At 38.5% G+C, this 142952-nt stretch overlaps 3 protein-coding genes across 8 annotated transcripts; 1 reads left to right on the top strand and 2 right to left on the bottom strand.

Moving 5' to 3' along the window:
- Positions 1–49016: 49016 nt before the first annotated feature.
- mgst1.1 (microsomal glutathione S-transferase 1.1) lies at positions 49017–136169 on the bottom strand. 2 transcript variants are annotated; one of them, XR_013205311.1, is made up of 8 exons: positions 135794–135932; positions 134992–135117; positions 134777–134871; positions 134510–134679; positions 133226–133330; positions 82724–82844; positions 80992–81183; positions 49017–50279 (listed from the first exon to the last, which is right to left on the bottom strand). XR_013205311.1 is itself a non-coding variant. In XM_077234623.1 (4 exons), exons 2-4 carry the CDS (start codon positions 135115–135117, stop codon positions 134433–134435), a joined length of 468 nt encoding a protein of 155 aa, XP_077090738.1. In that variant the 5' UTR covers positions 135794–136169; the 3' UTR covers positions 133362–134432. The 2 variants fall into 2 exon arrangements, 1 of the variants encoding a protein (XP_077090738.1); XM_077234623.1 differs by lacking the exons at positions 49017–50279; positions 80992–81183; positions 82724–82844; positions 133226–133330 and having other exon boundaries at positions 133362–134679; positions 135794–136169.
- On the top strand, positions 70835–112223 carry lmo3 (LIM domain only 3). 5 transcript variants are annotated; one of them, XM_077234619.1, is made up of 5 exons: positions 78038–78141; positions 78298–78521; positions 78974–79187; positions 102310–102435; positions 110677–112223. In XM_077234619.1, the coding sequence occupies exons 2-5, from the start codon at positions 78494–78496 to the stop codon at positions 110780–110782; spliced, it is 474 nt and encodes a 157-aa protein (XP_077090734.1). In that variant the 5' UTR covers positions 78038–78141; positions 78298–78493; the 3' UTR covers positions 110783–112223. The 5 variants fall into 5 exon arrangements, with proteins under 5 accessions (XP_077090736.1, XP_077090735.1, XP_077090737.1 ...); XM_077234621.1 differs by lacking the exons at positions 78038–78141; positions 78298–78521 and adding an exon at positions 70835–71046; XM_077234620.1 differs by lacking the exons at positions 78038–78141; positions 78298–78521 and adding an exon at positions 71281–71418.
- Positions 136170–137713: 1544 nt separating the features above from the next.
- mgst1.2 (microsomal glutathione S-transferase 1.2) lies at positions 137714–139714 on the bottom strand. The gene is made up of 4 exons (XM_077234624.1): positions 139577–139714; positions 138425–138554; positions 138164–138261; positions 137714–138083 (listed from the first exon to the last, which is right to left on the bottom strand). Exons 2-4 carry the CDS (start codon positions 138539–138541, stop codon positions 137837–137839), a joined length of 462 nt encoding a protein of 153 aa, XP_077090739.1. The 5' UTR covers positions 138542–138554; positions 139577–139714; the 3' UTR covers positions 137714–137836.
- Positions 139715–142952: the final 3238 nt, after the last annotated feature.

Genomic DNA, 142952 nt, shown 5'->3' with positions numbered 1-142952 from the left:
TGTGTGTGTGTGTGTGTGTGTGTGTGTGTGTGTGTGTGTGTGTGTGTGTGTGTGTGTGTGTGTGTGTGTGTGTGTGTGTGTGTGTGTGTGTGTGTGTGTGTGTGTGTGTGTGTGTGTGTGTGTTTGTATACATATATATACACACAGTATACGTACACATGCATATACATAGGCTATATTCACTTACTAATACAGAAACAATATTTTTATATATAATCGATAATTGGTATATATATATATATATATACAGTATACGTACACATGCACAGTACATACATATATATATATATATATATATATAAATATATATATATATATATATATATATATATATATATACAGTATACGTACACATGCATATACATATATTCACTTACTAATACAGAAACAAGATTTTTTATATATAATCGATAATTGGTATATATATATATATATATATATATATATATATATATATATATATATATATATATACAGTATACGTACACATTCATATACATATATTCACTTACTAATACAGAAACAATATTTTTTATATATAATCGATAATTGGTATATATGTATAAATATATATATATTTGTTTTGTGTGTGTTAGGTTTGTCACTAAGGAAAGAATCAACCCTGTGCCAGCATCAAATTCTATTAAAAAAAAACACTTTGTAGTGTCATTTGTCATCTGTTTGCATAGAAATGTACTGTCTTTAAAAAAAAGGCACAAATTTTATAGAATGACCCTGAAAAAATCATATTATTATAGCCTGACCACAGACATGTTTTATACCCAAGATTAAAACTTTTGTGAGTGGATAGATTATTCATGACAAGTTTGTTTGCGATCATTAAAAACAAGAAGGAGCACACATGAGAAAAGTACTTATGTAATTATGATGCTAAACAGACTCTGTCAAACCTCAAACTTATGCGCCTTCAGAAGTGTCTGAGGCATGTTAGGTGAATCCAAAAGCTTCAAAGCTGAAAAAATACCAAATGTATCTTCTAAATAAGACGAACCATTTAACTTTTGCATCTTAGGACTTAAGAAAGGGAGTTTAGTCTATACTCCTGATGATTCATCTTAGGAAATGAAGGGAGGAGAAAACACATCTCAGCAAAATTTCTGCTAATTATACAAGAGTGTTGGCAAGATGAAAGTGATGCCCCGTGATCAGGCTAGGCACAGTAATAGCCCCCAACTTCTTATAGACAGTCCCTTTAATATAAAGAAATCCATTAGGACCCACAAGTTGTAAAGTGCAACATCAACTTTTCAAACTACTGTATATGCTTCTCCTTCCTCTTCCCACAAACAAAAAGCTTGCAGCTCGACATCAGCGAGAACACTGACATCTAGTGTTGCCTGTGTGGCTATCTGAAGGTTTCCAGCCTCGGACCAACATGACAGATTGTGCAGCAACCTGCGGTATAATATATGACCAACAGGCATGATATTATAGACCTCTCGCATTAAGTACTAATAAAGCATTGAGGTGATACAAAACATAATTTGGGCATTAAAATTAGATGATGTATTGCACAAAAAGGCATTTTAATCATTCAGGATGTGATGTTACATCCAAACCATATAGGCAATTACTTTTGACCATTTCCAATATTTCTATGTCTTTTTATTTGTGTGTGTGTGAATATGACAGGATTCAATGTTTGGGTCCCGGAACATTCGTTTTTGCTTATAAAAATAATACCTAGAAAAATGTTGTGATGGTTATGAATATTATGATTAGGTTTCCAAAAAATTAACCAAAGGGAAACCAAAACTCAGAATACAAGTTTTTTTAAACATCAGTAATGATTATATATTATTGTTTTGACGAAAAAAGCATTATTTTGCATACTTCAGAGGGTTAAGGGATACTTCACCCCAAAATGAATAATCTGTCCGTTCACAAGGGCGATAACTAACGATAACAAGAACTTCTAAACGTCTTTTAAATATAAAAGAATAGCAGAGTTCACACTACAACTATAAAGATAACAGCACAGAGAAATTGGAATCACTTTTAGAATATTTTTTTTCAGTTCATTCAACGAACAAAATGAACGAAATGACTCAAAACAAGATTTGTTCATTTTGATGAACGAGTTTGAACAGGAGAGTCACGAACGTGCATCACAGAACAGAGCAAGGCGAGCATTTGTGCTTATAAAACTTAAACTTTTTATTATATTTTTTAAATGACCGATCGTTTCGCAAGATAAGACCCTTATGCATCGTCTGGTGTCGTTTAAAGACATTTGAAGCTGCACTGAAACTGTCATTTGGACCTTGGACCGTTTGGTACCCAGTGAAGTCCATTATATGGAGAAAAATCCTAGAATGTTTTCATCAAAAACCTTAATTTCTTTTCGACTGAAGAAAGAACGACATGGACATCTTGGATGACATGGGGGTGAGAAAATTATCAGCAAAAGTTTTTTTTAAAAGTGAACTAATCCTTTAAGAGCACAAGCATATAAAGTGGTAGATGATGTAACAGCGGTGCACGCTTTAGTAAACAGAACGATATGGTCCGTGAACGCTGATATTGTTATCATTCTCGGTGTGAATATGCCTTTACTCACCCTCATGGTGTTCCTATAACCAGTATGATTTTCTTTCTTTCATGTTTTTGTATTCAATGAAAGTCAATGGGGTCCAAAACAACATTGGATTTGCATTGCATTGCACTTTCAAACACTGACTTTTTTTTTCTTCAAAAGCAAAATTTATGTTTTGTTTTGATTGTAAGTGGACAAAAAAACAAAAAAAAAGTTGACCCTTTACAGTTTTGAATGATTGCTTTTATCTGTATGACCATAAATGACGGCGTATTTTAAGTCAATTTAGTGAAAACAAATCCACCAAAATGCATCTAAACTATCATCTTTTGTGGCCAGAAAGTAAGTCATATGGATTTGGAACAAACATGAGTGTGACACAATTTTAATTTTTGGGTGAACGATCCCATTAAAGCCATGCAAGACACAGTGTGCATATATTACAACTCCTTAATGCAACAACACTTACAGTGTGCAATGTTCCCCAAAACATAAGAGCTGTTTCTCGAGTGCCAGATGAAACTGTACCCTTGAGTTATGTTTTCTCTGTGAACCGTATGCTCTTCGTGAACATACCTGAGACATCAATGTCAGGAGAAACTCTTCAGTTACAATTAAAAACTATTAAGTGAAACACATTAGTTCTGGCGTTCTTTTTTACATAGTTTTGTATCAGATCACCTATAAACCATGTGTATTATACACATAAGCATTTAAATCTTACAACAAGACTGAAAAAGGCGAAGCACTGTGAATCGCCAAACTGATAAAAATACATCTTTAATGAGGGCTTCATTAAAATGTAAAATGTATGACAATATTGGCGGCTCTGCTCTTTATTGTTTTCAATTTTATTGTGTTTCCAGAACATTTGGTATTATAATAATTGGCCCCAAAACAGACCTGTGCAAATTAGGCCCGTTTTGCCTCCAGGCTATTGAGGCATGAACAGTCAGGGACACCGCAGACAAAGGGTCCTTTTTCACCTGAGGAGAGAGGAGGGGGAAAAAAGCGGTAGGAGCGTCAATAATCTACACAAGTAAAGCAAGTCTCCCAAGGTTTTTCAGCCCTGTGGTGCATTATTCATACTCACCGTAGCCAGAGGACTCTTAATTGACCCTTGCTCCTCGCAAAACTTCACGAGATGAAAGAATGCAATGTTTTGTAATTCAACTTTTTTTTTGGAGTCCCCCTCACTCCAACTCAATAGTATTGGATTTCTGTTCATGAATTATTCAGAAGCAAAAGAGAGAGGTAACCCTAAGCTTAGAGATGTCATAAGAAACTATGCTGCAACTGCAAAACATATCAAATCACTTAGACAAAAACAAACACGGACCCATCACAACAAATAGTGTTCGGGGCCTCGTGATCCCGAAGCCTTTTGAGGAATTTACAGGTCAATATTCTTATTTAACAGTTGTGATAAGAGCAAGGAAAGGGACTTTTGATTTTGAACAAAATATGCCGGCTGTGCGGCCAGACGTTAAGTGGCTTCATGAACACTGTTTGCTGCTGAAGTACATGATTGTTCTCGTTAGTCTTAATTACAGGGATTTATGATACACCGAGGGCATTGGAGGGCAGAGACTGTTTCAGGCTGTTTATCTAGTGATATTACAGACCTCATGAAATCAGTTTGGGGGTTTTTGATCCAGATCTATTAACTTGGAGGTCAGCTTAATGCAATTTTAGTTTTAGTCACTGTTTTTTTTCTTTTTTAATTGGACTAAAATGGCTAATTTTATTAAACATAAATAAGAAATAAATAAAACTATTAAAAAAAATTTCCTTTAATTGAAATAAAGCTGAAATCAAATAGACAAAGAAAATCTTAACCTTAAAAAAAAAACTTCTTGCTAGAAAAATGAGAATTATGGCCTTGCAAATAAAACTGAAATAAAGATAAACATACACGTATACTGTATATATAAATGTCAAAAGGGCATAACAAAATTTAAAAAAAAATTTAACTTAAAATGTTATCAAATTAATATGAAAACTGAAAATATAAAATAAAAGTTCATTCAAAATATTACTATCATATAGTAATATTGCTTTGCTATGGCTAATATCTTTCATGTTATTTTTTCTATTCACATTTTGGTCAGTATTTTACATTTTTACTCACTTTGATGTGCACTTTTCCTCATCTTTATTATTAATGATGAATAAAAAAAAAAGCTTAATTACTTTTTTGTCATTCATTTTGTTGATGAGATTATTGCATATTCTGACAAAGTCAGAAATTCACAAAATTCACCATATATGTTTTTAAAATTGACTCTCTCAAACAGAAAAATATGGTTACACTTTATTTTAAGGTGACGTACTTTATTGCTTACTCAAATAAGTATATTAATTACTACAAGTAGCCTACTACAAAAACTACATGTACTTACAATAGAGTTACGGTTAGGTTTAGGGTTGTTACTTATACATAATTTACTATTTTTACTATAGTAAGTAAATTTAGTAACGTGCAACTATGTCACCTTAAAATAAAGTGCAAAAACTGTAAAAAACAAACCAAAATATGGATGACTCATTTTAAATTACCGTCCAATCACGTGCACTCTAGAATGAGCGACACGCCCCTAATAGCCTACATATTTTTTTGAATGAGCCCACACACACGCACACATGCGTGTGTAATGCATGACTTATTTACGTATTTCCTCTTTTGAGTGGGAATACGTAAATAAGTCATGTTACTTCAAAGTCATCTGAATCAACTAGCCTACTTTCCCCGGATTTATTTGACCTTAAAACCATACCTTTAAAGTGTGCATATACTCTGGATTAGAAGGTAAAGGATAGATTAAGTGCTGAAAATAAATCATGGACCAAGCTGAAAACACGTCAACAGAGAATCGAAAGGGGTGAACAAGGCAAACAAATTGAAAGAGTGCAGAGGATTTTCAAAAGCAATTTGTTGTAACTGCCTATTGGTTGCCTTGATTAAAGTTCTCAATCGGCCCCCGCAACCCGACTCTCCATACTTGTCGCCGTTTCGGCATGTTTGAAAATGGTGAGCTCATTAAAGTAAAATGACTGTTTGGCCCTGGGGAAAAAATAATCACATGGAAACAAATAGACACAAAAAAAGTGGAGTGACTCTCCAGTCAAGGAGGACCATTGAAAAAAAAAAAGTGTGCCACTTGCAAAACCCAGCGGTTTTCATGGATAATGATAAACTGTCATGCCTGCAATTACCGCAAGCACAGAATGCCAGGGTTTTATGCGTGTCAATGAGGTTTGCTCCTAATTGACGATGGGGGACACTAACTCTCTTGAAAGCTGTCATTCAACCATCAAGCATTACGTCGAGAGGCTCACCTATTGAATTTTCACGTTTTGCACGCGTGCGCTCCAGGTAGCGTTGTGTTTGTCATTTGTGAACGTCCATCACTGTTGCATTTGCTCTCAGGCGTCCACTTTTGGGAATGGAAATTAGAGCGTAAAAGTTTGCTCTGTGCATGGAGGGCCAGCTGTCACGCTTTCGTTGGAGACGCATCTAAAGTTAAACTCGTGTGACACTAAATGTCCACGCCACGTTTTACCTGTGGGACAGAGAGAATGTTTCGAGTTATGCTTGGGTTGTCACTGCATGTGTTTAACCAGTACCCAGACCTCTGGGATCCCATTTGAGTCAAAGCTGCTCCAGCAGTGCAAGTCATAGTGAACAAACAAGAGGCACATTCTTTTCATTGCAACCTTATTTTTAGCTGCCTCTTATCTCGTTATAATTGGTTTATTCTCTCGAGATGTTTTGTCTTTTATTTCAAAGTGATTAACTGCAACAAGGGTCTGGTGAGATATGTTGCCTGTTTCATTTGAACATATTATTAGAAATCTTCTGTTCCTAATATGTCTGTTTTAATTATTAAGATTCATCCAACTTCGAGTGTGACTTGACAATGCAAATACACTCTTGGAAATGTCAAAAACAACCTATTAGCTACTTCTCGAGACAAACTTTTGAAAAATTCATATTTAAAGGGATTTAACAAGCCAACACTTTTATTTCTTTAATGTATATGTATACGTAAAAGTTTAAGTGGTCCTGGTAATAACTTCTTTTCAATTACTATTTTCAATCCCTCTTTTGACGTTTAATTAAAGGTCCTGAACAACACACACTGCCCAGCCAAAAAGAGTCTATGACTGGATCATTATTGCTGAGATTTTTATGTTTCTAGCATGTTATATATTTGGCATCAGTTCTTTTAAACCTAATTGATGGAGTGTGTAGCTTTTCATTTCTTAAACAGCCATGTAGGAAGACACATTATGGCCATATTCCAGAATGACAATGTCAAGATTCATCAGGCACAAATTGTGAAAGAATGGTTGGAAGGGAGCTTGAAGAATCAAAAACTTCTTCAATTTTTATTTTCTATTATTTTTTAGCTGCAGTGTATATACGTACTTCAGCAAATTAAAGTAACTATATTACGTTTAAAAACAAATGTAAGTCCACAAATATTTTTTGAATATAATAATTATAATATTTAAAAATAAATAAAAGTAATATATTACATATATTGTGTATGTATTAATAATATAATAATGAAGTATATCATAATTATAATAGGATTAATAAGGAACTGGAATCTTGTTATTTGTTTGTTTTTTGATGAACATTACATTACAAAAATATATGATTTTCTAGAGCTGGAACACTACAAAACATTGGGTTACAGGATATGTACTTTTTGCATATTTAATTTATGTGTGTGTGCGCCTGCATCCCCTGAACTCCCCCAAAACCTGAATAAAGCAGCATGTGTTGGTTTTGAATAATCTGTATCACCATTAATGCTGCCCGACTCTGCCGTATTAATTCGTGGAGAGTTAGTTTGACCTGTAGCAGCTCATCTGTATACCAGAATCCAGCAGCTCAGGATGTGTTTGCTGTATTATCCACTTGCTTAACTTCTTCGAAGCATGCCCAGAAACAAGGTGCCTCCTTCATCTAATGAATCGCCTTCCAGAATCCCCCCCCCCCCCCACAACCAACTCCCCCAATGGGTGCCGTGCTTTTAAACTCAGCAGAAAGCCTATTTACCCACAAATTAAAGCTTAGCATCCGTGTGGCACCAGTTCCAGTGCATTCGGAAAAACAGGGCAATTACTTGGAAAGAGCGCACCTTGGGAATAGCGCTCATCGCAGGAGAGTGGGTGCGAGTCGCAAACTCCGGGCTCACACTGAATATGCAGAAAAAACTTTCACCGTAAAGTTAAAAAAAGGAGGCATATCCAAAAAAGAGCGAAGTAGGAAAGCGGCACAGAGTTTTTTGGGAGGGGGAAAACCTTGTTCGTTCATTACATCATGGACGTGGAGAGTATCTTCTACTACGCTATACTTCTGAGGATGGCCTGGTTCCAGTGGGGATTCCTTTGTTGTCTTTGTTTTAGGTGTGGATTGACAGGCTCTTGGGAAAGGACGGAAAAGGGAATACCACGGAAGAGGATAGGGAAATATCAGCTTCATCAGTTTCATGATTCTTCGCACCCACTTTCAACCTACCATCCGTGTTAGATGCAAAGTATCCGTGCAAGGAAGAAATGCACAAAAACTTGCCTCCTTCTTGTGGTCCCTTTGGGACAAGCCGGCCTTGGGGAACTCCAAACTCCAAAATGGAGGCGCTGGCAGGGATACCAGACACTAAGGGAATGGCAGGATATGTGCGCTGGATTGTGGAAAGTTTTTGATCACTCGCAGTGGAAGTCACCAGCAGGGTTCTCCATATGCTATTTACCACGAATCAGTCTTACGTCTATCATGGTTTGTGCTTCTCGGTCACAGGGGATGTTTTACCTCTTGTTACTAATGCTGGAGTGTAAGTGAAACTCATGAGCAATAACTTTCGCTAACCATCTTGTGCCTCCACATCATTAAAAAGCTTCTGAGGCAATCCAAGTAATTCAAAGCTTTAAAAAAAAAAATTATTTCTTAGATCAAACAAATATTTACCAGAGAGTTCTCAAATAACTTTTTAATGCTTGTACGAAGGTTCAAAGGATTGATAACTTGAGAAGTTAATTTTCCATCTGATTTGTTGAATATAAATTACCGTAATTTTCCATATTTCTGAGGTAAACGCAAATATACTCAAATATTCAACAGGAAAATAAATAAATATTCAACAAGAAAACAAAATGCGGGTCAAAACTTTTTATAATTTTAAAAACATTTTATCCATAGAAAATTGATTGTCCAGAGGGGACATTACAAACAAGAATGGAGTCAGACAGTACAATTTAATATTAACACAAATTGTTAATATGACAAAAATGTTGTATTTGGAATAACATGCATCAATGAATCTTTCACATTAAGACCAAGAAAAGGCATTTAAAAAGCAAACGAGGCAGGGTTATTATCGTTAACGAACTAAAACAAAAATAGTAATTTCATTATTGAAATAAAAAAAAATATTGATAAACTTTTTTCTTATTTAAAACGGTTTCATTTCAGCTACCAAGGCAACATTTCTCATTTTTGTTTAGTTTAAGTTCTAAAATAATTTAAAATAATTCTTAAGTTCTAAAAAAAATAAACTAAGACTTAAAGCTGCAAACACTAAAATAGACATTTAAATATCAAAAACTATGACAAAAACACAACAAAATTATTAAAAATAAAAATATTGAAAACTACAATAGTATTTCAATGATATGAAGTACTAACATTTTGTCATATTGACTCTTATAAAGACAATACATTAAAGCTGTTTTTTTTCCCATTCCCAAATCAGCAAAAACCAGTTTGATCATCAATGGATGTTAATAGTGCATAATATACAATATTTATTTTAAGGAACTGAATAAATTGCTGACCAGTAGGAGGATTTTCCCCACCATTAATCTTTCATTAACTAAACTTTGTGCAAATGAAAAGGTAAAAAAATAAAGAGCGGCTGCTTATGGGCTTGCATCATTGGCCTTCCTGTCTCTTTACACCATGTGCCATTGCCTCAAATTATATATCTGGTAACCCCACTGCCCTCTGTTCAGATAGCTTTTGACTGTAATAAATTGCCTTCTGAGTTTTCGCCTCATAAATGGCTCCTAAATTGAGAAGTGGAGTGGTCTGATGATGTTTTAATTGTAACTTGCAAAATGTATTTGCCGTGACCTACAGACTTTTTCTGGCAGCTTCTATTCAATATGTATGTGTGTTCCGACACCTTGGGGTTTAAAAAGGTTAATTAACCTCTGGTGGTAGACCTTTCCTTTGCACTTAACTGGGTCTATGTCCTGATAGTACCATTAACCCATGCCCTAGCCTTTTAACCTCCTCTATCATTACCCACATAAAATCCATTAAAACTTTCTATTGATCATTGCTGTTCAACCAAGACGCGTTTTTTAACAGCTGGTTTGCAATTTTTATATTCCCTCAAAGCAACCGGCTCACATAATGGCCATAAGTGGAGACACAAACAAAGATGTCAGAGCATTCTATGCGCGAAACTTCACCGCACTTAATCTGAAATCATAATTGGCCATGATTAACCTGATTATACATACTGTATGCTATCCTAATGCATGTACAATTCTTCAAATCTAACATCCAAACTGGGACGAGCGCACTCACGGTGAGAGTTTAAAGAGGAAGGCATAAATGCAGTTGGTGTCTCTCTATAAGCTGTGAGTGAGTCAGACCATAATTGATTAAAACATTCTCCGGTGGTGAGGTGTTGCTAGTGGTTAATGGAAACAACGCCCCGACTAAGTTTGATGGAGAGACATCAGGCTAAAATGAGAACATTGTCTTTATGAGCAGACGTCAAACTGAAGCCCCCTTTGCTCTGCCGGCTCTGTCTGAAACAATAAAGCACAATTAGCGGGGGATTCAGGACTCGCTGTTTGTTCTGTTACTATGGCAGCGGCATTGATTAACACTTCAGCAGTCTCCAAATTAATGATGTAAAAGCTCCTATAAACAGCTACTCAGTGCATCGGTGCATCAATGCCTCTGTGCAGGTGTTACAGTGCGAGTGTTTGGGCTGGAAAACAAGGCATTGTGGGATGGAGGGTTTTGCAGGTGGAGGGTGGCATCTCACTCGCTAATATTTCGAAATATGTTGACGTTAATTTGAAAGCCTTTTACGGCCACTTATCTCAAGTCGAACGGGCCAAATCTGTGGAGGCGAATTGTGATGCAGTATCGTTTTGCATCTTGTCAACTGCTCTGTTTTCAGTATTGATCAGGTCTATTTTTTCCCTTTTCTTCATTTAATCAACGTCTCACACACCAACGTTAACATTTAGTTACTCCGCACACACGTCTTTGTTGTTTAAATGCATCGATTTCCACAGAAAAATAACGTCACCTCGCTTGGTCTGAGGATAATTGCAAGAAAGCATCCGTGTTGCAGAAGCTAATTTGAAAATGTAGCTTTCAAGCTGCAAGCGTCTCATAATTTGAACTACAATCTAAATAATTATGATGTAATTAGTTAGCTACATCTATATGTTAACACATATATAGTAAATAAAAAGCTAAAAACAGCTTACAAGGCTGTTTGGTTATGTAGTTGCTAGATTTACTGCTAAGCTAACAGTAAAGCTAAGTGTGCCACTACATAACAAAACAGCCTTGTACACTGCTACTTGTTGAAAAAAAGGCATGTTATTGGAAAAGCTACAATGTTGTGAAAACATCTGAACTGTTATCAAGCTAAAAATGTAGTTAAGTTAATATCACTTTAAAGTTTTAGTTTAGCAACTGCACATCACCGTAAACAACACAGGCCATTCTGTGCATTTCAAAGCAACTCTGAGCACAAAAGATGGCACCATACTGCTAGCTACAGCCAGTTCAATGCAAAGAGCACTATTGCTCTAAAGCACACCTCCACAAACGCACTTGTAATCATCATTGATGTGGGCTTAACGCAGCACTCCGTGGGTAGCGCGGCCGAGAGAAACATTAACTCCCATTAACTGCAGCCTCTCGCCAGGAGTAAGGCAGCTGATCAAAGGTGGAACACTGGGGAATCAGAAAATGTGGGCTTTGTTCAGATATCTTAAAAGTAGCTGCGATTTAATTATGCCATGGATTAGCAATAGCGCAGAAAAGAATAGACTTGCTGCCAGCCAAAGGTCTGAGATGCGCTTGAAGACAGGGATCTCCTAGACTATAAATTCATGAGATCAGGATTCACGCAAAATGCGTATTTGTATATAATGACACAATTGGAAAGGGGTTGATGGCAGCTAATAGCAAAGTTTATATGTTGTCTGCATTGTTTTCACAATCAATTTAGCAAAGCTCTTCTTTATCATTTGGTCTTTACTTACTGCAATGACAACGGTGTGTGTTACCACTTGTAGTTTGGTTCTCTTGGTTCTTTTGGTCCGGACCGAAAAAGAAAACGATACCTACTGATTTATTTTTATGACCAAACCTAAAGATACAAAACTAAATTGTGACGTATATTTTGTGATGGATCTTAGGGTGTTTTCACACTTGGCAGATTTGGTTTGATCAAAACAAACTCTGGTGCGATTGCTCTGCTAGTGCGGTTAATTTGCATAATTGTGAACTCTGCCATCCGAACCCTGGTGCGCACCAAACAAGTGGACTGAGACCACTGAAAAGGTGGGTGCTTTGCTACGATTTGACTGACATATGAACGCAACACAGGCCAAAGACTTCTAAATGAACCAAAAACAGGATGTGATGTCAAATCCGACCCTAAAAAGGACAGAATGCTCAAGCTAACAGTTTGTTTCTCGTCATAAGAGCTATGTTGCCCATAACAGTTTGGTACAGGCGTCAGAAACTCCACCTCCTTACAGCAGATCTGCTTGTTTGGTGCACACCAGGCTCCTTAAAGTGTGGGTGATTTGTGAAAAGTGTTTTTGCGCTGAAATATAGTATGCAAAAGTGGTGCAAACTGTTAGTGGAATCGCGCCGTTTAAACAGACTATATTGTTTATTTGTACTGTACCAGCTTTTCTGCTTAGGAACAGCGCTTGGCACCCCATCTTTAGATTTAAGCCTCAGCGTGAGGCAATGGGCAGCCTCTTTTTCCCGCTCATTTAGCCCGCTAAATTCAAGGCACATGCAGGCTGTAACAAAGTGACAGGTGGGACGCACGGCAAGACAGCAAGTTCGTAAAGGTTGACTCTCATTAGGTTTCCAAAGCCCCACCGACAGGCCCTTGCAGCTGCCTCCTGATGCACGTTCATCTGCACCTGCATCTGTTAACTGCAACGAGACAGCGAGCCGGAGCAGACGAGGAGGACTCGGTAGGTGGGGGGTTGGTTAAAGGAACTGGAGAAAACCATTTTAGAATCCCTTAGTCCACAGCGGGTGAACTTCCTGCCCTCAGACATCTTGCCGGCCTAACTCCTGTCATGCATATCCTGACACGCTGCACACTCCAGACTACGTGTTTTACGATCCCTAATCCCAATTAATGTCCTGGAGAGGTAAAGGAAAGAGAATCAAAATAGAAGCTGTCCCAGAGATGGGGCATGATGGGAAAGGGGGAGTATGGTGGGAAGTGGGATGGGGAGGGGTGGGAGGTGGGGGGGTGGGGTTGGCTGAACCAATTATTTTGAAGGGTATTAAGTCATCAGATTTACTTTTATCTTGATTGCATTGTGGAAGTCGTGCATAATTAATGGAGGGAGCTTATTAGGAAAAGATGATTAGGCAAATTACACAGGTGTCGGATGCATTTTTCATGATGAATTTTGCTGGGACAATCCCTTATTTCCATCTGTTCTGCTCCTATCAGAATGTCACTGCAGGGGAAATTAACGCGACGGCATCAATACCAAATAAACGAGGAGCCGACAGAACACAAAACACAAGTAAATATGTCTTTAGAGGTTGACGCTGTTGTACGTAAACTTCAGTCCTTTTCGCTAAGTAACACAATAGTTAGCAGTAGAAAGACTTCAGAAAAAAACGTCTTTCTAATAGCCATTTCATCCTCCTATTTTATGACTACATGGTGCATGACCCAACATGAGATACAAGCTCTTCTATTGATAGGCTGAGGTCATTTATGCTTTAAGGTTAACACATGTTTGACACTTATAATGAAGACTTTCTTCCATTTAGTCCACTTAAAGGTAAGAATGGGAGATGGAGCTCAATATTATGACCCCTTTACTTTCCCTGGACATTAATTTGGGTTTATGGGTCATTCAGCAATGCTTCCTTTATAGTAGTGCTAATGTAATTCAACACAGAATCTGTGGACATGCATTATGGTAAAAGTGAAATGGCACTCACAACCATTTTACTTTAACTAAAATGCATGGTTTTGATTTAATCCACCAAAACAACAAAGCCAACTGAAAGTATTTTCTAAGGCATCAAGTTATCACGTTTCTAAAAAAAATAAAATATTACAAAGCCCTTTTTTCTTGAAATAATCTGCACTTTGTTTAATCATGCTGATCATATTGTGCACAATTAAATAAACGTAGATGCTAAATAAGGTGGAATTTATAATAAACCAATTTAATTAGAAAAGAAATTTGTTTGTGCCAAGAAGAAAAACAATTAATTAGACTGCTGCACTACTTCACCTCATTTTAACATTAAACTGGATTGGGGGGTACTTTCATGTGCAATAGGATTTTTTGTAAATACAAGTTTCCTAGTTGGATATTGGAAGTGAACGGCCCCTCAAGTCATATTTACAACTGGGAAATGGGTTATCGTTATATGGCATAGGTTATGTGTTAGGTTGGCCATAAACTCTAAACATGGTGGAGGTGCGAACAAGTACTAGTGACTGTTAAGTGACTCATTTTCCCATAACATCTATATTGCTTTCTTCTACAGTTACTTTCCTGCATTTACTTGTGTAACCATTTGATACATGTTGTTTGTATTTTACACAGCTAAAACCGCATTTATTTTGACCAAAATTCCCAAATCACCAGCAAACTTTAAATCACACAGTTCACAAAGTGCAGGTCATATTTATGGTTGCCAACAAATTGGACGCTATTTTTCGAAATCCATTGCTATTGGCTAAAAATCGTCCATGCATACTGGCTTTAATAAGGCAAGAATGAACCTCCATGATTCCTATTCTTTCTGACAAAAAACACTTGAATGTAACAAATTTGTAATTACAACTTCAGAAATGAGAAGTAAGACATTTTTGATAAAACATAATAAAAGGCAGTTTTTCGCATTGAAATAGTGTGATGAAACTAAGTGAATTAGTCCCAGAAATCCCTTTAAATAAAGTAGCAAAGGTGAATTTTGCTTTCATTTCAACTTCAGCTTTCCTTCCATGATCAACCGAAAGTTTAAAGCTGAATTTGAACAAACTCAGGCCTTTATGCCTTTACAAATTTCTACCATATGGTTCATTGGTTTAAAGGGAAACTAGCCTGAAATATATTTGCATACCGATTAAGGCGGCGCTTATGGGCGTCTTTCAAAACCTTGTCTTTCAGGTAACCCCTCCGCAAAGATCTAACCATACTTTCACTACTGTATCTCCCCCTCGTTCTTATACCACGGCTCCTTTCATTATATGAATCTTCTTCCATGTGTAGTACAATTCCTCAAGGACCACTTCAAGGATCCCTCCTGATCATTAGACGCAGTACGGTTCTTATTCTCACCTCGTGCACCTGTGCCACTAGTGACTCCTCATCAGGAATTCTTCCTCCTCCTGTTCTCCTTCTTCAGCAGGCCAGTCATTAAAGCCCTGTGTTCTCTTTCCTCTCACACTCCTCTGTTAGTCTGCTATTCCTTTGTTTTGTCTGGGTGGCATGCGATTGCTGTAAATCAGCCAAATCGCAGAAATTCTTGGTCTTGGTCTTGGTCTGCTGAGGCATTCGTTTGAGCTTCTCAGACAAACATTCTCACCTGATGTGTGAGGCTACAACCATCAGCCTCGGTGTGTTTAATGGAAGGTAATAGAGTTTGTCTACACTATTTAGAGCAGATGGTGCCTATGTGTGTCTTCTTGAGCACTGTTTGGGTAGGATAAGTTTTCAAAACAATGTTTTTAATTACAATTATTAACATAGGACGTAAGTTTCTTATGGTACTGGGTGACCTAATGCCACATAGACCATCAGGTAGTAGTGCCATCCATCCATCCTTCCATCCATTCTCCCATCCGTCCATCCATCCATCCATCCATCCATCCATCCATCCATCCATCCATCCATCCATCCATCCATCCATACATCCATACATCCATACATCCATACATCCATACATACATCCATACATCCATCCATACATACATCCATACATCCATACATAATAAAATTAAGATGAAGATCATACCTGAAGCTGCTACTACAAGTGATTATTCTGGGTAGTCTGTGATGGGACTTTCCTAGTGAACATCATTCCCTTTATATATTGGAAGTGAAGCCATCAGTACTTGAAATCACCAACTGTAATTTTACACAGAAAGTTGGCAAATAGGTCAAAATAAATAATAAACCAGGCAGTGCAAATTTAGCCTTAGTTCTTTAATTGAAATGAAAGTTCAAATAAAGTAGGAGAAAGGTTGTGAAAAATATAATACAATACCACAATCTCATATATTCCTACCCGAACAAGATTCGATTTTTCAGAGAAACCCTGAGTTAGCAGTAAATCAACAGGACATTTTCTAAAATTACAAATAAAATCACAGGTACACAAATTTACTCTCTCAGGGAAACCAGTCCCATCCGCCAAGGCCTTAGACACCCTAGAGGCGCTGTTCCATTGGACATGAGCGTGAGAAAGGAAGTGAGAAAGGTTTGATGGATGAATGGACAGACATGAGACCTTAGAGGACAAATTGGATCTGACTTCTGTCTCTTGGCCCTAACTGAAGGTTGTGCAAAGTTCTGTAAACACACGGGTGCCATTCCAACTGCTTTTTTGCTTTTGTTTTTTTGCAAAGCATAAAATTAAAGCTTTTTATAACCTGAATGATAATTACATTATACTTATTTAATCATGATTAGATTCCTGCTTTTTATGATACAATGTCACAGTTTTAATTAAAATGTCTCTCAGGCAGCTTGGCTGGCCAACTGGGCTGTTTGTTCATTTGCTCTAGTTTTTAAGGGGTCTTTGTCGACTTTGCATGCTTTCAGTGTCAGACTGACTTGACCTAAAACACACAAACTTAAATCAAAATGTTAATTTGGGTGATTTGTCTTCAATGTGTACATACCTTATTTGAAATTAATGGCTTGAGGCTGTATTGAGTAGACCTTGACCATCTGTCAAGCTTTCATTTGCCAATTCAATAGCTAATTGTACCGAAAATCACATTTAATTTGAACGAAACTGGCATAGGCCGCCTTGGATTATTCAGCCAATTGGATTTATAATGCACTTTCCAAATTATGGATGGATGGATGGATGGAACAAAAATCTTTGATTATTAAAATCTCAGACACACACACACACACACACACACACACACACACACACACACACACACACACACACACACACACACACACACACACACACACACACACACACACACACACACACACACACACACACACACACACAAATAATCAAAACAGTATTTGGCTATTTATATAGGGTTTTTTATAGTCAATTTGAACCCGAGCCCCCTTGCACTCTTAACGAAGAAAGCAGAACTAGAAGACTTTAAAAATAAGAAAATTCTCTTTGGTCATGTTTTATCTCGCACAGGACACCAAGTGACCCAGAACTGCCACTAATGCTTGATGGACTGTTTTTAATCTTGAAGGATTTATGTTAGAATTATGGAACATAAACTCCTGAGGTAGTTTAGAAAAGTTTTGAGTTAATGTTAGCAGTGATACTTGTAAAAGAAAGAAAGAAAGAAAAAAAAAAAAAGAATACGAGAATACCCTGTAGGTATTGTGCACTGAGACCTAACTTAGGGCGAAGAAAGAAGTAGGCAATACTCTGTAAATTTTTAATGGATGATATATACTCAATAATAAATAGCTGATAAATAAAATATGGTTACTTGTCTTGATTAAGGTGAGTGTATTCCCTTCCCCTGATGCCAACATGTCTTTGATTCACATATCTGTGGTTGTGCAGTCCTCCTTCCTTTCTATATTCAACATTTCCACTTTGTGTTGCACACTTGAAAAGAGAACGGCTCTTGGCTGGAGGGTTGTTGTACAGAAATGAACCGTAGAAACGTTTCGCCGAAGGCATTGGCTCGGGGTATTGTTCGAAGCTGAGGCCACCCCGGATATTCATTCATGTTTTATGGCGAAGAGGCTATCGCTTTAAACGTGTCCCACTTGAGTGAGTTTTGCCGATACGCTGCCAGTTGATGGTAATTAATAACTTGTGGAAATTTCAAATATCTGAAGAGTGATAAAATCATGCAAAACAATTAATTATTAGAAGCAACAGGATTTAGATGATTAATATTACACTGGCTGTTCTGAAATATTACATATCTGTACACATCATCTCTGGTTCCTTTTTGGACTCTTGTGACATTTATCTGTTAGTTAGGCCACACCAAGTCACAATATCCTTTGTTACAGACATTTACAAAATATATCAAACTGTCATGTTTCCAAATAGACTAATAAATATCTTTAAAGAGTCCGATTTGTGACTTCATTAGAAGCAGACCAAAATTATGGCTTGCTTGATCATTCATTAAGTTTTTGATTATCCTATCAAACTATCCTCTGACATGTAGCTTTGTAGCCCGACACAGTTCCCAGTTCAATGAGGTGATAGATATTCAAGTCAGAGAGCTGCTCTTTAAACCCTGGGAGAAAGAACTAAAGGATACAGGGGAGTAAACAGAATATATGGCCTTTAAGGTGATGTTTGGGTGCGGAGGGCAACGCTCCTCAGTCCAGGGACACTAAAGGTTGCACACCTTTCTCTCTTCAAAGACCCTAACAGTTTTGACAGTCCCTCACCAAACGCCCTTCCTGGTGGCAAAGCAAAAAGACCACTAAAGGTTTTGGCAAGAAGTAAACCTGACCTTTTCTTGGCAATGAACGTATAGGAGAGGTTCACTGGGAGAGCAGCCTGGTTTCCTCCACCTCAAGCGAACTGAACATAAAGCCCAGATGACAGTTCCTGTTGAAAGACTGTTGGATGGTTAATTACTCAAAACAACAGCCTGACCTTCTCAGTAGCTCCTGCACAGACTGTTTATGACACAATGGCTATCATTTATAGATCTAAGATTTGGCAGATTTGGGGTTCCGCACCAGTATCAACAATCAACTTTTGAAGATACATTGTTTCACAGCAAACATGGTTACTGGGTAAGTCTAGCTACTTCTGTGCATTAATATCTGTGTGAACTCTGTTTTCGCACATTTAATGTACGTCCAGGGTTAAAAATTAACACTAGCCAAAGTCAAATATTTGTTTGCATTTGACCTGTAAACAAATTAAATGATTTTTTAAAATAAAAATGACTAGATAAAAATAAATAAATAATAAATTCAGTCAAATGTCTGTCTCCTCATAAAATGGTCTGTCTGTCCGAAAAAAAAAAAGAAAAAAAACATACAGAAATAATAGATAAAGGAAACAATACACAAATAAATTCAGGACTAAATTGAACTAAATATTAATTGTATTTACGTATTTTTATGAAAGTCTTTTTCTAAAGCATAAAGCATCACCTATATATATATATATATATATATATATATATATATATATATATATATATATAAATTAGTAAAATACAATTAATAACATCTTAAGAAGTAATAAAAAGACAAATAACAAAATTATAGAAATTCATGTATTATTGGTATGGCAGATAGTACAGATACACTGTCTGCCACTGAGATTCATTATCTCCATGATCTCAATGGCCAGTAGGGAAATCAACCGTAATGTTTGATTTTAAAATAAAAGGAATTTAAAAGGAATTTAAAATATTCTCATTTTAAGTGTCTTCTCTTCACAAGTATGCTTTCATTATGATGGTGAAAATAACACATCATCAATAAACAAAGACCTTTTTATTACGTGGGCTTACTCAAGGGGCTGCATTAAAAACGCTCTAGTTAATGAACACCTTTCAGAAGTTGCATGTTGGAATGTCTCATTATGCCGCACTTAAACTGACTGACCTTTCATTTTTGGAGGATACTCACCTCATAGTGAGCCAGTCCCAGCTGGTTCACTGAAGCTTAAAGTGATCCCATATGTATCACTGTTTTCAACGAATGCATCCGGTTTTTAACACCACCTTGTGCAATTATTTATATCAATGATCGTCAACAGGGTGACCAACGATTTTTGTTTAATCTCAAAGTCCAGTAGGGCTGTTTAACTAAAGCCAAAAAAAATAAAAAATAAAAATAATAATAATAATAATTGTAAAAGATGTATTTTACAGCATTCTATGTGGATGTACTGTTATGTCAAACGTTTCAATTTACATCACACTTTGTTCAATGCGAATGCTCTTATTATAACCAACAAGGTGTAGAAATTATGTAAATTAGATAATCATTCAGCTTCACTGATTATAGTGAAAGTTTTCACTGATTTTTGTATAAAACTATTAAATGTTCCATGGTTTTGTATTTCTTGGTTTTGTTATATGGACTTTTATTGTGAAGTGTATTTTCTGTTCCTCTTGTTCCAGTGGTTCACTTCCTGTGTTTAGTTCCTATTTTCATTGTTTCCGTAGTTGCCTTGTGTATTTCTACAGGTATCTTCATTAGTTGTCATGGTGATTCATTGTTCACACCTGTTCCTCATTAGCCCCTAATTACCCTGTTTATTTATACTCCAGTAGTCTTTTGTCGCCCATTGTCTTGGCACGTTTTTGTGAAGCTGCTGCGTTCTTGTACACAAGTTATATTAATAAACATTACTAGATTATGATTATAAATGATTAATATAAATATGATTAATATGATTTCAATATGTATTAAACAAAAATACTATATTAAGTTAACTTGAAAAATGTCTTTTGTATGGACAAGTAGCACCTGTGTGACTATGTACAATGTTAAACCATTCTAATTTCACAGTATAATAGAAGCAATTAGCTACTCATCTACTGTAAAGTAGACACAAATAAAAAGTCTAGCTCCCTCATTTGGGTTACTTTGCAGGTGGCCTGTGGTGCTGTTTTCTCCGTTTCCTGCTGGTAAGTGTTTGAGGGTACGTTTGAGGATTGGGGGCTTTACATACAATCACAAGTCCCTAATAGCTCAATCTGAGGCCAACCAGCAATTCTATTTTTAAAGACAGTCGCAGAGCTTTCATTAATGAGCACACGGCCACCTCTCGCCACGGCAGCCGTCTCCATTGTGAAGTCTGCCACTCCGCTTTCATTAAGCTCCCACACTCTGACGGAGACAATAGAGCAATTCCAAACCGCGCTCAAGGTAATCTTTATGGAAGGGCGGAAAACAATGGGGCGCCGAGGGGGAGTTCACATGGTAATAAGTGGACAAACCCAGAAGCGATTAACTCTGTTGTAATCCCATTGAGTTCAATCAAAGGGAGCAAGCGGGGACTTTTTCAGAAATCAAGCAAAGAGTGTCGAGCCAAAGGAAATGTCTGACTTTGAGTGCTGCACCTGTAGAAATCCTGGAAATACGCCACTTCCGTTTCTTAAGTTTGATGGTTGGTAGAAGTTTGTCACAGCTTTGTAATACACAAGCTGGTCTAAACTTTCCCGAGTTGGATTGGACTGAAATTAATCATCATAACATGAAAACCATGCAATACTGAGCAAGCAATGAGTTTCGATTGATTCCGATGATTCGGTAACCGTAGTGGACTTGTTCAGTAAATTGATACACTTTTTTTCTCCATAGGACATGGGAAATTTAAATCCAGTAATAGATTCGGTGTTTACTGAAATCATGTGCTGCTTGTGATATTTGAATATGTGACCAGTCTCTCTGTCACATAAAACATTCCCATAAGAGGAAAGATCAATTCCTCATCATCACAATAGCAATTCATAGAGACCTAGAGCTATTGATTTGTGGGAGTGTCTGCAGACCATTGGAGACCATTGGAGACATGGACTTAATGAGAAATCATAGAGCACTGCAACATTTGTTTTGTTTTTGACACAAGGGAACGTATGACCCTCGGATCGATGAGGGACAAAGAAGATTGATTGAGGAATCCGATTTTTGTCATAAATTACACAGCACTTTTCCAGTTTACTGTAACTGATACAAGGTGAATATCACGATCATTATGTACTTAATATCCGATGGCCTTAACTTGTTATGCTCCATTTATTTTTCTGCACGAAATGAATTTAGGAAAATATACGAGCCCCTCTACTTCAATATTTTAAACTTTAATATGTTGGTTGACGGTTGCCTAAGGTGGAAAATGCAACTGACAACAAATCTGTCACAGCGTTGGAAGAGAGTCAGAACTGGTTCTCTTGTGAGCAGAACTAATATTTGAAGCAATTTCTGAAGACCTACAACTTCAGGTTTGAGGCGAATACATTTAAAAAGTGCAATTAAAGAGTTTCACTCAAAAATTTAAGTTATGGCATCATTTAATCACCCTTGTGTCACTGCAAACCTGAATGATTTCCAGTGTAGGGCTTAATGCATTACAAGTAACATAAGTTACATAATCAGATTACTTTTTCCAAGTAACTAGTAAAGTAAGGAATTACTTTTGCACCCTCTATGTAGAGGCATGATTTTTAATTTCCTTCAGTCTGAGGCTTATTCATTTCACTTTTGGTGTAAAAGGGCCTTTACTTTTGCCAAAAATAGAAAAAAAAGTGTAATTAAAAAAACAAACAATCAAGCCCAGCCCAGATGTGAAAAAGTAAGGCAAAAGTAACATAACGCATTACTTTTTACATAAAAAGTAACTAAGTAATGCAATTAGTCACTTTTTTAGGGAGTAATGAAAAATTGTAATGCATTAGTTTTTAAAAAAAAATTCTGTTCTGTTATGGTCCATATTACTGTATGAAAGTTATACAGTAACATTTCAAACTCAAAAAAACAAAAGAAAAAACAAAGGACAAAAAGCTAAATCAAATATGGCAAAGCAAACCTCAAATGTCATGATGTTTGGTGTGTGAGAACCAATAAGGTTTGTTGTTAGCTGAGGGTTATGTTGCCAAATATGATGCGACTTTATGTCCTTTTTAAAGCTTGAAAGTTTTGTGCATCCTGTTAGGCAATAATAAAATATGAATTTGGAATGACATGAGGTTGAATAAATGATCGCAGAATTTACACTTTTAGGTGAACAATCCATTTAAATCAATGTCATTAAAAAATAGCCACTTTCATTTGTCCAGAGACAATGGCACTAATTAAGGGGACGCCATGTACCACAAGGTAATGAAACCACTGGGGGAAGCAGGGACCGAGGTAAGATAGTATTGATAGGATTGGAAATACGATCACCCACTAGTCTGTCCTAGCATTTAGAGAGCTAGAGAGATACAGACAGAATAAGAGAGACAGAGACAGGTACTGATCAAGAGTCTCCTTGCCACTTTCTCTCCCTCTGCTCTGTTCTAATCAGCATACAAGCGACAGGCGTCCTGTGTTACAGCGGCTTGGCTGCCATTCCAGTGGCTATTGATGGGACTTCGGGGTGGAGGGGGGGTTGAGGGGGGGAGGGGGCGGCCCAGCCCAACACTTTCTCATCTAGTGCTGGAGTCAGGCCGTCTGTCCGCCGCCCATCCAAAATGAGACACCCTGAATTTAATCTGAAACGGAGAGGGGGTGGCAGGCAGGAGTTGGTGTATCATATCAACCCCTCTGATAGTGCCTCCCCTGCTTTCAGTGAGGGATTGGAAAGTGGCACCACTTTTTAAGCCAGACTGATCAATGGCGCTTATGTATTGGGTTGAGCGGCATAGAGCAGATGTATGGTTCCACTTGTCTGCTTGCAATTAAAGGGGGAAATAGATTGCCAAAGCATCGCACAGTAAGACGAACCCATACGGGTGTCTGGTCCCACTGGAGCCATTTGTTTTGCCAAAGTTTGAATGTGAAAAGGCAGTCTTTCCATCTGAGGTGAACATGAAGACATTCACTCATGCTATTTACGTCATTATTTACCTTTGGATTAAGAATTGCAATTTAATACCTTGTTTTTAGAGGCAATCAAAGAAATGTCACCCTAACTTTTTCAAGATTAGTGATTTTCAAAATGTGGAAACAGCAGCGGTATGTGACATGACAACGTTTTCCATAATAAAAATTGCATACAGTTTTGTTTTTCCATATGTTATTGTAGTTTAAATATTTATATAATTTTAGTATTTCTAATGGCTCTAAACGTCTCTGTTTGACTCCTGAAAGGAGTTGAGGTCCAACTGCAATCAAACACACCTGAATGAGCTAGTCAAGGCCTTCAGAATTTCTGGAAAATTACAGTTGGCATGTTTAATTGGAGTTAGAGCTAAACTCTACATGACACTGGCCTTTCTGGACCAGAGCTAAATTGCCCTGCTCTAATGCATAACGTTCTTCCACAATGCCAGATAGAAATGGGTAAGGTGTTGAGCGTTATACACTGATCACAGTCTGCATGCTGAAAGACATGAGCAAAAACTGAGGTGAATGACTGATATTCTGTTTGCTCTTAAAGCATATTAGATGCTCAATTTTAAAGACATTTTGTTAGCAATAATAACAATATGAAAAAAATAATAACATTTTAATACAGTCAAAGTCCATAAGCATGTGTTCAAGAAGATTTTCTGAAAAGAGAGAAATACATTTTGCAAATATGGTGAACAAAACTTGGTGGTGATACTGAAACTTTCAATCAAATAAATAAACAAATAAAAGTATAAAATGAAAATATATAAAAATATATATAACAATAAAATGCTATATATTCTCATATAGATTTCAGTTCACTTCAAATTTACTTACAGTAGCCTATATATAGCACTTTTTGGATCAACCACTGCTCTGGAGCAAAGTATGGATGAATTGGAGTGACAAGCAGACCAATTCAACCACTGGGGAAGACTGTTTTGACTTGGTGGCACTAGTATCATCTCATTTAGACAAAGGTGTTACTTGGCCTGAAAAGTTTGCGAACCACTAAATGGTCAACATTTCACAAAAGGACAAAGTCCACCCTATTACTAGACCTGTATAGCTGGATTACTGCTCTAGTAATGAGCCACAATTACTGGTGTTTGTTTTGAAGGCGACAGCATGCGGGTCACTCCAAGTTGATGGCCATCCCATTTACACTCCCTCAGGGCACTTCTCGGGTAATTAGAGGTCATGCGAGAGAGGGGTTAACAGACCTCACTTGGCGTCGAGAAGCGCACCGCTGCACCTCTCTTTTGATGTCTCGGCACTTGGCCCTCCCCTCTATCCACCTGAATGTCAACCAATTGGGACAGCACAAGGGCTTGACATTATGTCTGCGGGTTATCATTATGTGTATTTTTTTCGCTCCAACTGATCGATCGGCTCCCATCCACAGTGGTGCTTCTGGGGGGAACTGTCATCGCTAGTTAGGGATTGACCAGTGGGGATCATTAAGAGAGAGCCCAGGCTTGGGGGAGGCTTTGTTGGGAGGTGGAGGGAATGAGGGAGGGGAGCTTTCTGAAGAAGCCAAGCCTTTTTCTTTTAGCCTCCTGGACTTGCTTGACCTTTCACTTAGGGAGCAGCTGGAGCCAAGAGATATTTAATTGAATGGAGTCTTCAGATGTATTTTGGAGAGAGCGATGCAAGTGAGAGAGCATTGGAGATAGTGCCAGCTCAAGATGAGCAAGTCCAGCCAGGGGAGAGCGAGAGAGAGAGCAAGAAAGAAAAAGACAGAACTACAGAAGGAGGCACAGAGAGAGTTTGCTTGACCTTCAAAGCCTAATTGATAGGCTTTTCATAGACCTTGTTTGAGATGTGCGTAGTCCCTGTTGTTCGGCAGGCCCTTACAACTCCTGGAGAAGTACAAAGTCAACTGCAGGTAGGGAGCCCCTAGTGGCCCGGCACAATCAATAGCGAGCAAGCAGCACTAACGAGGCCTACAGTCACTCTAGGGCTCTCGCAGCATTAACGGGCAGAGGAAAGCTTAATTCCACAGCCGGCGCTCATTAACAGGGCCAAATACTGCGAGATTAAGGAGCCTATTTGTGGAAGAGCAGATGTGGGGATGGTATTGAACCGGACCTCAAAGATGTAGCAAACAACTTAACTCAGCCGTAATCTACCCGGAAGCCTCTAACTTTCTCTAAAACAGTCTGCACACCCATACTGGCATCGGAATGCATTACGCTCAGGCAAACGGATGTGAATGACAATTCAATTTTTGTGAAATCCCTCCAAGCAGCTTGGTAAAAGACCAGGGCTTAAGGTCTGCCTGAAGCCCCTGGAAGTGACAGGGGAGGCATAAGAGGTAGAAGCCTGGTCCTCATTGTCTTTGAGAGCAATTTAATTAGGCTTAGTTTCCCCTCTGTGGGCCACGAAAGCGAAATAGAGTGAGAGAGCGAGAGAGAGGACAAGCACAAGAGAAACGAGGAGTCCAATGAGGGTCCTATAGGCTCTTGTGAAGGCTGTAGCCTTGGACACACAGAAAGGATTTCATAGGGATCATGTACGGAGATCAACAGATAAGCAGCTAATTTTGTGTACTTAGGGGAGCAAACGATTGAGCGCAGCCCCCTGCGGAATTCCACCAGCGGAGAGGATGAAAGGCAGAAGCCGAGCCGAGATCTTATGCTGTTTCGGCCATTAATGCTGATCTCGAAAATTAAAGATTTATACCACTTGATAGAGCTCACTAACGGCACATACCGAATGGAAAGGAGGAAGAGAGGAGCTCTCATTAAAAGCTATCTCGAAAAGTTTTTCAATGAAATGAAAGACATACAGTAATAAAGATCTAGTTTGGTTTAATTGGTCAGGTTAGAGTCGGTATTCTTCATCTCATGGACAGGCTTCCACCTGTTTGACAATTTAAATTCCAATACAAGTCAACATAAGGCCAGTTCACAGTGTACTGACAGACGGAAACAGACACTTCCTCGGGTTTTGTCGGATCAGTGTGTTACTCCTGTCTGCGTCTCTCAGGCTGGTATTCACCTATTGAAAATGTTGAATCAGCACTTGTCAGGTCGTGCAATGTCTGAGAAGTGACATGCTGTAATCTGGTGGTTTTATGCGTTTGTCGCCGATTGTCGGTGCGGTGTGAATTAATCACCACATTTCACCATATGTCGACAGTTGATTTGAGAGCTGCAGCGGATGAGTTATTTGTGTTTATTACACAAAGCTATCGAATGACTTTAGAAGAATTAGAATATAGTGCACAAGTCATCTTTGTGAGTTTTCTGTCTAGTTTTGAACTTGAAAGCATGTGATCAAAATCAAGATCAAAATCAAAACGTTTAAAACTGTGACTTTTCATGAACCAATTGATTCCTGGTGGACAAAATTAAGCCTTATGTTAATTGTCCCGTTTTAATTGGAAATGCATCAAATTATGAAACTAAAATCGGTTATGTAAACCAACTACCACAAGCAAAAATCACAATCACAATAAAGATCATTCACATTTTGTCGACCCTTCACCTGTAGCATAATTAATTTTCACATTTACACGGTTTTTCGAATAAAAATGTATCACAGTCATATAATTATGCTTATTTATAGATATATAGGAATAACAGACTAAGCCAATCTAGTCCTGATTTCACTAAAAGTAGTGCTAACTCTCTCAGAGACACCACTTAGAAATATCTTACTTTGAGCATTTTATGTTTCATGTAAAACTTTTAACACATGAATGTGGGTAGGCTCTTAAAAGTGACATTGTAAAGCCTTGTTATGCAAACATGAAGAAAATATAGCTAAATTACCCACAAAGACGCGAGTCTGGCAACCAAACCTCTCATTTATTTATTCATTCTGTTCTTGTACTTCTTATCAAAATGGGACACGGTTTACGCATTGACCCTATCCCTCTAGACTTAACAGATCTATGACAAACATGAATCAGCATGTTCTTATTAATTCCAACCTTGATGTTTAGCATATGCTGCCAATCAAAATCCACTCATAACCCCAATTTTAAAGTTTCCTTTTGTGGTGTATTTTCTTTTTCAGTACAAATCTGAAGTTGGAGTACGATTAGTTGTCTATAATGTCATTTTTAAACTGTCAATGTAAAATTTTAAACTATGAATACACACACACATATTTTTTGTTATCATGTTTTAAGGGGCCTTTCCGTAGACATAATGATTTTTATACTGTAAAAACTGTATATTCTATCCACTTACTCTAACCCTACCCCTAAACCTACCCATCACAGAAAACTTTCTGCATTTTCAAAAAACATCACTTAGTATAATTTATAAGCTGTTTTCCTCATGGGGACCAAAAAATGTCCCCACAAGGTAAAGGATTTCGGATATTGCCATCTTTGAGGACATTTTGTCCCCATAATATAGGGTAATCAAAAGTGACAATAAATGCATTTATAATGTCACAAATTTTTTGTATTTCAAATAAATGCTGTACAGTGAATCGGGGAAAAAATCTCACCATGGTTCCCACAAAAATTTCAAACAACAAAACTGTTTAAATAAAAAGCCGTTTAAAAAAAATTTAAATTTAATAATATTTCACAATAATAATGTTTTTACCATCTTTTTTTAAATAAATGCAGCCTTGGTGCACAAGAAACAAGAACATAAGAGTACAAAAATCTATGACTTAAAACTTATATATATAAATATATGAGAACTGTTACAATTTTCTGTTGGACTGTTGGATGGGCACTGCCCACATAGCCACACCCCCAGCTGAGGGGAACAGTGGACTCATGGGAGTCCAGAGAAAGTCTGCTGAACAGCCTATGACCCTGTTCTCTGCAAGAGGCCAATCCTCAATGTTTAATCAAAGGCAGGATCTGGCATGTTGTTGGTGTTTTTCCATAGAGCTCCACCTTCATTCTGTACACGGTTGTGCTTCAGAAAGATCAAAACGTCCAAATAATATGATCTGTTGCCAAGATTGATAATGAGCATCTAAATGAGTTTGCCCCATTAAATGCACCTCTGGATAATGAATAAATAATTCACCTAACAACCCTGATGTGATCTCTAATTGGGTTTTGAAAAAGAAGCCCTGTACTTTTTTCAGATAATCTCCAAGCAGCCCTCAATTAGGGCGATCTATAACACGCATGTTACAGTAGATCAAGCCCATGTGTTATTGTCATAATATTGCGAATCACAGCACAAAAATGGTTGCAGGTGCATTACAAAATGAACTGACCGTATTCCTCAATAATAATGTTGTCTTTAACTCTGTTCATGGGCACAGATGTGTACCCTCGATTAATTAAGGCATTGCAATGAAACCTCTAAACTCCACTTTGCAGAAGCCTGAGCCTTTGAGCGATGAGACCGAGCAGAGAAAGTGCAAGAGTTCAGGGGGAAAAACCAAAGAGGAAAGGCTTTGCTAAACAAAATAAGCGGAGGGAGGCTTTATTGCTAGCTAATCGTGGGAGTCGTTTTAGAGTTGTGTAATTCATTTCAATTGCTTTTTGACATTTGGCGAACCACTGCCTTAATCACCCTACCTTGACTCTTTACCCAATAATTATTCAATTATAAAACCTAATTGACACCTGACATTGACTTTTATTGGTTGATTTATTAGGTAATTGCACTGCTGCTAAGAAATGCCCTTCACCAGGGACCATGAATAGTTTTGGAAGCGAAACTCTTGTCAAGCCAACGAAACACGTCAGGGAACAAAAAACTAAAAATTAAGAGGATCCTTCAACTGTCAAACAGAAGCTCTCCTGATGCCTGATGTCCTTGTTCGTAATTACGGCACATCAAAAAAGTATCTTTTGTCTGTGACATTAATTGCAACATCTGCAACGAATTAAAAAAGCAGAAAATGTGTCCTTGTGTTTAAACCCTCGCCAGTTGAAACAATGGCGTATGTCAAAGGTCTGTTTGGTGCGGCCCCCGAGTGGACCACGTAAGCGGTCCCTTGTCCTTTGCCTACCAATGAAGGTTTTCGCTCCCCACAGTGTGTGAAAGAGACACTCGCGTGCGCTCTTCCCACACATATATCTCATCTTTCATTTCCTTTGATGACTAGTGGGAGAAGTTTCCCTCTGCAAAAGTACTCTTGAAAATAATAAATCATGAGAGTTTCTTCCTGCACTAATTGACATTTGACAACATCATTTGCATAATGATTCAAAACACCCTCGAGGGAGATGCTTAAAAGGAGGAAAACATTATGGATTTGCTAATTAGCTATCGTCAATTCTTTTTTCCCTGCAGTTGTCGTCGTTAGTTGGAATGCAGTAACTTGATCAGACAACCGTAGCCTTTATGACAGTCATCATCACTATTCAATCAGGATTATTGGTGATGGTGTCAAAAGGATGCTGCATTTTCCTTGCAGTGGCATTAATCTAGATTCCAAGTTTTAAAGTTGGGAATTTCGTTTCAGGTGCTTTAAACTTAAGATCACAGTAAAATACTAAGAGGTCCAAAGGTTTGAGACCACAAGTGAAAATGCTTTTATTTTACACCATTTTAAGTATGTTATCTGTCTAAAATTGTTTCAATTAAATTAAAATATAAGACTTTGTTAACTTTGTCTCCCTGTTGCTGTAATGGCAGCAGCACTATAGTGTAAGATGTCCACATTCAACTTTTTAACAATCCAGATCCATTTGTGCCCAATTTAGCATAATTTGTTACTTTTACGGCTCATTTTAAACAGAACATGCTACAGTGAGGACCAAGAGAAGGTCAGCAGTACACAGGGCTCTTTGGTTGGAGTGCCATTGTGTTTTTGTTTACCTGTGTTTGTGGTTGAGAGGTGCTCGATAAACTATGGTGCCATCGCTGTCAAAAGAGGTTGCGCTGGTATACGCTGTAAAATTGAATGTTTGAACCGTAAAAGCATTAACTTGTTTGATGGAGCACGTTGTTTGTTTAAAATTCTGCCTGCTAAAGTGTGAGGTGCCAATAGATGTTGCCTCTTTAAGTGAAATTTGATGAAACCTAGATTCCCAGGTGTGACTTATTTATTAATTTTGAACTATGAACATATGACAGAAAGGCAATATGCCTGTGCCTTTCATAACAAGTCAGATTCTGTCACAGAATGTTCACCATTTAAATGTACAATATGAGAACCATTACAGCAGTATTCCAAGAAAAGGATACAACAACAAATAACATCAAAAGCAAATACAAGTGATGCAGTCTACATGGATGATCTGTTCCACTATGTGACATTCACAATTGTGCCGTTCGATAAACAAGTTAATGTTGAGGAACTTGCATTTTAGACACAATATTTCCAGTTGCCTAAATATTGCAGAAAGTAAAACAAAGCCAAAGTAGTAACCCATGTAAAACTCGAAACAACATTCAGTATTGGCGTTTCTGATTGAATCTAAACTTCTGAATGAATGAGCTGAGCAAATGATTCCTTGTCTTGTTAATAAAGGCAGTCACTTGTTTAGTTACTGAAATAAATATTTTGTTCCTGAACAAATCATGAAGACAGTCATGTTGACTGAATGGATCAGTGTTTTTGATCAAATCAGTTGAGTGAATAATTCATTGATTTTATATATATATATATATATATATATATATATATATATATATATATATAAATAATCTGTTTAGCATGCTTTTACAGCTCATTTTAAATAGAACATGCTACAATGAGGGCCCCCGAGAGAGGGTCAGCTGTACACAGGGTCCTAGCGTTAAAGTATATGATAATGCTATATGGGTTCAACATTCAACAGCTTTGTGAAGTGAGAGAAAGTGGCTGACTGAAGATTGTACGCATGTAAGCCTATCATATGATCAGCCAATCATTCATTCATGTTCTTTTAAACCAGTCGTGTCTAAGAAGCAAAAGATAACTCAATTCAGCGTGGTGCGCTGTCTGTGCAGAGGCAATCTATGAACACACACCCGTAACAAGCATGCCAGTAATGCATTGTGTTCTCTTTTGCGTCCTATAGCGTTTGAACAGACAAAAACACACAAAATTGTGTCAAAATACCATTTTTTGGCTAGTATCCTTGTAAGTTAAACAGTTAAACATTTTTAAATGAACATAGGCCTAAAGAGAAAATTGGATGTTAGTTGTTTGACAGCCTAAACATGCTGCAGTCTGTCATTAATTCTAATCAAGCAACAAAATTCTTGGCTCTTGACTGAATATTTTTTATAGCTATAAGGATTAAAGAATATATTTTTAACTTATGCAGTGAAGACTATCCAGAGTTATTTTACATTTGATTACTGTTTTCAATATCTGTAGTATTTCTTACTTAAATCCTAATGTTAGACCTGCCTGAAATCTTGAAGCATTGACAATGTATCTTTCTTCTATTATATTTAGTTTTGCAATTACCTGTAATTTGTTCTTATTTTATTACAGACTGTTGTCTTTTAAAATGTTTGAACTTGATATTGTAGTTTTTGTTGTGGTATACAAATTGGAATCGAGTATGGTGAAATTTCACTGGTATGAAAAATGTTGGTGTCATAACTATATTCATCAAAACAGTATATTCATCAAGACCTCAGTAGCAGTATTGGCATCTGTGACACTGGCCTTCATTCATAGTACAAAGATTCATTTAAGCAATTATTTAAAATACGTCTTTGTGTTGTTTCTATATTAATTTCTACATTAATTAATATAATACATTTTATGTTAAGTGGGATTAATCGCAGAAAATACAGAAAAATATGCGATCAATTAGTTAATTTTTTGAATCGGCAGCATATACATATATACATACAGGTATATATATATACTTACATATGTATATACACACTGTACATATGTATATATAAACTTGTGTCTATTAATGCTTTAGTGACTGTAATGATTGTCATTATTGTCACAATCTGTTTGTTCAAAGTTTGTGAAACTCTTCAAATGGTATTCAGATGAAAACGTGTTCCAAAAAATTGATTATTAGCTGCAGACTAACACAGAATGGTAGCAATGTGCCATTCTGATGTACCTTCAGATTTCATATGCTCCGTCTGTTCCCAAAGTTCTGCCACATACTCAATTAAATTGAAGTGATAAGTTGTAAATTGGTCTGGAAGCCAACAATGGGCCAACCCTGCCTACACTACACTAACATTAATAGCCATAAACAAATTCTACTCTCAGTTGTACAGTTCATATGATTTGTTTTGCTAACAACAACTGCAATATTATGTGAGCAAGGTGCATTCTTTTAATACAAATTTAAAGAGCAAAAAAAATGTCCCATTTTTGACTGTAAGTGCAATTCTACATTCGATTTACTTTCTGCCACTTGCTACATACTCAACACAAAGGGCAAATATGGAGAGTAGTCAGAATAGCAGCATGCCTCTTTTCCATCCATTCTGTCTCGGCAGTTTCTCCATAGAAGAAAGAAATTAGTTAAGGTACCCGTTGAGAGAGGCCTCAAAACACAGAATAAGTGTTTATACTCGAGGTGAATGTAGAGGCCACGTTATTTTGTAAGGTTAAGAAAACATGACCATTGGAAAGAGCAACCGCAAGAGAAGCTGTGAAATAATTTCCTGTCAAGGGCAAAAAACGTCTCTCAATTGAGGTAAACATTTCTACTTTCAAAAGCAATTTATTTCCTAACAACCGCTGAAGGAGACAACATATCTCATGTTGCTTTCCCCCTGAATTTTCATTGTGTTGTTTCTCTTCCCGCCAAACCCTCATTTTCACAAGTTGCTGTTTACCAGCAGCTTTGTCTTGGAGCCAAGATCTCAGATCTGCCAATGTGAAATCACGTGTGAAGAAACGCGGTTTGGGGTCAATGTAATATTGTGCTAGTTAAATGGGAACAGACCACCTTGGAATTCCAGTAGTTAGTTCATTTTATTCATTGATTAAAACATGGCATCAGTGGAGCCAAGCGGATAATATGAATGTTATTGCTACAGTATATTACTCCGATTTGGATATTTAAGGTGATCACCATTTAATGTACACAATAAAGTAAAACCGAGTCAGGTTCCACAGTTTATTGCACAACTGATGCAAGGATATTACTTTATGAATCATGCACCTCATGTGCATCATCAACTTAATTACTAGATGTATGTTTCACCTATTTAAAACCTTTTCCAATCATCATATTGGGACAAAAATACACTGATTGAAATCCCAGTGTCCAATAAACTAATCAGATGCTTTTTCCAATTCAAAAAGCAGTCATGATGCTCTTATGATTGACTCCCAGTGAAGCACATTGTCTGGGCGGGACCCAAAATGATGTGTTTAGGGTCTGTTGACCAATCATCATTGATCTTTGCCCTTTATTAAAGTCAACGGAACACCTATCTGGCACCGGTATTATTTTATTAATATTCTATATACATGTCCAAAACAATAATACTAATAAAACAATAATTGGACCCTCAAGCACTTGAATGACACTTGATTCATCTATGTTGATTTATTCCACTCAGGAAAAAAAACTCAATTTCTGGGTCTCTCTGTTTTCTCCAAAGTGGAATCGGTGGTCATACTATACTTCAGCCGAGTGGGACTTATCTCTTCACTTATCAATTTGGTTGAGCGTCCACCTCTCTGGCAGGTTGGTCCTGCCATATTCCTTCCACACCATGGCTTAAAAAAATCCCACTTTAACACATTAGACTTCCTATTTCACCCAGATAATTACACAATTATCCGGCTTCATTCCAAAAAAATCCATCCAGGCGTAATTGGTGCGGAAGGGAGGGGGGAAAGCTACCCAGATTCCACTGCTCTTCCTTAGAGAGGGTCTAGGGGAACGAATGCAGATAAGTCAAGCAGAAAAAGAAGGGAATGAAAAAACGGGGGAGGAAGAAAACCTAAACACCTATTTGATTTTAATCTCGCCACTTTGCGTGCATTTAAAGAGCCTTGGTCGGTTTTCCGGCACAGACTCCTGCCAATAAGCTGTTATCAATGTTGAAAATGAAAATTTTGAATGTCAGTGTTGGTTCTGCGTTGAAGAGCAGTAACAGGTGCTTAGCTCCCGGTGAACCGGAATAATGTCCCCATTATTGGTTGCTCATAGAGCTGTTACAAGTCGCTTTGTCGTGGTTCTGGGAAGACCATTCTCCTGGAAGAGCAAGCGTAGCTCAATTATTTGGCCAGAAACACAAAACGCACCGCTTTCATTGCACCCTCGCATCAGCGCTGTCTATCATGTATGAAATAACCTTGATAAAAGTAATTGAATTTCTTTCTGAAAGGATTAACGAGTGGTAATTGCACGAAACAGAGGTGCTGAGCAGAGATATTCTCACTTACAGCCGGGAACAATCGGCCCAGCTTTCTCATCTCCAGACACCCCGCATCTTTTCAGAAATCACTGGGAAAACAAGTGTGTTTGTGTATGTGTGTGTGTGTGGTGGGGGGGGGGGGGGGGGGGCCTGATTACCATGTGAGCGCGTGCACCCGCCCGGTCCTCTAAATGTGCTGAGATGGTCTTTAAACAAGATTCAACACTTTTAAACCCCAGCAGGATTAATTAAGGGTGTGACCTCACGTGCGAAGGAGGAGGGGAAGCGACAACGAGGCAGGAGGAAGGGAAGGAGTTTCACACGGGGTGTGTTTTTGTAGCAATTTCTCACCGTTTCCCAGCAATAAACGGCCTAAAGCTTCCCCTTTTAGCTCAGCGCGCTCACACCCACGTTCACAAACTCTCGCGCAAAACCTTGACTTAAAGTCCCCATTACTTCTCCAAAACTGTCTGAAATATCAAACAATGTGCTGCCGGTTGGGGGTGCGAGGTGTGGAGTTAAATCGGCCCAGACTCATTTCCATACAGCTTTACATGTTTCAAAAAGATATGCATAATTACAGGGTTTGTACATAATTGCTCCAACACATTGGAAAAAGCCAGGTTTGTTCTTTTTTTAAATGTTGGCGCTGCAGCTCAGAGACTTTCGCTTCTCTTCCGTTATGTGGCTCGAACAATTAAAACAATACGGATGTCTTGGAAAGGAGCTCAGCTCTCATTATCGCCTTCTCTTCTCCTGCGTCAGAACATTTACGGCTTAAAAAGAAGGCCCTGGCACCTTGGCATTGAAAGACACTCTTTTTTTGGGCTCCTTCTCTTCCCTTTTGCGTTTCTGGAACGGTGTGGCGTGTGTGTGTGTAGGGTGGGAAAAAAAGAAAATGTAAATAAGATGGAGTTTGCGACAGCTCTGTTCTGTTCCAAGAGACGAATGTCTGCATCTGAAGCAATCAAAAAAGGCTTTTCTTAAAGAGTTTCACCCATCTTATTCCGACTCTTTGAACAGATGCACACATTGTTTGACTTGATACCAACACGCTCGACTCTAGAGGACAAAAAAATCGGAATGTGATTCAGGCAAAGGATGAATATTTGACTTGAACTTTTAACATGAAGGCAAATTGAGACTTGCTTTTATCGTTCCTTAGCATGCTAAGAAACTGGGAATAGTACCACTACGACTCATAATGATATGTTTGGAGAACTTCTTATTACATTTACTCAAGGGAATACGCATGGGAAACCTCAAGAATAGATTTTTAATGTCCAATTTTGAAGGAATAATTCACTGAAAGATGACAGTTCTGTTTTTATTTATGTTTATGAAGCCAAACATCAACATTAAAAATAGTAATACTTTGAGAATAAAAGTCAAAATTACAAGAATAGCCATATTGAAACGGGAATTTTGAGAATGAAAAAACTTTGACGTGAATAAAGTCAAATATTAACATGAAATGATAGAAGTAACACTTTGAGAAATTATGTTAAAATAAAATAAAGTTAAGCATACTGACATTGAACTAGTAATACTTTGAAATAATATTTTTTGAGAAAAATTGTGGCAATATGACATTGAAGTAGTAATATTTTGTGAAAAGAGTCAACATTACAAGAATAAAGTTGTAGCACCATGAGTTTATTTTCAGGAAAAAAAAAACAATGAGAAAAAAATTCATGACATATTTTCAGTCCATTTACAAGAATGATGTCATATATGTATAACATTAAAGTCATAGGGTCCTATTTTAACGATCTAAGCACATGATATAAAGCGCAAGGCGCAAGCCAGCCCAGTCTCATCCCAAGGCGTCATCTAACTGACGCTTTTGACCATGTTTGACCATGCGTCATCATGCCGACGCACATGGCACCCTTTAAGCGTCAATATGAGACGCACCTCCTAGTGGTCTAACCCTAACCCTACCCCAGACCTAAACCTACCCATAACGGAAGCGTCATCTAACTGACACTAAAGGGTGCCATGTGCGTCGGATTTAGACGCATGGTCAAAAGCGTCAGTTAGATGACGCCTTGGGATGAGACTGTGTTGCAGCCGCACACTTAGGCTTGTCCGAACCCACTTTTGCTAGTTTTATGACAGGAAAAATGTTCGGCGCGCACAGTGCATGGTCTAAAAGGGTTGTCCCTATTCTCTTAATGAGTAATGGGTGTGTTTTGGGCATAATAGGCAATAAACCAATCAGAGTATCATCTATCATTCCCTTTAAAAGCCAGTTGCGCTCGCTCGCGCCATGGCGGATTCGCTATTTACATGACGGAATTTACAAGCGGAAAATTGAACGTTTCTCTATCGACGAAACAGATCTGCTCTTACGCGAGTTTAAAGCTAGTTTTGATATTTAAACAATGCGATAAAGAACGTTAAAATGATAACTGCGTCGGGCTGAAACTAGCAAAAAACACTTGTGTCGTGCCTGACGCCGCATTGCGCCGTGTGTATGATAGGGCCCATTATATAATGAGAAAAAATACCAAGACATGGAGTTCAACCTACAGTACTGACTCAGTGTGTTGACTAATGATTCAGTCACAGTGAATCTTGAGTTATCAGCTCACTGGAGAAGAAGATTAGCAGGGAATAATGACTTCAATATCAGCAGTTCATCAAACAAAGCTATCATATGTTGTATAGTAAAAAAGCTGCATGAGTCTTCAAAATATGCACTTTTTGTACCACGGAAGAAATAAAAGTTATATAGGTTGTTTCCAAACGTCATTAAGGTGAATAAATAATTACTTTTTTTCTTTGAGTGAACTGTTCCTTTAATTCCTTAAAGCTGTCAAAGAAATATAAGGCAGAGTATTGCAGAGCAGATACTCTCACTTAATTAATGTCTTGTTTGAAAAAGACACCCTTACAGCAAATGAGTCCCATCAAAGTTCTCCCATGGCCTTAAAACGAGATCTAGGTCCAATTATTTTAGAGTGAGGAAATTATGGAAAAATTGGACTAACACTGATATCAGTTATATGGCTATTTTAATGAATTCTGCCATGTTGAGGGTGCAATAATTGTATTCAGAACTATCATAGCCAACACTAAATTAGTCCATTTTGCTGATTTAAATGTTATGGTCAAAGTCTGTGGGGTCTAAATTGGTCTCAGAGGATCTCTCACAGACGATGATTGTGCTTGGCTTTTGTGATGTATCAATACAGTGATGAGATTTCTTCAGCTCGGCACAATGCACACCACTCTTGGGATGGGCCGGCTGAAAGAAAAAATATATCCTTTACCAGATAAAATTACTTTTTCCTCCTGAAAGTCAGAAAAATGATCGGAATAATGCACTATTCATGGCATCGGACAGCAGGAGGTGGGGAAAAAAACAAGGTAGAATAAGGTTCCTTTTTATATCCTTTTTCTCATCCCTACACACCCTGCTGCTGACCAGTGCAAAACCCCCCCCCCCCCCCCAAAAAACAGGTATCCTAATGTTTAAAAAAATAACTCTATTATTGGCGGCTATTGAATCCAATTGCAAGCAATGCAGGTTGTAACAGATAAGGACCTGATGGAATCTGTCTTTGCACTATCTGAGCCAAAGTGGTCTCTGTATGAGTCAAATGGAACGGCGACGCATTGACAATTCAAATCGGACAGCAGCTTTGCAGGCAATTCACCCTGCAATCTACATGCATCCCCCTGCCGGCAGGCCGGAGCGAGATTGCATTTTATACACAAAGGCCTTCACTTCGGAACACCTTTCATATTCACTCTCGCTCTAATAAAGTCCCCTGTTTTACAAGTGCACTACAGAATTCACTTCAGAGTTTCTTACAAATGACAACAGAATGGAAATTAGCGTAATTATTACAAAGGAATGGTTCACACAGAAATGAAAAATCTGTCATTATTTAATCATCTGCATGGTATTTCAGACCCGTATGATGATATTTAATCTGTGGAACACAAACGAAAATATTTTTGATTAATTTTCAGCAACAGTTCATAAGGATTTCATAAATGAAAGAAAAAAACCTATAAAAGGGTATATATTTGTGTGTGGATGTGTCTTCTGAAATCATACGCTAAGGATGTGTGAGAATTATTGTTCACTGAAAATCCTCCGCTGTAGCTTTCAAAAATCAAATACGTCGCCTTTGTACACATCCGGTTGCACGTCAATGACACGATTAAACGTCATTGGTTTTCATGTATCTTCTGACCAAATCTGTATTGCTATTGTCAGCTAAAACGATTCAAATAAATTTTCGTTAATTGAAATAAAGCTGAAATAAAATACAATATAGAAATTTGGATGGAAAACTTCAACTCTTGAATGAAAATTAGACATGTTGCTTTGACAACTAACTGAAATAAGTTAAAGTACTAAAACGACTAAAACTGAAATAAAAATAAATTAGACCTAATATAAAAACAAACTAATAAAAATGAAAAAAGCACAAATTATTAAAAAAACTAAAATTACAATGAAAACTGGAAATATAAAAATAGCTAATTCAAAATATTAATAAATACTATAATACATAATTTCAAAATAACACAGAGCAAAATGTTATACAGTTAATTATATACAGCAACTCAATATTTTTGTATAGCTACAGGTTGACTCAAGATTATTTAGGTCAACCAAATAGCTCAATACAGACATTTTGGGGGTCGTCTGTTTTGTTAGCTCTGTAAAGCCTGTATAGCCTAAAAACTAGCTTAAGGTATAAGATAGACACTGGGAAAAGAAACTGTGAATGGAACAATACACTATGTACCAGACATGCCCTTAACATATGCAATTTGTTTTTCTGCGCTTGCCGAAGGGATAACGCCGATCTCTGACCCCACTGCTAACTTAAGCAGGTCCCCCGATGCCACGGCCTTCATGAATCTTTTAGGCAGAGGGAGTCTGGAGTTCAAAGTTTCTGTGAACTCGAGAAATAATAAGCTGCCTGATTAGCGTTGCTAAAAATACCAGCATGGCCAAAAGGAACCAGGTGGTAAGACGGGCCCTCCGGCCCATTTGCATGTTCAGAGGCCAATCTGATACACAGAGACACCCCAAACAATGAAAGTGGTCTTCCACTGGTGCTTTTTAACGTGATACAAACCCCTCAACATGTTTTTATACCCAAACAGGTTACACTTTATTTCAATGGTCCAATTTAGACATTTTAATATCTATAAGTTAAGTCAACTACATGTCAAATAACTCTCATTAGAGTATCAGTAGACTGTAGTAGACTGTTAGGTTAGGGTTCGGGTGAGTAGAATAAGTTGGCATGTAGTTGCAATATTACCTATAGTTAGTAGAATGTCTTAACTCTTAAGTGAACCATAGAAATAAAGTTATACTTACAAACATATCTTAGTTTTGCCTTTCTTCTACCATCATGTTTGCTACTGTTTGGGAAAAGACAATCAAATTTTCAACACTTACATTTTTCACCTGCAGTACACTGGATTGTAAATTATGATGTCCGTCATGTATATCAGTCATCATATTGTTGTTCACACATCCACACAGCCACTTTTGCTTTCATTCTCCTATTTATTAACAGTATTTATGCTCCACTTTCCATCTCAAAATAGACTTCTCAGTCAAAATGAAATGGTAGTTACAAGTACCATCCATTTTACTTTTGTAATGTAACATATTTGAGTGGAAAGCTTGGATTTTATCCATAAGGAAAGTTGTTTCAGAGGCGGACCAAGCTATTATGTTTTGAAGAACCAATATCTTTAAATCATCAACAATACAGCGAATAAAAATGAAACTTGTCCATTTTAAGTCATGTTGACTTAAAACTGCACACGTCAAGCCATTTCATGTTTACTGTGTATACATATTTCCTGTTGGAACAGGAATTTTGGATGTGACATATTGAACGGATCAGGCCTGTTTTTTAAATAGCCATATCACTGCCATTATTTACTTTCTAGTCGCATACATGTGGTATTAGTGGGGAGGGGCATTCTCCTTCAAGAGAGCATCTGATTGGACGAAATTCTGTGTAGTGCAGGATGAGTCATCACTGCTGCATTTTCCTGAAAGAGAAAAATAAATACATAAATATATAGTGAATTTAGTCAACGTTTAGGAGTAGATTAGCATATAGATGAAAGCTATGACTAAACTATAATTTTGTTGACTTTAAATTTGTCTTTTACAGAATGGGAAGTTTTATCTCATGTTGTTTTTAGTCAGAATAACAAGAAGAGGATACATTTATTCACATCAAAGAGAATTTAGTAGGATTGCTTGGATGAAATTCATTTATTTTGGTGCTCCATATAGCTGCCACTTGCGCAGACGACATCAGCCGAGATAATGCGTTAAACTCTTGGTACACCACCATACATGTTTTCTCTTCTTCTTTTTCCTCTCTCCCTCCTACTGTTTTATATTTAACTTAAACCTGTCAATTAAAGAGTGAGAGGGCAAAGAGGAAATAAGAGAGACAGGGAGAGAGAGACAGCAAGAAGCACAGAACTAATTAGGCAACTGTGTAATTTTAATTAGCTGTTTTGATAATTAAACTAATTAGTTCCCCTGTGTTTCCACTACGTGCTACCGACTGGAGTTTTTTTTTTTCTTTTTACAACGCAGCTTCAGAGCTCCACTCCGTTGGTTAATTAGTCACTTTTGCATCAGAAAGCTTTATTGATAGCCTTAATTTGCAGTTGAAATGAGAAATCTGCTGTCAATAATTCGGATAATTGCCTGCCGTTTGATTGCGGAGAACAAAAGTGGCAGGCCTTTGAGTTTGAAGCTGCTGGAAATCCCTCGGGTCGTTTCCTGAATGCTTAGCTCTCCGTCCGATCTACATATCAGCAAATAACACTGCCGTCCGCAACATCTCGACCCCGCTAACAAGACAGGAATCCTGCCAAATAAGGAACGCTTTGACCCGCCCCACCTACGTTTCCCATCATGCTCTCCTCTTCTCGTCTGCTTTACCCCTCCTCCCCGCTCCTCACACCCAGTGTCCTACGTTCGCGGTAATTGAGGAAGCAGGGTGGGGGGAAAGAGAGACGGAAAGTTGCAGCTTTGCTTTGTAGCTAATTAGTGTCCTTGGAATTAAATGAGCAGCTCTTTGTGCACCTCCAGCTCCTGCGGCCCATGTTTGTGAATTGAATAATTGATTCCCCTCCACTAATCAGAGAGCGTCATAATGAGCCAGTTTAATTAAATGGGGATCTAACCTGGCGAACACTGGGAAAATATTTGCTCGTTTACAGCTAATCAGAAATAACAGAGTGAGATGGTTCAGGGGGTGGGGGTGGGGGCTGGAAAAGAAGAAGCCTGTGCGTGATTGTGCCCTTCAAGGAGGGGAATCTTAAAATGAGGAATTTTGCTGAAGGAATATATGAGGAAACGGTTTGAGGTTTCGTCGGTGGTGCCTGAAGAAAGGAAAACTTGATATTATAAGTTGCATTGCGGCTCTTTGACTTCTCTTCTGGTATTTTCAGCGGGCCTTGGGCCATGGGATGATGGTAGCATATTGACCTTTCCTTATCAGAGGCGCAACATGCTGACACGTCCCTCATGGGCAGCACCCCAGGACGAGGTCGAGATAGCCGAGGTACCCCTGAGCATTGACCTCTTCGCCTCCTCTCACCTCCTTGATGTGCCACTAGAGGCACCACTTACCCTCAAAGGCTCGTGGATCCTACAGACCTTTAAGTACGCTAAGATAAAATAATGGTGGCTCAAAGGTGTCTATGGCCAGCCACCAACCGGGTGATGGAGATGGATACATTTTGTAAAAAAAAATAAGTTGAGTTTAGGAGTGAGATTTCAGCCTGACACACGCTGGATGATGTAAAAGTGTGTTGGAAGATTTTGTAAAAAAATATTTTTTGAAGTTGTTAAACTAAGATTATTGGAGAATGTTTTACATACCTAAAATTTTCATGTTAATTTAATGTTTTACTTGCCATTTCTTGTAATCTTGTGAAAATCGTTGTTGTATCACTTTACTTACATAGATCCTTTATATATAATGCATTATAAAAGCATAATTGTAAATGCATTAATTATGCCTTGTAAATGCATCTTATAATGGACTGAATGGAACTAATGAATAATTGTAAATTTATAGTACAGTATAATACTTATCTTGAACACACATTTAGAAAGTACAATGCATTAAAAAACATGACAAACAACCAATGATATTATATTAGCAAAAATATTAGCTAATATTATAATGCATTTTAACTTTGGTTACAATTATTTCTTAAAAGATACATGCATTACATGCACAATGCATTATTATAATGTACATTATTAATGAATTATACGTAAAGGCTTTTATTGAAGTGTTGCCATTGTTTCTACACCAAATTAATTGTCATTATAGGGTTAAATTTGTTAAAATTAGTGACTGTTTATACCATTCATTATTTTAGGATAATGGTAAATTATAATACACTGTTATTATTCATGTTTGCTTATTTTAATTTGTTTTTATTATATTTCTAAATATTAATTTGAATTAAGAAATGTTGTAAAAGTATTGTTTATTCTTAGTACATGATACCTAATGCACTAATGTTAACAGTACAAATTTTCATGGTAAAATGAAATGTTCTTACAGGTTATGATGAAGAGTTCAAAACAAACTTTCGCAAAATGCTAAATGATTGTTTAAAAAAAAAAATTCGGTGCCCATTAACTCAAACAAACTACAACATGACACATCTTACATACTGTACAAATTCTGTTGCCACTCATGCATCTTTTAACAACTTCTAATATCAATGAAAAAGTCTAGGACACCTAAGGTTTTTTTCCTCTGTGCCAAACGAATATGAACAAAATCACGGTTTCTTTATGACATTTTTGAATGAGTGGCGGAAACTAGCTGCAGATTACAGTATGCATGGCTGGGTTTGTGTTCATATAGTTTACTAAAACACATCAGCACTATAAGAGGGACAGAAGTGGATCATTGAAAGAATACACACTCCTCCTGTCCCAACCTTCTCGCCCTCCCCAACCCCCCAATGAAAAATGAAATACTGGATTGAAATTCCACACCAGAGGAAGGATAGAGAGAAGCTAGAGCTTTGAAGCTCCAGCCTGTCAGTCTTTTTTGTGTTTGTGTGTGTGTGTGTGTGTGTGTGTGTGTGTGTGTGTGTGTGTGTGTGTGTGTGTGTGTGTGTGTGTGTGTGTGTGTGTGTTTGTGTGAAAGAGAGAGAGAGAGGATGAGTGAGAGAGTTCCATGGTCTAGTGCTTTCTCTCGTTCCCTTTCTTTTTCTCCTTCTCAATCCTCAGTCTCTCTCTGTCCCTCTCTACCTCTCCCACCACTCGATTCAACAGGCCCCTTTTCTTTTCCACCGCTGTCATTCCCAAGAGCTTGCACAAATCAGAAACACAGATTTGAAAAAGTTGGGTTTGTGGACTTTGGAAAGGAAAAGGAAAACATCCCTTTGCTTTTGAACTTGCCAAGCAGTAAAACCACACCTTGCCTGTATCTCGGTTGTGTCTGATGAAAAGAACAAGAAAGGGAGGAAGAAGAATTAGAAAGAAATAACAAAAAGTAAACAAACGAACAACATGCAACACTGGTCAACGTGGACAACTTGTTCTCTTTTCAAACTCTGCTTGAAGCATCTGAAGTTTACAACATCACTCCCTAAGGGAAGGATTGTGTTTCCTGTGTTTCTACTTTATTTTATTCTTTTTAAACTTGCTTCTCAAATCTAGGATTGCCCTTTATTAATTCCAGAATAACTTCATGTCATTATTATCAACTATAAAATATCACAATTTACTCAACCTCTAATTACTACAAACCAGAATGTCTTTCAATATGTCCATTCATAAAACACATACAATTTGTTTCATTGTACAGTTCGCTCATTTCCACATTAGGGGTTTTCAAACTTTTTGAAGAGGACCCTTCCTAAAATATGTAGGCGGGCGGAAATTATCTGTCTTCAGAATTAAAAACCAGGCTTTTAAAGATTGTGTTTTTTTTTTTCCATTTAAAATTGCCAGAGCGAATTATAATGTTTTATTTGGAAAATATTATGGATGGATGGATGGATGGATGGCAATAATATTGTGTGAAAAGCCATCATCTTTGCAAGAATTCAGTTATAGAATGCAAATTAAAATAACCAATCACTGCGTAGAGAAAGTAATTCGGCACACAGAGAAGTGACACCCATATTTACATGCAACGTGGCCGATAATGACCTTCAGCATCTTTGAGAAATATCATCTCTCAGTCTAACCGTATACCGCAGGGGATATATCTCGAAGCGCCGGTCCACGTGAGAGCGAAATCCACCAACTTTCCTCCATCTTTACTAGAGAGAGGCACTGTGAGATGAGACACTGTGGCTGAATATCAGACAGACAGAGGAGGATAACGAGCCTCATCCTTGCCGTTCATTAGCGCACAGAACTCCCTCGCCTCGAGGGATGGGATAATTCCCACGGTAACCATTGCACATTCTTAACAAGCATCTACGCTGAACTTGCCTTGAGTGAGTGCTGTAGCTAGTCCACCTGATTTGGCGGGTCCAGCCCACAAGTGTGTGCTCCGTTACATGAGAATGATTAGCAGGATCTTAAGGGACGCTTTGAAGCCCCCGCTGACACCTCTTGCTCATGTTTGCAAACAAACACACAGCCTCTTTACGGAAAACAAAGTATTTAGCAGCCAATGAGAGTTCTCACTTGTGTACCTTTGATATGGGGTATGACTAGCATTAGCGGTTCCAATTCATCCCAAAAGGTTTCAGGTTTGGTTTTAGTGCAGTGCAGCTCGAGCTGTTTCACTCCAGGTTTAAATTTCTTTAGGATGTGAAATGTTTGTCTAAGCAGTTGAATGCATGATCTTGTGCACCTTTTAGCAATTAGCAGGATTCGTCCATGTTCTTTTGGTCACGTTGTGCGCCAAATTTTTTCGCCGTCGTCTTTTTTTGATGCAATTTTGTGCTTGTGAAAGAAAACATTATTACTTGGCCTCAGTAGTGTGTATTTTTTGGACGAAGGCCTTGAAGAGAAGCATTAACATTCGTTCGCCACTTTGAGGGGGCAGCCATTACTAATCGCTAAGAAATTTCCTGACTACCTGCGGGCCTGTCAGGTTGTAAATGAAAAGGAATTAAGAAGAAATCCATATGTTTCTACACCCAGCCCCCTCCCCTGAGTTCGCTCTCCCAGGTTGCGCACACTAGATGGGAGTCTATCATTAGCAGACCAAATTAAACATTAGCTCTTCGTCTGCCGGTAGTTTGGGCTAATTGCTAATCAGCAGTAAAAGTTGCCTGGCACGGAATATTGCTTACCATAAGCTAAAGGTAATTTGCTGCTTGAGACAAGCTAGGCCGACTTGTCTGTTGTTGTCCAGAGTCCGTTCCTAATTACCGCCGGAGGGCGATGACAGTCATTCAATGGAGATTAAGACTGAGGCAAAAAAAAAAAATGGAAATGCGCCATAATGCAGGAATGAGCTAGAAATGCTTCTGTCTGCTTTTCTTTAATTTCCCCACCCTCGCTCTGTTTCCCTTCTGCACTCTGTTTATTACCAAGAGGGATGGACAGCAGGGAAGCTTGTAGATAGTCAAAGAGTCAGTTGAAAAGCTCCATCTTGAACTGAGCTTAGCTCATCAAATGATTGAGTTTTGAGTAATTAGCAAGACATTTACAGTTATACGTACAACATTTGATTTTTCCTGAATCTTTTCGTTTGACAAATGTTTTACATATCACTGAGAAATTATTTCTCTATTTAGGGAGTGGCTAATTAAAACAAAAGTAGCAATGCTACTAAATTAACTAAATAAATTTTAATTACAAGCTGCTTTTTGATTTGACAGTTTAGCGATTAAAAAACTCAGTAAAGTGCTGTATTTTTGGTCACATCATGTATGCTTTTTTAATAGTGGTATGTTTGAAGCATTTAAGTGTAACAGTTTGTTCACATGATTCATGAAAAAAAATTTAAATACAATTTTGGGCAACGACACATTCAGTTACATGCATGGTGACTTTTCACTAGACAAAAATTTCATATTATTTTATAATTACTTTTGTTGAGTAGAAGCTAGATAATTAAAACAAAAGTATCAAGGCTACTAAATTAACTATTATTATTGATTGGTAGTAATTAAAAAGTTGTATTTTTTTCGAGTGTAGCGATGATAAATGGTCTAGACTTAAAGAACACATAAAATCATACTTATTAAACTCTCCATTATCTAATTGTTGCAGGTCCAATTCATTTTTGTGAATCAGTTCTTTCCAATGATTCATGCAAACAAGTTTAGTTTAACTTCTTGAATAGTTTGTAGCTTAACAAGCAGCAGCTTCAAATTAATTTTTTAGCCAATAACCTGAGTTTCTGCTAAAAAAAACACACCACTTTTATGCTGTTCCATACAGTATTAGAACTACAAATAATTCCCGATGTCGTAGATGAAAGTGGCACTTTTTTCCCCTCTGTGTTCCCATCAAGTGCCACATCATCCTGTTCCTGATTGTCTCAGTGTCAGCCAACCCGGCTCAGCTGATGTCCCACAGGTCTCCGACTGCAGGATAAAATCTGAGTCTACAGCTATCATAATTAATAATCACCCACCCACAGGCTTCTCAGCCTAACCTTCAAAATCCAATCCAGCTCCTCTTCTGATCCCCGGATTGATAGATGTGCATGTTTCCACGCGCACACTGTAAATATGTATGTACTCATAAACTCAAACAACATTCGTGCCTTTCATCTGCAGGTTCGCCGTACGGGGAGGAAAAGACACACACGTACAGATACACACTCGCCCGCTTTTATCTAATGTCAGATATCGAAATGTCAAACCATCGGTTGGGGGGGAAGGAGGGCGGAGCAGGTAGTCGTGGAGGTCTCACACCCCCTGGTCGAATCCCAGTGCGGTCCGATCAATACATCGTTATAGATCTTAATCACGTGAAGCGTATAATCGCCTAAAACCTATCAATTATAGAGAGTGAGATAGCTGGGCCGCCAAATCCTGGCCTGCAGCCTCCTTCCTCCTTGGATTAGGATCTGAGATTGGGTCAGGATCATAGGAGCTACGCCCTGCCCGGCCAGATAGCACATTAATGACCACTCCAGGGGCAGCTGTCTCTCAGGCTGCAGTCTGGCAAAATAAATAATAAATCATTTAGGCTGGAGCTGACATAATTACCAACTAAGAACCTCGGCACAGGCCAGCGAGGCCAGTAACAATGGCAGAGGAGAGAATGATAGGCCGAGCACTCTGCGCTGATTAGCTCCTCTTTCTGCACACATAAAGCTCGGCTACTCTCTTTACAACATCCTTCTACCTTTGCTGCCTCTCTGAAGTTTATATACAAGATCGTGGAGTGCTGGTGCTGCACTTTTGAAATTATGCATCGTTAGGCACCGAGCGGAATTGCAAAAAATGACTGTTTTTCAACAGGTTTCATGTTCAAATGGAGACAAGTCACCATTTATGTAGCGCTTTATACAAAAAGCAAAATAAAGATCAATAAAACACACTTCACTAATTATCAAACAAATTCAAATTTCGCTGTAAAGCAACTCTATAGAAGAAAATAGTGTCATTATTTAGCTAAAATCAGTTCAGTGTTGATTCAGTTCAATAAGTGTGTGATGTTCATCAGTTATGAAATTAGTTCAATTAAATTAATCTATAAGCAGCTCTATAGAAGACAAGTGTCATTATTCAGCTCAAGTCAGTTCAGTGTCGATTCAGTTCAGTTCAATAACTGTAAGTTAATCAATTATGAAACTAGTTCAATTAAATTAATAAGCAGCTCTATAGAAGACAATAGTGTCATTTATCAGCTCAAATCAGGTCAGTGTTGATTCAGTTCAGTTCAATAAAGTTAATCAATTATGAAATTAGTTCAATTCACCTAAGCAGCTCTACAGAAGACATCTATTCAGCTCCTGTCAGGTTGATTCAATTCAGTTCAATGGCAGTGTTGATGTTGCAAAATTCATCAGTTATAAAACAAAGTTTATCAGCTATAAGGCAGCTCTGCAGAAATCTCAATCTCAATTCAGTTTAAGTTTTGTTCTCATCAGATAGTGCGTGTAGTCAATTCAATAATATTCCTGAATATTAAGAGTCTTTTCAATAATGACAGGAAACTGAGGCAACTGACGTGGAAAGTCACATGACAATGGCAATATGGCAGATGTAGTAGTACGACTGCATTTATACATAAAACATACTCTATTAACGAAAGGTAAGGAAATGCAGTAAGAGATTTTGGATGCAGCTACAGTATAAGGAGGAGGAGACAGAGACATTGGAATGAATGGCAACAGAACAAAATTCTGCGTTTCAGTTCAAAGAGCCTTTTTGATAGATATGTTGCGTATTATTTTTATATTAGCTGGACCAGCCTGAAAAAAGTCAAGCTAGAAAATCTAAATTATGATACCTCAAATAGTTTTTGAGATGTCTTTTTCCCCTCACTTAAGTAGATATATTCTTTATTTGAATGTCTGTTGTACATAGACAATCGCGGCCTGGGGAAAACTTCCAAGAAGGCCGCTAATTTAACTGACTTTCCTTGAAGGGACCTTAACAGTGTTTACACTCTTTATGGAAATTAACCAATTAAATTAACCCACTTTCCCCCTCCACATTATATAGGTTAAAATACACCTTTGAGCCAGAATGAAATGAATTTTTTTTTTCGATTGAAATAAAGCTGAAATGAAACAAAACATAAATATTTGACAAAAACATTAACAAAATTTTGAAATGACTAAGTAGGCTACTATAGAAACAAAACTGAAATAAAAATAAATTGAAAATATTCATAAATATTTGTATACAAAAAAAAACTGATAAAAAAGATAAGAGCCCCAAGAAAAATTACAAAAATTTTAACTGAAAATATAATAAATATAAAATTAAAAGTATTCAAAATATAAAATAACTAGTGTCAAATCAATTAATTGCGATTAATCGCATCTAACATAAAAGTTTTTAAACACACACACACACGCACGCAGGCATGCACGCACGCACATTATATATTTACACAACTTTTATGTTAGATCTGATTAATCGATGGAGCACTAAAAATAACTCAACACCGGTTCAGTAATTTTTTTAAATTTGATCAATGACCAGCACAAATGGACACTAAGTAGAAATAACAAATAAAAATATTTTTTTTGAATATGAATAAAATTATTTAAAAGTTAATGCCAACTTACCTTTAGGTAAATAAAATATCTAGGGAATGTTTCACAGTAAATATGAAAGGGGTATTGACCAGCCCCCCTTTCTGCTGGCAAGCAATTGTCATTCCCTCCCACTGAAACACCTTGTTGCCGATGGCGATGCAATTAAAGGGACGGAGAACTCATTTCAGATGCATGTCTCCTTTGCCTGAATTGCCAATCAGGAAGGGCGATTTTGAGGTAGCTGTGGAAATACCGCACTCACCCGCTTCATTTGTTCTGCATTCAAAGGAAGATATAGAACGACACAGATATAAATTTATAGAGAAGGAAGGCCGGAAACAAATATGTTGTCTACATGTTCTAATTTATCTCACCTTACACACCTTTTCTGTCCCGCACCTCACCAAGAAGCCTCCTCACTTCCCAGTCCAAATTTAAATTCAGAAAAATTCCTAAGCGGATTTTCTCAATTTAGCCATACTTTTAATCTTTGGCAAAAATGAGTGATGACTTCTTTCAAAATATATGAAAAAAAAAAAACCTGACAGGCTTACAGCACACACCGGCGGATTAGTTTCCCGTGGAGATGAGGTTTTCCTTTGTGCTGCCGTGTGTCTGTTTGATGGGGGTTTAACAGGAAGCGTTCATGCTGAAATTGGATGCAGACAGGGATAGTGGTGCGATGGCCGGGTTTTGATATGGACCCCACGCAGTAACTCTGGTCTAACCCTCATCTTCATCTCCCTGAGGCCTGCCTTAACGCCTATAAAGACTACTATACTCCCTGGATACACACAGTAACAAACTGGGGTGTTATTTAAACGCATATATAGCTAGATCTGAAGAAAATGCACATTTCTCCATGTTTACACCCATTGAAAGTGGTTTCCGGAGGAAATTTATGCCCTATCATTCTCGCTTTTGAGATATTGGATTCCTCACGTTTACGCTCTGCCAAGGATGCTGACGAGAGATGAAAATACTGCGTATGATGCCGGACTCTCGCAATGTAAGATGATTATGACATCTTGTTGCGTAGAAACGGGCCATATGCTGCTGCAAAGCAAGGTTAACAGGTTGTTTACCGGCTAAATCAGTTCAGGGTCCTGCTTCATGAGTACACAAAATGAAAGACAACTTGAGCTTTCTTCCAATTTGCTTGAAGTAGGGCGGTACTAGACAAGAAGCATGATTTGGAAAGTATTAGGATCAACACAAGGCGGTTCATAGGCACATGATTGGACGACTGCTGTCCTGGTCAGCACCCCCACCCCCCTCCCGTGCTGGCCAGGGTTCACGACAGATGGGCAAAGGCAGGCCTAAGCTCAGACTGTCTGAGACACTCACCAGGGCAGGATGGGTATCCTGTTCTATCAGCCTCATCCTCTCAATCCTGCAAACAGGCATTTGTTTGTTGATTTGGCTGCTTTGATGCCCCATTATACACCCTGTGCTGACAGACAGAGAACACTGGCTTTCCCCTGATTTGCATGAGGTGGTGCAAACGAATTAGAAATAATAAAGATATTTCTTATTTAAAGTGATGTACATTGTTTTATAAACATGGTCTTGACAGTTCTTTAGGGTTATAGGAATGAACATTCAGATGGTCGTTACAGAAAAATAAACCCCTTTGAGTTATCATTTTATAAATAATAATGGTAATTTTAACTGATTTTAAACGGTATTGTATGATATTAGATGTTTATAACTGTGCATGCTCAATTTGGACTATGTTTACATTTAGATCACCTTGGCCTTAATCTAATGCTTACATGAATTGTAAATCTGTAAATACACTAATATTCTAGTAATACTATTAAATATAATCTTCAGCAAATCTTACATGAAAATATTTTTTTTGTGCTGTACACAATATATAATTCTATATTGTGATGCCTTAATCCACCAGTGTTTTTTTAGTATCAAGATACAATTTAAAATATATATATTTTTATGATTTAAAAAGTTATGATTTTAGTTTTAGTTAATTCACCTGATAGTATTTAACTTTTAATATATTTAAAAAAATAAAATATTGAATATCGGTGCATCCCTAAAACCATTATTTTGGGGGTCCAAAAGGGCTTATTTTTATTAAGAAACCAGCTTTTTGGCTAATTATTTAATATTAATGTACAAATATTAAAGGGTTAGTTTACCCAAAAATTAATTACGCACTCTCATGTCATTCCAAACCCATAAGACTTTCGTTCATCTTTGGAACCCAAATGAAGATCTTTTTGATGAAATCTGAGAGATTTCTGTCCCTCCATTCATTGACAGCTACTCAACTGACACTTTCATAAAGTTCATAAAGAGATCATAAAACCCATATCCATAATTTTCCATAATCCATATGAATTGAGTGGTTTAGTGAAAATTTTCTGAAAAGACACAATCACTTTATATGCTGATTGCTTTATGCTTTATATGCTTTATATGCTTTATATGCTGACTTTAATTTAGGCTTTTAGTCATATATAAACAATAGTCAACTTACACATCAATTGTGGTAAACAGAAGCTTGCCAATGAGTTTCTGTTTATGTTCACTGATCAATGTTTACAGTATATGTTTAAAAGCCTAAAAAGCCTAAATTCAGTCTGTTCATCATATGACGTTATCGTGTCTCTTCAGAAAATTTGGACTAAACAGCTTGATTCATATGGATTAGTTTTACTATCTTTTTATGAACTTTTTGAAACATCAAAGTGGTAGTTGTGTAGCTGCCGATCGAGGGACAGAAATTGCTCAGACTTTATTAAAAATATCTTCATTTCTGTTCCGAAGATGAATGAAAGTCTTATGGCTTTGAGGTTCGTGAGACATGAGAGTAAATGATGACAGAATTTTCATTTTTTGGGCAAAATATCCCTTTAATCTAAATATTATTTTATTATATAAGAACATGAAGCAAGGAGTGACATGCTATGTTGGAAATCTGACGATTGCAGAATTACACAGTAAACCAATCAAATTAAAGTATTCCAGAGAATTGTGAAGTAAGTGAATTCTAATTAGACCACATGCATTTCTATAAAGGGTCATAACACAAAATAACTATCCTTTCAATTTATAGCATTACCTAATGCCTTGTATTGCATGTCCTGCATTGCAACCAATAATACCCAACCACAACTTTACCCAAAATAACCTGATCAGGATGCATCCTTTGATGTGCACTTGTATTTAGCTGGTGCAAGTGCTGAGTTAGGACTGAGATAAACCACTGGGGTGGCTTGCTAGTCTGCAGGGTTTTTTTAAAGAGAGAAGTAAGGAGAGGAGAAGTATATTGGCTTGCCGTTTAAAGCCTCTGCTCTTGACCTACTTTTCTTTAATGGAGATTCTGAGTGCGAAAAAGAGCTGTTTATCAGACGATGAAAAGCATAATGACACAATTTATTTATTCAAAGCTGAGCAGCCAGGATTGAAAATGCTGACCCTTAAGGGGGGCTGGTGGTCAGCCTCAAGGTAGGGATGTCAAATAAATGTTGAAAAGTGCTTTTTATGCATTAGCATTTCATAAGGCTTATTTTGCTCGCTTTTTAATCATCCTATGTGATTTATAAGGAAATGTGTTGAGAAAATGGTTTATGGTGGAGATGCCATGAAGCACTGGCACTCTTTTAGGTTGTTCTTTGGAGGGCTGGTCACTGGCAAATCAAAATTAGTTGAAACGAGTCAAAATTAACTGGTTTAAATACGGTTCCTTCATATTGTTGGTCCCCGGTGGGTTGAGCAGGTTGGGGGGGATCTTCACAAATTCAGCGGGTGGGTACATGCCGAGCGTTTGCAATTAGAGTTGTGTAGTGCTCATGAGGTCCATAGAACTTCAAAAAGAATTATTCAGGCCTTCCTTTTATTTGATTACGGCCGGTCCCCTGACTTTCCCTTGCCAGCAACCACAATGCATTTCACCAATTAGCTGTTGCACCTGGCCACAATTGATATGTTGTCAGAGTACTGCGCTCAATGCAGAATGCTTAATAGTTGCATCTCAATCCCCAAATTATTCACTAAAGCATATAAATATTTGATCCCTGTACCCTGTAGCTGTGTATTGGATCTTTTTTTTTTATTATTCCAACCTCCATAAAAACACAGATGTTTTATATAAATATTTTAGGTCATCAACTCTTCTCTTCCCCACTTTCTCTCACTCTCTATATCCTTTCCTCATTTACTATTTGAAGCAACTATTAGTATTTTAACACCACAGGAAAGCGGCTTCATTGAAATGCAATGAAAACTGCACAGAAAAGGCAAAGTTAACTAATGGGCTCAAATTTTCAAACGAATGCAAGATTAAAGTCAATTGAATCTCCCATTGGGTTTTGACTGAAACCCTTTGAAAAGGAGCCCCGTAGTGGTTTTCAGAAATGAAAAATAGGACTTGTTCTAAAATATTAATAACATTTTATACCCTCATTATGGCAAAGCAATTACATTTATTCAGAAACTTACTTTCTACCTTGAGGTGATTCGCAAGCAGGTAATGCCACCCTCAGCCCTCCGAACAGTCTTCTACGCCGTTCTCCAAATATACCGCACTGACACATCGGAGGAAGGGATATAATTTAATATAGGCCAAATTCATATTTGATCTGTGCATTGTAAGTGAGAGCTCTAATACTCCATGTACTGGCAGACCGTCATGAATCTCCGAGCACGAACGGCAAATCTGGGTACGAGACAATTCCTTTTCTTCGTGGTCGTCTAGAGGGGAATCAGAATTAGAGATCCGAGGTGCAATAAAACAGTAGAATAGTGCATAAACCTTTCGGGAGTGCATAACTAAGTTCCGTATGAGTGTTTTATATCAGTCTTTGTGCACTTGACATCTCCCATCAACTAGTCTGGCCTAGTTTCCCATAACAGACACAATTAATTAAATATATTACACAATGTGCGCCCTCATAGATATAAATGAAGCATGCAATACAAAAACAATTCAGAGAGGAGATTAGGCGGAAAAGTTGCATTTGTTCTCCATTGACTCCTCTCCCTCCAAACCCCCAAAGTTCCTCCCCGGCTCTTCAGAGGGTTTTAGCATCTCTCGAATCACACACCGCAATATGACAAAAAGCAGCACATTTGCTGGAGCTCGCACGCATTCAGACAGGGAGGAAGATTTGAGACTCCTCTCTCGTTCTCACTAGCGCACGCTCTGCCCGTAATGGGGTAGAAGTCATTAAAAACATCACTGCAGGCCTAATTAAGACGGGACATCTGGTCTCTCCTCACAGAACGGATCGCAGCCGCGTACAAATAACTCCTCCATGACAAGTTGAGAGGTGTCATACATCTCAGTGATCGTCAATCAACAGGGGACTTAGGCAACTCTTTCATCGTTAACGAGCGAATGCTTTGTTTTCCCGTTATAAGAGAAAACATTTTGACAAATTTCAAAAGGGGGGTTGGAGGCAGGGTGTCTTCTGTCATTTTTCAATTCCCCTTTTATGTTGCTGCCAATTAGTTGGTGTAAACTTTAAGTTGCCTTTGACAATATCGGGTGGTGATGGCGCAGTGGATAAGACACATGCCTTTGGTGTGAGAGACCTGGGTTCGAATCCACTGTGAGACACCAATGTGTCCCTGAGAAAGACACTTAACCCCTAGTTGCTCCAGAGGCGTGCGACCTCTGACATATCTAGCAATTCTAAGTCGCTTTGGATAAAAGCGTCAGCTAAGTGAATAAATGTAAATGTAAATGACAATTATGATTTCTGCATAGCACATGCGTGTACGATGGCGGATCTGCTACAGGTTGGTCCACGAGTGACAACACGAAGGAAAATGAGGATGGAAGATCTGTTTTCATGAAAGTCCTGTCAAAAGTCGTTTTGCGTCACCAAGGGGACTTTTGAACGTGAATTTCGCTGTCCAGGTAACACGGGAGAACGAGTAAACATTGTTCATTTACATATACTACCATGTAAATGAACAATGTTCATTACTACATTGTAACAATACAAGAGGATGCATCCTTTTTATTATATACCATTTCTTGGTATGTTAGTATATTAGACACAGCATAAATATAAAATATCAAATGCACCAAAAGGAGCTGACTATAGCGTTCACTGAAACTATCTAGTGTGAAACTATGGTCTACTCATTTTGTTTAATACACTGATAGCTGCTCAGATGTTATTCAGCATCATGTGCATTTGGCATACACAGTTGCAGCCCTTGGTGATTCAATATGTTCGGGTTTTTTGTCACTCTTTTATGAGATTAGACAGCTTATCAAACATTAATAAGTGGATAGGAATTAACAGCATGCTAGAAAAACGATTCCACTTGCAACAACACAAAGGGTTAAAGTTGAACAGCGCAAACCCTCCAAGAAAAAGAACAAAAATACAAAAGATGGATAAAAAATAAATAAAGAACAAAGGCAAAATAACCAGACCTAGTCAGAAGCTAAGGGAGACAATGCATGAAAATAATTGGAGCCCAAGGGGTGATATTTGTTCTCCTGAAATAATAATTACTCTTTTGGACTGTGTGCAAACACTTTAACACTAAGGGAGCAAAAAAAATCTTATCAATAATCATTTCTACAGCAGTGCGGCCAAGCTTTCTTTATACATCACTATTTTTGCACTCGATGCACTTTGCTGCTTTGATTTTTTCACCAATATCACCTTACATTTTAATTAGATAAATCATAGATGCAGAATTCTTATTAACAGAACTGAACCCTCTGACAACTTCAGTGTGCTTCACAGTCTAAAGGCGCTCTCCAGCCCTGATTGTGTATAATTCTAATCAGAACCTCACCATCTTATAGATAAGACAGAGTAGCAGATAATGCACTAAAAAAAAGCCTATCGAGTCTAAAATAAGGCAATTTCTATGTAAATCGGCAATAAAGCAGAACTTTCCTAACTGCTGAGGGCAGTCGCATTATTGACATGCGGGCTGTTCGGAAATTGTTTAACCGCTTGATAGCAGGTATCTCGCCAGATATTTGCTTACCTTTCCTCTTCCATTAATGTTCCCTCTAATATTAAGCCATCTTCCATGCACACTAACAGACGCTGCTCGCACTTTAGCATCTGATTAGCGCCCAGTAATTCTATCTCCACCAACGACTGCGCTGTAAGATTGCCCGCAATATTATGTGCAGGATGAAGCATATCCATCCATCTCGAATTGAACTCTAGGATGCATTATTGATTGACCAGCGAGATTGTGTCAGGAAAATAAGTGCCACTGGGTTATAGTTTAATATGGATGATAATGCACAAGGGCCTTGGTGAACCATCAAAGCTAGGTCTGTTTTCATAGGTAGCAATGCGCTTCTTTTATGAAGCTTGAATCTGACTCATGCTTGCTCTTTGTTTGACGTAAAGTTAAGTTTCCACAACTTTGAAATGAGATGATAAAAGAATTCGGGTGTCAGCGGTTCTCTTATTGTAACTAGGGCTTATATTTCCCTGCAGGCCTCCTAGAGGGATTATGATTATACATTAGATTAACACTTTTATCCCTATCTGTGAGCAGCGAATTATTGGTAGATAAGGCGCAAACCAACTAAATGCATTGTATTCATAGGCAACCGCTCAGGAAGGTTTTCCCTATTGACTTTTGACCCCAGGACTGATCGAACTTGCCATCAGTCTTAGAGGATACTGAAGAGGATGTTCCCACTGCTAGAAACAAATCTGATTGGATGGGATTTCCGATGTAATTCTATTTGCCTGCATGCATGTGTCTGTGAATGGCAGTGTAAGCTTAAAATATAAAGGTTAAACCATTTGAGAACTAGATGTTATAATATTAAGCATGTATGTTCTGTGTAACCAGTGAATGCCAAATAATTCAGAGTCAAGGTGCATGGCCATGTCTTGTGCCCCGCTGAAATTTGTTCTCAGATTCCAATGGACACAAACGAGATACCATTCATTCAAAAGACAAACATAGCAAATTAGAGAGGTGTAAATGTTACAGGGAGTGTTTAGCCAAAAATGAAAATTCTGACATCATTTGATCACCCAAATGTCGCTCCTAATCTGTATCATTTTCTTTCTCCTTAGGTACACAAAAGCGAAAATTGTCCATAAAATTAAAGTAAATAGGGCTTAACTAACTCCAAAAATGACAAAAAGACACAATAAAAGCTGTCCATAAGACATATATATATATATATATATATATATATATATATATATATATATATATATATATATATATATATATATATGTGTGTGTGCGTGCGTGCGTGCGTGCGTGTGTGTAAATTAAGTTGTTTCACTCATAATCTGCAGTCCATTCCTCTAAAAAAAAACCTATCATATCACATAAGGTATGTTGTATGGGCCACCTTTATGGTGCTTTTGTGAGTTGGCCCTAAGCTACAGTGTATCTGTGTTTATCACTCAGCATATGCACAACTTTTTCATTTAAAAGATATAGGAAGAACTATAGAAAGAGCAAATGCAATAAATGCAATTACAATGTTTTAACATCCAACGGCAGATTGCACAAAATATGATGATCTCATTCTCATTTCAGTATTTAATGTCTAGGACAGCGCTACAGAGCATTCTTACATCACAGTACTTTTCTGTTGTCGAAGTTCGCAAGGCATTTACGGTAGCTGTGGGGCATTTATTTATTCATGTTTTTTTTCTTTAAATATTCACACAGTAACAATCTGTTAAGACTCATTGGCTGTCTCCTGAGCACTGGCCGGAGCGATGCAGAGAAGAGGGAGAAAGGGAGAGACGGCAGTTAATTATTAAAAATGTCAAAAATAATCACTAACTCCCTGCAAACCACTGTCATCAAACCTGTAGCGAATATCTGAATTCTATACAGGAGGTCAAAGGCACAATATGGGAGCCACTAATAGCAATGCAACAAAAACTTTCGCAGATGCAGTGAGGAATGGTTTTGTAAGCTGCTACAGAGAGGCTCAATAAATGACGGTTAAAACATGACCTCCATCCTACCGACATATGTTGTAACTGAAAACTACTTTCACCTCTATTTTCGCTGCTTTGTGCGTGAGATGTTTCAAGGTGGCCTCATTTGAATCAAGGCTGTCATAGTGCTTGAATTGGAAAGGATGTATAGAATCTTAATAAAACCCTCCACCATGGGCTACTTTTTTATGAAAGCACTTCATATCTCCTTTAAATGCCATAGGAGCTTATTTAGTGACATGATTGTGACTCTCATTTTAGGCTTTTGTCAGGTTTTTTTTGTTAAGGCAAGGCAAGTTTATTTATATAGCACATTTCATACACAATGGTAATTAAACGTGCTTTACATAGAAGAAATTAAAATAATCAAAAGAAATCAGGATAATTAAAACAGTTTAGAATAAAAAATAAAGTAAAATACAGCACAAATAGTCGCACGAACAGTGGCACAGTACTCATTCATTAAATGCACAGCTAAACAGATGTGTTTTGAGTTTGGATTTGAATGTGACTACTGTGGGAGCACATCTGATCTCTTCTGGAAGCTGGTTCCAGCTGCGGCTGGCATAGTAGCTAAAGGCGGACTCGCCATGCTTCGAGTGAACCCTTGGTATTTCTAACTGATGTGATCCTAATGATCTGAGTGATCTGTTGGGTTTATATTCACTGAGCATATCTGCAATGTATCGAGGTCCAAGGGCATTGAATGATTTATATATCATACCAGTAATAATACTTTAAAATCAATCCTGAATGTAACTGGGAGCCAGTGTTTAGACCTGAGGACTGGTGTGATATGTTAATATTTTCTGGTTCTGCTCAGAATCCTGGCAGCAGCGTTCTGTACGAGCTGCAACTGTATTATGGTCTTTTTGGGAAGGCCAGTGAGGAGTCATTACAATAATCCACCCTGCTGGTGATGAAAGCATGCACACCTCTTTAAGCTTTTTTGTTCTGTGTAGCCTTTTGTACACATTTTTTTGCTTTTATTTATTTTTTTGCTTAATGATGGATGGATGGATGGATGGATGGATATGTACTGACGGATAGACAGATGGATGGATGATGGATGGAATGATAGGCAGACACAGATGGATGTATGATGGATAGATGGATTGATGGATGGATGAAATGATAGACAAACACACGGATGGATGGATGGATGGATGGATGGATGCATGGATGGATGCATGGATGGATTGATGGATTTGGGCAGAAGGATTGATATGTACTGACGATAGACGGATGGATGGATGATGGATGGAACGGTAGACAGACACAGATGGATGTATGATGGAACGATGGATTGATGGATGGATGAATGAAATGATAGATAGATAGATGGATGGATGGATGGATGGATGGATGGATGGATGGATGGATGGATGGATGGATGGATGGATGGATGGATGGATGGATGGATGGATGGATGGATGGAAGGTTAGACAGACACAAAGATGGATGGATGGATGGAACGATAGATAAACAAATGGATGGATGATGGAACGATGGATGGATGGATGGTACGATAGAGAGACAAACAGATGGATGGATGATGGATGGATTGAATGACAGACAGACACACAGATGGATGAATGGAATGATAAGACAGACACAAAGATGGATGGATGATGGATAGATCAATGGATGGATGGAATGATAGACAGACAGATGGATGGATGATGGATGGATGGAATAAAAGACAGACAAAGATAGATAGATAGATAGATAGATAGATAGATAGATAGATAGATAGATAGATAGATAGATAGATAGATAGATAGATAGATAGATGAACTGATGTAAAGATAGAGAAAGAATATGAAGTAACAATTAAAAAAATATGTTCACTGTTCAATAAGTGAGAAAACAGAATCAGTCCATGTGTCGCTATATCCTATCTTGTTCAAGTGCATCCACTGAAAGCAAAACTAATGGAATTCTGTGTGGTGGGCTGTCTGCCGTTTTCTGATCACTAGAAGATTGCACTATTGACCAAATGTCAGGCGCAGAGAGATGCAATGATTGAATAAAAGAGTATACATAATCGAAGGCGAGAACTCTGCCAGGGCCGCCTTCTGTTGCCTCTCTAACTACACCCTGGGAAATTCTCAAAAATCATTACCCCTCCCATCACCACTAACACACATGCTTGCAGCCACACACGCTGCTGTCATCCCACCTCTGCTCTCTTGTGATGCTCTCTTGAAATGCTATTTGTTTTTCTCATTAAAAGCAAATTTTATATATGTCTCTCTCGTGCACGTCACATTTCTCATTCCAATGCATTTCTGCCCTGTTGCCAACAAACCGCTGCTTGGTATCTGTCTGAAGACATGTTATGAAATATTTTGGGCCCAAATTAATGTGCTATTACTACAGGAGGACCGAGGTGAAGATGACAGAGAGCCTCAGGATATTTAGATCAGAACCAGATTGGTTACCGGAAGGAAAAGTGGGTGTTGACCCCTGGAGACCAATACACCACCCCAAAAACACATAACTCACAGAGGGAGGAGGAGGAGGCAGCTAACAGATTAAATTCTGATTAGGGAGAAGATGCCCAGAGGAATTTATTGGTCACTTGAGAGGCTGAGTGATGTTCTACCAGTCTGACATCTGCTTGAACATGCTAATGACACTGTTGTATTTATAAATGCAACACAAATGTGGCATATGAAAAATGCATTCCCTCAAAAGAAAGATTTTTTCCCCCTAGTTCTGTTCTTAAGTGATCCAAATCTGTCAGAGGTGTAATACATTACATCCTCTCAGGAAAAGAAGGGAATTTTTTAAGGTTTTACCTTATGTTCTGTATTTTATATCTATCCTTAAAAAATTCATTTGCAAACAAAAAATTGTTAAAGGGGTAGTTCACTTAAAAATGAAAATTCTGTCATAATTTACTCACCCTCAAGTTGTTTCAAACCTGTATGAATTTCTTTCTTCTGCTGAACACAAAAGAAGATATTTTGAAGGATGTCGGTAACCAAACAGTTGATGGGCCCCAATGACTTCCATAGTATTTTTATTTTTTTCCTATGGAAGTCAATGGGGATATATATATATATATATATATATATATATATATATATATATATATATACATTTTTTTTTCAATGTTAATTAATGTCAATTAAATAAAAAATTTAACCAAAACCAACATTTTTTACAACCTATTTGATACATCTTTGATACCCTTTGAATGTGATAGCAGAACTTTTTGGTAGCACCTGTGCTCTCATAGACACAGTTCTAGTCCCCCCTCCCCCTCCAACCACTTGTGCATGCAATTATACCTAAATGCACTAAAACGATTGACTGAACCATGTGAAGGGCATTTACTTTTTGTGAAGCGTGACATAATCGGAGACGTTTAGATTTCTTTTTATCAGGAGGCCCAGGTAATGATGAAGGCCTGGGATCCTTTCAGAATTCTCATTTACAGCTAGGAGAGGAAGGCCCCATCTGTTCTGTGGCAAGGCCCCTTCCAGCAATCTTTGATATCACTGAATGCTATTAGCTGAGGAAGAGGCTGGGCTAATGGACCTTTAAGAGCTCATTTATTTGAAGCAATTATTTCGAGGCGACCCCTTTTTGGAGTTGAGCATTGCCCTCACAAACAGGAAGATTATACCGTGTTTGGAGGAGAATGCATTTGACTGAAGGACACAAGGAAGTGGAGGAGAAGGATGGAACTCATTTCATGGAAACAGACTGGAGACCCACAAACAAGCACTCGATATACCCTGATGTCAACTCAGTTTTCAGTATTCAGAAGCACAGGTTTGAAACACTCAGTTTTTAACAGAACGTTGCAATAGCTAAAAAGAAAAACAATCTCGAAAAGGAAGGAACTGAGTCAGCAGCATTGCCTTTACAGTGGGCCAGGCCTTCACATCAAAATGGAGATTGAAGAACTCAAAGACGCCTATCATATGTCTTCTACTGCACAAAGGCATTATACGTTGGATGTCCCAAGTCTTTAGCCGGTTCTGACTCCAGTTATGTTTACACACCATAGGGGAAAATGTTGCAATGGATACATTTTAAATATCTTTCAGATTTTAGAGTAAATTCTTTATAATATTGTATTAAGGAACTAAAAATATCAAATAAAAAAGCCCCTCTGCAGGGGGCAATTCTAGGGCAAATGCTCCATTTATGAGAAAAAAAAGAATTTCTGAAGTATATACAATACACACTATGCCATCCATTTTGTGTAAAATATATTAATATAAATTCTTAATATAAACAATTGTGGTTGATAACCACCAAAAATAGCTGTGAACAATGCATAAGATAAAAATACATAATTGAGACTGGTCTCTGTTACATTATACAGCTCTCTACTGTTAACCATTACACAAGACTTTGCTGTTATCACTGTGCCAAGTTTTGGAGTTGGAGTATTTTCTTGGAATGTTTTTCGGGGTTGATTGACTATTTATTTATTTGTTTATTTATTTTAAAATATTTCATTTTAGCTACACATTCAACATCACTATTCTCTGAGGATGAATGCAGAGATCTGTCAGTTAAGGTCACTATAATGTCTGCAGAAGTACTAAACCCATAAGGCCTAGCAGAAAAAAAATATATAATATGAAAATAAATCAAATGTTAGATAGTAGATTGAAAAAAAAAACTATGATGGCATTTTCCCCTATTGTATTTAAAAATCTAAATATTAAAAATATTAAAAATTTACCAAGACATTTTTTTACAAAAATGTGTGAAACTATGATTCGAGGAGTGAAACAAAAGCTCATTTGGCATGTTATGAGTTCCAGGAGCTTTTCTTTTTTTTACAACACATTCAGAATCTCAACAGATCGACACTCGACTTTTAAAATATTGCTAGAAAGAACACTTAGTCCCTAGCTGATCATAAACGTCTCTTTCTCCCTCCCTCATGACCGCATTTGAGAATACCACTCACTCTGCTAGGATATGAAAGAACCAAAAACTGAAAGAACATTGCAGTGGCTTCAATACATGACATTCCCAAAGTAAGAAGATCAATCAGATCTTTTATGATTATGCCACTTTCATTGAATGTTTCAATCTACCAAGTATAGACAACCTCTGCAATTTACTGTAACCTCACTCGCAAGAAACCGCAAGTTTGTGATACTTTTGTACTCTTTTGAAATGGGTACATCCGTTTCTTGCCAGCCTTATTTTTTTTTTTTAACCTTAGCTGTATTCTGAGATCAGACAATGAGCAAGTGATGCAATATCGTGGCCTGGCGGACTCAGTAATGTAGTCAATGGTATAAGTCCTACTGCAATTTAAAACTGCTTATCCGAGCTGAATCCAGATGGGAAATCACTCCCAAACAGTTTTCTCTTATAAGCACTCGTCAGGGCTTAGCCAGGGTGGTGTTCATCTCCGCACAGAGGATGCGCAAATCGCTTTAGTAAAAAAAAAAAAAATGTAAGGCCTCATGAGCCATTTGATGAGACACTGGCTCATAGGCCTCTGTCTCTTGCCTTCAATTTGGTGGGCACAATGCCTCAGCTCAGTTGCGCATCCACTTCCATTTTCAATATTGCTTCTCCTATCATGGCAAAAGAGTCTCCGCAAAGACAGACAGCCTCATATTGGAAAATAATGGGCCTTGAACTACCTGTGCTGTACAGTCTCACTAGACTAAACTACTGTTCTGTTTTTGGTTTTTCTTTCTGTTCATCTGCCATTAAAGTATTTGCATTTCTTGACAGAGCCAAAGATACATTCACTCCACTTGTTTTAACATGTGATAATTCAGCACATTTGAAGAAGGTGCACCTTAGATTGGGATACTGTGAAGATGGCGTCAGAGCTATCTGAACTACAATGGGGTGCGATGCAAGAGGAGGGAGTTTGAAACGCCTTCCTGCACCCTCCTGAGAACGGGATCCGGTCTGATCGTCACTGGAGGATTAGTAACTATTCCACCGGGTCCCCTGACATGCAAAGAGAGCAGCCAATTAAAACATGAAGGAGGGGACTTGCATGTTCCTACACAAAAACACAGAAATAAATGAAAAAAGGGAAAGAGCGAGAGACGTAGAGACAGGAGTGAGATGTAAAGATTCTCAGTTTGCTTGTACATCAACCCCGTTTTTGTCGCTGTGTACCATATGAATCAGGGAAAAAAGACTCAATCCTGGGTGGCTTTGAACCACCAAAAGAAGCTTGAACTACACGCCTAATTTGCAGCTTTACGCCAGAACACATTCCCATCAAGCTCACAGGGGTTGTGACATGAGAAACCAAATTCTAAAAAAGGGGGGAACAGGTGCGTCATGCAAGTCTGCCGGATGTTAATATCCTTTGCCTTCCGTACTAGGGTCTGCACAGGATAATGATGATAAGAGTCAACTGGCTCCGCCATTTTTTATCACTTTGGATCTGATGGTTCCTCACCTCCCATGGGATTATGGAATACTGTGTTAGCACTTCTGCATACTGCATTTCAGGGAAGTACACATTCACACACATGACTTGACTCTGGACCTTTGGTGGATATTTGGCGCAGTTTAATGATGCAATGCGCTTGTGTAACAGCCATCGAGTGGATCGTAAAGAGTGACAGTTGCTCTAGCCACTGTGAAATGTGGCGATTAGCCATCTTAATTAGCTGTCGTCTCCAGCTCAAGCCCCCCTCTGCATGATGGAACGTTGTTCTCCAAGGATCGATCATAGCAAAGCTGAGACAATCGTCTTTAAATCCTTTTTTATACTCCTCCAACTTCCATTTTAGAAAACAGGTAATGCAAAGTTAGTTAAGGCTGTATGAGAGAGATTCGCTATAGTGGTCCAAAATATTAGTCAAATAATGACATATAAAAGCCACTTCAGCTGATTTTCCTTTCAATCTTACTCACATGGCCTTACCTTGATAACACTTAATAGCATGGAAATAAGTGTAATGCTTTATCTCTCTCGTATTATAAGCCAATGAATTTTGGAACTTCGTAGTTCTTGCTGAGGTGAAGGTTAATACTTCTCATTCAAACAACAGAAGTGTAGGTGCTTAGAATGCCACCTATTCATGTGCAGAAAATAAATTTCCTGATAAGTATGTTTTGAAAAGCTCACCAAAGCTTCTGCACTACATTCCATCTAATTTTTGTAATGAGGCTATTGTAAGGCCCGTCTGTGCACGCTTTAGTTCATCCCGCGGACCTCACCTTGTATGTTTTTGAGTCAATTAGCACTGGGGAAGAGAATGAGCTAGAGGCTAATGGCACTGAACAGAGAGGTGATGTCCTTCAATGTTTTGAATAAAGGGAGAGACTGTACAACATCAAAGCAGATGGAGGATGGGGCCGTCGTGTCATTGCCTCTCGTGTGCTGATCAAGGTTTATCTCCCCCTCCTCCAATCACAGGATTAATTATTTTAAGAAATGGCACAGCGCTGATCTCAGATCAATGTAAAAGGGCAACTTTTACGGTAGCAACACCATGTCATTACACTGACTGACGCGTGTGGGTGGGAAAATTGCAGCAAGAGCGCAGGAGAACATCAGTAACATCAATCATTGCTTCATCTTGCCAATTAGTGCTCCCAGATATACACGCAGATGAAAATCAGAGCCTCATCTAACTGGATGACAGACTCTGAGATCAACCCCCCAGCCTCCAAAACAGCATCAGCAACACCAAAACTTCACAACGAGGTGTCTGGTTTTGTTCCTGGGCCTCTGGAGTCATTCTTCAGCAAGACAAAGTTGCTTACATTTTTTTTACTCATTTTATTTAAAATCAAGACAAAGCAGACGTGATTAAGACATTTTGTCAAAAAAAAAGGACAAACTGCACCGTAGCCTCTGTTTTGCGCTATTGTGGGCTTTGATATAACATTTAATTTTATTTGACAAGCTACCCATTGTCATGCATACATGAAGATTTTGACAGTTTTCTGTCAGTAAACGAAAACAGTTATGGCAGTAACTGCTGTGTCACAATCACAAGGCAACAGAAGGTGAGGTTAAGCGCACTCAATAATTAAAGTAAGCTTTTAGTTGTAGTAAGATTGTAAAAATTAAACAAATGTCGATCTACCCTCTCAATAGACATTGGGATCGGATACATGAACTTTATACATGACAGATGGCTTAGTCCTAGTGAATATATAGCCTATTTTAAGAGATTGCAATTTTAAATATAGGTCTGTGACAAAAAAGGACACCCAGACAAAGTGGTTTAATAGTTAGTTGTCGTTCACAATTTTTTTATGGATTTGACTGAGTAGGAGATTGATTTTTTTTTAGTTGTGTTCATTTTGCACTAGGGGTTGTGCTCAAAATGAAATGGAGTTTTCAAAGATAAACCTTGGACTGCATAAAAAACTGACCCTAACACAAACACCAATAACTGTACTTTTCCTGAGTAGAATGAAAAGACATTTATACTGCAACTTATGGCATCTCTTTGCTATAGTTTGAATATAACAAGTCTAGTTAAAGACTGTTTTGTGTAGTACATAAACTAAAGGTTCCATCACAAGCGAGCCTCCATTTTACTGTCAACTGATGCTCAGCACTGCAATCAGGGATTGTCGGCAAGAGATTAAAAGATATTTTCCTCTTCAGGCGGAGTAAATTGGTTTTGGATTAAGGCTGATTGATTGCCGCAGAGGTATACAGCAGTCTGTTTGAAATGCGTAGTTCCAAACACACAAGTCATTTCAACCAAGCTACTCAAGGAAACCATGCTGGATAGAATCAATAGATATTATGTAGCAGGTACCAGTATTGCTCAAGGTTATCATTAAAGGCTTGTAGAAATATTATTCAATGGCTCATCATCTTGTGCTTTTAAAAATGTGTGTCGGCCTAACACTCAAAAGGCACTGACTGGTTTATTGACTGTAAAGGCTCCATTGTGACAGAAGATTTAATTGGAAAGCATAAAAGTGACCTCCAAAACTCCAGAAGCTCAAATGTCAAATTGTGGGCTGTTACTTGGATTCTTATGAAATAACTAAAGCCCATTATGTGCAAGGGCAGGCAACTGTTCTTAAACACATACAAAGTTCAATTTAAAAATGAACAAACCCTAACAAATAACTTGTAGCAACTTGAACAAAATGTAGCATAGTTTGCTTAACTGAAACAGAAAAATTATTTTAGTTTGAAGCAAAAATATCCAATTGCTTTACAACTTTATATATAAAAACAAAGCACTTTATTATACTAGCTGCAAATGTTTTAATATGCATCTCAAAGCAATTATATATGGATTGCGGAGACACTCAATTAATTTAATGGTCTATTTTGTCTGAAATGTATGCAAAAAACCCCAGCAATTTACTCCAAACATATTGAGTATAAAAAGTACAAACATCATAAATCAGTAAGGCAGATATGAGCAATATCACCTCAAAGTCCATAAAATCATCCTGAATGTGATAGGTACCTTAAAAGGATCTGATCTCACTGCAGACCTACCTACTTCCAACCAGCCTTCAGGCAGTCCAGGAAAGGCCTCCTTCTGCAATGGAGTTTGAAGACGTTCACTTGGATATTCTAGCTCTCAGACTGGCCTTAACAAATTAATCGCTGGTTGAATTAAGTAATCTCCATTGATTCCCACTGCGACAGTTTCTTGTGGTTTGGGTATTCTTTAACTTCAAAGGTGTCCCCTCAGGCCCAGTACTAAAGGTGATTCTTAAGACTTTGCTAAGGAGTCTCTATTTTCTCTCGGCCAAAAACTAAAATTGGTCTAGAGGGCAGACAAAACGAGGTTGGGAGTACTAAAGTTGTCATTCAAAACGAGGCCTCCCTTGACCCTAGCTGAGGGTTACCATATCTGAAGCAATTATTGGGTATCTCTTTAAGGAGAGGCTCTTGTGGTCATTAGTGAAAAGTCACATGTGTCCCTTTGTGTCCACTGGGAGCAGAGAACTCTAGGAAAGTATGTGGAATTAGATAGTGGGTGAATCTGTACCAGAGTCAAGGGGTGCTTACTAGATTGTGGAAGTATAGTGTTGGTAACTTAGTTTGGAAAAGATGATGAGATGTGCTGGATGAAAATAAAGGTGCATGCGTTACAATCTCAATGGGGCAACAGCTAAGCCATTAAAAGAAGGATATAAAACAACAAATGGATCAAGATCATCTCTCTTTATATAACCAGTTTTTAAACCCTGGGTAAAGCTATGTTTTACTCTTGTAAATTTTAAATATGGTTACCTCCACTTTTAAGTCTGGGTTATGAAACCCTGCTTCTGGTAACAGTCTGAAACAATTTGGTTTTAGAATGTAGAGGCCAGTTGTTTAGCAAAAAACAGTGGGGAATATCAATATCAACCAGTAACAGAAAACAGGTTAATTGTAGAGAAGAGACAAATAGTCAGAAGTAATTTTGAGTAAATAAGCCAAAATGATACACAAAAGGTAATGTGCTGTGTTTGTCTAATCAATAATACTGACTGGGATTTTTTTATTTGGATTCGGGTTGGCTGAACTTTTAACATGTGAAGTCTCCGCATTTATCAATATTAAGATGCTTGGCTTGCCAGTGAACTGAATAAGTGATGCTTCATGTATCACTAGCCTTTTGACAGTGTACAATGGATCTACTTTGCCCTCAAAGTTTCACTAAAGTGACCACACTTTGAATATATACTTCCTATAATCAAAGAATGTGCATAATCATTCCAGCAATAAAATGCACATTGCTTATGCATTATATCGGCTCTTGAAACAGTGCAAGTCATGGAAGTAAATTTACAGTTTGGACCTCTTTGAACATTAATCAAACACCTGTAAGGCATCAAAAGAAAACAAAAATCACATAGTATTGCCATGTTTCGCTCTCACAAAGCTCCGCTGCTTACACGGTCATGTCAATTTCACATCACGAAAAAAATTACGCAGATGATTGGCACCAGGCACACCCAGCCCTGCTTCCTCCTCTCTCTGTGTGACGAAACAGTCTCCTCTTTTGAGTGCGTAAGCGTGACATTCTCATTTCCCTAAAGTGCTCTGTGCTTTAGCACGGCGGATAATTAAGCGGGTGGAGGGAGTGGCTCTGATTGGCATTATAAACGCTGCACCATCTCTGCTCACCGTTCACACCACCTGCCTCTCTCCCTTCTACACACACATTCACCATCAGTGGAATTATTAAAGATGAAAAGGCATTGTGCAAAAAAGAGATCCTCCCCTGACAGATATTATCATACAACCTTTTATCAAAAAGTGCAAACTTGTTTTTTATCCATCCGTCTCCCCCCTCCAAATGTGTCTCAGGCTTCATCCTTCACTCTTTCCCTGGGTATTTCAGCAGGGAGAGAAAAGGAGAACCAGAGAGAGAGAGAGAGAGAGAGAGAGAGAGAGAGAGAGAGAGAGAGAGAGAGAGAGAGAGAGAGAGAGAGAGAGAGAGAGAGAGAGCAAAAAACGAGAGGGGAAAAAAGCTAGACTGAGCTCTGTCAATTGGAGTGAGTGCACTACTAAGTCTGGCTTCACTACAAAGGTTAGCAGATCTGACTGTCAATACTGTCAGAGGAATGGAGTCTTAGGGAGGGGAGGGAGCAAAGGAGGTGGAGACACGAAGGTTAGGTGGTGGGGGAGGCAGGAAGGTTTGCTTTGAGAGAAAGAGATACTTTGATATTTCGGAATGTTAGAAGGGTGAATGTGGAGAACTGGAGGTTGGGGATCTAATTACCGGGCCATAATTGGGGGCTAGGGAATAGGTTGCCGTCCTCTCAACTCGCTGCAGATCAATTATGTTAAGAGAACATCTGTAAGTAGAACTTAATGAGGTCCATTAGAGCAACATGCGCTGCCTTCCCTAACGGTGCTTGTCAGCTTCTTGGATGAGCTGGAGTGTGCTGCTAACTAGGGACCTGGTGAAGGTGCTTAAATAGGCAAGGAGACGTGCTGGCCGGCTCAGGTCTGTTTTGCTTTGCTGCCAGGGAGGGAACGAAACCACGAGCGAAGAAACAGCCGTCGTGGGGAGAAGGAGGGGAATCTTTTTAGAGCGGGAGCAAGGAGGAGTTGCACTGAGGCGGGCTGCACGTTTTTAACCCGCTCGCCTGGAACTTGACAAGGGAACCGGCTATATTTGAACTACCATCTCGTCTTAATCGGCAACTTTTCCTCGGTACAGTATCTTTCAATCAGATTTTCTCCTCTTCAAACATAGTCTGATCTGCAGCCTCATTAAGCAGCTTGGAAGCTCTTTATTCGTGCAGTGTTTTAATTTGACCCTAAACCGGAACTAATTGGTGATGATTTTTTGTTCTAATTAAGGTTGTTAGGATAAAGGATCTCGGGATAATTTCCAACTACTTTGTTTTCTCTCCTCAATAAGGAAGCGAAGAGTTAGAGTTATTACATTGTGAGTGGCTGTGGTGGGTGCGCCAGAGCATTAGATTCTTTGTAAATTACTAGCAGCGGTTTAAAACTGGGATTAAGTTGAAGCTTCCGTGAAATGAATGGTCGCTGGAGATGCTCAAAGGACGCTTAAACCAGGGTAAGAGTACCAGGAAATATATTTTTTTTACTCCAATCCTCCCCGAGAAAGATTTTCCTCCCTTGTGAAGCCCTGTAATTAAACTCCCGCTTTCATTTCTACCACAAAAACGAACCTGCATTCCTCGTGCTCGGAAGAAGTGGGGTAGTCGTCTGTCGGATATCCCTCTCTTTGCTGAGGTTATATTGCAAGTCTGTGTGTGAAAGAGAGAGAGAGAGAGAGAGAAAGAAGGAAGAGTGAGTGAGAGAGCGAGAGAATGAGTGAGGTGAAATAATAAGCTGCTCTTCATTTTAACGACGTCCGTTCGCCAAGACTGCGCGCGCTTCCCTCCACGCGGGCTGGACTGTTCCGCGCGAGCGTCACGTAACGTGACGGACGGCTGTGTTCACCTCGCGCGGCACGATCTGATGATGGCACTCTCTAGCTCATCTCCCCCAATAATTCAGATATCTTCGGTGAATAATCGACGTGATAATGCGTGAGATGAAGTGGTGGCGGGAGGGTAGAGTAAGAAGGGGTTACAGTCTCTCTCTCTCTCTCTCTGTCTCACACACACACACACACACAGACACACACACACACACTCGCTCACTTTTACTCAGCTTAAACCGTCTCCCCCGCAAATTGCATGATTACCAAGATAGCCTGCTTTGAAATAATTCAATCCATGACAAAACCTAATTACTGGCAGGTAATACCCTGTCAGCTTTAATGCATCTCATCACTCATAATGGAAGCGAGGAGCATTTTATGACCCATCTCATTACTGCTGTATTTTAGGCAGAGAGTGATTGGCATGGGACCACAATCTTACCACTACTCAAGTCTGTTACCATCAGTTCTCTGTCTCCACATTCTCAGTTTAGTCACTTCCAAACTGGGCTGACGATAAATTACTTATTTTGGCCATGACAGAAAATAAACTCTACAGTGAGTGTGTGATTATGTTTCCTTCTCTCTCTCTCTCTCTCTCTCTCTCTCTCTCTCTCTCTCTCTCTCTCTCTCTCTCTCTCTCTCTCTCTCTCTGTGTGTGTATGTGTGTGGGGAGGGAGGGTAGGTGGCACTGAAGGCCTGTGATTCATCCTACCTCGGTAACATGGGCATCAAGCAGTGCTAATTAGAGTGAACAGGTGTAACCAATGGGCGAGGAATAGCTTTAGAAACACAGGCTGAAAAGCAACTGTGAAAAACAGCTAAATGTATTGCATGCTCTCTCCAGCTCTCTCTCTCTCTCCAGCTCTCTCTCTCTCTCTCTCTCTCTCTCTCTCTCTCTCTCTCTCTCTCTCTCTCTCTCTCTCTCTCTCTCTCTCTCTCTCTCTCTCTCTCTCTCTCTCTCTCTCTCTCTCTCTCTCTCTCTCTCTCTCTCTCTCTCATACACAGTTAAACATTTTGTCTGGATATGGACTTTGATTTTTTAGGTGCACAGTGACCACATAACATGAAAGTTCAATTAGGGAAAATGTTCATTGTTTGGGCCTGGGGTAATACAGCTTAATTTAGGCCTATAAATTGAGGCAGACAAACCAGTGTAACACTTTCAGACAAGAGATCACACACAAAGTGCAATATATCGTAGGCTTATTCAGAAGTCATCAGATTATATATTTTTTTTAAACTAAAAAGGGTATTTTTAAATGTGTGATTAGTGATTAAAGATAAAACTGTGGGAAAGCTGATATGCCCCCCTCACAGCTCTTCTCTTTGTTATTTTTAATTTTTCTGTGAATGATCAGCATGTTGAAGCCTAAAATAATTTGCCTTAGAAGTACCTTGGATCAGTGATTTCTAAGGGGTTACTTGGAAAGATTTTGGCTTTTATTTAGTTTTATTTGGTGAGTCTGTTTTACATCAACAGTATTGTTTGTTTTTTATGTGACTTTGATGCTAAATGATATCCAACAAGTATCTTGTTTGGTTTGGTTTGGTGCAAGTAAAAGTGTACTTACTGATGGGACTTTAAGGATAAATAGGAGAAAAAGGGCACCATTTTAGATTACATCAATTGTTTTTCAAAATCAATCAAGACAGCTCTGATTAATATGGTCTGAACCAACATAGCCTATAAACAATTATTAAATGAATCACTTAAATAGTGAATGAATTAGGTGTGTTGATTTCATATAAAACCAAAATATTGCTGGATTTTGAAAACTGATCTGCATCTGGCGTGCTCAGTGGTGTGCAAGTCCAATGGCATATATTGTAATGTAGTCTAAATTTGTCTTGCACTCCTAAAATTAAATGTCCTTCAGTGGTTCACTGCAGCAAAGTACATGTTTATCATGATCAAGAACCATTTTTGTTTTAAAGGACACTTGATTTATTTATATGATTTTCTTTTATAAAAGTTTTTGAAATTAAATGATAGGTTAATCATGTTAGCAGCATACTGGCCTCTGGTTCCTTTAACGCATCAGATGTTTTCCTAAAGAATCAGAATAAAGGGTCATTTGTGAAACTTCTTACATAAAGGTGTATTCATTAGAGTCTATTTGCCTGCATTTATAGAGGCAGACAATTAGGCTCCTAGTAAAACAGTTGCGCGTGCACAAAAAAATGTCGTTAAAATGACAGACACGTCTATACATAATTTATCTGTTTTACGAATTAGACCGGTTCTGCTATAAAACACTTGCACTGCGAATTTGTTGCCGAGCTTCTAAAACAAAGAGCGAGAGAGAGAGAGATATAGATAGAGAGAGAGAGCGAGTCTAAACGTGTAGAACAGAGCTCATAGCATGTTTGCGCGCGCGTCTCAGAGAGGTGAGCATTAAGTTAGCGAGCGCGCGCTCCGTTACTCCGGCTGTCGGTAATAACCGAATGACCTTTTCCTCCTCGTGTAATGTCTCACTGGTGAGGGATTGGGTTTGAAGATAATAAAGCTAGGCTTCACTATTGCTCGTTCCTCACTCACTGATGGGCAAGTTGTTGTGAGCCTTCTCACATACTCAATACATGACGGCTCGCGCGAACACCTGTAGCTTTTGGTGCGAACAACTACTCGTAGATGATCCATGTGGACCTCATTATTTTCAACCTGAAGATCACTCTTATCCGCGGTGCAATGTCAGATTCGTGAACTTTTGCTCCGAGGAATATTGAGTTGGAGTCAGTGCTCAATTCTAAGTTAACCTTCTGCATAACTTGGTCAAGAAGGTGAGTGTGTTGTGCATTAATTGTCTTTTCCGAACGGAATTTTGCTACTAAATACACTGCGAAACTAATTGCCTAATCAGGCGAGGTTGCTTTTAAGTGGTCTTTGGTGTTTAATAAAAGATGCAGCGTGTGCCTCACGTAGATGCATCGGATCATTTGCGCATGTGATTCAAATTATTTCAGATAAACTGATCCAGCAAAGTCAAAGTTAGGTGTGTTGTCATTTTGCACATTGTATTGGACAAAAATATATTATGTTTCTTGTACTACATTGCAACGCTTAACATAGCCTACATCCAAGCTATCTGCAATTTATCAAATATAAATGACAAACAATAGACAGTATTAACTTAAGACAGCACTGGATGTATAGCATACGTATATGATGTGCATGAGCATTATAAGCATTTTAATGAACGCACTATATTTGCATTGAAGTTTGTCATTTAAAAATAACGATTAAGTCGGGGGATTCAGTGCTCTTTTTAAAGCTTGAAAGAATTTGCAAAAGGTGTTGGTAATGTAGTCACGGTTGAATTCGTGTTTACATTCTTAAAAATATGGCATTCCTCTGAACAAATGTAGTTCGTAAATGCTGGACAAAATATGATTTCGTTTTAGTATAGGCTATGCGAGTTCCTGTTTGTTGTCCCTTGTTTACATCCAACTTCGTGCCTTTTACTGTACTCGCACTGAAATAGGCGAATAGCGAGAGGCACGATAGGATTATAAGATTACGGCGCGCGCGAAGGGGTAAAGCATATGCCTTTGTCATCCGCTGTCATTTGTTCGCCGCCACTTGCCTCGCCACGGCTGCTGGTCGATCTAATTTCATAGTCGAGCACTGTTGTGACAAACGGAGTCTTAACAGCGTGTGGCGCTGAGCGATAGCGCCTCGCTCTTTCTTTTTTCTCCCCTCCCGTGTTTTGTTGATTGGTGTTTTCGACGTTTTCACTCTTTTCTGGCGAAGCGAGGTGGATTGTTACTTGTAACAAAAGCGAAGCACCCTCGCGCGCATACAGCTGCTCACTTCACGCGCATCTTTGGCTCGCGCCTCGTCTTGTTGCATGGTGTTTCTGGGAGCCGAAGCGGGTCAACCAATGCAGAAAAGGGAGAAAAGTTTCGGTAAGAGCTCTGTTTTGCATCATATCAACGTGAGTGTGATGTGTTTAAATGTGTGGCTGAGTAGTTGGCATGTTTCTATGCGTATAGCGCAGTTTTGTCTAACCCCAGCTGCATTTTCCGAAGCCACGCATTTTCTTCATTTTCCCCGTGTGTGAATTTCCGAACAATTGTAAATAACGTTAATATGGTGTGCCATTGCGTATCATTGTGTCTAACACGTTAACGGTTTCATTTCGTCATTTTGCAAGCTGCTAATCTTATTGGCCTTTTCCGTGCACTACGCTGCCATGGCAACAGTAATTAAACTGATAAGAGGGTGAAATGTCAGCATCTCCGGCTCGCGCAGCTGTGATGTGAAATCAAATTGGTACTTTGCTCTCGGTGTTTGCCAAGTCTAGCCTGAAATTTCCCCTTCAGTATCTGCGAACAGTGAAGCGCACAAAGAGCATCGTATCACTATGCGAACGGGACATAATGAAAGATCTGAGTGAGCGAGCAAAGACAAAAAAGGACACTCATGTCCCACACCTTTAGGGATGAGCATTTACCGATTTTAGCGAAGTCCATTGCGCGTAACGATTCCGAATCCTTAACGGTTCCATTAATGATTCTGTAGCTACTCTTGAGCGAGAAATATTTGGTAAGAAACTGCTATTCGTTTGGCATTTACTGCCCTTATCAATCTATTGCCAAACCACGAGTTTCAGATTTCAGCAGAACCGATAGCCTATAACAAATAAGAAAATACATTTATTTACCACTGGGTACAATAACTCATGCGTATTTCTATGTAGCCTACATCTCATGACATTTAGTCAATAAAAACACTGTTTTAAGTCTCACGAGCCTTAACACATAACAGCTTGGTTCATTTCGAGTCGAACATGACGAAAGTAATAATTGCGGTTTAATCAAGCGTCAGGATAAATTCAGTAGCTCGTACTGATTCAAAAGTGTGTTCGAATGGATAAAAGAACCGGCTCATAAGAGTCATTTAGGGCTCGGACTACGCTGGTTGGGCTGTATGTTTTTGATTCACTAAAAATAACCGATTCATTCGTTCCCGGTTTGGTCTATGTTGGTAGCGCTGGAGCCCACGTTTTTGAGTCTCTAAAAAGAACCGACTCATAATAGACATTCGGCAAGGAATCGAACTACACTGGTAACGATGTATGATTCCAATTCACTAAAAAGAACCGCTTCATAAGAGTCATGCGTTCAGGAATCGGTTACGTTGGAGATTCATAGAACATTAGTGCACAATCAAAGTAGTTCTGTACACTGTTCTGCATCAGTGGAAAAATCATTTGGTTACAGTATTTTTTAAAATGGCTACCTAGGCCCAATTCCAGCGTGTTAGATGAATCTTTTGTTCACCGTTTGATATAGGAAAGTCAATGAGGCCCCGAACATCCCACACTCCCACTAGAGAAAATTAAATTGGACATCCAGGCTTTTGAATAGAAGGGCTAGTTAAGTTGTCCCACAATCGATTCATTTGGGACCAACCATGATTGTGGACAGAGGGGAGTCAAAACTCTAACTTCTTTGGCTTGGTAATGAGAGGCGGTGACTTTGTTGTGTTAACCAGGCGAGCTGGGACGGTGCGGATGAGTGGGACAGAACAAGGATGCATAGCAGAGGAAATCAGCCGTGTGCTCCTCTTACAATCCAATCCAGCCAATTAAAAGCTCAACAGCTTAAATACAATGGGACAAAGAGTGTGGCGGTGCTACCTGTCTGATGTGCCTCCTTGCTGTTTTCCCCTCATCAAGCCCTTCCTTTAAATGAACTCAAAATAAAGCAACATAAAAACACCAGCGAGGTCGAAGGAATCATCACTATCCCTTGCCTCATTTTCATTGAATGTTCCAACATCTTAACGAGCATGGTCCTACAGCAGAAATAAGTTGTTCACAGTCTCAGCCTATGGTACTGCATCAGATATTTGCTCTAGGCTATAATTATGACCCTAGAGGAATCGGCTACCTGCTGTTCCTTTCCCTGCATTGTAATGCTCAGTTGAATTGAAACAATTTCACACCTGTCCTCAGTCTTACTAATTGGTGCACTGTCTTGTTTATTTTCTGTGAGGGCCAACTGCCACGCTTTTGGCAAATCATTTTTGAAAGTAATTATCGTCAAGGCCACATGTTTAAAAATAAATAAATAAATAAAATAAATAAATAAATAAAAAGGAGAGCGACAAACTCTCTGTCTGTTAGGTAGGGCAGAGTCTTAATGGTCTCCTAATGTGTTGACATGCATCCAAAAATAAATTTCAACATTTACTCACCCACGTGTCATTTCAAACCCATATGACTTTCTTTCTTCTGCAGAACGTAAAAGATGATGTTAGTGATTGAAAGCCTTGAATCACGTTCATTGCGTATGTTTTATCCATACCATGAAGCTGTCAAACAAGTTTGTAATGACATGAGGGTGAGTAAATTATGTCAGAAATGTAATTTTTGGGAAATCTTCCAAAGATACCCTAAATGTTACACCAAATGTTTCACAAACTTTTCTTGTCAAGAGAGATTCATGAATTCCAAACAAGGCTTTTTAATCTCATATTCCTCTATGAATGTATTTCAGCGAGATTGCCCGGACAACACATCGCAGCGAAGAGCGCATTATAACTATCCCGAGGGAGGTCCTCAATTCAGACAGAGACACTCAATTTACCACAGCTGAGAAATCTCTCGGTGACCCTCTCACTCAAAGTTCGCAATTTCTCACTGCTCACGCTCTCACCCCCCTCCAAGAGCAGCATATACATTAGGTGGAATCTATGGCTCTGACAGCTTCTCCTGCACAAGGTGAGAAATGGGGACCGTCTCCATGGAAGGACAACGGTTCAGAATCAGACGTACTTTTAAAAATGTAGGACAGAAACTTTTTGGGCCAGGACAAAAAGAGGGGCCGGAGTGGTGGTGTGGGGGGAGTGGGGTACAGCTTACTTTCCTCTGTATGGAAGGAGAATACTAATTATAGGCCTTCAGCATGAGCCCACATTGTTCCCTCTCTACCCAACAAAGCCCTTTCACGCCCTGTAAAGGGCTACACAATGCCTGCTCTGGGGGCAAGCTTTGGCCCCTCCCCTAAAGAGGGGGAAGAGGAGGATGTTAGCTACAGTGGCTTCTTGTTATCGTTGACTAAAAAGTGTGTGTTCATCTCTTGACTGAAATGCAGAGCACATGATTTTACCTGCAAAAGTAACCAGGAACCATGTTCTCACCTTCGTGTCGCCCCTTGTTGTCTTTCTCCGCAGGTATACAAATGCTCTCCGTCCAGCCGGACACCAAGCCAAAGGGCTGTGCCGGCTGCAACCGGAAAATCAAGGACCGCTACCTGCTGAAGGCCTTGGACAAGTACTGGCACGAAGACTGCCTCAAGTGCGCCTGCTGCGACTGCCGTCTCGGAGAGGTGGGCTCCACGCTGTACACCAAAGCCAACCTCATCCTCTGTCGGAGGGACTACCTACGGTAAGTGGAAAAACTCACTATTTGTATCATAACTCGCACTCTAGACACTACACGCACAAACTGTCACTGAAAATAGCTGAATCTGTACCACATTCAAAAGAGGGCCTTATGTCAAATTCCAAACAAAGCAAGTGCCACAAAAAGCCATATTGCTGTTAACACTGGCTTTAATGGCCACTCTTAACGCCCAGAGTTCTCCCATGCGGTTAGATATCCTTTGCTCTTCATAATAGAAAAGGAGCTCAAAGGGGATCTTTATGAGCCTATAAACTGCTCCCATTTCTGTGCGTTTTCAATGGATTCACTTGTTGGATTCAATCAACACACTGAGGCTTGATAGAAGGACATTGTTTAGCAAAAGACCACCCTGGTTCTTGTTCAATCAGCTTACCTTTGTACACTGATGGAAGGTTTCCCTTAGAAACCCAACCTCTCAATTCCATACTTTTCTCTATCTATGTCCCCAACATTAGTTTTAAAGCAACAAGTCTTCTAGTATACATTTTTGTCTAACAGACAAACATAGACATCTTTAGTGTCTGGTCATTCTCTCCTAATGAGTAAATAGGAAAGAGTGCATAAGCTACTTTCTTGTAGGGGTGTAAGATATGTACGAAAAATATGATATGCATTTGCTTTTGAAGCAATCAAATCAATTTCAATTATTTTCAAGTAGATTTAAAGCCAGAAAATAGTGACACATTCTATGTGCAAAGAAAACATCACTCAAAGTGACCTGAAAATAGCAATATTCTACAAAAAGCATCCTCCAGAATTTATGACAATCAAATTGAAATCTAATTGTCTGAGAGCTTGTTTTTCATGGACTTTACATGACTGAAGAGGTTTGTGGTATTTGACCTTTGATTGGCCAAACGCAACTTACAATTTTTTTTTTTAAATAACTGTCATTATTTTAAATGTATCATTGAATAAATATTATTAAATAAAATAATAATACATAATATGAAATATAATAAGAATAAATAAATATTATATCATTTTTTCAATATATACATATTTTTTCATCTCACATTGGCATTGCTACTATTAGTTTACACTACATATATGATGTCACAAGTGCGTACACTTAACCTAAGGCAATGGCAGGATATTCTTTGCATCTCCGTGATCTTTAGGAATGAATGCATTCAAATCACTTTGCTACCACAGCATTATTACACAGTTCATTTTGCAATATTTAAAAAATATATATATATAATTATATCATGCAGGTGTACTCTAGGTCTACAAAGCAGCATTTTGTTCTCTCTTAGTGTCTCTACCTAATAGTTACACACGCTCATGTTAGTTACCTCGCCTACACGTGTGCGCTACTGTATGTATATAAAATGATGTAAATGCTCAACGGGACGCTCCAGGGAGTCACAGCTTTGTGAGCGTGCTAGAAGCTACAGTAGGCAGGAGGCGCTTTGAAATGGCACAGTTCATTTAATTTTGGCATGGGCGATGAGAGAGTCTCCATTAGGCGCGGTACACAAGCAGGCTTTGGGGAAACGCGACTGTAAAGCATCGCCAGAGGGCCAGAGGCAGGCTGAGATTACCATCTTGCAGTAAGCCTCATTGACTGTGCCCTGCTAAACTGCATCTTCATTCACGACGGCGCTCACAAGTTTGTGCCTCAAACAACAACGGCGACGAGATAGATGGCTCCATATGTGTCATTAGGAGACATGTAGATCAGTCTTCGTGGTGAGGTGACAGTTTGAAATAGATGCACCTGAAAAGGTTCTTGTGCGTGTGTATGTTCTGTAATATCTCTCTTAATAATTTGACAACACACCTCACCGATAGCGAGGGAGGAGGGAGGCCAACTGCGCCCATGTGATTCTTTCATCTTCAAAGTTCAAGGTGACTGAATTGATTCCATTCTGGCCATCACATGAGTGGCCTTCCAGCGCCTCCAGCTCGCTGTCTCCTCGCCAGCAGCAAATTAGGGGCGAGTGTGGCACGGTCCCAGTTCCTCAAATCACATCTGCAACACAACAAAAGAAAAGCAGCCTTCATTGACGAGCCAATCAATCGGCAGTTCTACAGAGCGCTTCAACGTACTCCCCACGATTAAATCGTTTCCTTATTTATTTTCCTAAGTTAGTGCAGACGAGATAAGAGATAGACTTAATCCCTTCCTCTTTGTTCTGTGTTCTATTTTGCTCGTTCTTATTCCAAGTAAATTATGCTTGGATTTATTATACAAGATTCCCCACCCCCACGTCTGCACAGAATCAATCCAGTCCTGTTTAGCAGTGTGGCATGTTATTAAGGCTGACATAACCAGGGTTAATAGAATTCTTCAGGGGTCTACAACCATGAGCGATGTGATCCCACCAGCTGAGAAATAATAATCCCTATCGCAACACACACAAAAACAAATTAAATAAGAAAAAAAAGATTTATGCCTTCCCGGACCTGTCTCCCTTAGTACGTATTATCAAATATGATGTGTTTTTTTTTGTAGACTAAGGGAGAGGCAGAAATCGTTTTGGTCTGAGCATAGAATATCATTCGATTCATATTCAAAGCATCAAGAAGGTAATTATTGATGGTAAGCATTATCGGGTCCGACTCTATGCTCGTGTTGCTCTCTAAATATGGGTAAATGGTATTGGCCTGTCATATCAACAACAAATGATTCTTTTGATACAGTGCGGACATCTCCATTGATGATAAAAGTAATAACCGGCGTGCCAGTGTTTATGCCGATGCGGTTACAATTTTTTAGCGGGGAACGATAAAGTTAAAAGGCACAGACAAAAAAGCGACGGGCACATTTAAGTTGAGAAACGGGCAGAAATGAACCCTGTCAGAAAGTAGTTACAGACAGGAAAGCCCATGATGCAAGCAGGGAGAGGGAAGCTGTTAGGCATCAGTTAATGGAAAACTGTAAATTTCAGGCATCCATTTTAAAGACAGCGCTGGGTGACCACTTATTTATTTATCTATCTATTCATTCATTTTTTTTTAAATCCAACTTCAATTTTCCTCTACAGTGGTTTTACTAAGATTGTAAATGCAAGCAAACTCACAGAGCAGTCAACATGACTGGATTTATTACCGTTATGGAAAGCTGGCTATCGGTGAAAGATAACCAACATGTAAAGCATGGTTTGGTTGTATTTTTCCCCTCTCGCCCCTCATTCAGGAACCACTCTGTGTTCCCGCATCTACCTTGTGCTGTGTAAACTTTTGGAAATGAACCATAAAAATGTATCTTTCACTTTTTCATACAGTATTTGCATCTGGAGTCACGCGTAGATTGTATGCATTTATGTATGTGCCATATGTTTATCTGTAGGTCAACAAAATGAGAGCAATCTTTAAAGTCAGGAACTTATGCTGAACAGAATGATTCATTTTTGTTGCACACTTACAGATAAAGACATAATTACTATGTTGTTTGATCATGAAATTATTTCAGGATGTACATTTTAAAACGACAGGACGGTGCCAAGATAAAGTAGTTGTATTAAAAACTGCAGGTGGCTTACATACTTTATAAAAGAAAAATAGCATACCTTGGATGCAGTCGTTGCTCTCCGCATCCATGCAAAGTGATGTTTGGCTACTATCGCCCTTGAAAACATAAGACGCATCATACTTGGGTTTGTGCCATTGAGCAGTCCAAAGAGTCACCACCTAAGGAGACAGAGACAAATTATTTGAAAAATCGCAGTATGTGGACCTCAACACAAACTGTGTCCAATCAGCTATTTTAGTTTAATCTATGTTTTGGGTGCTGTGCAGGTGTGCAATACTTATTTTTTTTCCTCGGCTAACCTGCTAACACTCTCCTTGTAATTTTGAAAAGGTCACAAATGCACAACTTCTTGGTTCAGAAGTTCTCTAGTTCTCCTGTACTCTAGTTTACACCTTCAGCTGATAAGAGCAATAATTCTCAAATATAAACGCATTTATTGTTAGCTGACATGACACTAAAGTAACAAAGTCGTTGCTGTGTTGTCTGTCAAAGGTTAGCCTGGTCTCTCCGGCGGGACTAGCGCAGTGCAGCCCGGTGTAGTTTGTCTTGTGTTTTCTTCAGTTGTTTTGAAGCTAGCTGAAAGATTGAGGCCATCTCTCGTTCTAATGACCAGTGCAGATGTTCACAAACAGAGCAGTGCACTCGGTCTCTGAAGGGCTTTAAGCAGGACTTCACTTATAGCGAACACAGAGTGCTAAAACAGAGCATTTCTAGCATTTTACTTTGTGTTTTACTGCCAGAATCTATATTAAGGTGTAACTAACATGACAATGGTTTCGCTGTTGTCAAAATATTTAAGCTTGCCATGTACAGTACCATGATAAAATGGTACATTGATGGTTTTTGTCATACACACACACTAGAGAGAGACAAGCAGCCTGACCTCTATCTCATATAAACTTTGATATGAATTGCATTGTTAATTTAATTAAAAAAAAAAAAAAACATTCTGACTGGAGTTCGGATTAATTTTAGTTAAAAATCTTGTTTGGGTGGTAAGTGTAAATGAAACACAAAAGTTGAGGAAGCATTTTGAATTTTTGTAAAGAAATATCTAGTTAAATTTGCTGTTTGTCACTCTGTTTTTGACTGGTACTCGTACTCGTAGATTAGTGTATTTTTAGGGGCATTTGTTGTCAATTTACTTATTCAAGTTTATAACCTAACCCTAAAAGACATATTTTTCATGACCAATAAATAGTACTCAGAAAAATAAATGATCAGAGAGTTCAAATGACTTTAATGGAATTACTTACTTTTAGTTTTAATTAACTGTAATTTACCAACTTTAAATTTAGAGTATGCTTTGAAAGCTAAATTTAAAAATGAGGATAAACTCTGACATATTTGAGGTAATGTTAATGTTTATGCATATACATAGTGAGATGGTGAGACACTTGAAAGTATATTTTTCAGGTTAATATAATAAATGTTTTTTTTTTAAATACAATCCGTGCCCAGACCATTTCTAGTCTACAGCAAAACGACTGCCATAAAACTGAGGTGAAATATGCTCTTTGAATAAAGACTATTAAACAAAACGGTTGACAGAAGAACAATTTACCATTCACGTTGAGATGTTTCCCTTCAGTGCAATTACAATGCTACACAACACTTCAAACGCATGTTGTTTGGTTTTAAAACATTAAGATTCTTTATGAGCATTCTGTGTTACTTTTGTTGGCAGCGCCATCTCTAGCTGACAAATTTCTAGGCCCTGGGGGACGTGTTTGCAAGGTCTGCTTTTGAAAACACTCTGCACCCTGCATAAAGCTGTTTTCTGTAGTTGCACCTGTGCTGTAATTGTTTTTTCCCTTTCCTGTCTTTTAAACAAAGGCCTTTTTTAAGCTAATGAAAGACTAGTATTAAAGTATTAAATGAAAAAAAAAAAGTATTATTGTCATTTATAATTGCAGCCTTGTGATGTAACACATAACGTATTACTTTTGTTTTTAAAGTCTTGTGATTTTTGCATGATTTTTTTCCATCTTTGTTTGTACAACACAGCCTAATTAGCCAACAAAACAATTGTCTAAATCTCTAGTATGTGGGAAGTTGATGAATAATATGTCCATGAACTTTTTATTTTATTTTTATCCGCATTAAAATTTTAATTAATGTCTAAGAGAAAATGTATAATTTAGGTACTGTGACTGGTCACAACTTTCATAATAATTAAAAACAATTAGCAAAGTGTTGGTTAAAAAAGTTTTAGACATCAACTTTCCGAAAGTATTTAACATCCAAACCATAGCTCACTGGAGAGTTTGATTTATCCAACCTTCATTTTGGCCTTATGAACTCTGATGACTTTAAGGAGGTAAATCCTCAAAGAGAGGGGCTCCAATAGGAGTGGGCTTTAGTGCTGCGGGATCACAGGCACATGAGGTGTGGATTCAGCGGGTGTGCCGTCTCTCACAGCCCTGGATAGCGCTCAGTCTCTACGGCACTCGTTACAACAGAGCACTCAGCCTGTACAAAAGGGCTTCTTCCCGGTGAAGGTTTTAATGGTGTTGCGGCTCTGGACACTTTACCTCCTTATCCCCCCCGTCTCATTAGACAGCCTCTCACCGTCTTTTGTTTCTTCCTGCTTTGATACTGCAAGTGAAACCTTGTGATGACCAGTTTTCACGCAAGCCAGGTTTTCATTTAAACTCAAGAGTACATTTGTTTACCTAAAAATGAATCATTTGCGTGTTTTTTCAAACTCCTATGACGTTCCTTCATCTGTGGAACACGAGGAGAATTTATGAAGAATGCACAAGTTGCCTTTTTACATCCAATTACAATGAACAGAAACTTAAGGTTTAATTCTTTTGCATTTTTCTTGAAGATTGAACGCTCCGGACAGATTGTTTCTTTGGTGCACTATTTCTTTATCATTTGGTCTTGAATTTGGGACACTTTCAAACTAAGCCACACTGATGAGATAAATGCCAATTCAAATATAAAATGTAGTTTTCAAACACCTATGTAGGCACCCGAGAGTTTGTGAAAAGTAATATAACAAAGTACAAGATATATACGGGATAATATAACATAGCACAAGCTATAAATCTACTACAACCGCTACAAAAATGACCCCAAAAAAGTTTAAAGGTAAGAATTTTACCATCTTTTTACGCGCTTGCCCACTGTTTGTTTATTCGTTTCCCCGTAGCATCCTGTATGATTCGTGCCCCTGGAGGCTGCACAGTGAGCCTCTAAACAGCAACGGACGCTCCACCGCCACAAGGTGAACTATTCCCCGCTGTGCGTTATTATTAATAACTGTCAGCCAGAGGGGGTCACCCATGACAACTCCTTGAAAAGAACCCAGGGCAAGGCAACTAGGCCGCAGCTGGGCGCCTTGTAAAACAATACCCTTATCCCCCCTCCCTGCTTCCCCAGAGGATGAGTGCTTAAGGCAGGAATAATGTATGGGAGCTATTGGATTGGGGAGTAGGGCACGGCCATGTTTCCAGCTGTGAAAAATTAAGATGTCACCACCTGGCACTGTTAAGCATACCTTTTGCCAGAGCATGAAGCTATCTATTAGAACAGGACAGGGCAAAGACAAAGTGTTTGAATGTCTCACTCCCCACTTCCACCTCCAGTCACATTTCCCCCTGTCGTCCCACCCGATTCTGTGGCGTAAACTTTAAAAAAATAAAAATAAAATAAAATTAAGAGTAGGAAAATCCATGATTTACTTTTTATAATATAATATAATATAAATATAATATAAGGTCGTTTTAAAAATTATAATTTATTAAATATAATAGTTATATTATAGTTATAAAATAACAAACATATATACCATCTACTTAAACAAATACTTTAAATTAAATTTACTGTGCCTATACAACATTAATAATATAATATACATTTAATTATTTATAAATTTATAATCATTTATAAAAAAATATTTATTATAGATTTATTGTATTGAAAACAAATAATTCAAATGTATTGCCATTTACTCAACTGTGCCTACATATTACAATTTAATAATATAATTAGTACTATAATATAATTTAATATAATATTATAAATTCTTAAATACTTTTAGAAATGATTTGAAAGAATATAATACATGTTTAGTATTTGTGAGCAATCCCTTTAAATAAATTTTGTAAATCATTGTATTACTGTATTCACTTGCTAAACTGAGGCACAATATATTAGTCTAAAGCTCAAGGCATGTATAAAATTAACTTGGCTCTGAACAATGTTTTGTCTTTGTAAAGAATCTCTCTTTTAAAAATAGCGGCTTTTGTTATTCTCTGCATAGTTCCATTCCTGTGGTCAGAGCAATTCCAAATAAGTGTTCCTCCAATCTCCCTACACCACCTCTAATCCAACAAGTTTCCATTAAAATGAATGTTATAACTGAAACAGGGTGCCGGAGATGTGTGTGGGAGGGTAGTGACAGCAATTTATTTGTGCTCACCTCCTCTCCCGTGCACTCTCACTTTGAATGCATTACAAATCCTGCTTTAATTTTCTCCACTGTGCCACATAGACATCCAGCTACATCACTCCAATCTCTCCCAATGAAATTGGTTTTGGAGGGGTCAGAGTTCAGTGCACTGGTCTGTGTTATGATTTTCATCTAATCTGGGAGAGGACTATAAAGACCTAATCCACCCTACCTTTTCCAGGCGCTGCTGCACTCTTGAGCCAGCGTATGGGAACCTTGTTAACTGTTTTTCAAGTCCTATTTGTTTTGTGGATTTATGGCATGCAAAATGTTGGATGGCTATGGCTTCAACTGTGCCATGAGTAGACAGTCTCCATGAGGCCAAGGCTAGATTAACTGTCAACTTTGACCCTGCTTGCTGATAGTAAAGGGCCACCCAGGGGCTTCAGATGGGTTTGATTTGGTCCAGAACAAGAATAGGAACCCCTGTGGATTTATTGCTTTGGACTGCCACCGTTTCCCCATGAAACAACGAAAGTAAGAGCCTTTTTCACTGAAGTTAAATGTCCATCATTTGCCTCATTTTATTGCTTTATACCTCTAAATGTAATTTTATTTTAATGTTTTTCGCTTCACTGGAGTTTTTATTAGAGTTGTTGTACTACTGTATGTCTCAGCTTGCACCTGCCAAATTAATGTGTTTACTTTTTCCCAAGAGTGAAATTGGCTGGACAGTCATGCAAAATTTGGACAATCACAAAGCATTAGACAAATGGCTTTGAAATACTCTGTTTGCAGAAAGACATCATTTTGTATTCATGACGCCTGACGGTAGCAGGTGATACCGCGTAGGATTGCTACAGCTAAAATGGTCGGCCGTGGAAAAACACCTTGCTAGCTTTGGAACACATGCTCTAAAACACGACTACCTGCTGGCTGTGACATTATCTGTTATAGTAACACTGGAGGAACTGTTTTTTTTTTTTGTTTGTTTTTTTGCTGCTCATAGTACCTTTCAGCGTATTTAGCTGTATTGATTTCTTCTGTTTGTTTTTTTGCTTTTTCTTTGTATATACCCACAGTTCTCTAAGAACACAATACAAAGCAAGGCTGCCAAGACATTCATGACATTGTGTACATACATCAATGACAATAGGCCTCGATAACGTATGTGACATTGAAAGAAAAGGTTTTAATGTTAAGTTTCCACTGGATGAATAGGTGCGTACTGCGTATGTACCTAAATATGTTCTTACCCTCATTATTCCCTTGTCTGTTTGAGACCCTAAAGCCGTTGAACGAGGTTATATTAAGCTTGAGTCAACTATTACCTTATGAGGCTTCATTTTTGATGAGATGACTTTCCCGAAATAGTTATCGTGATACATCTCGTAGTCGAAAAAGCCTCCACAGGCATTACGACCATATGGGTGCTTAATTTTTCCCAGCACTCTTGTCATTACATTAATTTTCAGAAACTGTGGCCGTCGCTTAATGCCAAAATTAAATCCTGCACCTGCTGACTGGACTCAAAGGGGCGATCACTCCTGTACCCTGAACTTAACTTTCTACAGCAGACATTTATGTGGATTTCTTTTTCCTCTGCTCCCAACCATTTGATATCCTTGCTCCTCAGAGATTAACCTTTATGCCCTTGATAAATGCTCTATATTGACATCAAAGGAATGGGGAAAATGGCGCAAGGCTTTCTGGGAAGAGGTCCGGGAGCTTCCTCAAAGAACCCAGGCCCTGGCTCTCCAAAGCGAGAAGCCATAATCTGGGCAGAGCGGATGGAACTTACCGCTCGTCTTTGTCTTTTTAATTAAACTTGAGCACAGTTTTGAGGCTATTTGACCTTTCTCAGCCCCCTCTTTGTGAGGATTGCCGTAGGTCATTTCCATGCATATATTACCTCATTTGAGCTCTTCTCTGCTTCTAGTGAGTCCATGATCCGCTTGGATTTACAGATTAGGCAAAGGTGCGGCTGAAGAATATTGGCCACATATTATATCTGCTGTTGGGGGGGAAATATTGAAGATCAGGTGTATCATTTTAGGGAGGCCTGACTGAGCATTAGTAAGCGAGAGATTTGTGCTTTTAGAAGACTTTAATAGGTCTGTATGTTCTTTAACTGTCAAGCATGTTTCTCTTTTTAATTTTCAATTTTAATTTGAAATTCAGTGTTCTTTTACAAGAAGCAGCATTGCCTTGCCTGGCACAGCTGTGGTCGGGGATGTGGTGCCACTGCATCCTTGGCTGGCATCTCTTTTCTGCCGGCATGCAAGAGTGTGATAACCAGCCTTGTCGCTTGACACGGCGAGATATGCAAGCCCTTCTGCTGCCCCCAGAGCTTTGGCAGACACCGATTGGCTTTTGTTTCTGGGTTGCAAGCTTGGAAGCCATCCGCCATTTTGGCTCACGACACAGCCATTTGAAAACCTTGCAGCTCATTCTCCAACCTCCTAGAACAATCCCTCCAAAACCAACTTTTACCTATGATAAAGTAACAGACCCAATCCAGCAAACAAGACAGGAATGGATTCCCTGCCCTGAGAGTAAGGCCTAATAAATAAATCCCTCTCTTCTGAAGCATCGTCTTGCATGGCCTTTTAAACTATTCATAGTGAATTGTGCAGAGTAACAAAGACAACCATGTTGTTGTAGGATCAGTCACAAGCACAAAAAAAGTTATTTTGGCTTGCCCTTTGTCACTAGGTGTAAACTCGATTTGGGCTGCATCACAATCTGAAACCTACACACCAAGTTTAGGGGTTTCTCTTCAAGTGCATGTGTCATAGTCTGTAAATCTGCAAGCTTTTTTAAAAAATCCCAGCTGTATGGCTGAGAAACACACCGAGGGCTAACATGGAAGATCTCAGGCTTATTGTTTAAGGTGTTCTCACTCCTTGCATTCGCACTTTCTGAACATCCAATTATTTAGTACAGCTTGGTGGGTCACTGGTCTAAGCAAGTTCCCTCTCTCCAGACCTGTCTGCTATGCTTACACCTTTAGTCTGAATAGCTGCTGATGGCATGAGTCCTTTTTACTGTGATAAGTTTGCAGTTTTCAAAAGACCACAATGCCTCTTAGTATCTAACTGGAGCATCAACGGATGCCTCTTTCACATGCAAGTTTAACAACCAAACAGAACAAAGCACCCCAGCCCCAACTCAAACCTCTGACCTTCTCCAAAATGCTTGCTTTAGGGTTCTGCAATGCTATGTATGTGTTACCCTCACCTAACAAAGCTCATTCTGGAATACATCACTATCTATACCCTATACATCACTATGTGTGACTGGCAGCACTACAGACCTACACAAGGCATTCAACTCCACTCACCGAGAGTTACACCGCAGTTCGTGAGTACATGCTTGGCCTCAGACCCTCAGTTGGAGCACCTTAGTAATGAGCCTTTTATGGAGATGAAAAAGGAGGAAGATAACAGAAGATCCTTTCATGGTAGTCTGGAAGTGGTGGGGGTTTAGTGGAGGAACCTCCAGATGGTGATTGGTCCATGTCAGTCCCACTTACAGGGGCTTGATTTGGATAGGGAGCACAGTGCAGCGAGCCCCCTGTGCTCAACCCCTGAGCGACTTCTCAATTAGTGTGCTGCCTAGCGGAACTGTGAGACGCTGCTGGATGCTCCTCACCTCAGCCCCTCAGCTCCAGGCACACAGCATCTGCCAAAATATCTCATATGATCACATGGTCAGACTTATTTTGCTGTGGATGTTACATTAATACACATGCTTCTATCGAGAGCAGCAGACCAAAGCGTAGCCTGACTAAAAAAGTGCAGAAGGCACACAATTTTTTTTCGGTATTGGTAAACACAGTTGCATTCGCTAAAGAGCATTGCTTGCAAGACTTTAAATGCTTTCTCACCTCAAAATTGTATGATTATTCTGACTATGATCAAAATGCTGCGTTCCCCCCTATATTTAAGTTGTAAATAAAGTATCTTTTTCTTTATGTTATTGGTGTGGGTGAGACAAGTCAGACCTAGTTGCTCAAATGTGCTTGTGTAAAATGAGATGTAAATGCAGCCGTTTTAACGCCCTACTTTATTCATGAGAGAGTCTAAAGAAAGAGAAGAATGCAAATGAGGCGCTCAAGTTTGCCCTTGAACCGGACACATCCGCAAACAAGTCCATCTCACCAAAAGAACGAACAACTTTATTAAATCATCTGACAAGAGCCCTTGAGTAAATGTGTTGGATACTTCCTGTATAACTTTTTCAACATTTAATGCTCTAGAGATGATGTCCACCTCACTTGAGGTGTTCTTATTACAAAGATGATTAGATCTTAAATTTTGTTTTCTTACATATTATGACTTTGTCCTTTTCTTTCTTACCTCACCTTTTCCTTTCTTTATCTCTTTATCTCTTTTCCTCCCTCTCTTCCTTCCTTATAATACTGATATAATCAATGCATTCCTAAAATCACAACCAGCCTCTTCACTACATGTAAATCTGAGCTTACACACATAGGATTACTCAATGTGTAAGGGGGAGAGAGAAAAGAAAAAAGCAAATATGTATTCAGTGCTGTCACCACCACATTGATTGCGCTGAATCTGATGATACACAGGACAGCTTTTTGAGCAATATTGCTGGGCAATATTGCCATCGAAGGGCAACCAGGTGAGACACAGGGCCCACGAATGATCTAAATTATCCGGATAGAAATTTGTTGCCCATTCTCAATGGGAAAGTGCCTGAGCAAAAAGTTGCCTCATGTATCACCTCAAGTCTGCATCAGCGTTTGCGTCAAAGTCCTGGTGTGTGTGCACTTCACAAGCCTTGTGTTTTCTCAGCCTAGCTCCTCTGCATTAGCCATGCACATCCTGATCAATCAGTGATCAATTTGTTCCTTTATGGAGTGTGTTAAATTGTTGTACTGTGATTAGCACTCTAAATGCTGTGCATATTGCATGCCAAACGCTATCACGGCTGGCTATTTAAATGCAGAGACAGAACAGAACTGCAGAGTCTTGTGTGTTTTTTGTTGCTGGTGTTGTTGCTGTATATCACTGACCAATCAAGTATAAGCAGGGTCACAAGAGCTAACATTGTATTCTAAAGTGAGATGATACATTAACATGATAAAAGAAAAGAAAAAAAGAACATAACTGGCAAAGCATGCTGTAGTAAAATAGCTAAGCATCTTCCCTGCAATCAAAGTTACTGTGTCATCCCTGCACACTATTCATTCCAGCTATTTGGATTTGACCAGACCCATGGCCTTTGTAAGCTCTAATTTTAAAAAGCAGTCTGCTCTTGGTCTGTTCATTAGAGACCTCTCGATTGTCAGGCTTGGATAGCAAGATCATTTGCACTGATTCGCTCTACCACAAATCTGCATAGAAAAGAATCATCACACGAGGGAAGTGTAGGTGCTGCTGTCCGTAACGCATTACTCTGATACCCATATGTCCCCGGCTCAAAGCGACAGAGGGTTTTGATACTGAGAGGAGTGCGTATAATTAATTTGATTTTGAAAACATTGAGGTGGGGGGAGAGAGAGGGGTGGCTGTTAATGTATTGATCAAGAGTTCATTTGGCTTTATCTTCATTCGACTAATTACTTTACTCTGAATAATATCAAGGTGGTTTTCATTTTAACTGCCAGTGGGAATTCCAGAGAGAGAAAAAAATATATCCAATCTATTTTATCAGTGATTAAAACATTTCAATCATTGGGCCCACAAAAACACCCCTCAAGCTCAATGTGGGGCGACATTCAGGATTCTGTCTAATTAAAATCCTACATTAAATATTTCTTAATTATCTTTTTCAGTAAAAGAAAGGTAATGAAAATTAATCAGGATGGTTTTGAAGACCTTTCCACGGATGAAATCTGCAAATCTAGTGCTATAACAATATGACACTGTTGGTTTACCCCTTTCCTACAGTCAAAATTCTACTTAGTTAAAAATCAGATTTTTTCAGATTTACACATCACTGATTTAAAATCCTTAATTATTCAGTTATATATTTAGAAACTTTGCTTTGTTACTTCAATTCAATTACATTTATCTGACAAGTCAGTTGAATAAAAAAAACGGATCGATTGACCATCCTTCATCAACAACAAAAAAATCTATTAATATTCCATAAACTATGTACTGTTCAAAAATAAAACCTTATTTTTATATAATATAACCTTAAAGCATCTGTTGCTTCAATTGTACTGACAGTCTTGAAGCTTGCAATGCATGCAGGAAAAATGTACAAAAAAAAACATTAATTTGCAAAATGTCTCAATACAAAAACCAATACAGATCTAAACTGATTCCATTAATTAAAAATATAAATAAACAAACAGAAATTTTAGACCTAGCTGGCATCAAATATCCTGCAATCATAAAGTTATGCAATGATACATGATAGGCTACAAGCTATATTAGGACTAAATATCATAATATTATTATAAATGATTTATCTATGCACATCTTTTTTTTTATTCATGTGCCTTCATAATCTTTAATCAAAATCCCTCTAGCAGTGACATCTTCTCTTCTCTAATGACGTGTTTACTGGTTTGATGGCGATACAACCTGTCACTCACATGAGATCACTGCAGAAGCGAACCACAACGATCCAATCAATTCTCGACAAAATCAAGTCCCACCCTACATTTTTTCTCATTCAAGAAGCTGTTTCACTCAGATATACAAAACAATAGGGGAGGAAAAGGATCACAACTTCTGTTTTTGGCCAGCTTTAAATACAACCGTGTGTACTTCTGACAGTGTCCAGTTTCTGGCCACAAAAGAATGATTTTGATCCTTCAATAAGGCACAAGACGATTTTTCTTTCATCTCACTCTTCCATTCTCACAGTTTCTCGTGTCTTGTGACATTTCAAACAGCGGCTCTAAGCAGGAGGCCTCCATATTATGAACAAATTCTCATCTCAGGAACAGATGGTTTAAGTCTTGCGTCCTCAGGAAATAAATTAACAGATAAAGCTACAGAACAAAGAAATCCAGCGTCCCCTCTCGTCCTCGATTTTGTGTTAAATGAGATGGCGTGGAGATGTTAAAAGCTCTGAAGGCGTCCTGTAATTGCTATGTTGTGCTTGGAAAAAAGCTTTGCCACCATTAACCTCTCCTCAATACAATTCACTTCACATGTCTGGCAATTACGTGGCCAATAATGCTCCATTCTTGCAAATGTGTGTGTTCTTGACTTCCTGTAATTAAATTGGGCTTTTCACATGTAACCTGAAATCGCAGAGGGGTCAAAATGGGCACTTGTAATCACCATTGATCGAATTTGAAGTAGAGGTGCAAATACTTAATCTTCTATTTTTCTTCCGTGCTAAATTGTCCTGTTGGGAAGGTCAGGGATTCAGCTAAGGGGTCAGGGGTTGGACGGTATTGTTTTCTCTCTCCTTTCAATCTTTGGCAGAATACGAGTTGTGCAAAAAATAGAAGAACCGACAACAAACATTGTCAAACGATTTTTTTGACAGACCTTGTAACTTCTTAAGAGCAAAAGGCACATCTCTTCTTTGAAAAGTCAGATCTCTCAAGTAGATTATGAATTTTAGTATCAAAAAGTAGCTTACGCTCTAAAAGTGACATTCACTCCTAGGTAACGTATGCTCTGAAGCATTTCATGTAGCCATAACTATCCTTCACCAAAGGCCACATATGCTGCCATTCATCTTTTCAAAATGTTTCTATGAAGTTAGACCTTTAGAATGATCCATTTAATGTGATGACACCTACACAATGCCCTAACGCGACAGCTCAACACATTTACTCTGCAATGCCATAAACAACTGTAGGACGCTCATTCAGGAACCCTTTTCTTGATCAACAAAGCAGCAGAATAAGGTTGTAAGCCCTTGTTTAAAGTGCTAAATACAAAAGTTCACACACAGTTTTGTTATAAAACAAAAAGGATTGCCTGAAATTGTCAAGAAAATCAGAAGATTGGTTAGCCTGAGCTATGCTAAGCACCCTACATTAATAATATCAGTGGGGAAAATGACAGAAGCTTTGAATTTTTTTTAATAAATTTAATATTTTTAGTATGATAATTTAAGACTTGATGAATTTGTCAATTGGAAATTTAGCTTTCTTTGAGGGGGGGGGGGGCATCGGCATCTTCATCATTTATTCTCTATCATTTTTCACGGGTATCGTAAGAATGGAACAGGTGCTTGACTTCAGTTATTCCTTCATATAGATTTATTTATTCGTATTCGCTTCTGACTGCTGTTGTATGAACAAGACATTTCAAGATTTACACCTGTTAGGAAATACAATTCCAAACATTGACTGAATGCAGTCTCTGCATCAGCCGCTATTTTGTTTGCATTGGGGAACGTAAAGCTTAAAACGCTGGCATTTCCATTCAAGCTAAGCGTTTTTGAGATCATTCGACTGGACACATTATGTTTTTGGATGGTCCCCTCCAGTTGAGATTAGCTTAATTAGCTGTGAAGAGCAATGACTCGTGGGACTGAGCATGTTTGATGCAGATAATTGCAGGGCTAGCGTGGCACACCCCGGTGCCCAGCTTGCAACTGCAGGTGGGTTGGCACCGAGAAGTGCCTATCAAAGTGCACATCTGGGCCCTGTGGGGGTTGAAAACTTTCATTACACCCCTCTTCAAAATACCCCTCCGAATCCCCGCACACCCCTGCCAGATTTTCTTGCTGAAAAGCGCTCCAAAGCTTTTGGATGGTTTTGTGTGGTGAGGGCATAATTATTTTGGTTTCACTATGATTTTCACTTGAAAGAGGTTTCGCACCTTTCATCTTGGTTGTTTATTGAATACACAGATGCGTGAAAATATTTGACTGCCATTGTTTTTCAGGAGTCCATTTAAGTCTGTGTTTTATCTCCTGATAAGAACATCTACGTTATTATCTCATAATAGCAGTTTCTCGATTCAATTCCTCAAGTTGTTGTCTTCTTAGAGGGCTCTTTACAGTAATTACCCTGTTGAGGCAGTAACTTTCGATGTCAGAAAACAATTACCCTTTACTTTCAGGAAGAATTTCTCTGCTCGATCTCACGCCCGGGTTGTAAAAGCGGTCTTCACTGCGCTTTTACCGAGAAGAGAGAGAGAGGAAGAGAGTGAAGGGCCTAATGAGTGAAGGATGTTCATGAGATGCTCATGAGTTTTAAACACGCACATGGTCTTTCTGGTCAATTATCGTGGGTCTCTGCCTCAGCCTAAGCGAGCTGACAGGTCAGTGGAGAGCTGTTCTATCTGCCCTGCAGTGGAAAGCTAAGAGGCCCATAATTCATCATTAGGATATCAGAGTCCAGGTGCAGATTAGAACTGATTGAGCCAGCAGCCAGGCAAAGTCAGGGCACTCAAGGAGGAAAATCTTATCCCACAGACAATTCACAGGTCACGCCCGCTGTAATTGAAATAATTTTGCCCCAAGAGTTGTTTAATCTTCGAAAATCACACGTGTAGGCGGTAGATTGAAGAAAGTACACGTCTGATAGCATCTGCCAACCCGTTCCAACTGGTCAGGCATCTTTTCTTTTCAATCCAAATACTATCAAAACCAATACATTTATTTAATTAATCTGCAGATTATCATGTTCTTTTTTTAGTTTTACCTTTATTAACAATAATTATAGTGCATGATCAATCATTTAAAGACCACATGAAATCTAAATGGGTGTTTCAGCCTTTAGGTCCATGTGTACTAGCTTTTACAAGCTTTTGAGGTTATCTAAATATGGCAAAATGACCAATTCTGTCCAATCAAATGCTGTCTAAAATGAGAATGTCCCTTCTCCTAAACACAAATGAAATTGACAAGCAAGTAGAAAATCATGACTATGACAAAACTGAAGCCTATTGGCTTTTTAAAAACAACAACAACAACAAAAAAGGCCCAAAACTTTGATTCAATAGGAGAAAACTGCAATAATTAAGCAATTTTTTAAAGTTATATTATAAAATCAGTTGTCCTATTAAAAAGTCACAATTAGCTTATCTAGCGAAATAACTCGAATATGCTTCTTTTTACTGTTGGGTAGGTTTTTTTCACATAGACGCTAATGATACACATACATTTTATGCTAATAAATAATAAAATCACTATCAAGTTTTTAACTCAGGATCCAAAACACTTACAGTCGATATTTTTTACGTGAGGATCAATCATCTCGACAACATCAGTAACATGAGCATCAATATTTCAAGATTAATCTAACTTTTTTTTAACTCACAGCACCCCAAACATTGACGTTAAAAGTTAGCGCCGACGCTAACCGCAGACACAGCGCCGCACGGTAGCAGCAAGAGAGCCTGCTGCTCGAGACGCAACAAATCATTTGTCTGTTATTAACCCTGAGCCTGTAATTATGCAGATTGCCATAGATTTTCCCTGGGTGCCGAGAAGTGAGATCCAGGGGTTGCTCTCAGCGTGGCAGGCGGACGCGAGAACGACCGCGCATTACTGAACTTGCCACATTCATCACTGTGACTGATGGCACAGGCGGCCGGTCCCCGGGTCCCGGTGGTTAATGTAGTGGGTAATTAACTGTCATTTGCCTGGTAATAGGCCGATGATCAATGGTTTGTGAGGAAACAAATTCTAATTCGGCAGCTGATGAATGCACGCTGAGGCCAGAGCGATTGAAGTCGCGGGGGTGGCAGCGGGAGAGAGGAGCAAGATGGAGAGAGGGAGCCACTGTCAGAATTTCAAATGCTTCTGGAGGTGGAGGTGGCGTTATCATGCTTTCTCTTTTCCCTGAAAAAAGGTGCAGAAAGGAAAAAGCAATGCTTTATTTGTTGCCCTTGATGTTCAGAAAATACCCTAACAAATGAAGCGAAAAGAATACAGGCCTGACGGTTTAGATAAACATTATGCTTTGCTTTGCTAAAAATCTCAATTACTTTTTTTTTTTTTTAATCTTTACAGGCTCCGGGACCCCCTGCCCAGACTCTGAGCCAGGAACCCTAAAATTAAAAAAAAGCTATATTTTCTCCATAATATATTTCATTAAAAACATTATCTACCGGGATTGTACAGAATTCGAGCTCTGTTTCAATTCAAGAGCGTGGATTTTAATTGAATTGGCCACACCTGACAGGAAGTAGAAATAAATTTGAATTAAATTGGCAGGAAGCGGAATTTACTGAATTGTAGACTCAACACAGGCAATGCATTTCCTAAAATGAAGTGTTCTTCCACACTGGCCATCAAAAGTTAATGTATTAAACTAAATACAAATTTCTCTTGGTGGCATTTCGTACATCGTAGGTATTCAAAACAGTTAAAACTCGAATTTCAGTGCTACATCATGTTTGCTAGATTGCTACCTTAATTCATATTCAATTCAAATTAAACTGATTTGGAATTTAATAATACTAATTATTGTAAATTGATCACAACCCTGATTGCGCTGGATCATTACTTACAGAAGTAATTACTTAATAGTTAGAAATTTCATGAAAAATTAATTATCTTCTCCATGGACCCCTGGTATAAAGGGTCCCAAAATGGCATAGTTTGGACCATATCAGTGTGTCTCATTTCTTTGTGTTATCTGAATCACTTGCATATTAGAGTCCCAGAAGGGTCTCGTTTGAAAGAGAGTAATTTACAAGGATTTTGTGTAGCTGGATGAGGATATTGAGGTGACATCGCTCATGCCTTTTCCATTGGGGCACTGTCTAATGATTACAGTAAAGCTGCACGCTTGAGCCTTGCTGCTGCGACCACTAGGATAAAGCCTTGTGGAATAATTTAATTGGTGTCTGTTTTCCTCTCATCAAATAGGTGCCATTCAACTGTGAAAAGCCACTGTGCACCTCCAACACCTTTTGTGTCCAATCAGGTGATACTGATTGCGCATTCTCTTTTAACTTATGAATCCAGAGCCGCTATGAATTTTAATTTCAAGCTGCCTCTTCAGCCTGATAAAATATAAATGCTACTTTGTAATCATTTATGTCCAAGTGAGTTTGATTTCCTCCATAATACTATTAAAATATTACACAGCCACTGACCATTGAGCAATAAACTCAGTTGAACCATGGTACGTTTTCTTCACCCTACAGAACATAAATGGGAAGGCCGGTCTGCATTTGTCTCTGGACACTCAGTTCCTTCTCTTACAGACTGCATTTAGAGAACATGCACCTCCAAATTCATTACAAGCCAAGCACGCTTAATTTGCCGCCTCCCTTGAGAGCCATTAGCGTCTGTGGCATCAAACTGTCAGACCGGTGAAAGACAAGTGGCAGGTAGGGCTTCATCCGTCTTACCGCCCCTCCCCTTTTCCTGTTGGGCTGAGAAACAGAGCTCTATGAGAGTCTCCTGTACAGAGGGATGGTTACTGCACAGTTCCCTAATTTTGACAGAACTTTATCATTTCTGTGTAAGTTCTCCACTAGTTGTAGACCAATATCTAGAGAGCATATAGGTATATTATATATCTACACTGCCATTCAAAAGTTGTATTTTTAAGGAATTCATAAAGGATGCATTAAATTAATAAAAAGTGACTTTAAAGATATGCATAATGTTACAAAAAATATCCTACAAATAAATGCAGTTTTTTTAGCCAGTTACATTTTCTTTGCTAATAAACATTATGCCACACATGCTGTAAATAGAGCTGAACTTCAAATATTTTTAATCTACTGTTTAATCTGATCCAGTGTTTATATTCCAAAGAAAAGTTCAGATGTATAAATCTACTGGCAACCCATTTCACTTTCACCAAAACTCAAGAGTCTCCCTTTTCACATGATCTAACTCAACTAGAAACCTAAAAATAAAGGAGTATGTGAATGTAGTGAATGTAAATATGAGCCAAGGATACGCATGTCATTTTTAAAACAAGAGAATAGCTAAAATCAGCATTCAAAAAGAAGAAAGCAAATCCCCCATTGCATGTCAAGATACTCTCAGCTACTTTCTGATGGATTACAATCCATTTCATTGAAAAAAAGATACAGTTGGTTCTTTAAATAAAAACACCTATTGATTTCTTTCTGCAGCGCATGTATTACACAGCCAGTTTCTCAGGTGAAAGCAGCCGTTTTCACTCAATGCCTAGTGTATTTGCAAAGCACAGACCTCTGTGCTTAAATTCTCAAAGCAAAAAGGCATGACTGTCCTATTCCAGGAAAGGTATTGGTTACTTTAAATTTCCACGAGATGAGACGATTTGAGCTCACAGCTTGCTAGAGTGGCAAACCCCATACTGGTTTGATTCAACCTGATGACAAAAAGACCTTCAAGCATATTTTTTTCATATGGATATCATCTATCATTCATCAGCTGAAATCCAGCACATGCATTAATGCATCTTTTCTTTCCAGAACATGCATTAAATACATGCGGCATAAACATTTTCTTTATATAAGTGAGTTGTGAACACAGTGAATCTATCATCCTTTTTCTATTTACGTGCAGATCAATGATATATTTAATTGCAAGATGGGAGTGCAAAAAATATGCCTCATCATTTCATCGGTTTCATGCGGAGGCCTTCTGGCTATGCACGTTTTTGAAAATAGTGGAGACGTGATAACATGAAGGTGTCTATATTTAGACAGCTCAAAGGGAAAGACATAATTCCTGTAATTAAATCGGCACCAATCCACAGGACGAAGTCTCGTTTCCTTTCTCCTCTTACCTGGAATGCTATTGGAGATATCCTTCATCGTCTCAAGGTGCGTTCACAGTAGCCCTTAATTTTGTAGGTATTCATGAGAGTACAATTTATCTGCTCAGCTCTTTTTTATTTGCCTGTGGGAAACATAGTTTCTGAAGGTTAATAAACAACCCTGCATATCCTAGGCCCCAAGATCATTTATCAGATTGCGATCTCTTACAGAGCCAGAGAGTGGCATGCAGTTTTATCATTTTAACAACGACGGCTAAAAGTGCCTGAAGAAGTCCGCCTAATAGGTTATTTTGTTATATGATTTCGTTATCAGATATTTCTTTTCCCCCTACCCCCCTTAACTCGGTCTAGGTCGCAGTAGAGTAACAGCCATGAATCCCTAATGAATCCTCTCCGTAATGTCCCGCGAGCAGGCAGGAAGATAATAGGCTCATCCCTGGGCAGCCGCTCTGTGGCGTTAACCTCACCCGGCCCGGCCATCTCCATGATGGTCACATCACACTCCACTTTTTGCTTTTATCCATTGCAGTCTTTTTCAAGCCAAAATATCATAAAAGGCGGTTTCTTAACATCCCATCATCGGAAATGGGAATATTGGAGTAGGACTTGGTATCGATACAGTTTTCCATTTCTATTCACAAGCTCTTGATTCAGCTTGATTCACTTTGTTCAACTGGGCACATTTCAGCTATAATGTCAGTTTAGCGTTCATATGAAATTAATTTCATATGTATTCAAATGAAATAAGTTTTTCAGCTAATGCTGTGAATTACAAAGGGAGCAGCATTTATATCTGGGTGGAAAGTGCAACATTTAAGTCAAGCGTAGAACACGAAACTGACAAGCAGCTCCGGTGGAGAACAGTGACTGCTTCTAAACCCTTCAGATGACACACAGTTCATATCTCTGTCGCTGTAAGTTACAGTAAACCACACACGAAAACCCGCAACACAAGGTAGACACACGTTTGTGCAGCGCAGAGTGGCTCTCTCGCACTGTATGATGTGACAACTAGTTGTCCAGTCCGGTTCCGTTCACACAAAGGTTCTGACAACCATATTCTGGCCTAATTGATACCAAGTTTAAATTTCTTGTGTGAACACTAATAATTTGTAAAAGTATTATATAAACTCCTATGAAAGAGAATAAAAGCTTTGTCTTTTTTGGATGATTCATTAAAGAGTTTGACATTTACATTTAGCATATGCTTTAATCCAAAGCGACTTACATTGCATTTCAAGGTACACATTTACATTCTTAACAGTTCTTGCTTTACCTGGGAATCTTAACCTTGGCATTGCAAGTGCCAACAATAATTTTTGAGCTACAGGAAAGCTATAGTTTGAGTCATTTGTTTGTGAATGGCTGCTTTTATGTTTTTGATTTAATAATTTTAAAAAACGCTTCATATGAGTCATTTGTTTGTGAATCGAACTACACTGGTTGCTCTGTATGTTTTTGAATAACTTAAATCAACCGAGTGATTTGTTTATAAATCACTCCTTACAATCCCATTTCAATCTGAGCATTGATGTGGTTGATCAAATGATTCTGACCCAAAAACTTTACATCTTTTTCAATCTGTCAGGTTGTTCGGTGTGACTGGGAACTGTGCGGCTTGCAGTAAACTCATCCCAGCATTTGAGATGGTCATGAGAGCCAAGGAGAATGTCTATCACCTGGACTGCTTTGCCTGCCAGCTGTGCAACCAGAGGTTAGTTCATTTATATTCAGTTTTCTTAAAATTTTCACAGTACTTAAATGTATGTATCTCTTTGCAGAGGTGTTAAGCCCCTTAAAACTCAAAGGTTGTCTTGAATCCAAAGCATCTTACTGTACATTTACTACAAGGACGGTCCCACTTAACCCCACTATCGTGTCTTGCTCAAGGGCACCATGGCGATAGGGAATCCCAACAACTCTCTGGTTCATGAATCAAGACTACGGGGTTTGAAAAATGACCTTCGGATTAAAGCCCACCACCCTAGCACCGAAAGATGGTTTGGGCAGATGTTTTCTTATCCAAATTACATCAATATGTTTACTACAGGAACCGTCTCCCTGGAGCAAGAAGTACATTGCTCAAGGGCAAAACAGTGATATAGACAAAAACTCACAAGCCCATGAAACACCCTTCAGGGGTCTAAACTGGCAACCTTCAGATTGCTAGCACAGTTGTATTGACATATTGAACCTCTATCAGATGCAATTTCTAGTGATTCTAAACAACAACTTCTGAACCACAAGCCCATTTGTGTAACTACCACCGTTCCACAAAAACTGGCATAAGACACTTTTTAATCCAAAAGTGGCTCATAGTACATCTCTTTGCATTTACTTATTTGTAGGTGTTACATGTTTATTTTTTTTACATTCTGTTGCCCCTAATCTTGAATATTTCCTTATACCCTTTGTTTTGAGGTCCATCATATGCCACACATCAAGTTTTTACAGTAATTATCCTATGGATGTTAAAACAAGAATCATTTTAAATTATCTTTTGATGTCAAAATAAATTGCTTTTTGCTGTGGTTCAACATCAAAAACAGAGAGCAATATAACACTTAAATATTCTGTGGGCTGCAGTTTTCTTCATTACTTTGGGCAAATTGTGTGGTTTGTCTTCATTCACTCTAAGAAGAGACCATTTGTCTTAGAATGTGGTCAAATAAAGAAAAAACCTCATGCATGGGCTGTTCATTAGATACCTGTTTCATACAAACACACAGGTGCCAGAGAGAAGGACACACAAGTGGGGGCCAACTGCAGGATCCGGTTACGCTCAATTAACACAGGGTTATTGTCTTGCCAGTTCAGTTGACTGCACGAACCACGCTCGCCTAATCTAAGAAGTCAGCTAATCTTCATCAGCAGAGCCACAGACAGGTCCACCCGCTTGCCTGGCATTACAGCCCATTTAGAGCCAGGCAAATCTTTCTTTTTACATTAGGCCAGCCGATCAGCTGTTTAATAAAATCTGTGTCAGTCTGCTTTGCACGCTCTGACGAGGCATCTATGCATCTTTCATTCGCCCATCACAATTTCACTGGTTTTCACCACAAGATTTATAGCATGGAGCTGATGCTAATTGCCCATATTTTAGACCGGAACTTGAATTTCCTGTCAGTTTATTCACACTATTGGATGTTTTGCTGGAGAGATGGATATAGCCTACATGTGTGTCCTTCACAATAAACTCACATTCAAGTACATTAAAAAGTATTTGGATACTTACTCCATGCTTAAAAATGCATTACACCTAAAATATTAAAATCAAATCCAGTTCATTCCGTTGTAAGTTTGGGGTCAGTATGATTAAAAAAAAAAAGAGAGTAATCATTTTATTCTGCAATTTATAATATTACAGAAGTTTTCTGTATCAAAAAATTATGCACTTTTTCCATCAAAGAATCCTGTATCATGTTTTCCTCAAAATTAATAAACAGCACAACTGTTTTTAACTGATAAATTACATTCTGTATTTAAATACATATAAATATATTTAAATAGAAGTCATTTTAAATCATAATAAAAAGTCAATATTACTGTATTTGTTATCAAATAAAAGACTTGAGCGGAACTGATTTTTTAACCAAGTTACCAATTTGTTTTCTAGTACATTATAATTCATATATGCAACTTAAGTGTTCAAATATGTGTTTGGCCCACTGTACATATATAAACCACTTAAAGTACTTTTTATCCTGACCAAACACAAGAATTTAATTTACACAGATCAGAAAGGAGTACCTGCATCGGATCTCCTACAGTCTGAGAGCACCGCATCAACAGTCTGATATGCAAATACCCCCCATTTGACCGAGAGAAAATTCATTTGTCAACAAGCTGACGAGACATTATCTCCACAGACACCCGCCACCCGACACGTCTCAAACACTTTGTTGTTCTGTCAGTGCCTTTCGAGAAAGCCTCGCAAATTTTGATGGACTCCTCCAAAAGAGAAAAGGACGGCAGGGCTTTTCATGACGCGTCCGTCATTGTGACAGCTCGGCACATTACCCGAGTACAGGCTCAGTCCAGTGATGCTCTTTGATAAACATCAACACAAACAGCGAGACGTTGATGGAAGGAGATCTTTTGGAGAATCACACGGCACATTATAGTTTTGACTAGCCAATTGGGCCTGGTTTCAATTTTCCCATTGGTCTTGTTCTATGCACTTAGTGCTTGAATTAAAAAGATGAATAAATCAGAGGTAAAAGTACTAATTTTCACAGTTCAAGGAAATCAAAAAGAGTTTTATGGCCCTGATATTTTTGTACAATTAAATGCTCTCTAGAATGAGAATGCCCCCCCCCCCCCCCCTTCTTTATATAGGGGCGTTTTGTTTCGTTGATTGCCTTGCATTTAGCTTTTCCATTTTCATCTTTTTCATCTATCCTCTTTCTCTCTACTTTCATATACATCCCACCCTGCTCTCTCCCTTCTCATTTTCCCTCCTCAAACAATATTAAAGAGGCCATGGCCTTTAAAAGAGCCATCTAATCCATCTTACAAAATGCTCTCTTCGCCATCAGTGACGTGTGACATGCATTCTGATGCTGGGAGCAGGCTAACGGGTCAGTAGAGGTCACGCCGTATAATTATGCTCCTCCATGAGGGTAAGAAATCCCGACATTAGCGTTTGATGCTTAAATGATTACAATCAAGCTTTAAATACAGCTGGGCCACCCCTCCTTTTCCCCACACACATCAGCAAGGCCATCATCTCCTACAGAGTCGTTTCATTAGTCAGGCCACACAAAAGCACCATTAAATACTGCCCGTGATTAGCTTGATTTCCACAAAGAGAGTGCTGAACTACGTCTGTCTGGCTCACATATAGCACCTCTGAAACCAGAAACTTCCACATAATATTGTAATGAATCTTTTAAGTGAACGAGTTATTCTTCTTCCCTTCCATGCACATCTCGTATTTTCTGTTCAAATCTCTCTCTTTTTAAGCATGTGACTGTTTGGCTTTTCCTGCCTTCAAACACTAATTAAAACACAAGAAAATTTAATTCTGATTCATCAGTTAAATCATTACACCCCCCTTCACTGAACGAGTCAGTGTTTTGAGTCTGAACAAGACTAGTTCATGAATGAACTAAATGATTAATTTATTTAGCCTATTGTTGTAATTGTTTATAATTTAATTAAACTTTTCGAGAATGGACTCTAAAGATTCACTGAGAACAATCAAAATCTCAGCTGGCTATCAAACATGATTTATATTTAGCTTTAATTTATTTTTATTTATTTTTTAGTAGTTTTAGTACTTCAACCTTTCAGTTTAAAAAAGAATTTGTTTTTCCACCTGATAATATTTCTGTGGCGAGGGCCGGCCGAGGGACGTGAGAGAATGGCGCGAGGCCGGTGGTGCAATTGCTAATGAGCAACACCTGTATAGCACACCGGTCTCGCATCTCTCACGGAGGAGCGGAAGCATAAAGGGGGAGCGACGACATTAATGATCGAGAGAGGAACAGGCCTGATTTTAGTTGTTCTGGTTTTTGTATTTGTGTTTTATTTTAGCCAGCAGTCGTCCGCGAGGGGCTGCTGGCCGTTATGTTTATTTTTGGGTAAGCCAGCAGTCGTCCGCGAGGGGCTGCTGGCGGTATTTTAGTTTGTTTGTTTTATTTTTAATAAAGTTTATTTTGATTGTTCGCCGGTTCCCGCCTCCTTCTTCCCTGAACATTGCTACACTGTTGCTCATTAGCAATCGCACCACCGGCCTCGCGCCGTTCTCTCACGTCCCTCGGCCGTCCCTCGCCACAATTTCTATTATATTTTGGAATGGAATTAACAAAATGGTTTTTAACCGTTTTAGTTAACAATAACAGCATAACAGTAACAGTATGTTCCAGACTTTTATGGCATCACGGAGGACATCAGTCATGCTCCGTGTCATCCATAGAGTATGCCATCATCCCATGCAGCCGGACTTAATAAGGCAATGATTATTCATGTGAAGGATATGAATCTGCTAACCTGGCTTGAGGATATATCCTCAGCTTGGTTAACAAGGATTGGGGCTACAGTCACAGCGGTGAGCGCAAACGCATTGTGTTTGTGTGGTTTCGAGACTCTAGCCGGCCGTTAGCCACAGATCAGCCCTGAAGGGACAGCTAATCGATGAGCCTGTCGTCCGCTCAGACCTCATCAGCCAACCTCAGGAGTCACAGTTCCCGGTGATGAGCCCGGGCCGTGGAGCTCCGAGGTCCCACGGGATTGGGAGAAGGCCGAGGCCTGGGCAGCAGGGCAGGGAGGTCACCGGCACAGGTCACCGTCTTTGACGGAAAGTCTAAAAAGCCTTAGCCAAATTGGGCTGCACGTGCTCTGGGACTGCGGTAACTAAACGACGCCACAGACAACAGTCTCATCCCCTCAGAGACATCTGGAAACCTCAGTTCTTGCCATCAGTCGTTAGAAGAAACCATGCCGTTGCATTGCAGACACTGCGGCAAATACACTCTATTCTGTCGGATAATGTCTTGTTCACATCCAATGACGTATACGTTCTTTTACTCCATCTATAGACCTCCCTCCGTGATTCATTTCCTCTCTCTTTTCCCTCACTCTTTCAAGTCCTCTCTCCTCCACTCAGCTCCAGCATGTTATTTCACAGAAGAGGAATGTTACTACTCTAGTTAACACAGACCTCAGAGGCAAATAGCTGACGAAGCCATACATCATTAAGTCCACTGCCTTGGAAGCCATCTTTTCTTTAACAAGATGGGTCTCAATAGACATATTCATCATTACTGTCACACCTGAGGAAAAGAAGAGAGGCGGAGGGAGGGAATGATGTAGAAATGAAGGAAAGAGAATATAAGGGAAATATGGGGAGAATGTAAAGATATTGTTGATAAAAAAAAACTACCTAGCTCTATCAATCAATTGAAATGTTATTAATTTAATTGATTTAGGTCATCAAATCAAATTGCATGTAAAATATTTGTTCAGAATTCAACGACTTTTTTTATAATATTTTTTTTTCAATGACAACAGTAACAACTTATTACATTATAATGAATAATCAGTTTATGAAAATCATTATGGCAGACATTTTAAAGGTCTAGTTTTTCAATCTGAGGCAAAATTAAAGGGCCATTCACACTATTTTTTGTATATTTTTTATTTGCTTGATTAATAATTTGGTGAGGCCAGTTGCATGTGGTCAGCTACAAAATTACAAAATATGGGATGCAAAATTTACACAAAAATGGTGGTACTTAAATGGTTCTGATGGTAGCGAAAAAAAGTGCACTTTACAATAAGGTTAAATTTGTTAACATTAGTTAATGCATTAGATATCATGAACCAACAACAAATAATGTTTTCACAGCATTCATTCATGTAGGTTAATTCATGTTCATTCACTTGAAATATTAAAAATGTAAATGTAGAATTCAACCAATTTTAATAAATGCAGTAAAAGTATTTGTCATTGTTAGTTCATGATCCTTAATGATTTGTTAACCTAACTAAAGCTAACAAATTGAACCATGTCATAAAGGCTAGGCACATTTTACCAAAAATGATCTAAAATAATATCTTAAATGCATAATTTACATATGGGTCAGGGGGTTCATGCTTTCATCACATTATTTTCTTTATAATTAAATCACGCTTAATTAATGTGTTAAAATGACAGCCTTAGAAAACACATAAAAAGCCCAGAATTTACGGTCATACCTGAGCAAACACTATATCAAATGCATTTACTTTTTTCTCCTCAACTTGATGGGAAATACTAAAAAGCAATTAAAGCAATCTGAAGTTGAACTCATCTGGGAGGAGAGATTGAAAGGGGAGGGCGAGGGGGGCGCATCAAGCTAAGGGTAATGTAGGTGCTCGGAAACATGTGGCGATCGGTAATGACTGCACGAGTAGAAAAACGGAGGGCAGCACAAGGGCATTTATTACTGCTACCTCTGATGGGCTGACTGCAATATCCTCGTCATAATTGGCACACAGATGTCACAAACGCTGTTGACATTTCACCAAGCAGAAACAATTTGGCGCTGTGAAACGGGGCGGCGACGAGGCTAAGAGGGAACAGAAAACACAAGCTGTAAATAAACATAGAGAGATCCTATTAGTCGAGAAAGCGAGAGAACGAACGAGCGAGATGGAGGTGCTCAGAAGAGGAGGTGGAGAGGGCCAGGATGTCAGAGAAGACAGACACTAATGGATTCCTGGCAAGAATGTGTCATTTAAACAGGACGTTTTTATTGGAGTGAATGACACCATTACATTAAACACACCTCTGCTTTGTGTTAATCACCGTGTCAACAAGCACGATTAATGGATATTACTTGTTGATACTTGGTCCAAACTAATGGCTGCACCTTCCTGCTTGACACTGCCATGCATAACGAATAAAAAAAGTTTTCCGGAGAGCATGCAAGGGAGGGAGGGAGCCGTTTACAAAGTATCCTGGCGCTCGCTCATTAAATTCAACAATGACGGAAAGGGTAATGGCTGTTAGATCTGGTTCCGACCCCTCCTGAGGATGTTTAAAGGAATATTGCGGGTTCAAAACAAGTTAAGAGCCTCACTTGTGGCATAATTCTGATTACCTCTAAAAAAAAACTGGGTTAACAACGGAAGTAAATGTTAAAATACACAGTTTTAATGGTATACAATAACTTATAAACCATATGATTTTAGTGTGAATAAAAATCACTATTAACCGGTTTACGAACTACTACCTTTGATTCCATGACCACGTAGAGCCTAAAATGACTGTAAACATGATTTAACAGCTTAAATATTACACAGGTTTTAACAGAATAATTGCGTTTATAAAATGAGCTTCACATTTCTGCTTCACATTTCTGCTTGGAAAGCCTTCAAAAAATGTCCCCATTTACTTTCATTGTCAGTGCCTCACTGTAACCTTGATCTTTGCTGCTTTTTTCTTTTCTTTTTTTAAAGAAAACGAGGGACAAGCCAAAATTATTTTATCTGGTAACTAACAGTTATGCCACAAAGCTTCAAGCTTAAAGCCGCGAATGGAAGTAGCAACAGATCCTTTCTTCCATATTTTGAGTGAAATGGATTATTGAAAAAAAATAAGTAAGGTTCAGTTCAGTCTACTTGGTTCAGTCTACTTGTTGTTGATTAGTTGGAGGCAGATATGAATCAGAGCTTGCAGATGGGGGGTTATGCAAACAAAATGATTAGAGAAGTCTCTCGAGTCATGACACTTTGAAAAAATACGAGGTCAAAACTAATTTTAAAAGACGGAGCATGCATAGATGAATCGTTCACAATAAGATCAATAACATTCATTTACAAAATCGATTTTACATGCCGACTTGTAATAAACTTGTGATGAATCTCTCTTACAATTCCTTTAAGACGGCGTCTGATGTTCACCTAACATTGCATTCCCAATACAAACTTTAAATCATTAAAATGGTACCAGAAGACACTCAAACGCATTGTATTCCTCCTCGTCCACAGGCAGGAGGGTTCTGTAGGCAACGCTGGCCAGTAGACACGAGCATTCGTTGGCACTCTGACCTTGTCGAACTCTCGCTCTGAGCAAGATAAGCGGCCCTCAGGACGACTAAACACACAGAGCTACTCGCTCTCGCTCTCGTTCCCTCTGCCGCCTTCTTTGTCTCTCTCTTCTGCCTGACCAACATAATCTTCTTTCCAAAAGGTCAAGTGAGACAGCGGCCCGTCAGGCAGCGCTAAAGCCTGCGCTCCGTCTTTGGGGTATATTTATGAAACAGCTGCAGGTAGAGAAGATGCTAGGTGCACTCTGGAGATACTCTTTCTAGACCAGCCGATGTGTCCGCAGGATAACGTACGCTAATATTTGAGGGGGCGGAATGCGGCTCTGTGGGGAAGCCTGCAACTTTTGCTAGTAATGAGTCCTTCTGCGTCCCTTTCGAGTTACGTAAACACCATGTTTCTGTTTCTCGCCTCCATGCAGGTTCTGCGTCGGAGACAAGTTCTTCCTGAAGAACAACATGATCCTGTGCCAGACAGACTACGAAGAAGGACTGATGAAGGAGGGTTATGCGCCGCAGGTCCGCTGACCACCCCCACTACCCCACCGTTTCCAGTTGGGGAAAGAGCTGCGAGAGGACCTGAAGGGGACATGCAATCAGACACAAAAGCACTAGTGTCCTCTCCAGCCCATGTCCCCATCACATTGTATATATGAAGAGCCCAAATAAGGGATGGTGTACTGTACAGATTAGCCATAGAGACGTTTTTTTGTAAGTGAGAGAACATTTGAAGACGGACCAAGACTGTGGTTCTGTTATAATGACGCTGCCTGACGGCTCAATGTCTCAATGGCCCGACTTTTGTGAACACAAACATACAATCCACTGCAAGACCTCTGTCCAAAACACAATGATGCCATTTCAATTGCTTTACAGGGTGAAGACCACATAGTTTAAAAATATATTTTTTAAAAATCAGTATTTATTGGCGAAACAAGTTTGCAAGAAGAAAAGGAGCCATGTCAACATAATTACTCAGGTTGAATGAGTTTCCTCACTGTTCTTTCAATTACAATTTATTTTTTGTTTACATTGCGTCCTAACCAGCGACAAGCTATTTGAAATAAACACAATCAGCCAATCATAAGAAATTTGATGTTTAAGTGTACAGGTCCGGGAACCAATGAGGTTTTACAGTGCTACCGAGCACAAAAGCACAGACATTAACTAAATGTCCTGGCTGTTTAGGACAGCTTGGCGAAAGCTTCACAAAATCACACCTGGTTAAAACACGTCGTTCGCTTTACTACCAATCTTTGGGCTTCGACATCTTCAACATCAAGTGATGTGATTTCATTAGTGACATTTTGAGAGAGAAAAAAAATTACCCTGTTTTATACCTAAATGCGAACTCTAGGAACATTTGAGTTTGGCACATACCTGTATGTAATGTGGTTTGGTGGGTTGGGAAACGATGGGTTTGTTACTGTCTTCCCTGTATTTATTTAATAGGCTTTTCATCATTGCGTGTAATTCATGGCTCTGTCCATTGACATGTTTATACTTGAACTGAAAGACAGCTTAGTCGCCAAGCATCTCCTCCAGACATGACGAACCTCACATCGTATTTTTTGTGCAGCCCATCAGCTGACATAATCCTCTTTAAACATAATCAGGTCGCATAAACTAGGAGCATGTGAATACCTGGTCGGAGGATGTTTGTTTGTTTACTATCGATTCAAGGCGTCATTCTAGCGCAAACAACTACGGAAGCCTACAATGTTGATAATCTTTTTATGGACTATGACTACCTTTGGAAACCGAGGGCATAGTCTTGAGATAATATGAGGACAAACTTAATTTGTATATGGTGGTTGTACATATTTTAAAAAAAAAATCCTTTTTGCTTGCTATTGTATATGGATTTTCTTTTTATGTGTTATTCAGCATGAGATGTTTATTTTTAGGACGTGTACATACTGTACTGTAATCATTTTAAGCACAAATGTAATACAGTTTTATTGTGTTAGCACTGTGTGGTGGCTTTCTTTGTGTCTTTTGTTTTTTCACAAAAAGCATTTGGCACTTTCCACAAATGGTACAAAATAGAAGCGCTTAAGTAAAGATTTTTTTTTTTTTTGCCAAACATTTTAATTAAAGCATTCCATTACATTTAAATATATACAGTACATATTTTATTAAAAGTAATTAAAGAAAAATATTTTTTGATTTGTATTTATTTATATAACTTGGATAATAGGATTGAATGGTTAAACTGAAATTGTCCAAATTATATTATTGTTATTAACTGATATTAATTGTTGGATACAGCCAGTAAGATGTAACTTTTTAACTATTTTTTTAAACTATTTTAAGAAGAGTATGCAGACATATTATGCATTTAATATTAATGGTTTACCGAACATATCTAGTTCTCTCACAACAAAAATGCATGGGATTTGTGCCATTAAAAATGTCATGGTACACCAAAACCTACGGAAAAAGATTTTTAGAGGATGCCATCTCTCTCTTTCAATGGGCCAGTTTGCATAGACTGTCATTTCTAAGACGGTGTGTTTACTGAAGCAATTTGGGTTAAGTGCCTCTCTCAAGGGCACAACTGTGGATGCCGAGCAGCCAGTGGCGAACCTTCAGGTCTCTACTCCATTAGCCCATCCACCAGACCATGCTGCACTTCCGGTTTTGTGATTGATCATAAGTGCAATTTGTCATTTTGTCATCCATTTTGTTGTCATTGCCCCTCAAAAATGTCCTCCCCTTTAGTCTGTGGGAAGGAAAAGCGGGCAAGTGAGAAAGAAATTGATCCACCAGTCCAGCTAAAAACAGCTGAGTGTTTAACAGCGAGTTGCTCAACATTATCTTAAACGATTTCAAGTGAGGTTTAAAGGTAAGGACTTGGTCAAAATTAACCTTTACCTTGGTGATTAAGGCCCTAAAACAAACAGGGGGCTCTTGAGGGGGTTTATTTAAAGGTGAACTATGTAACTTTTGTTAGTTCAAAATTAACAAAGTTTAAATAATGAGTCAAATACACCATCAATCCTTCTTCCAAAAAGAGTGACACAGGTTAGCTGTCACAAAGAGCTAGAATGGTTGACATGGAGCGCGTTATATATCGAGCCTGTTTTTAAAAAACACCGAACAGTGGTGCTTCGGCTTGCAAAAAGAGAATGTGACAGAGCTTGTAATAAAATAAGAATCAACATTGGCTTGGCTTTTCTGGAGATGGCGAAAATTGAGGGATTTGAAATGTTGTCAAAGCGACTTGGTGATGGCACTTTTATTACTAAACAGGTAAGGTATTTTATTGAACTAATAAATTGCCATAGCTCTCTAACACAGTTCGTTGTAAAGCATTATCTATTGTGAAGGCTCATTTCAAACACAGTTCGTTGTAAAGCATTATCTATTGTGAAGGCTCATTTCATTATGGTTGTCGTAGCGCTGTGCTGGAATTTGTTTTCAAGGAAGTAATGTTTCTATCAATGGGCAACTAGTCACCTTAAGATCCTTTCCATCTAAACTGGTTATATATCTTAAGCCTAGTAGAGAATGTTTTATGAGCAGTAGGATAATATTCATCCGCACAGTCATGCAAGGCTGAAACACAACCAAGAGAATGTTCTTCCACAAAAAATCATGTAGTTTTTTTTTTTTTTAGAGGGACCAAAGTTACATAGTGTACCTTTAAACAATATTACAACCAAGAGGACTTGTTGTTCTAAATATCACAATGAATATTGTGCTGAGATTCCAAAAAACAGCACAACTTCAAGTATGATATTGCTTTCAGACATTTAACGGTAACACTTTATTTTAAGGTGCTTGTAATAGGCAGTAATTAACAGTTAATAAGACACTTATAAGACCTTATAGGATGCTTAGAAACATAAATAAGTTAATAGAAGTGTTAATTAAAGCAGAATTAACACATTTATAAGGGCCCAGGCCCTGAAAGGGCGAAGGCCCTATTGTTTTCCTTAGGATAAATTTGTTTTCCTTAGGATAAATTTTGTTTTATTTTTCTAACGACCCGTGTGCAGTTTCAAGAGTTTTCGAGCACGTTAAGGGTCCCAAAATTGCCCGAATAGTCTTTAGAAAAATAAAACAAAATTTATCCTAAGGAAAACAAATTTATCCTAAGGAAAACAATAGAGCCTTCGCCCTTTCAGGGCTTTGGCCCTTATAAATGTGTTAATTATGCTTGAATTAACACTTATAGTAACTTATTTATGTTTATAAGCATCCTATAAGGTCTTATAAGTGTCTTATTAACTGTTAATTACTGCCTATTACAAGCACCTTAAAATAAAGTGTTACCCATTTAACTACTTAATAAATCAGTTGCCTGAGACAATATGTTATACATGTCAATAGTCATTAGTACAAAAACATCAGAATGGTTTATTCCGGGGAGTCGTGTAACGAACTAGCAATCTCGTCTGCCTATAAACCAATGCAATTGTATAAGCAAAGCCTACACCCGAGCCATTTAAAAGCTTCTGTAGGTTGCTCTGCAAGCAAAGCCAGAATATTGCTTGAAGATCCTCTTCACTGTACAATTCAAAACACTGAGATTAAAGTTCTCGTTCTAATTAAGGAGGCTGTTTAAAGTAGCCTGTGAAGTTTGACAACAGCGGCACTCACATCACATTACAGCCTATAATAACCAGACCAATTAAACTAATTGAATTTCTTTAGCCTGAAACACAGAGGGAAAAATGTCTTTGATTAGACTCAAGCTGTTAAGTCCTTCCATAAAAAGCAGAGACGGCTCTGAAACCTCACTAGATAACAATCCAGTCTAAAGGAAGTAGGGGATCTACTTCGCTAAATTACGGTAATTGTCTCATAGGGTGAAGTGTTTGAAGGATGATACAATGAAACCCTTCTATTAACGATAACACTGGTCATTCCTGACTTTAGAGTGATGTGACTGTACAGTATGATATACGTCATGACAATTACTGATTGCAGAACTGTAAAACAAATTCAAATATAGTATCTATCTACTTACATAATATACAGTAAGTACTGTAACAATACAGCTGTGCATAATAGAATTAAGAACAGTACAACAGATGAAAATGATGCATAAATATTCTAATCAATTAGTAGAACTAAGTGCGCTTAGAAATACAGTTGGTTTTCAGATCATATCTTCAGAATGATGACTGTAAGTTTGTAAGCGATAACATCTAATTCATCTACTCAATATAGTCTCAGTATAATCACTATCCAATGCATCTTATTCGTTTGCTATCGTAATGATGTAAAAATACAGTGGTGTGTATACATTATATAATACAATATACATGGAATATTGTATTATATAAGAGACTCTCATTCAACGTCTGGGGGTATTTTACAACATTTTACACATTCATGCACAAACCTGTCCAACTAGTTATTGCCACTATTCACTGGTTAATATCACATGAAAAGGGTGAACAACAAATGAGTGTTAACACACAAAGTCACCATGAAATCAAAATTGAAAATTCTTATTTTTTATAGAATGTTGCAGTGCTTGTTATAAATTATTTGTCTGTGCACGTCATTGTTTTTTTCATTATTATTATTATTATTTGAATGCTCTCGTAATCTTTAATCAAAAAATGGGAGTATGTGTATAAAATAATCTACTGAAATGAAGTTGATAAAAAGTAATTAAGTTGAAATTCTTTTTTTAGGTGTTAAGTGTTATCAATTGAAGTAATTTTTTTTAAGTAGAACTGTTCGCTTTTTACTGTGCCGATCTTGAAAAAAAAAAAAAAAGAATGAATGAATGAATGAATGAATGAATGCATAAATGAGGTTAAGTTATTACTAACTAACTAATATATTTGATCAGATTTTAACTGTTAGATGTGGTTTGGATCAGATCTTGACATTCAAATGAATATTTAAAATTTAATCAGGGACTACAGGTGGAAATTAGCAATTGTTGCTACAAACCTGGTCCAAGACAAATTCTCTTGTTCAACAAGTTTAATGTTTATTTGTGCACTGTCCCTGTTTAAAATAAAATAATTTCCATTCCATTCCAATCAGCTTTCAATTGTTGAATGGGATTTGGATTGGTTGATTTTTCCAAGTGCAACATGTTCCTGGATCAACATATTTTGTTGATCCTGGAACAAAATTCCTGTCCAAAAATGTTGTCCTAACTCTATCCCTACCGCTAAACCGAACCCTACCCATAACGTATCCCTAAAATCAGAGGGAAATGATAGGTAAATAACAATAATAATTTTAGTTGTGAGCCAAACTTGACAAACTCTAAACTTGTCCCTCAAATCTGATTGGTGTATTGAAATGTTGTTCCAAGATCAACAGAGCTGTTGATCCAGTAACATGTTGCATTTGGTGAAATCACTTTTACCTAAAAACATTTTTAATAAAATTTCAATTGTTGGATGTGGTTTAAATCAGGTCTGTAAATGCCATTGTTCAGACAACAAATAAACTAAACTGATTTATAGTCAGATGGACCAAAAAGATGTTTCAACAAAGCCAACATAAATACAGTGCCACCAATTTAGGTTTTTGTTTCTCTGTCTGAACTCAACGCCTTGCAGTGCTGTACTTCTTAATGTAAATATGGCTTCTTACATCACATCTTAATACTCGGAGAGACTTAGGAACACTCTGAAAGCACTGAGGGAGACAGCACAACCGTCTCATTTAATACACTGTTATTGTTTTATCAAGGCTATTCACAGGGGCATTTATGTAGCATAGAAACATCTCGCCCTCAAACCTCCAGCAAACAGAAAGCCGAATAAAGCAAATCGAATAATAAAATGCAAGATTCTTTCATAAAATAGTCATTTGGGGCATTTAAAAGAGAATTATCTGTCAGGGCACGTATCGTTAGCAGCTCCCCCCTCCACACCGCAGCTGACCGTCGAGTCTGAGCGCCCGTTCTGCTCATACGGCTCTTCTCGTTTGGCAAACGGCTCCAGGGGCGAAAATAATGATCTGCGGAGACATGCCAATGCTATCTGGACCAGATAACGCTGTCTTAATGACTCCTTATCCTTCGGCCTCTTCGCAGAGATGGCTGCCACTGCAAATACATTCCCGTCATTGGGTCATTAGTTCTTTATGGCGCCGATAATGGACTTAAGAATTTTTGGTCCAATTCGAGTGTACGCTACCCATTGGAAAACAGCCCTCAGATAGATTAGCCAACGGCTAGTAGGGATGCTCAACGAGCACTTTTCCCATTCCTGATTAGCGGATCATTAGCTGGTATTGGCGCAACACAATGACAGTTATTTCTTCTAAAACAAAAACCTGATAAAGACATTGTAATGTAGTCTGGATAATGGTAATCACTGTACAGAAAGTACAAAACACTTCCCTGAATTACACTTTGCATTTTCAAATCTTGCCTTTCTGGCCTCTTTGTTCAGACAAGCTGAAAAAACTCAGTTGTGGCACATCCAACTCAAATCCGTTTTCAAATTAGCAGTCTGAACAGAAAAAAACTCACATAAAACACAAATCCATTCATCTATTTGTGGTTTGAAATATGACTTTGATCTAACTGTTCAGACACAACGTGGAAAGTATGAAAAAGAAAAAATATTGAAAAAAATAAGTGTTGTCTTGTATTAAAGGATCGATATTTGTAACAACAAACTGTAAAATAAATCACCTTTGTATCAAATCTCTTACTAAAACAAAAATGTTTGTGATCTGATGTAGATTTTTTTTGACAGACTTCATTATAAAATACAATTGTGTCTGGTAACAGTGGCATGGGCAGGGCTAAAAATAGCATTTTAGCTTAACATAGGCCAAATGTTGACATGACAGTTTACAAACTATTTCTGCTTCCAAAAGCTCATTTTAAAACCCAGATTAGTGTATAAAACAACTTATTTTACTTCTCATGTCTTATGAGGATTCTAGTCAGAATGATCATAACTCTTTTCTTAGAGCCTACATAGATTAGATTTAAAAAACAAATCAGTTTTGTGTTCAATGTGAAGAAAGCCACGCATCAGAGAAGTCATTTGTGATTCCAGTATCACTGCAACCATTACTATCAAAATTAACACTGTGATCTATGCACATGGTTCACGATCAAAAGCCCTTCAGAGGTCCGTAATGAAGATGCACACACCACAAATACCCTAGGCTGAACTCACACACATATAAACATGCCTCTCCATCATTGCATCAATCTCAACTCTGCAGATGCACCTAAGTGGCTCATCATACGCTGTTAGGCAGGAAGAATGCTAGTTATTTCACCTTAAATGTCACTGGCAATTTATTCCATGCCGTTCATTCAGCTGATCTGTGATCTGTTATTTAAAGAATGCAAGACGTGTTATCGACACAGACGGATCTGCAAAAGCGGCCTGCCATTATCAGTAATGTGTTCTGGATAGCACAGTGCCGACAAACGAACTGAGGGATATTCGAAGTTCGCAAGCCCTGTGAAGTTCTGTCTTTTGATGTGGCACACTAATCTATTCCAGATGGACCAGGATTGGTCCACCAGGGAGGCCCAGCAATGACACCGAACTGCACATGCCAGACAATGGAGATATAAGGAAACTCTCACATACACACAAACACATTTAAGTAACAATCTATGAGTCTATGTTCACAATTGCATAATGCTCTTACCATTTCTGCAGTGTATAGTACCGGTATGTAAAATGTGCACAGTATGTGAATTATTTTGTATGCATGTAGTGATTTTCAGGTAAAAGACATGGAACAGCATTTACCTTACAGTTAAAAGAATTATAAGAAATTATATTACTTTTAATTTAGATTTTGAAAGTAAATACAGAGAGGGGCTTTGTGGCCTTATCTCAAAGAACTAAAACATGCCATATATTATATTATATTATATTATATTATATTATATTATATTATATTATATTATATTATATTATATTATATTATATTATTTAATTAATCGCATCTAACGTAAAAGTTTGTAAATATATATTTGTGTGTGTGCACACAAACATATGAATTTATTCATTTACATGTATGTTATATGTGATTAATCGTGCACTTATTATATTGCATTGCATTGTATTGTATTGTGAAATTTTATATTTAATGCATTTTTTCCATTGATTACATAAAATAATTAATACAACAATCCAGTAACAAGAATATTTTGTATACCTTAAATTACCACAAACCGTTCTTTGAAGAATTATTATACAAAAACAATTTAATTAAAATGCTAAATACCCTTTTTTATTTCGAGAATGATAACTGGACAAAATTTCCCAAAATTAAACATGCACATAATAAGCATACAACATTTTAAAAGTTTGAAACGAGCATTCAGAAAACTTCAAATAAAAAAATAGGTATTAAGTGTAAAGTGTACTAAGCCAGGGGTTTTCAAAATTTGGTTGTGCGTGCGTGTGCGTGTGTGTGCGCGCATCATTTTTTTTATACTATTTGTTTCGTTACTAACCCTTTAGTGGCCCCTAGTTTAGAAAGCTCAGTACACCATAGACCAGGATCTACATCTCAGTCTCAGCATGTCATGTCAGCATGCATACATCTTATTGCAGACCTTGAGTTATAAATATACAGATTTGTGGAATTTAAATGAAGATTGCATGTGATCCAGTCATGCAGAGCACCGCTAATGGCTATTTCAGTGTCTTAGTTAACACCTTCTTTCAAGTACAGCTACGCAGCTGGAGCTGAGAATAGCTTTAGCCGTTTATGACGCGCTATTCCCATTTGACCTAATTTATACCAAATTGGAGAGATGATTGTATTCAGCAGGGGGTGCGAGACACACGTGGCTCCTGACAACACCCTCACAAACCCTTTCAAAGCAAATATTTGAGATTATTCCAGGCAATTTTTTTACCGTCCCTACCTCAAGCTTGCATTCTCTGGACAGGCGTAACGACTTGAAACATCTTATTTTGCTGGGCTGAAGTGGCTGTGGCAACAAGGAGAGCTGAGCTCTGGGTTCTCTCAGCGGGTGATTTAAGAGTAATCAAACATTGCTGCACTGCTATGGGAACCGACTAAAGCCCGTTAAACTGGAGTCCGGTGAGATAAGAACAGCACTACCTCATCTCGAGCAACCCCAGAAACAAGTGTAAACGCTCCTGCGAGACTTATTTGCGGCAGATGGGCTTGTGATTTCTCAAGCGCCCGATGAGCGATATGAGAAGAATGTTGATCTGTAAGGCATTAGTGCTAGAAAACCCCGGGCCGGTGCATACGTGTGGCCATGAGCGTCAGGCGATCCCTTCGGTGGATGAGAGCTTTATTTCAGGTGCATAATTGGACTCCTGGCTTTTATGGCCTCATTTACTAGAAGAGAGCTTGTGCACTACCACATATCTGAAGGTTATGTTTGGGCCCAAGGATTTCAGCACACTACTGCTGCGATTTGAGCCTGAACAGGATTGAGATGTGTAAACCAAATGCTACTGCTTTGCATGGACTCAACTTTGTAAGCTCAAAGTCTGTCCAAACAAACGCAATAGGCCAGAGGTTCTCAATTTTGAAATAGACTATACATAAAATATGCAGCTTCTCTTACACTTAATTGCATGAATTGCAGGCTAAAGTGTGACCCAAATGCAAAGGTAAACTCAATGTAACAAACCAGCTGCCACAATAGGTGAATGCACACCAGTGTCACTGACTAAGTGCTCTAAAACTACCATCTGCTTGCATTGATACTGATACTATAGATATAAAACAACACGTAATAGCAAAAAATAAATGCAAACTTGCAACTTTGAGGAGCCATAAAGGCACATTCTTGAGAGAGAGGGATAGAGAGAAAACAAAAAGAGTATGAGTTGCTAATCAGACCACCAAGCCATGTTTCTAATGGGCACCCAGGAGACCCGGGCCAGTGGACCCTGCCAATTCAGGACGTCCGTTTTGACACAGAAATCACCACAGAGCAGCGGAGATCTATACTGCTCACCATCATGTTCGTGACGGCTGTAATACCTGACGAGACTTTAGCTTTACACCGTGGTCTCATCACTGATCCATCACTAACCGATCAGAGATTGTAAGCTAACATCAAGAAATAAAAGTAGGCGCAACAAAAAACAATAGATTTTGACAGTGTCTTTCGAGCAGGAATACAATGAGGGAATTCTGAAATCATTCCCTCAATCATGAATTGAAGGACGTTGCTGTCCGCTCAACTCCGTTGTTTGTTTATTTGCCGGTTAAATGTGTTTATATTAGTAAATGGTGATAAAATACGTCTGTTTTCCTCCTCGACTGGTGACCTGTGTCCTCTGGATGAAGCTGGAAAAGTACGCCCACACTCCTGCTGTGCTTTCTGGTCTTGGGTCAGATACGTGGGTTGGGCAAAGAGAGCAGTAGAGAGATGGAGAGAGAGAGAGAGGGAGAGAGAGAGAGAGAGAGAGAGAGAGAGAGGGAGAGGGAGAGGGTGTATGTGTGTGTGTGTGTGTGTGTGTGTGTGTGTGTGTGTGTGTGTGTGTGTGTGTGTGTGTGTGTGTGTGTGTGTGTGTGTGTGTGTGTGTGTGTGTGTGTGTGTGTGTGTGTGTGTGTGTGTGTCTCTTAACCACATAGCGAATTCTAAATGTGAGTGATTAGTTCTTGGATGGCTGTCTGAAAGCTTTACTATTGCCAGCGCACTGCAGGCTTTGGAAAATAAAGCACACAGTTATTTCCTGTCTCTCCACGTCACCCTCGAGAACCACCTCCAAGAAAACTATGCACAAGAACAATTCAGAGGATAACTGGACAACACAACACAAAAGTAGTTGTCGCAACAGACCACATGAATGTTCAACACAAGTTCCATTCGCTTATTCCCTTCTTCAGTTTTCTGTTTACAATTGAAGTTTTCTTGGGATTAGGCCTTTGGAACAAATAAAGAAAAGAACTAACCAGGCAAGAATTCATGAGGCATATTTGGTTCTACAGACATGAATAATACAAGCGGTGTGCGATTTAATAAAGACTTAAGGTACAGTCACATTTACTATTTCTCTGCAAAATGTCTCGGAAAAATCCATTCAATTCAATAGAAATCCACACAATCAGGAGTTTCGTGAGAGGGAAAAGTTCCACTTGCAGATTTCGCTTGTGTTCGAAGTTGGTCATGCGAATTTGCCTCAACAGCAAGCTGCTTGGTTGGAAAGTGACTTCTGTGTTAGCTGTGATTCATGTGTTTCTGTATACTGACCATGAATCCTTCTTCCCATTAAATTTACTGAAATTTTCTTAATGTGACCAAACCTTTACATTGAAGGAACATGTGTCCATCCATTGATGTTAAGGTGGAGTTCCTCAAAACTCAATGCACATTAAAGTAATGGAAACAGCTTCAACTTCTTTTTCTTCTTTTTTTTTACTGTAATCATAGATGTAGTTTAACCATTTGAGCTTGGAGAAGTATGGACCAATGATGAACTTAAAGATAAAGTGCATAATATATTTGATAATAATTTGCCACGCCTTTAATTGAATGTTAAGAAATGCACTCCAAAACATTTGGATGGAAATCCAGCTATTAAGATTTTATGGTGGACTCTTTTGACTCTCTAGCAAACACCCAGAACCCCTTTACAACCAAGTAGCAACATGAAATATATTCAGGACCTTTTTAGAAACCACATAGGCAACACCATGGTAACTACCCTAGCCTCATAGATGATTTTCACACAAAGATCATCTAACTTTTCTGAAGAAAATTTGAAAATCTAGTTTCTATCATCTCTTGTTGTGCTTGATAGAAACATATAACTGGACATATTAGACACAAATGCCCTCCCTGTAGCAGCCCACAACTCTCATTTCCATTGCAAATGGCCCAAGGAGGTGCAGAACATCTGCTAGTTTAAATCTCCACCCACAATCACAGCTCTTTGCTCATAAACAAGCACCACGTGGAGATAAAGAGCATCCCTCTGGACCATACTGAACTCTCTTTATCCTACGAGCACCCCGATCTTAAAAAGAGTCCTCCAGGAGCTATTTATTCGTTCAGCCATTTTATTTCCCCCTCCCCCCACACTCTCCACCCTAAACTTAATCAAATGATGAGGGCTTGAAACAAGGGCTGGTGGATGAAAGTATTGGGATGGTAATGATGCCATGTAATGATTTCCCCTGAGGAGATCACATCTATTGCCAGGAGGAAGAATGAGAAGAAGAAAGACCTGAGGGTGAGAGTCAGTGTAAAGAGTGAAAGACTCCACATCACCATTTCACACGAGCACCTCAGGTCACGAAAGAGATTCGAAACAGGAGGTGGAAGCCATATTAGGATGAGAACGATCCCAATCGCACCCTAGGCGTCTTGATTTCACATTCTTCATCGCCGTTTTTGATGGTTGCCAGTAAAATATCAAGTGTATGGGAGGCAGCAATGGATATTAAACAGCTGAAAGGTACAATTTGACAATGCTCAAATTTGGTGTAAGATAGGCCAATTTATACTTCTGCGTCGGACCTACGCCGGAGCCTCTACGCCGTAGACTACGCATTGGTTTTAATTTATACTTCTGCATTGTTGTCCGCCTTCATGCACGCAGAGGGAGCATGTGAAACCCGAGGGAGCGGTTTGAGCAGACCAATCACAGCGCTTGCGTCCGCGTAGAATTAACGCGTTGTTACATTTTTGGAGAGGTGCACGTCAGGGTACACCGAAGGGTACGCGCGCTACACACAGCCTACGACGTAGCTACGAAATGAGTTCGACGTAGAAGTATAAATTGGGTTTAAGATAAGCAACAAATGAGACTTGTCTGCGTTAGGGAGATGGGAGGAAGGGAAAAAAAGTCTCTCGCAATCAATTGCATCATCAAAAATTAATCTGCCGCTCTGCACTTGGGACTCACTGACAAGGTTTGTGAGAAGTAATAAGCACTCATGTAACTACCCTCTCTCTTACTTCTTCTTCTTCCTCTTTCTGCCCAGGAATCTGCTCTTGGTCTCGGCAGGGATGAGAGCCCAGATATCCAGAGTAATCTAGACCATGTACCCGTGCTGTGACAATTGGATCAGATGACTGACGGGCTGAACCAATAAGAGTGATTCCATGGCGTACCCTTTTGAGCAACAATTATGAGATGCTTTGTAAGCACAGTCGTAATTGGGTGGAAAGCTCACTGTGGATTAACTACTGTTATATACACCGAACCATTAGCTCAACGAGAAAGTGTTAAAAATGTCTCAAACACACCCTAAACCCTAAGTATTTTTTGAAAGAATTGATGGGTGGTACACAGTCTATTCTTTGGAAGCAGGCATGTATGGGCAATAAGTGAACTGCGTCTGTCAGGCTGGAATGGTAGTGCATCAAGTCTGAAGGTAACAATGCACTCTTGCCCATTTGCACCACATTAAGGCCTGCTCTCGGCAGAAAAGTGCCTTTCTGCGTTCACCCCTCTTTACCCTAAAGTAATGGAGCTTTTTCACAGCTCATGGAGGCTTTTGCAGGTCATGCACTTAATGGTGTTTGGTTATCACCTGCCTGCCTGCACCCGGAGTTCATCCCTATTTGTGCCTAGAAGGACTTCTGCCATTGTTTGGATCACAATCTCCTAAGCCGAATCTGAACCACAACACTGAGCTCCCAACAACTCAAGGCACCATTACAGTCGTGGTCGTGGACTTTCTGTATTTCTGCATAAATCCGACCAACATTGAGATCTTCAGATCTTCCTACAAGTCCTACAACTAGAAACAAATAAATGCAAAAATATTTATAAAGAAAAAAATATAAAATAAAGTTTTACACATGTGCAGAAATACTGAGAATTAAGGGTTCACAAAATAGGGTTACACTTTACTTCAATTGTCCACTTTAGATATTCTACTAAATACAATGTTCTGTCATGAAACTCTAGATGATGCAGGCTGATTGGTCCTTAACTCAATGTGTTAGCGATCACATCGTTATCTACATAGCGCAGCTGAATGGCTGCTGTTTCATCAGCGGCCAATGAGCTGCGGCTCAAAATTCAACAACCGGTAGTGTTGCCATTAAGAGACTGCAGCACGCTTTCAAAAACTCTCCATCTTCCCCGGCTCCACCTGTATAGATCTGCTACGGGGGTTGTTCCATGTATGTTACATGCTCACAGCAATGTCTGTGAATGTATTGTAAGTAGCAAGTCTCATGTTAGAGTCATGCACCGTTATTTATATTGTTCCAAATGAATTCTACATATACAATAGGGGAATAGAGGATTTGACAACGATGATTATCAAATGACACTTAATCGTTATACTATAAATGAGAATGAGTAACAGAGTTGCAAATTTAGTGAGAAATAAGCCATCCATTTGTATTAGATAAACTTCAATTCCCAATAAAATAAAGATTTTTTTTTTCACAATAATTTGAGTACCAGGGTTGAAGGTTGATATATATATATATATATATATATATATATATAAAAGTTGTAGATCAATTAAGGTCCAAATGATGTTACATCTTAGGTGTCAATTTTAAGAAATGTACTTTTTTGTAATTCGAAAAATTATGCAAAACAGAGTTGCATGCAAAATGTGAAACATTTTATCATTAAAATTAATAAATACATAAATGTATTAAGTTTATATTACATTCAATTATAAATCTGTTTGGTCTGTTCAATATTGATCATTTACATGATTGTCAAAATTTTAAGGGAAGTACAGATATTTTAAACTATGCATTTTATGCATTAAACTACCTACATATTTTGCTTTTACTTTTCTTGACGTTAATTTAGATTCCCAAACATATCTAACAGTTCTCAAAAGTAACAAACAAACAAACAAACATGTGATTTTTACCCCTAATGCTAAAAAAAGTGCTGACAAAAATGTGCATGTTAGTCATTCTGAAGTTCTATCCTTCAAGGCTGTATTTGGAATTCAAGCAATTTATTTCACCTCTAGATGAGTTTCTCCCGTGATCCTGCATGTTCAGAAATGGCGCGCTGTGCGTAGAAGCTATTATCCTCGGTCTGTTCAATTATTGATTGGCGAGTGCCACAGGGTGAGCAAAAGCGCAGTATACGAAGACCAAATAAATCTCTCTGTGGACTTTTTAGGCTGTGCCTTCGACTCCCTAGACTTGTGACGGTAATAGGTATGCTAAAACCACAATTATTAGTAACGTCAGGCAGAAATCAAACATCTGCACTACAAGTTCAAAATGATTTTCCCTGCTTTTCCGCCAGACTGAATGGTGGACTGTGCCGTCTTCTGTAAAGACGCATGTACAATGCTGCAACACCTTTGTAACATGCAGTCTATTATGGTCCTATAATTGACAGAGCTGGACAGAATCAATTTCCCTTTTATCGTGACATCTCGGATCAGTTGTGTCCAGTACTACTCCTATTGGAAGTTTTTGACAGGATGGATTTGAATGATATTTCCAGAGTGATTGAGCTGCCAGCGGTCTCCCCCAGGTCCCTCACAACCTCGGAAAGAGCTTTTATTTCTTTCATAAAACCGGGCAGATTTATCTATTATTAACTCTGCTCCTCATAGCAGCCACATTTTTATGTATTGCTGAGACAGGGTTAAATGATTTTCAGTTAATTAGCTTGCCTCCAGGTTATTGATTTTCTTTCAGAAAGCAGCGAAGCTCCAAACGGGGGCCTCAGACTGGCTTCAGCTCTGTCTCTGATCATGGCCTCAAGAAGGTGCAGCTGAGATGATGCTGAGAGACAATCCCGTTGCACATTCACTGCAGCGCACAACTTACTGTTTCCCTGGAGCTTTGAAAGTCTAGATTCATCCACAGAGGAAACAACTTTTGTATAACACTCTCATGCACAGCGACATACATAACAAAACTGCCGCATTAAAGCATTTAAAGTTATTGGAGAAGCCAAATCAGTTGAATCTTTTTCCATTGTAACAGCACAAGGTCTCAGGTGTGATGTATGTATGCCCAATGGGGTCATGAAAGAAGACTATTGAAGGTCTGCTGCATATACTGGAGACATAACTGAATAGATCCACAGAAAACTGCTGTATGAATCTATTCGCTCTAATCAATACAACAATATTGTCAAATAAATCAAATATATATTTCCCAAGATTAAATTGTTGAGGTCAAGTTTAATATTTTGTGTGCAGAGCCTTCAATGTCACTTTCATCTTCAGATTTTCAATTTTGTACAGTAGGTTGGCTGAATGCAATTTGACAGCTCTAAATGGAAAACTTGTCAGAGCGGTGGCCCAAGTGGTACATTGAGTTGTGGTGCTCATGTGGGAAATTCAAGTTTGAGTTTGGCACACATTCTTAATCTCATTTCAACTTCTTCCCCAAACATTTTCGGTCAATAAAAGTGGGATATTGGAAAGGACTGTGGAACTAGCAACAGCCTACCAACCACTCATAACACATTCCTAACTACCTGACATATATATATATATATATATATATATTCATAGATCAAATGCATAGATACGGTAGATGCAATTTGCCCAATTTTTAAACTACATGAATACTTTCATAATTACCTTTAAACTGATAAAGTTTTTGACAAACCAACATTCATAATATGTTTCAATTATTGTCTTTAGCTAATAGTGGACACTCAAATGTCAATGAATTTCTGTATATAATTTTAAAGGAAAATATGTCGAAGCGGTGGCCGAGGTAATTCAAGTCTCAGTTAAGCTTGAATTTTCAATCTACTTCTCAAGTCTTTTCTATTCTATCAATGGTGGACAATAAACAGAAAACATCTCATGGACTCGAGTGTGAGATTTTTGAAATAAAACAAAATTGAAAAAAAGCATACATTTTTACTCTGGACCAAACAACAGCATAGCACCTTCTCAAAACACTTTCAATGACCTAGAAACACTGACAAGCCAACATTCAAAGATGTTTGATTTAGTTAACAGTTGTATTTCTGGTATTTAATGAAAGGTAACAAAAATGTTGTACAGATTTGAGGAAGAGGGGCATTTCAGAAAGATTCTATTGCTAACATACCCACTGTCCACTTCCTAGAGGTCATCTGGGTCTAATCGTTACCCGTGATTGGCTTAAATCGAGATGACATCACATCAACTTTCTTTCTGAGTAAGAAAAAAACGCTTAATCTTTTCATGAAAGCAGACTCCACATGGTGACGGCTGAGTCTATTCTCTGCCTCATCAATGTTTCAGACCAGAGTAATGAAGTTGAATGTCTGCGAGTCTCGCGCACAGCCGCTATCATGTGTCTCGTGTCTCACACACACATACGTGCACACACGGAGAGCCATGTGACGATGAATTATGGCAAGACCCCTCCCTATATGACTTCCACAGAGGTGGGCTCTCTGACAAACATAAATTATGTTAATAGAATGAAATAAAAAACACTTTATTCCAAAGGTTTCAGTACTTTGAAATGTCAGGATGATCTAGTACGCTACCTGCAGAGAACTCCGAAGCTTAAGTCAGAGCGCTAAAATATTAAAACAAGAAATTTGCGCACTCTCTCGAGGTACTGGAAAGGTGGGTGAAAAATGGAGAACGCACGAGCGTGTCTCCCAGGTGGAGTTTTTCCATTCATTAATTGATCCCAGTGCCAAATATAGCTCTGCATAAGAGCGCAACGGAATATTGTAGATACCGAAACTTATTTGATGGTGCTTTCATGGGAAGAATTGCCATTAGGCCTGTTTTTTGTCCTGTTGCCTCAATCAAGTGCTTAGTCAATGTTATCTAAATGCCAAATTATAATTATCGTTCAAATTAGGCGTTTGATTTAAAAGAAGTTGATTAACTCCCAAGGTTATTACACTAGGGGGGTTATCTGGCAGGAAGCTCTCAGGAAACAACATTTTCTTCTATTATTCTCGTCCAGATGAGAAACATGGAGGACGTCTGCATCCAAATTGGAGCAAGTCCCACTGCTACCTCGACATTCCCTGTGTATGATGTCGGGGGGGGATGGGTGCTTTCTAAGCAGCTAAATTAACCAGAGATAGGATATTAATTGAACAATTCCATTGTTGCCGTGGCAAACTGCCAATTGATTGGCCCTTCAAGGCCGGATCCTTTCCTCTTTATGGGCACTCCTCGGGCCGCTGAATGCATTTTCGTTAATGCGAGAGTGAAAAGAGGAAAAGGAGAGAGTGAAAAGGGTGCGGGGGCTTGGTCGTGGTGTTCAATTACAGCAGGCGAGAGGATAAATCAATATCATTTAAATTGCTTATGGTAATCATCTACGATCCAATCACTAAGATCAGCATAGGATATCTGCTGACCCCAGCCAAGTCTAACAGTCCCCTAGCTCCAAAACTGAAAATCTCCAACTGAAACGCATGTGTAAAGGTCATGCTTTCCAATGCTTGGAGTAGATTGGGTCAGCACGTTGCCTTAGTGACTGTTATTATGGGATTCGAGGTGTGGGTTTAAATCGTTTCTTCTATAAGGCCTGAATTACACTGCTCGCATAAACAGTGCATAAGCAGCAAAAAAAAAAAGATATGGAGAACTTTAGAATTTAGATTTAATTGGCTCACATTGAAGTTAATTAAATTGGCCACACCCCACACAGCTGAAATTAAATACGAATTGGAATGACGGGAAGAGGAATTTACTTTAATACAATTCAAAGCAATGCATTCTGGTAAAGTATTTCACCCTGGTAAGTTAATGAATTAAAAATGATGAAATATAAATTAAATACACACACACACACACACACATATATATATATATATATATATATAAAGGCCTATAAAGCAAACAAAGTTTTAAATAACTTTCATTTTAGTCAAAATGACAGTTATATAATGTTAAAATTAATTCTGCTTCCTTATTTTACAAATGTAAACTCCAGTCCTGCATCATATTTGGTATCACAATTTCAATTCAGGAATTCATTTGGAATTTAAAATGCATTCTCAATTCGATTATGAATGGCACTGACACACAACCCTGCTATTGAGAATTTGATAATCATGAAATATAGTTTGCATGGAGAAAGGTACCGCATTTGGTGATTAATCTAGACAGAATGCAACCCAAACCACAATGTGTGTCTATAAGGGTATGTTTGCACGACAACGATGTCCTCAGCGTTTTTGAAAAGTTTTGCGTACAGACGATAACGTTGTTGAAACAATCCCCGTTCACATGGATCCGCAAATGCAACTAAAAACATTGTATTTTTCATGCTAGGCCAGTAGATGGCGATGTCGCTTTGTAAAGAAACACTACGGACCTATAGACTGAACACGTATGCATGTGCATGACGTCAACGTTTTCATAAATTCACTTTGAAACCCGTTTGGCCCCAAAACGCAATTATCATGTAATTGAACAGCCAAAACACATAAAAAGTGTCATTTTTAGTTGAAAATGGTGTCATGTAAACACCCCTAAATTACTTAAATCATCCAGATTCAGTCAGATTTACTAAAGAGAAAGTAAATGTGAGCTTGCATCAAGACTGATAGACATTGTTTTCTAACAATCTGTGAGATATTAGCTCTTATAATGCTTCATAAGTCTATATTGCAAAAGATTATACTGAAAAAAGGTCACACAGGCATTTTCAGGCTATTCTTTGCTCGTAATGGTGGAAAAATAGGCTCAGAGCTGAAATTCTTTTTGCACTTGCAGCTATATGGTCCGGCTGTTAACACAAGCACCGAAATTATGCTTATGCTTAAATGTTAGATGAAGCACCCCTTTCTTATGACTTTTGGCCTACAGGCCATCTATTAGGCGTTACGCTGAGATAAATATGCTGAAATCATTGAGTCAACAAAGGGCATTTGCTTCACTGAGCATTGAAGGTAGATTTATTTGCCCCTTCAAGTGGCCATTTCAATGGTGAGTTTTACCCCACATGAGATAATATGACTTCCTGTGTATAAATGGCAATGACAAGTGTACAAGAAAAAAAAAGAGGCAAGCTTGCTGCAATTCTCTGAGCTCAGTAATGGGCTTGGGTAGAGATGAAGGGCAGAGAAGAGAGCAGCAATGCGAAAGGCATTAGTTAGTCCTTATTATGTTCACATTCCACTGAAGTCTGTTCTCGCACTGAGAAAGGAGTCAAACATATGGTCCTGACCTGCGCTCGCTTCTGTCTCAATGTGATTATGGCTGATCTCTGCACCCATAATTACTTCACATAAACTCACAAGTCGTTAGTTCGTGTGCGCGTATGAGAAAGAAAGCATGCCGTCATTGAAGAAAGGTCATGAGACCGTGCATTCACATCTCGCCCCTGAACTATTGCGTCCGCATTACCACTGATGCACCTCTAAAAACACTCTAAAAACGCCTAGTCCAGCAGATACGGTCGCTTCCGAATTGCAAGGCTCAAACTCAAATTGATTTATATTGCGCCGTGTCGCCTATAAGTCGGATCCCGGCTAAGCGTTCATTAATTTTTCAGGACCCATGGAGCCATTGTGTGATATAAATCTCTGCTAAACCTTGATACTGGCCCACACCATGACTTTGAAGTGCAGGCTAATTAAGCATCCGTACAGTTAACGAGCCTTACAATACGGCAATGGGAAGATCTGAGAAATATACGATGTCTGTTGTAATATAGAAACAGTGTGAGAGGAATACAACAGTGCAGCATCTGTCTATCAATATATATAGACCCATAGCGCTTGGCATGTGTCAGTCTCGACTTGTTTACAGAATGTCCATCTAAGGAAAAACTTCAAGGTTGATTCCAAGAACCTTGAGTTTCCACAAAAAAAATCTTCTCGGATAGGCCAGACCCAGCTCTTCCCCAGCGGAGAGAGAGCCTCTTGTGGGCGGATCAGTCATTATTGATCACAGAGCAAGGTTTAGCTGTTCTTCATCTGCCCGGCCTGTAAAATGCTTGGCTTGACTGAAATATTGCACAGCCTGGAGCTGGGCACAGGCCCAAAACAAATGAGAAAAAGCCTTTACGGGGCATATGCATGGCCAGCCGTGGCGACCTTGGGGCTAAGTACCAGTATTTACAGTGTCACCAGGAGAGGGCTGGTTAAAGAGAAGGACGAAGCAGCTGAAGGATGCTCAAAATATCTAGACACAAGTTGGTTTAAAGGGATCCTATTATGCTTTTTTAGATTCCCAACTTTCTTTAGTGTGTAATGTTGCTACAAATTCCACTCCAAACAGAGTTATTCTCCATATCAGCAAGCATTGTTTCTGAACTCACTGAAACACCTCTATGTAGTCTTGAGTTTTCTTCTGGGAACGTACACATCACAATATTCCTCATTTAAACAATTCCCCCCGAAGGCATTAAAAAAAGAGGAGGCGAGACCTGGTTGCGTTATTAGTAATTTGAAACTCCCTGTTATGGTAAGGGCCCTGATATTTCCAAAGCACGCTTGAAGAGGTTGACCAATCACAACACATTGATCCAGCCAACCAGTCAGAGCATATTACGCTTTTTGGAAGGAGGGGCTTCATAGAGAAAGGAATTAAACAGAGCATTACTGACAGAATTGGAAGAGAGGTGCTGCAGCAACAACATAACATGTGAAAAATATGTTTTTGGAAAAATACAGCATGAAAGCATGTTCTAATAGAAGCCAAAAGCAAAATCAAGACTTTGAAAAGGGGCATAATAGGTCCCCTTTAAATAGTTTTTGTGTCCTTCATATAAATCTCTTTTCAAACAGCTTCAAAGGCCAGTTTAAAATCAAAACTGTTTTTTGTTTTTTAATGCACACTTCTGCTCTTAATGTGAACAATTCTTTAATGCATTTACCTTTTGCGGGGGTAATTTTTTTATCAAAATGTCATAACTCGCTCTTCTTGTGTTATGACTCACACAACACTTACTTTTCACAATTCAAACAATAACTGATGAATAAAATCCTGCCATACATTTTTTTAGTTGTTGTTGTTCAATAAGCCATTGCTTTTGGAAATATGTCACAATACGAAAGACTGTTGCAACTTCTATTTCACGCTGACTTTAAGATCCCAGAATTGTTTACCAGTGTAAAACTAAATTGCTGCAATGCTAGATAAAGCACAGTCTTAAATACAAATATTATGCATATTTTCACTTACCTTTATTTTTCTTTCATGCAGAATTTCAGATATTCTTGCTTTACTTCAAAGTTGATTTTCAGAAGATTTGATTGGTCATTGCTGTGTTGAGATCCTTAGTTTTACCTAAATGTCATCGTAATAAAGTGAACTTAGATTTTATGACTTCCATAATGGAACTTTATTGAAATCTTATATAAAGACAGAAACACTTCAAGACCCACTTAAATAGCCTATCTTAAGCTAATTAAGTAACGATTAGATTTTTCATAGTTCCATGGAATATGTTTACAAGCTATTCAAAACATATCAAGGTAATGTGTTACGCAGGAATAATAAGAAAGCATTCGTCGTTCTGTTAAGCAGGGCTATTTTTAACAAACATCTGCTAATGTACATCACCTATGTGTAGCAGTGTGGCAGTATAAAACAGTTCAGTTTATCGGTTGAGGCAGAATAGACAGAGTGCGGAGGAATGAGTGTTTTGCACGTCAAGGGTGAATAAGAAACAAATAAAGAGGTGCTCCATGTGCATTAGACAAACATGAATGTAAACATTAGTACTTGGGCTTTCAAATAGCTCCCTCTAGTGGACAATACATTCACTGATTTCTAGCACACTTGCAGCTTTAAAAGATTAATCGCAACCATTTGTCAGAAACATTCTCAGCTTTATTTTCAAACTGTATTTAATCCATTAATACGTTTTTTGTTGTTGTTGTTGTTGTTGTTGTTTTGCCAAACTTTCTTTAAACCTGCTGACAAAAAAATGCTAATTGAATATTTTCGGTGTGAAACGACATGCACAAACTTAAAAAGGCCTAATTTTTTAGACAGAATCTAAAGCTGTTACTCAAAGTCTATTGCTCATGATTAATAAGTAACAAAAAAACAAATGTCTGTTCAATGTACAATCTAGGTCAAAGCTTCAGAACTCATCCTTGAATGTGTGCCAAAAGGTAAAGATTACATTAAATTATTATCAGCAGTTTAAAGGCATATTTTTAGCATTTACACTATAAAGGGCATTAACGGGGGTGCGGTACTGAAAACCAATAGAAAACACTAAAAATTCTGTAAAAAAAAAAAGTGTTATTTTGTGTTCATATTTCACACAAAACTGCAAAAAGCATGTAAACTAAAACGTAATCTTTTTATCGTTTTAAGTTTTACATTAATTAGCCTTATTGTAATCTTTAATGATTTTAAATGAAGTGAGCGCTATCTATTAAAGAAAAAGAGCGGTGGTGAGCACCCTGTAGGCCATAGACATGGTTGCACACAACCCCACACCAAAGAACAGACCTCTGCTAGGCTGGGGCAGAGCCATAAGATAGGTCACTGTGTGGATGAAGCGCGACCCCACAAACACCCGGAAGTGCAAGAGAGCCGAGGAGAGATCCGGCCCAGTGAGTGAATACAGAAGACCGATCACCACAAAGGGAACAATGTTTTCCAGGTCATTCTGATGGCATCTGTGATTCAAGAACAAAGGCATCAGAAAGAGACAACATCAGTTGAACCTTCATTGCTCACCCAGTGATCTTGTCTAAAAACGGTTTATAAGTTTACCTTCGCACTCTTTCCACATCCGGATCAAACCTGACCAGTTTCTTCCTGTCTTCTGTGGACTTCACCAAGGTGGTGTCCTCAATGTTTGCAAAAACCTAAAAGAGGAGTCATTAAATCTGTGAAAATTAAGTGTTTGACAGCTTGTTCAAAACTTATAACGCGAAAATATAACGCGGTTTGTATAAGCTGTAAGTTGAGAACAATACATAGTGTACCTGTTTTGTCAAACGATAGTATGAAGTCACAAGGCTCATAAGCATCATTTTGAGGATGACTATGGTTGCATATGTGGAGAAGGCCAGGAAGACCTCGCTGTCAATCATGTGCACAATTTCCACCATCTTTATTCAAATTTACAAATGGGAAAAAACAAAAAGTAAACAGATAGCAAACAGATAGCCTGATACTCATATGCAAAATTCTCAAAAACATTACTAGTTATTTTGATATAAAATGTAGGCTATTATATCGCTCTAACTAACAAATGTGGCCAATTTCTACCAGCTTTGACTAGTTAAAAACCAGCTACCATGTTCCAAAACAGCTTCCAGTTTAATCTGGTCAGTATCATAATCTTGTCAATATCATAAGCAAACTTCAAATGTAGTAATCAGAGTTTTCTTCACAGAAATTGGACAAAAATTTCACCAAAAACAGTTATAGAAACGTAAGCAAATATTCCATTAACAGCATTGAGTTGTTTGTGTCCTTTTTAAGTTGAATTAAGTGCAGTTAAGTTACACGAACAGAACAAAATATCTCTTTCTCTACTGTTCATTTAGCACAATTGAAAGGTGTTCATACTATAGACGTTTAACATTGTAATACCGTGTCGTTTGTTTACGAGTTTAATGGAAACAATAGAGCAAACTAGAACGCCGAAGGCTCTGGAATGTCAAAGGAAAGACACTTTATAAAACATAAGTATTGACGAGAAGACTAAACAAAACTACAAAAGCAAGAGGTTAAAAGGAAGTCTAAGCATTCTAAATATTGGCGCTTTGACGCGTTTCTCACCTTTTTTGACTCCACTCAGTTTCACAGCTCTTCCTGAACTACCGTCAGATGGGTGGGAGTTTCAAGCCTCGCATGCAAATAACTTACTGTTATATTTATGCAACTGTCTGTTTTGCGCTATTTGGAGACCTCCTCAGGCACGTTGCTGTAGCTCAAACAATGGAGCATGACGGTAGCAAAGCCAAGTAAACGCTAGTTATCTCATTTTTATTAATATTTCTCATGGGTCAGTTTATTTTTACTCTATAAGCACATACCTTAAGGTTATTAAAAGTTCTCCAACAAAATATGTCCCAAGAAAAAAATACAGCTGACTGAACACGCATTGCTCTTTTGTGACAACATGCACCAGTAGGCTATTAGTGTTTCTTGCCACACTGCATGGGGTAAGTTGTGCCACATTATAGTCTATTTAATAGATTTTTAGCTCATTTTAAACATGGAAACAAAACAAATTATGAAACAGCAAAAAATGTTGCACACTGTATCGTTTGGCATGTCAAACTGTAATCATACTGATTTTGTAATGTCTCTCAAAATGTTCTTTGCACCCTCGAGTAGACCAAATAAGAAGGTGATAGATATGTTGCAAAATGTTCAATAAAGAATCATTGAAGTCATACACAAGTAATCCTTTAATCCTTCAAGTCATTACAAATTATAATATATATTAATATATATTACGGCATGATTTCTCAGACATGGTTTAGATTAAGCCAGGTTTAGGCCTTATAGTTTAAGTACCTTTTATAAAATGTGCCTTAGAAAAAAAACATTACTGGTATGCATCTTGATACAAAACAATGGCACTGACATATTTTAATACACGCTGATGCAAGTTGCTTTAAAACAGCTCAAACATGCATTTTAGTCTGGGACTAGCTTAAAGGGTTAGTTCACCCAAAAATGAAAATTAAGTCATTAATTACTCACCCCCATGCTGTACCAACCCCGTAAGACCTTCGTTCATCTTCGAAACACAAATGAAGACATTTTTGATTAAATCTGAGAGGTGGATCACTGCTACATAGGCTGCCAGAGGGAATGAAACTTGACGGCCCAGAAAGTCATTAAAGAACATGTTTAAATATTCCATGTGCCTACAGTGGCTCAACTATAAGTTTATCAAGCGACGAGACTACTTTTTTCCCGAAAAAAACCCCATAAATAACGACTTTATTCGACTATTCCTTTTCTTCCTTGTGGGCCTGAGACGAGAGTTCAAGAGATTTCCACGACGCATGCGCGAGAACTGAGGAGAGAACGTTCTTCTTCTAATACTTCTTGTTCAGTTCTCGCGCATGCGTCGTGGAAATCTCTTGAACTCTCGTCTCAGGCCCACAATGGAAGAAAAGGAGTAGTGTAATAAAGTCGTTATTTATGTTGTTTTTTTTCGGAAAAAAAGTATTCTCGTCGCTTGATAAACTTATAGTTGAGCCACTGTAGGCACATGGAATATTTAAACATGTTCTTTAATGACTTTCTGGGCCGTCAAGTTTCATTCCCTCTGGCAGCCTATGTAGCAGTGATCCACCTCTCAGATTTAATCAAAAATATCTTCATTTGTGTTTCGAAGATGAACGAAGGTCTTACGGGGTTGGTACAGCATGGGGGTGAGTAATTAATGACTTAATTTTCATTTTTGGGTGAACTAACCCTTTAAGCCTTGTCTATGAAACCGGGGTTACAAATTATAAAGTTAAAACCTAAAATGAAAAGGTTTCAAAAGTATTGAAGAAAAGCAGGTTTGAGCACTTGGAATGCATCCTAAACAGACTGTCAGCATTGATAACCCTCCGTTGAATGCTGAGTCACTGTGACAATGACTTGTTGACTGTTAACAAAAATTGGAAGTTAAGCAGTGACATTAGCACCTTTATAGACAGACGTGTACGTGAAAATTCATCAAAAATACAGATGAATTGTTGACAGTTTTTATTATGAATTGCATACAGTGTATCAGAAAATAAAGTAGGGACAGTAAAAGATATAAAACAAAAGATATAAAACAAGCCTCTCCTATTCTGCAGAGCACTGGCGTCTTTAGAGATGGAGTGCTGTTGTAAGAACCCTGTAGGCCATTGAGAAAGTTGTGATCATTCCCACCGTCCAGGACAGACCTCTACTAGGCTGGGGCAGAGACATCACGTAAGACACTGTGTGGATGAAACGTGAACCTACAAACACTCGGAAGTGAAACAGAGCCGTGGAAAGATCCGGCCCCGTCAGTGCATACAGGAGACCGATCACCACAAAGGGAATTATGTTCTCCAGATCATTGTGATGGCACCTGTGATTAAAGAGCAAAAATCACTGAGAATATATGCAATCAACTGGTTAAATGAGTATAGATCTGTCCTTTTCTATTACCTTCGGACACGTTCTACATCAGGATTGGCCTGGAGCATCTTCTTTCTGTCCTCAGGATCTTTTTTGATCATCGCAGTGTCCTCAGGGTTTTGAAAGGCCTGTGTGATTGACAGAAACACATTAATTATAAAACCTATACACTATTATTGCATTAGATCCATTGTTCAAGTTAATTATAACATAATGCAGAATGAATCAGTCTTTTAAGTCACTTTCTTTATTGCAATTTATATCAAACTGAATTTTTTAAACCAATTGCACCTTTCTGGTTATCCTGAAGTATCCAGTCAGAGGAGCCATGAGCATCATTTTGAGAATGACTATAGTAGTATATGTGGAGAAGGCCAGGAACACATCGCTGTTTATCAGGTCAGCCATTTTACTAAATTTCCTTCAAAGGACAACATATAGAAAATTACAGAGCAAAAGCAAAGTATAGGGCAATGACAGACATTGAGATATTGTAAAGCATGCAAATGCACATAGACCTATAGCTTATTATAGGCCTACTATTTTGTTTAGGTAGGAAAATATTATTTTCTGCTTTTATTCAGTGTAGCCTTATAACATTTTCTAGCATTTTTATGTTTTGACCAATAGATGTGAGAAATTATGGGAACTCTGAAATATGTCTGTGAAACGGTTCTTTTGAACAATTCTTTTCAAATAACTAAGTCTGCGGTTCCTTTACGGCATATCCTAGGCTACTTGCACGCTTTGTTCTAATACAGCATGACATATCAGTTACACTGTTTACGCCTATTATAAACCACTTTGTTTGTATGTTTAAAACTGTCCGCCACAGCTACAATCATGATTCGTTTGATCATTTCTGCAGTTAGATTTCTGCTATACTTTATTCCCATTCGGATCGATTCGATTCGTAGCCTAAACCAAGTCCTGTTAAACCGGTCCGACTCACACAAAAAATATTAATTCACCAATTAGTCTTAGACATCGTTATTTGAGGAAATACCATTACTGAAGCCTACTTATCAAATAAACAAGCTCATTACATATGCACATTATTTGAAAGCCCTTACTTTACAAACACTGTGTAAAATTAAATTTCCAACCCATCTTTTGCTCAATATCTACTTTTTTTACAGCCCATCCACCCTGTTGCGCCGTTCACTCAATAAGCGATCGAGCTACTCGACACGACAATGACGCCTCCATTTTAATCAACCTGTTTACACTGAAACTAATATTGTTTCTACTATAATATGCTTCATTGTGCCACTTCGTTTAATAGGCCTATAATAATGGGGATATTCAATTTCGGTCCCGCTCGTATGTTAGACCAGATGTTTATAGAGTTTATATTTGGAGCTTCTCACGCACACCCTCCAATCAAATGCCAAAATATTAAACAAAATTGGGGCAACAAGGAAAATGTTGCTCCATGCTTACCTGGTAGACGATTCTTGCGGATGACAAGTGTGACAGCGCTTTGAATCAATTTCTCAGTTGTGGTGCGAGTTGTTCCGTATAGGACAGCCTACTTGGACCAGAGCCAGCGCATTCCTTCTAGTGTGATTTTCTTGTCAACTTAACAACTCGATTCTTTGGAGCTTTGTGGATCAATTACTAATCCTAGATTATTTTGATCTGTACAGTAAGGTCTTCCAGCCAAATCAAACACAACAATTGCTGTTTCTTTTGTGTTTTGTCTTTTCATTTTGCTGTTGGCAAGTTTGCTTGCATTTTCATGGTGACTCCCTAAGCCTGTTTGTCACCTTATGTAACAGTGAGGGGTTGCAAAATATGTTGATTTCACCCTACAGCTTATCTGGAATATTTTACCCATGCAGTAAAATTGTGGGAATAGTCACTGGAACAAAATAGGATGCGTTATTCCCCATGTAATCAAAACATATGCTTTTCTGACCACTTTTATACACGTGATTGGTCTTAATACAGGTGTAAACAGGTCTTCTTGAAAAGTTTTATTTCAATTTAGAATCTACACAATGTTTTCTAAATAGTGTTTTCAAGCATTTAAAGCAACACCAAGGAACTTTTCCTCTGCGGTCGCCCTACAGGTTGGAAGCGGAATTGTCCATTACCGCTGTCGTAAATAATTTAGCTTACTGCAGCCTACTGTCGCATGCGCCTGCTGTTTATCCAGCACCGGCTCTGGAATCAATAATGGCCACAGACAAGGTAGAGTATGATGCATGATTTTATGAAAGAAATCACAAACGAAGAAAAACTATGTATGCCGTAAAGCAGTTGAATTTTGTAGTTCTTTTTGTGCTCCGGTTACTCCCCGAAACCCGAAGTTACATAGTGCCAGTAAAAGCGATACAGGCCACGTCAGGCTATGGCAGACGTGTCATTTAACCTATTGTAAGTCGATGTATCATCACAAGGGTCTTGGAAATATGTGACCCGTCACAGAAACCAGGGACACAAGTCGGCAGCACAACTTTCGAGCAAAATGAGAAAGAAGAGTTTTTTTTCAAAAATTGGTGATTTTCAATTTTTTGGAGAATCTGTTAATTGAAATCACGAAGAAGCCTCTCCATGTTTGAGATAGCAGTATTGGTATATTTAAAAGCTTACATTTTGAGGTTGAAATCGGCTTGTTTTCGGAGATTCTAGCATGCAGTAGGGGCGTGGCGTGTCATTGTCTGTGTGTATTTCCATACTGAATAACCCGGCGCTTTTGCCCCCGCCCTCCAAGTCAACCACATGGCTACTTATTATGCTGTGCTCTGGCCAGCTCTCTCTGATATCAAAATTCAATGAAGATGGATGCCGCAAAGATTGTCGCAGACGAGATGAACCGTCTGGCAGTTACACCGAAAATGTTTTCGCCGCACTTCGTGGGCTCGGGAAACTGAACCGGAGGTATGGGCGCAGCGCGCTCGCCCTCAGTGCTTCAATACGGCGGCTCGGCTCGCTGACAGCGGTGGCTGGCTGTTTCATATGTGACGGAGAATCGAAATAGAGGATGCAGTTAAGACCTTTGCTGCTGCGATGAAGGCCTGCCGTGCGTGTTTCTGAAATGTAAGTTAAGCTTCATTTGCTCTTTAGTCGTTATTTAAGATGCTGAACCTGCTGATGATATAATGTGCTTGCGGACATTTCATTTGTGTGTGTATACGCACATAAGAAAGTGGTGTAAAGAGATTTGCAACAGTAATTTGAGGAGGTGAAATGTGATTATTTGGAAAATTGCAGAAATGACTGCTTAAAGAAAAATGCCAGCAGGCATTTGCCTCCTACATAAACTTTAATATTGTTGACATTTTGGGCACACGAGCGTTGCGTACTATTTGCGCTATATGTAGGCCTATGGCTTATTGGTCTTTGTTTGTTGTTGTTGGTTTTGCGTTATATGTATATGGCATATTGGTCTTTGTGTGTTGTTGCTGGTTTTGCGTTATACTGTATGTATATGGCATATTGGCCTTTGTGTGTTGTTGCTGGTTTTGCGTTATATGCAGGCTATATGGCATATTGGTCTTTGTGTGTTGTTGCTGGTTTTGCGTTATATGTATATGGCATATTGGTCTTTATGTGTTGTTGCTGGTTTCGCGTTATATGCAGGCTATATGGCATTATTGGTCTTTGTGTGTTGTTGCTGGTACGTTGCAAATAGAGGGGCAGCACAATTGTTTTTCACCTAGTGCGGCAGAAGTGCACTCATTCGAAGTGTAAAAAAAGCTGTAAAGCACATGGAGGAGCTTTACAGGGGGTATGGCTTATCTAAATGAGATGTAAATGAGCCCTATTGTCACCCCCAGCAGCAGAGACAGGTGAGAACTGCACAATCTTTAGCTCGTTTTCTCCTCTTTGAGCTTTTTTAAGTGCCTACTTTAAAATGGCCACAACTTCTCCAAATATTATCAGATTTCCACATGTTACACATCGTTGGAAAGCTTGGATATTACACTCTCAGAATCTATGAATAACTCAAAATGCCCCAGAACCGACTTGTGTCCCTAGTTTCCGTGACTGGTCACATATATTATGAAGGTTGAAAAACTACATAGTGTTACTTTAAGGTGGCTAATCATAAAGGTTATGTACATTTTGATTATGATCTGTATCATATGATCCAAACTTAATACTGTCATAACTGAGCACTTTATATCACAAAACACTTCTAGAAATTAATTTAAAGTGTTATAGGTTCCAACACGGTCTCATGAGAGTTTGTATGAAATGACAAACTCGTAAAAAAAAGTAGGGACATAACCATAAAGCCCAACCTCTAACCCAAATTTTAAACATATTTGGCATTGTAACAGTACAAAAAAAAAACATAAAAGTTTGAACGGTTGATATATTACCATGACTCCCATCTCATACGAATTAAAAGTTGTCATTAGATAAAAAGTAGTATGCCATGTTTTCGCCACAGAATAGAAAATAAAAAATCTAATTGCGACTTTTTATCTCACAATAAGTTAACATCTCGCAATTCTGACTTTTTCTCGCAGTTGCGAGTTTATATCTCGCAATTCTGAGGGGAAAAAAAAGTCAGAATTGCGAAAATTATCTTTTCAATTGTTTTATTCAGTGGCGTAAAAATAAGGTGACAAAAAACAAATATAGGTGTTTTTCTTCAACTTCTATATAAAAGAGCTTTTTTTCTCAGGTGTTTTCAGTCATGCTGAACGCCGCATGGTGCATTGGCATTTGACTATTGCTGTCTTGAAGGTATGCGTTTAAGGTATCCGCTTCGTTAGGCCTTATTCTGTTGACTGCACACATAAGGCATCATGCCATGTAATTGTAGAGATCTAGTCATTCTCCGCTCCTGTCATCTTCCTCA

The sequence above is a fragment of the Siphateles boraxobius genome, unplaced genomic scaffold (genome assembly GCF_051911475.1).
Source record: "Siphateles boraxobius isolate OS27281-9 unplaced genomic scaffold, OSU_SipBor_1 19, whole genome shotgun sequence".
In the NCBI taxonomy this organism is placed as follows: domain Eukaryota; kingdom Metazoa; phylum Chordata; class Actinopteri; order Cypriniformes; family Leuciscidae; genus Siphateles; species Siphateles boraxobius.
The sequence above is the reverse complement of the archived record's forward strand: the minus strand, read 5'-3'. Positions and strand labels throughout refer to the sequence as shown.

Coding starts and splice junctions, on each gene's coding strand:
- lmo3 (XM_077234618.1), top strand. CDS start 75,642: ATGGTGTTTCTGGGAGCCGAAGCGGGTCAACCAATGCAGAAAAGGGAG. Junction 75,700..78,973: donor GAAAAGGGAGAAAAGTTTCG/GTAAGAGCTCTG, acceptor CTTTCTCCGCAG/GTATACAAATGCTCTCCGTC. Junction 102,436..110,676: donor TGCCAGCTGTGCAACCAGAG/GTTAGTTCATTT, acceptor GCCTCCATGCAG/GTTCTGCGTCGGAGACAAGT.
- mgst1.1 (XM_077234623.1), bottom strand. CDS start 135,117: ATGGTGGAAATTGTGCACATGATTGACAGCGAGGTCTTCCTGGCCTTC. Junction 134,872..134,991: donor ACTATCGTTTGACAAAACAG/GTACACTATGTA, acceptor CTCCTCTTTTAG/GTTTTTGCAAACATTGAGGA. Junction 134,680..134,776: donor GATGTGGAAAGAGTGCGAAG/GTAAACTTATAA, acceptor CTTGAATCACAG/ATGCCATCAGAATGACCTGG.
- mgst1.2 (XM_077234624.1), bottom strand. CDS start 138,541: ATGGCTGACCTGATAAACAGCGATGTGTTCCTGGCCTTCTCCACATAT. Junction 138,262..138,424: donor ACTTCAGGATAACCAGAAAG/GTGCAATTGGTT, acceptor TCAATCACACAG/GCCTTTCAAAACCCTGAGGA. Junction 138,084..138,163: donor GATGTAGAACGTGTCCGAAG/GTAATAGAAAAG, acceptor CTTTAATCACAG/GTGCCATCACAATGATCTGG.